Here is a 139,536-nt window from a genome sequence, read left to right as displayed (position 1 = left end):
ACGCCTAGGCTGGGACATGGACACCTCCCCCCAAAGATCTGGTGTGCCTGGCCTGGGACATGGGGATGAGAGATGTGACAGGGCTTTACGGGAAATCATTATTTGCCTGATTCATGTGCCAGTCCAAGTCCTTGCTGACCCAACAGACTGTTTATCCTGCATGCTGATGCCAGATTGGAGGGTCTGGGAGCAGTCTCCTACCAGGAAGTGGAATGTAAATGTAAATCTGTAACCTTTGCCAGATGAGGACTGTCTGATAGCGAAACTCGCTATCCCATCCACCAGCTGCAGTTCTTGGCCTTGAAATGGGCCATCACTGAGAAATTTCCAGACTACTTGTCAGGTGCTCAGTTTCAGGTATGGACAGAGAACAATCCACTGACTTCTGTGTTAACAAGGACTAAGCTGGATGCTACAGGGCAGAGATGGGTGGCTATTTTTGCTAGCCATAACTTCAGCATTCAATACCAATGAGCTGGTATAATAGGGAGTGTGATTTATCAGGACCACCAATTCTTGGCTGTGGGGAGGATGTAAGCAGGGTCAGAATGAACTCTACCCTGGTATCTGTTGGGGATGTGTTGGAAAGGCCTTTGGTTGCTGATGTGCATGGTCACACCCACCCCGCATTGCATGATGGGGGGTGCTTGTCCAAATGGTGATTTTGGCTGCTGTGGGATCCCCAAACACTTTCTTATTAGGGCAGGAAAAATAAAGTGTAGTAATCCTGGCTATATGAATCAAGGATGGTAGAACGGTACTTAGCAGTTCATGATTTCAGGACTCACCAGAACCTACATAAACATCGTTAGACAAGGGACATGGGTTCCAAAAAAAAGCAATTTAAGAGAGATTGAAAATAGCTATTTGTGTTTAGTACCATGGGATTCTTTTGAACTCTCTAAATGCACATTTTATGGTTTTTCTCTCTCTTGAGTTTAAAAATAGAATAAAATTATTATCCTATTACAAATAATGTGTTATAACATACACCTAAAATCTTTGACAGAGAGGTAAAAATTTTAGTTATACTGAAGCAGGTGGTCTCTGATGGTACTTAAAAGCTGAAATTGGTAGGAATATAGTGCTGAATGAGAACCTGGAAGAAATGTTTTTATGGAAGAGTTAGCCAAGCAACAGCAAGGAACTGGACTGCTATGGAGCGAAAGTTCTGTGGGAAGGAACCGAATAGAGCACGGGGCTGTGGTACAGCGCTCGCATACACTTTTTTTGGCCTGTTTTGCTGGAAGAGTTAGCAGAGAAAGATTGTTAGTCACAGGTCAGTGGGTAGGTTTCTGCAAATACTGGACTCTTGGACCAGAGCAGGGGGGGACACACGACTTCTGTGGCACACGCAGCACTTCTGCAACTAACCTCTGCTACCTCACTCCCTAACAACACACCTTTTACCTCTCAGGACCAAAATACACCGTGAAAGAGATCTAACGGCATAAGCTTAGGGCGAGCAACTGCAGCACTAACAACAATTTTAAGAGATTCAAAACAGCCTCTGTCTTTCTACACCAGGGACAGCAGAAAGGACACCAGCAAGAGACCAACAAACATCTATTTCTACCTCCTACCACATGCTGCCGTTAGGAACCCATACCCCTTAATGGTGAGTGCTTTTCAGGCGAGGGTGATGCTCTCAGGCCTCAAATGCCAGGTACAATTACTCTGTCCTTGATCCAAAATCAACAGGAAAATACACTGGTTTACTCCTGCCCCAATAACAAAGAGACTGGGGATCCCGCAGCAGCTGAAATGACCGTTTGGACAAGCACTCCCATCATGCAATCCGGGGTGGGTGTAACCATGCAAATGACATCAGCCCCAAAAGGCCTTGACGACAGATCACCAACAGATGGCAGGGTAGACTTCATTACTGACCCTGCTTCAACTAGATTGTGGCAAAGATTCCAAAACACCGAACGTTAAAACTCACCAAACGTGGGTCAATCCATCCTCATCGTCGTATCCGCTCGTTATACTCCACACCCGAACGTAGCCCTCATATGGACAACATACCCTCCTAACTCAGTGTCTGTACGTTAACCTTTTACCCCCAGTCAGGGCTATTGCAGATTATGTATTCCTTACGCCACCCGATCTTAAACCAAACTTCGCACCCCTTGGGTAAGCTGTACGTTGTTCCCTGAGCACCAGAAACTTCTATGCCGAAACTCTGTACCGTACACTTTTTTTTTCTTTGAACGTCATCTTAATAAAATGTTGATTTTTGTTCGAGATCCCGGCTCCTGTTCCTTTGCAAGGCGTGTGCGTTCGCTCCGCGTTTTAGTCTGCTAATACGGCGGGGGGGGGGGGGGGCGATTGAGCCAGAGGTGCTTGCCTGCTGCAGACACGGATCCAAGGCTGAACCTCGTCCCTCACAAGCTTGAAAGCTTAACTGAAAACAGTTTAAGAAGTGCTCCCGTCTCCGGCACTCAGCTACCCAGCTCCCAATGGGGTCCAAACCCCAAATAGATCCCTTTTACTCTGTAGAAGCTAGCTGTAAAATCCTGTGACCAGGGCAGCTGCCTAGCAGCCTGCGCATCTGCCTGCCAGCGTGAGAGTGTGTAAGGCACTAATCCGGATAGTGGCGGCTGGGTGGCAGGGGGGCAGGTGTGAAGAACTAGCAGAGTGGCACAGCGGGAGCGTGCTGGGCCCATAACCCAGAGGTCAATGGATCGAAACCATTCTCTGCTACGCGTGCGCTTGTTTCTTTTCCCTCTGGGCCTTCCAGCGAGCCAGTGACCAGCAGAGAGCCTAGGCCATGAGGCAAGAGGTGGCTGAGGCAAAGCGGCCGCCTGCCAGGGAGCTCCCCGGCACCTCTGGCTGCCTGGGCTGAAGGCAAGAGGCAGGCCTGGGAGTGGCGAGGGCCTCCTGTCCCGGCCTGAGGCTGCAGTGCTTCCTGGTCCCCTTTTCCCACCCACACCGGCAGGCGGCTGCTGCGGGAGAACACGAGGGAGGCTCTCGGGGCGCTAGGCAGCGCTGTGTGTGTGGCTGTCAGGGGAAAGAGCCGAGGCTCCCGACTCGACCTGCCATTGACTCGCGTGGCTCTGCGCGGCCGTCAGCCGGGGCGGGGCGGGCCAGGCTGCGGACGTGACTCAGGCTTGGGCCGCATGGCCGTGCTTTCCTGACGAGGCATGAGGCAGGCCAAGAGCTTTGTACAGCGTACAGGGAAGTGGGAGGGAGGCATCTTTGAGCCGGCGTGTCTCCTCCGCTTCTCCCTTGCCGCTTGGGCGGAGGCGGGAAGGGAGCGAAACGTTCCCGGCTGAAGGTTTTGCGCTCGGCCTTCAGGATTAAACCTGAGGCTCTGGCATGGCTGCTTGGAGATGCGCTTTTGCAGTGCGGCCCCCCACACTCTTGTAGGCAGCAGGTGAACCCACTGTGTCCAAGGCCTGGTCTACACTAGGACTTTAATTCGAATTTAACTGCGTTAATTCGAATTAACCGTGCACCCATCCACACCAGGAAGCCCTTTAATTCGACATAGAGGGCTCTTTAGTTCGAATTCTGTACTCCTCCCCGACGAGGGGAGTAGCGCTAAATTCAACATGGCTATGTCGAATTAGGCTAGCTGTGGATGCAAATCGAACTTAGTAGTTCCGGGAGCTATCCCACACTGCACCACTCTGTTGACACTCTGGACAGCAGTCCGAGCTTGGATGCTCTGACCAGCCACACAGGAAACGACCTGGGAAAATTTGAATTCCTTTTCCTGTCTGGGCACTTTGACTCTCATGTCGTGGTTGGACATCGGGGCGAGCTCAGCAGCACCGGCAACGAAGCAGAGCTCTCCAGCAGAGGAGTCCAGGCAATCCCAGAATAGAAAGAGGTCCCCAGCATGGACTGACTGGGAAGTCTTGGATCTGATCGGTGTGTGGGGCGATGAGTTCAGGCTGAGCTGCGCTCCAACAAACGGAATGCGAAGACCTACGAGAAGGTCTCCAAAGCCATGACAGACAGAGGATACAGCCGGGATGCAATGCAGTGCCGTGTGAAAGTCAAGGAGCTGAGACAAGGCTACCATAAAATCAAAGCGGCAAACGGACGCTCCGGAGCCCAGCCCCAGACATGCCGCTTCTACGAGGCACTGCATGCCATTCTCGGTGGGTCTGCCACCACTGCCCCACCAGTGTGCGTGGACTCTGACGAAGGAATAGTGTCGACGGCCAGTTCCTCGTCGACGTTCGCAGATGGGGAAGATGAGGAAGGAGATGAGGAGGGGCAGTCGACAGCGCTTACAACGCTGATTTCCCCGACAGCCAGGATCTCTTCATCACCCTCACTGAGATCTCCTACCAACCCTCCGCAGCCGTTACCACGGACCCTGAATCAGGAGAAGGATCAGTCTGTAAGTGCTTTAAACATGTTAACATTTATTTCTTAAAAGAACAGGAAAATAGACTAGGCGAACAGAAGGTCTATATGCAGGGGAATGGAACAGGCATCTTCCGCGGAGATCTCCACGAAGCTCTCCTGGAGGTAGTCGAAAAGCTATGGAGGAGGTTCCTGGGAGAGCTGGCTTATTGGGTGCTCCGAGGTAGCACACTTTTCCGCGCCACGCTCTCAGCTGGTACTCCGGGACCAGTGCCTTGATGAGCATCGCAGCATAGGGCCCTGGCTTGTGCTGGCTTTCATTCAGCATGCACTCTCTCTCTCTCTCCGTGACACCCTCCTCAGGGTGATCTCGCGCAGACTCCTGCATGTAAGTAGAGTGATTTGTGTACTATTACTATTGGTAGTGCTTCACTGTTCCTTAGAACAACAAGAAGCGTCACTTTAGAGCCACGTGCTGGAGGCTACAGAGTGGCAGCATACAGGGATCTTTTCCAAGGGAAAACCACGAGGGGGTGGAACAGGGGCAGAGTTTATGCTTTCAGGATTGCCTGCAGCAAGAGGACAGAGCTGGACATTGACTTTTAAGCAGCCAAAAGCCTTTGGCTTACCATGCCTGGCTGCTCCACGGATTCAGCTTTCCTGCCCCGCTTGTCTGTTCTGTAGTGCAATACCCCAGGCAATGAAAGCGAATGCAGAGAAATCGAACTTTCCCTGAGTGAGTGCTCAGGAGATAGGTGCCGTCCATGGTCTGGTTCACAGGCAATGAGTAGACTATGTTTCATTTTTAAGAAAATGCATCTTTGTAAGCAATTCACTCCCTTTTCCCCCTCACACAGCTGCAACAGTATCCCGACCTGCTCCACCATGCCCCTCACAGAGGCTGGCACAGATTAGGCGTCGTAAGAAAAGGACACGGGACGAGATGTTTGTTGAACTTATGGGCTGCTCCAGAGCAGAAGCGGACCAGCAGAGCCAGTGGAGGGAGAACCTCACACAGCAGCAGCGCTCACACAGCGGACGGGAGGACAGATGGCATCAGGAGGACCAGGAGGCGACTCAAACGCTGCTTGGACTACTGAGGGAGCAAACGGACACGCTCAGGCGCCTTGTCGATGTTCTGCAGGACCGCAGGCAGGAGGACAGAGCCCCCCTGCACTGTGTCTGCAACCGCCCTCCCCCGCCACACACTCCAATACCCACCTCACCCAGAATAACAAGAAGGAGGGGCACCAAGGGCCGTGAAAACTGTCACTGCACCACAGCGGACTGCTAAATTACCCAAAAGTTCTCAGTCCCTAGATTTTGAAAAGTTCTCACCTTTACTGTGTTGTCGAGTATTAAAAGTAGTTTGCTGTTAATTACTGTTTCTGTCATGTTTGTTTGCTGAAGACTTTCTGTGAAGGGGGGAGAGGGGTTTGGTAATTGCATAGGACAGTCACCATGAACAGGGTACAGACATGGGGGCAGGATCAACAGCAGGTTACTCACTGAGTGCAGTCACTAGGCACCCTGGTCAGTCTGTGAGGTGTTTTTAATGTTCTGTTCATAGGCGGCAGGTGCCCTGCTCCAGGTATACTTGGAGGTGGGTCTCTCCCCCGGCCCAGCCTGGATCGGGCCCTGGCCCACGCGGGTCTCCCCCCGCCCCATCAATTCCCTGCCTGGAGCAGGTCCCAGCGCCCACCTGCCACCCCTCCCCCGGCGTGTCGTCTCCCCCCAGCCCCTGCGCTGCGTCCCTACCTGACAGTAGAGCGGCTACCGGCACAAATGCTGTCTTCTGCCCCAGGGTCCTAGCGCCTGCCATCCACAAATGGCAAGGCAGGTTGCCATCACCCTGCCCTTCTACCGTTGCCCTGAGCCTCCACAATGCCCCAAACCCTCAGCCCCAGCCCGCAACCCCCTACGCCTCCTCCCCCTTCCCACACACCCCTCACCCCTTCCTACGCCCCCACCCCCAGCCCTGAGGCTGCACCCAAACTCCGTCCCAAAGCCTACACCCCTCACCCCTTCCTGCACACCCACCTGTAACTGTCCTCCTCCCAGATACCGCTGTAGGAGGAGTAGGCTATCATTCCTAGAGTCTAGAAGCGGTCTCTACATCACTGCACACCCTACCCACCACAGTCCGTGTCCCTGTTTCAACCCTTTGACGCGAAATCATTATTAAAGAAAAGGTTTTTAAATAACAATGCTCCATTACCTTTATTTTTACACGTGTGTTGGAAGGGGGCAAACGGGGTGAACGGGGTATGAGACTGCGGAGGAGAGTCAACAGTAAATGGGTAAAGAAACAGGGGCAGGTTCAGCTTCTCTGTAAAGCAACTGGACAGTCATAGGTTACCCTGCTGTCTGAGGAACCTAGCTTTCAAAGCCTCCCGGATGCACAGCGCTTCCCGCTGGGATCTTCTAATGGCACAGGTGTCTGGCTGAGCGTAATCTGCAGCCAGGCGATTTGCCTCAACCTCCCATCCCGCCATAAAGGTCTCCCCCTTGCTCTCACAGAGATTGTGGAGCACACAGCAAGCTGCAATAACAATGGGGATATTGTTTTCGCTGAGATCCGAGCGAGTCAGTAAGCTCCGCCATCTCCCCTTGAGACGTCCGAAAGCACACTCCACCACCATTCTGCACTTGCTCAGCCGGTAGTTGAAGAGTTCCTTCTCACTGTCCAAGGCACCTGTATAGGGCTTCATGAGCTAGGGCATTAGCGGGTAGGCTGGGTCCCTGAGGATCACTGTAGGCATCTGCACATCCCCAAGAGTTATTTTGTGGTCCGGGAAGAAACTACCTGCCTGAAGGCATTTAAACAGACCAGAGTTCCTGAACACACGCACGTCATGAACCTTGCCCGGCCACCCGACTTTGATGTTGGTAAAGCGTCCCCTATGGTCCACCAGTGCTTGCAGCACCATTGAAAAGTAGCCCTTTCGGTTAATGTACTGGCTGGCCTGGTGGTCTGGTCCCAGGATAGGGATGTGAGTCCCATCTATAGCCCCACCGCAGTTTGGGAATCCCATCGCGGCGAAGCCATCTCTGACGACCTGGACGTTTCCCAGGGTCACTACCTTCGAGAGCAGGAGTTCAAGGATTGCGTTGGCTACTTGCATCACAGCAACCCCCACAGTAGATTTGCCCACGCCAAAGTGGTTCGCTACTGACCGGTAGCTGTCTGGCGTGGCAAGTTTCCAGAGGGCTATGGCCACTCGCTTCTGCACTGTCAGGGCTGCTCGCATCCTGGTGTCCTTGCGTTTCAGGGCAGGGGACAGCAAGTCACACAGTTCAAGGAAAGTGCCCTTATGCATCCTGAAGTTTAGCAGCCACTGTGATTCATCCCAGACCTGCAGCACTATGCAGTCCCACCAGTCCATGCTTGTTTCCCGGGCCCAGAATCGCCGTCCCATAGCATGAACATGACCCAGTGCCACCATGATCTCCACGGCGTGGCGTCCCGTGCTTTCTGACAGGTCTGTGCCAGTCTGAGACTTCATGTCCTCACCGCGCTGCCGTTGCCTCCTCGCCCGATTTCTCAGCATCTGACTGTTGAGGAGGTGTACGATAAGGTGCAAGGAGTTGACAACGGCCATAAGTGCAGCGATGATCGCAGCGGGCTCCATGATCGCAGTGGAGTGCTGTGGTGTCCGCGCTGTCACTTATAACAGGAAAAGTGCGCGAACTGATTTCCTGCCGGCGGGAGTGACGGCTGAATGCTGACAGTTACCAAGGACCACCCTCGACACAGTTTTCCCCCCCAGCATGCATTGGGGGGAAATCCCAGAATTCCAATGGGCAGCGGGGAGTGCGGGAACTGTGGGATAGCTTCCCACAGTGCACCGCTTCCAAAGTCGACGTTTGCCCCGTTACTGTGGACTCACACAGTCGAATTAGTGTATTTAGTGTGGATACACAAATTCGACTTCATAAGGTCGATTCCACAAATTCGACTTAAGTTGATTCGAAATAGTCTTGTAGTGTAGACATACCCTAAGTAAGTGCAGAGTTATTTAAATGGCTCCTACACTGACATCTGCTGCCCCTTCTGGCTTGTTAATCGCACTATTTGGAACCTGCTCCTAAAATTACACCCCTCAACTGCTAGAACGGGGCCTCATCCTCCCTGATTGATCTAACCTCGTTATCTCTAGCTTGCTTCTTGTTTGCTTATATATACCTGCCCCTGGAAATTTCCACTCTTGCATCCGACGAAGTGGGTATTCACCCACGAAAGCTCATGCTGCAAAACGTCTGTTAGTCTATAAGGTGCCACAGGATTCTTTGCTGCTTTTACAGAACCAGACTAACACGGCTACCCCTCTGATACCCTTCCTGGGAGTGTCAAAACTGCCCAAGGAAACTTCACTGAGTTTCAAGTGCAGCACAAGCAGGGAGGTGAGGGGCCAGCACAAGGGTCTCAGAGCTTCTCCTTTGTCACAGGGAGCAGGGTCGGGGGCTAGTAGTCATGACTGTGGGGTTCTAGTCCTGGCTGTGGGAGGAAAGGGGTGTCTAGTGGATTAGAGTTGGGGGCCTAGACATCAAAGAGGAAACATCTCCCTTTTCAGCTTCAATGCTCATTGAACAAGAACATGGCTTCTCATCTCTTCGGTTTCAGAGGAGCAGCCATGTTAGTCTGTATCCTCAAAAAGAACAGGAGTATGTGTGGCACCTTAGAGACTAACACGTTTCTTAGGTTCTGTTGCCATCATGTGGCCATTTCATTTCACTTCTTATTGTTAAAAGGTTTGGGTACTTTGCACAGAAACATCATTTCCTTGGGAGAGACGGAGAAGTGGAAGCTGCATTGATTTAATCCTCTGAAAATTAGATAAGGATTAAAATATTCCCCAGACAGCTCAGTCCCAACCGTCCTCCCTCGCTGCTGCCAGTGAAGCTCAGTTCTGTCCCACGGCCCCAAGAACTGCTGGGTGCAAGTCCTGGGTCTGATGTGAAGTAAGAAATAAAAGATAATGGAGGTACCCTATCCCCTAGAACGGACCATTGAGTCCAGCCCCCTGCCTTCACTAGCAGGACTGAGGACTGATTTTGCCCCAGATTCCTAAGTGCCCCCCTCAATAATTAAACTCACAACCCTGTATTTAGTAAGTTAATGAGCAAATCACTGAGCTATCCCTCCCCTAAATAGTGTAAGGGTGACTGCCTGCCTAGACTTTTCAGGAGATAAATTGAGACACACCATGCTTGGGGCAGGAGATATAGATGTGTCTTTTGATTGTTTTTCTCATGTTAAATGTACTTGATCATTTCCATGGCAAAAATATTTGTACGAGACCATGAAAAAAGGAAGAAACTGTGAAAATACCCATGGGAGAAAGGGGGTTTCTGAGAGCCAGGGCAGATATGGAGATTTTTATGAAAGGGGAGAGGCCAAAGTAGGGTCTTTAGCTGGAGAGAAGCGGGAGGGTTTTTTGTGCAGTTTCATTTTATCCAGCCTCATATCCTGTAGTCCCTACTTCCCCACCCCACCAACAAAGCCACCTGTGACTCCTGAGACAGCCCCACTGCAAAAACTGCAGAGCCCCCAGCACTCCCTCTCCTAGCTGGATCCCCTGGCAGCCAGAGCTCTCCGCAGAACTGCCGTGGTTGCTCTCCTGGGTGTCTGGTCAAGGACGGCTACTGGCTACTCCTGAGAATGCAGCTGAGAAATGACTCACCCTTCTCTAGATTCTCACCTGTGGGCTCTGAGAAGCAGGATGAGCCCTGTATGATAAAGTCCATGTAACATTCCCCTCTCATCCCAGCCCTGGTATGTCACCAGTAGCTGCTGTCCCTGGGTAGCAGCCAAGGATGTTTCCCACCATTCAGGAAACCCCAACCTGGGACTAAAGTCAGCTTCAGGCTTCTCCTCTCTCCCTTCTTGGAATCGAGTTCATGTTTTTGCCAAGAGTTAAAGCAGCCCGAACCCCCAGAGTCTGGATCAATGTCACAAGTTCCCAGTGTCTCCATGGAAGAGAATTTGTTAAATCCCAGATGAGTGGGGTTAAATCAGTTCTCAGCCTGAGTCCTTAGGTCTCAATCCTGAGGATATTGTCCCATCATGGGGCCATTTCCCACCCCTCTTTCCTAGGGAAGCACAATTTTTTTTGCACAGACACAGGAACAGCAAGATCTTTCTCTGTCCCTTGTGCAAAGCAGGGGGCCAAATTCCAGGGAAACAATGGACAAGCAGGGGGCCCTGGGCACATCCAGCCCTGGCTGTGAGATGTTCCCTCCCCTCTTTCTTTATGCCCCTGTTGTTATTTCATGGATGGTCTGGGATGGGGGAAAAGCTGAGTTCAATCCAGGTGGAGGGGGAAGAACCGTGAAAGTCTCAGGCCCCAACCCCTGCTACCAGGATCACTGAGGTGCTGGGAATCTGCATGGGAAAGGGACTGTGTGAATTGTCAAGGTGGGGAATGAAGAACAATCTACAACTAGATCCACCTCATTAATCACTGACACAGGCTAATCCTGCTGCAGATAGAAGGGAAACTGGGAGCGATTCTTTGCTGTTCAGCCATGGAAACAGTGACCCAATTGCACCACAGTGAATGTGCTGGGGAAAGCTGGACTTCACAGGCAGGTGGAAAGAGCAGATCCTAGAAACACCTGGAGCTTCCCACATCACTGCTGCCACCAGGGTCAGGTGTTGAGCGACTCACAGTGCCGCCCCCCCCGAAACATGACCTTCCAGTGGGGGTGGCAGCACCCCCCACCCAATGCAGGGGAGAGGGCTGAGTGTATCTCTGCACCCGGAGTCCAGGGCACCCACTCGCTCTGCCCCACACATAGAATCTGGCCCTGCTGCTGCAAAGTGACCCCTAAGAACCAGCAACCTCCAGGACAGCAGATTTGGCCTCAGAGCAGGGAATGTGTCCCCCATGCTGCTTTTAGGCCACTAGGTGCTCTGGAAACAGGAGGGCTCTGAGTGTAACCTATAGCACACATAGCCCATCTGGGGATGTAGCTCAGTGGTAGAGCACATGCTTTGCATGTATGAGGTCCTGGGTTCAATCTCCAGGTTCTTTTCACCCTTCTGCTTTGCTCATGCCCAGAGGGGATGTGGCCCACCAGACTCCCTGCAGGAATTTCAATCCTGCTCAGTGAGGGGCAAGTGCCAATTGCATGGAAGGTCTGGGGGGGTTTCTGCTCCTAAGTCTCCTCTGTACATTTAAGATTCCCACCCACTGTGGGATGGGAATGAGAAGGGCGAATCCTCCAGCACTGGGGGGGAAAGGTCCCATCTGCACAGAGTGAGAGGCAAAGACTAGACTTATTTCTTGTCTGGGCCCAATCTTTTCACCTGGCATAGCCCTTGTTCCAGCTCAGGTGGTAGCTGGGGGATGTCTCATGACTGCAGCCATGTTTGTTCAGTTCCACCCCCTTATACAGCTTTGGTACAAGGCAGGAATCTTTTGTCTCTCTCCTGAGGAAGAGCCCCAGGTTTAAGATGTGTCAAAGGGGTAGCCGTGTTAGTCTGGTTCTGTAGAAGCAGCAAAGAATCCTGTGGCACCTTATAGACTAACAGACGTTTTGCAGCATGAGCTTTCGTGGGTGAATACCCACTTCTTCGGATGCAAGGTTTAAGATGGATTCCTGTACCAGGTGACATGGTCACATGTCCCGTGAGACCCCCAAGCCTTCATTCTTCCTGGCCTGACTCACAGATGGTGCAGGACAGAGCCATCTACAGTCAATTGTCCTGGTTAATGGGAGCCATCAAGAGTCCAAACCACTATTAATGGCCCACACTTTGCATCATTACAACAGGACCTCAGAGTTATAGTTCATATTTCTAGTTTCAGATCCAAGAATGATCGGTTCATACAAATAGGATGAACACTCACAGTAGATTATAAGCTTTGTAATGATACCTTACAAGAGACCTTTTGCATGAAGCATAGTCCAGTCACTTTATATTCACACTCATTAGCATATTTTCATAAAATCCTATGGAGCGCAACTTCACAGCAGGGAAAGGGTTTTACTGCAGCACCTGGGAGCAGTTGAGTTTCATGTTCAGGCTGTGGTATGAGTTCCTCCAGGTTTCTCGTAAGCACACAGGGACCTTCGCGGGTGCTCTCGATACAGGAATGGCCCCAACACGATAAAGTGATGGGGATTGCATTATTTCTTTTTAATTCTTGTATTTCCAATGACAGTTCTGTATAACTGTGTTTTCTCCTGGATTTGATATTTAACTAAAGAAAGAGTAAGGCCTCAGGATGGAGGAGCAGGCTGGGGCTAGGACTGCTAAGAGAGCAAGAGTAGCAGGTTTTCTGTATTGTTTCCTGCCCTCATTTTCATGACTAATTTCTCTTCTGCATTAAATTTACCTTTTTTTACATGTGAACCTGACTAGTTCAGTTGGTAAAGCATCAGGCTTTTAATCTGAGGGTGTAGGGTTCAAGTCACTAGTCAGCCGAGAAGACAGTTCTCTGTGTAATATGCCCCCAAGATCTTTAGAAGGTGTCTTTGGAGGACTCTTCTTGACTTCAGCTTCTTCTTTTCAGGACATGGCCTTTCCCAGGAAGGGCCCTTTACTGCCTGAGACTGAAGGTGCTACTGCCTCACCTGTCCACTGGCCTCACAGTCTGGAGGAAGAAAGGCCTCTGGGCCTGCAGCAAAGTGCTGTGTGCTGACTTTTTGAGCAAATGCAGGGCTGGCCAGAGAGGCATGTTCCCACTGAGTCCTCCCTGCCAGAAAAAATTGTCCCCACAGACAGGGGCGGCTCCAGGCCCCAGCACACCAAGCGCGTGCTTGGGACAGCAAGCCACTGGGGGCGCTCTGCCAGTCGCCGCGAGGGTGGCAGGCAGGCTGCCTTCGGCGGCATGCCTGTGAAGGGTCCGCTGGTCCTGCGACTTCGGTGACCTCCCGCAGGCAAGCCACCAAAGGCAACCTGCCTGCCGTGCTTGGGGTGGCAAAATGCCTAGAGCCGCCCCTGCCCACAGAGTCCTCCCTGCTGGAAGTCTACAGTAATCAACAGGTGCTCTGCTGGTCCTATGGTGTAAGGGCCAGCACTCAGGATTTTGAATCCTGCAACCTGAGTTGAAATCTCGGTGGAATCTGAGAACAATTCCTGTGCCATAAACCCTGCTGGGTCTTCCAAGGCTCTGTCTTGCTTTCTCAAAGGCCATGAAAGCCACTAAAAAAGGGCTTTTTTTCCTGCTGATAATAGCTCACCTTAACTGATCACTCTCATTATAGTGTGTATGGCAACATCCAATTTTTCATGTTCTGTTTGTATACATATATATATATCTTCCTGCTGTATTTTCCACTGCATGCATCCAATGAAGTTGGTTTTAGCCCAGGAAAGCTTATGCTCAAATAAATTTGTTAGTTTCTAAGGTGCCAAAAGTACTTTGTTCTTTTGCAGATAAATTAATGGAGGTTAAGTCCATGAATGGCTATTAGCCAGGATGGGTAAGGAATGGTGCCCTAGCCTGTTTATCAGAGGGTGGAGATGGATGGCAGGAGAGAGATCACTTGCTCATTACCTGTTAGGTTCAGTTCCTCTGGGGCACCGGGCATTGGCCACTGTTGGCAGATAGGATGTGGGGTTGGATGGACCTTTGGTCTGACCCAATATGGTCATTCTTATGTTCTTAGGAAGGGAGGAGCAGAGCCTTGTGATAGAGTTTCTGTAGTGTAGTGGTTCTCACATTTACCTAACTCGTAAAAGGTCCCTGGTTCAAAGCCAGACAGAAACATGCTGCCTTAATTTTCCCAGCTCCTACTGGCCTGTCCCTGCTGTTGTAGGAGCAGCAGTGATTTCTATGCTCAAAAGGTCTGTTATACTTCCCCTGCTCCCACTTTTGTCTCCTCTCCCTCTCTGAATGCCTGTGAAGTGGTTTTCCCCCTCCCGCTCCCTCCTGGAATGCTCGTGGGATGAATGGGCTGGTTGAAGAGCAGAAGAGCTTCCAGGTAGACAAGGTGTCTGGGACACTAATTAGGCAGTGCTCACACAGCCAGAGCATGGACACTGCCCAAGGTGGAGTGTGACCCACCAGATGCAGCCAAGTCATCTCTAGTCGCAGGCCATGAGGTGCAGGCCCTTAAAAGGGGAAGGGGCCATGTGCTCAGGAGAGCACTCACAAGCTTGTACCTCCAGTGAATGCCCTTCGCCGGGACCGCCTGGCCAGTGGTTCTCTGCGTTGTATTTCATTGTGCCTCAGGGACACTTACCTTCATCGCACCGTCCATAGCTGCGCTGTGGGACACTTACCTTGCAGAATCCTGACATCTCCAGTGCTGTGCCTGTCCTGCGAGTGTGAGTGTGACACCCCCCCACATCTTCTTTTGAGCTTAGCTTTCAGTATAATAAATGTGCTGCTTTCTGCCAAACTCTGGTGGGTCATTAGTCCTCCCTTTGCTTACTAGCTGGCCCAATTTTGGGTAACACCTGCAATAACCCCAACCCCTGCAGGGCAGAGGATGGTGAAATGAGCTGAGAAAAAGCCTTAGCATCAGCAGGGATAAGCTAGAGGATCTTGGCCAGTCACCTTTTGAAGCCTTGTGGCTTGGTCTCCTCTGCCCTGGGAGGTTGGCCTATGGCGGCCGGCTTTTCCTGCTGGCCTCCTTTGTGTGACCTGCCAAAGGAGGGAGTGAGGCAGGAATGGGGCAAAAGAGGGAAGTCGAGCTGAGGAAGGCAGGGCAGAAGCTAAGCGCCTCAGTGCGACTAAGTGGGGTTAGTAGAGCGTCACCAGTCGCTCTGCAAAGCCTGGGGAGGTGCAGTTAGCTGCTGGGAGGTAGAATCTTGTGCCTGCCTCTTGGCTTCCCAGGGATGGCTACTTGCAGTGCAGGAGAAGAAGGATGGTTCTGGGTGAAAGGAAGACAAGCAAAGCTCTGGGAGGAAATGTGGGTGCGGGGTGCTGGCTCTGCGCTGGGGGAGGGGGTTGGGATGCAGGAGGGGTGGCGCTTAACCCGGGCGGTGCAGCTCCCAAAGTGACCGGTACACACAACCCTGCGGCAGCAGCTCCTAGGTGGGCAGGGCCAGGGGGTCTCCGTGTGCCGCTGCCTGCAGGCGCTGCCCCCAGAGCTCCCATTGGCTGAAGTTCCTGGCCAATGGGTGCTGCGGAGTTGGTACTCGGGGCAGGGGCAGTGCATGGAGACACCCCCCCCGCCCCAGGGGATTCTGGGATATGCCAACCACTTCTGGGAGTGGCACGGAGGGATGGAGGCAGAGTGGGCAGGGAGCCACCTCAGTGCAGCTGGCACATCTCTGCACACCCACGGAGGGAGGGGAGCAGAGGGCCTCCATGCACTGCCTGGGGTTGGGGCAGTGCACAGAGCTGCCTCCCCTCCCGGGTCTATTACAGGAGTGGGTGGGTGGAGTCTTTTGGCCTGCAAGGTGCAGCAGGTCGGACTAGATGATCACACTGGTCCCTTCTGACCTTAAAGGCTCTGAGTCTAAAAGGGAGAGGGAAGTAAAGAATTTTTAAAAAAAAAATAAACCAAACATTAACAATAAAAATACCAGGATAACTACAACAGCTCATTGTATAGTCCCGCCCCTTTCGTCCTTCCTTGTGTGTTGAATAACCTGCAGGACATTGATTCTCTCATTCCATTGATAAACTGATACAATGTGACTGAAATTAAACCAATTCCCAGGGGAGAAAACATCATAGCCCTGCATTGGCTGGGAATTGAACCCAGGTCAACTGCTTGGAAAGCAGCTATGCTCACCACTATACCACCAATGCATCTGGCAAAAGTGTTACTTATGCTTGCCCAATGAGGCTAGACCAGCATTGAGGAGATTTTCTTCGTGTTAAAATGTACTGATTCTCATCACTAAAAACCCACCTCCATCTTCACTTGGGTTTGAACCATCAGCCTTTCAATTAGCCACCAAAGTTGTTAATCACAGGGTGTCTCTACACTATGGGATTATTCCAATTTTACATAAACTGTTTTTTGGAAAGATTGTATAAAGTCGAGTGCATGCAGCCACACTAAGCACATTCATTTGGCAGTGTGCGTCTATGTACCGAGGCTAGCGTCGATTTCCGGAGCGCTGCACTGTGGGTAGCTATCCCATAGCTATACCATAGTTCCCACAGTCTCCCCCGCCCATTGGAATTCTGGGTTGAGATCCCAATGCCTGATGGGGCAAAAACAGTGTCGTGGGTGATTCTGGGTAAATGTTGCCACTCAATCCTCCCTCCATGAAAGAAACGGCAGACATTTCGTGCCCTTTTCCCTGGATTGCCCGGGCCGACACCATAGCATGGCAACCATGGAGCCCGTTCAGCCTTTTTTCACTGTCACCGTATCTCTACTGGATGGTGCTGACAGATGCGGTTCTGCAGCGCTACACAGCAGCATCCCCTTGCCTTTTGCAAGTTAGTAAAGATGGTTACCAGCCATACCATCCCGTCTGCTGCTTTGCAAGTTGACAATGACAGTTGCCGGTTATACTGTATCATTTGTTGCTGTCATGGGTGCTCCTGGCTGGCCTTGGTGAGGTTGGCTGGGGGCATATGGACAAAAATGGGAATGACTCCCCAGGTCATTCCCTTCTTTAAGATTTGTCTAAAGGGAGAGTCAGTCCTGTCTAAACTATCAGGCAAGCCTACAAAAGAACCAGAGAAGCAAAAGACTGCCCCAGGTCAGAGCCCCAGACATCCCAAAGAAATGATGAGCTGCATGCCATTCTAGGGTGGTGTTTATGTGACCATCGCTTACTAGCACTGAAGTGTCCATGAAGTGGATCTCTTGTGTGGACTGGTCCAGGCTGAAGTTGATGGTGGGATGGAAATTGTTGAAATCATGGTGGAATTCCTCAAGGGCTTCTTTTCCATGGGTCCAGATGATGAAGATGTAATCAGTGTAGTGCATGTAAAGTAGGGGCATTAGGGAATGAGAGCTGAGGAAGCATTGTTCTAAGTCAGCCATAAAAATGTTGGCATACTGTGGGGCCATGCGGGTACCCATAGCACTGCCACTGACTTGAAGGTTTGTCCCCAAATCTGAAATAGTTATGAGTGAGGACAAAGTCACAAAGTTCAGCCACCAGGTTTGCCATGACATTATCAGAGATACTGTTCCTGATGGCTTGTAATCCATCTTTGTGTGGAATGTTGGTGTAGAGGGCTTCTACCTCCATAGTGGCCAAGATGGTGTTTTCTGGAAGATCACCAATGTATTGTAGTTTCAGGAAGTCAGTGGTGTCTCAAAGATAGCTAGGAGTGCTGGTAGAGTAGTGCCTGAGGAGGGAGTCTACATAGCCAAACAATCCTGCTGTCAGGGTGCCAATGCCTGAGATGATGGGGCATCCAGGATTTCCAGGTTTATGGATCTTGGGTAGACGATAGAATACCCCTGGTTGAAGTTCTAGGGGTGTGTCTGTGCAGATTTGTTCTTGTGCTTTTTCAGGGAGTTTCTTGAGCAGATGGTGTCATTTCTTTTGGTAACTCTCAGTGGGATCAGAGGGTAATGGCTTGTAGAATGTAGTGTCAGAGAGCCGCCTAGCAGCCTCTCGTTCATATTCCGACCTATTCATGATGACGACAGCACCTCCTTTGTCAGCCTTTTTTATTATGATGTGAGTTGTTTCTCAAATAAATTTGTTAGTCTGTAAGGTGCCACAAGTACTCCTCGTTCTTTTTGCTGATACAGACTAACATGGCTTCCATTCTGAAACTTATTAATTTATCTAGTTCTCTTTTAAACCCTGTTATAGTCCTAGCCTTCACAACCCCCTCAGGCAAGGAGTTCCACATGTTGACTGTGTCTCTGTGAAGAAGAATTTCCTTGTATTTGTTTTAAACTTGCTGCCTATTCATTTCATTTGGTGGCCCCTAGGTCTTATATTATGGGATCAAGTAAGTAACTTTTCCATATTCACTTTCTGCACACCACTCATGATTTTATAGACCTCTACCATATCCCCCCTTAGTCTTCTCTTTGCCAAGCTGAAAAGTTCTAGTCTCATTAATCTCTCCTCATATGGGACCCATTCCAAACCCCTAATAATTTTAGTTGCCCTTCTCTGAACCTTTTCTAATGCCAGTATATCTTTTTTGAAATGAGGAGAGCACATCTGTACCCAGTATTCAAGATGTGGGTGTACCATGGATTTATATAAAGGCAGTAAGATATACTCTGTCTTATTCTCCTTTTTTTAATTATTCCTAACATCCTGTTTGCTTTTTTGACTGGCACTGCACACTGCGTGGTCGTCTTCAGAGAACTATCCATGATGATTCCAAGATCTCTTTCCTGATTAGTTGTAGCTAAATTAGCTCCCATCATATTGTATGTATAGCTGGGGTTATTTTTTCCAATGTGCATTACTTTACATTTAGCCACATTAAATTTAATTTGCCATTTTGTTGCCCAATCACTTAGTTTTGTGAGATCTCTTTGAAGTTCTTCACAGTCTGCTTTGGTCTTAACTATCTTGAGCAATTTAGTATCATCTGCAAACTTTGCCACCTCACTGTTTACCCCTTTCTCCAGATCATTCATGAATAAGTTGAATAGGACTGGTCCTAGGACGGACCCTTGGGGAACACCACTAGTTACCCCTCTCCATTCTGAACACACCGATGGGCAAACCTGGAAAGAGAGGTGGCAGCCCTTCGATAGGTCAGCTGGTAGAGCAAAGGACTGGAGCCGGCACTCAGGAAGGCATCCTTACATCACACTTCTGACTCCAGCTTGAGGCAGAACTTCTTTTTTTCCCCCTTGCTGAGAAAGAGCAAGAGAAGAAAGAAAGGTCCGGTGGGCCAACTTGGTGCATAAGTCCATGCTGTCTTTTCTTGCTTGGGAGCCCAAAATGAGGGACTCGTGGTGGGTAAAGGCACTGCTGTGCTTCCAGAAAACATCGCACCACAGCACACAAAGGGACCAAAAGAGCATGCCAAAGCCTGGGATTGAACGAGGGAACCTCCCGATCTCCAGCACTGAGCTACTTCAGCACGTAAATGGCACTTTTTTGGCCTGCTGTTTCTCTGTCCAGGATATTTTTGTCAGCCCTGGCACACAAAAAGGGTATCATTGCGAGTGCCCATGAAGTCAAGATGAATTTTTGCCTGCTTTGCTCAGCTTGACTTGCTTCCTCACCCCATTCCTGCCTTAGATCCTGGGTCACCTGGTGGCTGAACATGGTCCATTGGCTCAAGCGGTGCCAGAGCCTGACACAGTGCCCCAGGCCGCCTTTGCTCTGCACATGCCGGCCGTGCACATTTGCAAATACGTTAAAGCTCCTGTCAGTAAGTTCTGGGGACAGTTGCTCACCATCAGAGGAAGCTCCCTAAAATTGGCCTGTCTCACCCAATTGTACATTGACCTCTGTTCAGACTGAGCCGAAGGAGTGGGGGGGGGGGTGGGCTCGCTGCTGTGGCCGCCACTGCTGTGAGAGTGGCCAGTGTTGCGGATGAAGCCATCCTGCAAGCACCTTCCACCTAGCCACCCACTGAAAATCCTGTAGGCTGTAAGATGGGACTAGAAGAACACCGGGGGAGGGGCTTCCTAATCTCCTCCCCCTTCTGCCATCATTGGCCATTCCATACCCGGTGCTGCACCCAGTGGGGTAAAAAGAAAATATGGCCATATCCGAAGAGTCAGTTGTGTTCTTTGCAGTTGCCCCTCCAGTCCCCTCGGGCCTGACCTGCCCTCCAGCTCAGCCACACACTGAAAATTGAAACACAAAACAGTAGAGCCGTAAAAGGCTTCAAGGCCCACCAGGCCCAACCCCCCTTCTCATACGGCAGAAAAGCCACACTTCTCCTGACTAGGTAGGGACGTCCTATTGCCCCACAAGAAGTGGAAGGTCATCGTGTTCGGTTTCAGCAGCACTCATGGAGCAGGGGGAAACACATGGCTGAGAAAATTCCCCACAGATGGGTCTTGAGCATCACAACCTTGTAGGTAATGACAAGCTCCACTTACGCCCCCGGCCAAACCATTCCTCACAGGCCAGCAACCACTTCTCCCAGTTCGCGTTCCCCACCTCGTCCCTAACCGAACGCTAGAAGGCCCAACCATCAACCTACCCACTCTTGCAGCCCTCCTCTTCCACCCTGACTGATAGGGGGGAGTATTGAGCCTCCCTCCCTTAGGCCCTTCAGCATCCCTGGGGAACACCAACGCCGCCCAAGTGACTTTGGGCCAGTAGGTCAACCAATAGGACTGCCTCCTAGGCCAGGCTGCAGCCCAGCTTCAGGACTCAGAGGAAATGGAGCTCGCATCCCTACCTACAGGACTCCAGGCATGGCCAGGCTTCTGGATCAAACGTCCCCTCTTGTGCTCAAGTCACAACAGCTAGTGGGCAAAAGACAGGCTTTCTTGGCCTTGGAGAAAGCAAGATAGAGCCTTGGAAGACCCAGCAGGGTTTGTGGCACAGGAATTGACCTCAGATCCCACCGAGGCTTCAGCTCAGATTGCAGGATTCAAAGTCCCGCGTGCTGCCCTTACACCATGGGACCAGCAGGTGTGGATGACCCTGTGCGGGCAGCCCTGCATTTGCTCACTGTTGGCCTGCAGCAGTTTGCTGCAGCTCCCAGAGGCCTGTCTTAATCCAGACTGAGAGGCCAGTGGGCATGTGAGGAAGTTGCCCCTTCAGTCCCAGGCAGTACATGGCCCTTCCTAATGAAAAGCCAAGTACTGGGGGGGAAAGGTGATGTCAAATAACATCCTGGAGAGATGCCTTCTTCCTTTTTGTGGGAATGGTTCCTCTTCACCTGACCAGGACTTGAACCCTGGATCCTCAGATTAAAAGTTTGACGCGCTACCAACTGAGCACATGTGAAAGAAACAAATTAAGTGCACAAGAGAAACTAGTCATGAAAATGAGGGCAGGAAACAATACAGAAAACCTGCTACTCTCACTCTCTTAGCAGTCCTAGCCCCAGCCTGCTCCTCCATCCGCCGCCCTGAGGCCTTATTCTTTTTTTAGTTAAATATCAAATCCAGGAGAAAACACAGTTATACAAAGCAAAACGAAATCACAAACAGAAATGTCATTGGAAATACAGAAATAAAAAAGGAAAATGCAATTCCCATCGCTTTATCGTGTCTGGACCATTCCTGTATCGAGAGCACCCGCGAAGGTCCCTGTGTGCTTACAAGAAACCTGGAGGAACTCATACCACAGCCTGAACATGAAACTCAACTGCTCCCAGGTGCCGCAGTAAAACCCTTTCCCTGCTGTGACGTTGCACTCCATAGGATTTTATGAAAATATGCTAATGAGTGTGAATATGATGTAACTGGAACATGCTTCATGCAAAAGGTCTCTTGTGCAGTATCATTACAAAGCTTATAATCTACTGTGTGTGTTCATCCTATTTGTATGACTCAATCATTCCTGTATCTGAAACTAGAAATATGAACTATAACTCTGAGGTCCTGTTGTAATGATGCAAAGTGTGGGCCATTAATAGTGGTTTGGACTCTTGATGGCTCCCGTTAACCAGGACAATTGACTGGAGATGGCTCTGTCCTGCACCATCTGTGAGTCAGGCCAGGAAGAATGAAGGCTTGGGGGGTCTCACAGGATATGTGACCATGTCACCTGGTACAGGAATCCATCTTAAACCTGGAGCTCTTCCCCAGGAGAGAGACAAAAGATTCCTGCCTTGTACCAAAGCTGTATAAGGTGGTGGAACAGAACAAAGGTGGCTGCAGTCATGAGACATCCCCAGCTACCACCTGAGCTGGAACAAGGACTGTACCAGACGAAAAAATTGGACCCAGACAAGAAATAAGTCTAGTCTGCAAAAGAAGCTTATTGGAAGATCTCTGAGGGTGAGATTTGATCTGTATTGAGTTTTGTACTGTATTAGGCTTAGACTTGCATGTTTTTGGTTTATTTTGCTCTATGAAGAATACAAACTGCACAGAGAAGGAAAAGTTAATGCCTTGGAAAAGTCTCTGTGTGTTAGATGGGTGGGAGGGTGTCTAAAAACCACTTTCCTCTACTTTCTTTTCTCTGAATTCCTTTAGAAAATCCAAAGCAGGAAACAGAACCATTGTCTTCTGAGGCTTGAGCTCCGAGACCTTTAAATTATGAAACTGACATGCTGCCAACTGTGCTAAGGTGGCCCAGTGAAATGTTTAGGCTCAGTACATATAGGATCCTCCTACAGCAGTGACTGGGGCAGGGAAGGAGCCAGGGGTGTGCTGGAAAAAGCAGGGAGATCTGGTGCCCACCGACCTGTCCTGGCAGCTTTCACAGGAGCAAATAAATCAATTCTCCCTGCCAGTGAATAATGTACTGGCTAATGGCAGCAGAGTGGGGATGTTTCCAAGCTGTGCACCCACTGCCACATGTTAGAACTCAATCTCCTTTCCCTAGCAGGGCACTTTCCCCTGTGCATTGGGCAAAGCAAGTCGGGGAAGCTAGTTGGGTAACAAAAACCAGTGCTTCAGACACGGCTTAAACTCTTAACCCCAGCACTGTCCCCCTTTATACCAACCAGTTGCACCACTGCAGGTGCTTTTTAGAGCAAGCTGGGAAGCAGGCAGTGATCAGTCTCTGGGGTTCACACCTTTGCCTGGTAATTGAAAGGCTGATGCATCAAACCTAACTCAAGATGCGGCTTTTCAGTGATGAGACTCCAGGACATTTTAACAGAAAGAAAATCTCCTCGATTCTGGTTTAGTCCCATTTGACTCCTTCTGCCCATCTTCTCCCCCTGCCTCCCCGCCCTGCCCCACCCCATCTCTTTCCTTCCCCATTGGGGCCGTGCAGAGAGGAGCCCCAGTCAGTCTCTTTCACAGAGAGTCTGTATCCCATAAAAGGAGGGAGGGGTTGCTCTAAAACACTGATAATGGGGTGGGGAGGGGTGGGCATGGTTAGGGGGAGAAAGGATGGAGAATTAACAGTGGGACCCAGAGAGATTCCCCCAGATTGGGGAGATCCCCTGCTGCCCCCCATCAGCCAGCTGTGGGAAGAACAACTTGGGATTGCTTGGGGAAGCCACCTTTAAAAACACAAGTGTAACATGCTAGTTACATTTTAATAAGACCAAAGCCTCCTCAAACCCAGGGTCACAATCACTGGAATGATTTTGCCTTGATATTTTACCAGCCGCAGACACAAAGCGAGTCAAATTACAGTTTCCGCTCGAGTCAGTGCACACACAAGAATCCGGAGGCTTTTAATTCCTTAGGTTCTGCTGCCATTTCATTTCTGTCCTGTTCCAAGATTTATTGTTGTGCAAAGCAACGTTAGGCCCTTGGGAGTGTCCCCCCTGGTCCTGCCTGCTGCCCCGGTCAAGTTAAAAGGGCCCAAGGACCCCTGCCACCACCACCACCAGCACAAGGGGGCTAAGGCGGTTTCCTGCCCACCCTCGCTCCATGTGGCACGCCACTCCCGGAAGTGGCTGGCACGTCCCTGCAGCCCCTGGGGTGGGGGGTGGGGTCTCCACGTGCTGCCCCCGCCCCGAGAGCCAACTCTGAGAACTGTGGCAATGGGAGCTTCAGGGGTGGAGTCTGCAGGCAGCCGTGCTCAAAGACGCCCCCTGCCCTCCCACTTAGGGGCTGCTGCCAGAGGAGGGTGCGGGTTGCTTTTGGGAGATGCCCGAGGTAAATGCTGCACCCCTCACCCTCTCCTGCACCCCCAACCCAGACCCCACACCTGCACCCAAACTCTCTCCAAGACCCTGCCCCCCACACACCCTCCTGCAGCACAACCCCCTGACTGAGCTCAGACCCTGCACCCAAACTCTCTCCTAGAGCCCTCTCCCTCCCACACCCAAACTCCCCCCCAGAGCCTTACACAGCTGTGGGGTGGGGCAGGACTTGGTTCCATTCTGGGAACGACCAAAAATTATACAAACCTGCCGCCTTGTCCAGACCAACCTTCTACTGATGCACCTCAGCCCACGCCCGTGCAGGGTTTGAAGCTTCCATTGCTTAAATTCCAGGACACTGAGGGATTTCAGCTCCCCTTTGCCCAGAGGGAACTTCACCCCACTCCCAGCCAGGTTCTTGTCCATGGGATCACTGTAGGGGGGCTGGGTCCCTCTGTGTCTTTTCTCTCTCTGTGACAGGCCAGGGTGCAATAACTGGGGCATCTGAGCACCCAGGACCTTCTGTGGGGCTGCCATTCCCCTTCCCCTTCTGTGGTCTCGTCTGTCATTGACTCCAGCCTTTTTTCTATCCATCATCAGCACCATCCCAAGCAAGCTGCACTCGCCTCAGAAAGACAAAGAATCCTGTGGCACCTTACAGAGAAACAGACATATTGGAGCATAAGCTTTCGTGGGTGAATCCCCACTTTGTCAGATGAATGTCATGGAAATTTCCAGGGGCAGGTATAAATATGCAGGCAAGAATCAGTCTAGAGATAAGGAGGTTAGTTCAATCAGGGAGCATGAGGCCCTCTTCTAGCAGCTGAGGTGTGAACACCAAGGGAGGAGAAATTGCTTTTGTAGTTGGCTAGCCAGGCACAGAATTCCCACTCCATTCATCTGAGGAAGTGGGGATTCACCCACGAAAGCTTATGCTCCTGTACGTCTGTTAGTCTATAAGGTGCCACAGGACTCTGTCGCTTTTTACAGATCCAGACTAACACAGCTACCCCTGTGATACTCAAAAAGACAGTGTCCCTGGTGGGTGTAAATCACTGACCTCTCTCAGCACTGACTACCCCTCTGTTTCCTTGCCTCTCAGTCTGAGCAGATGGGACCTTTCCCTCCAGTGCTGGAGGATTCACCCTTCTCATCCACCCTTGTCCCAAGCAGCACAGCGGGTGGGAATCTTACATGTACTGAGGTGACTTAGGAGCAGAAACCCCCCCAGACCTTCCATGCAATTGGCACTTGCCCCTCACTGAGCAGGATTAAAACTCCTGCAGGGAGACTGCTGGGCTACATCCCCTCTGGGCATGAGCAAAGCAGCAGGGTGAAAAAAAAGAACCTGGAGATGCTGGGGATTGAACCCAGGGCCTCATACATGTAAAACATGTGTTTTACCACTGAGCTATATCCACAGATGAGCTGTAGGTTACACTCAGAGCTTTCCTGTTTCCAGAGCATCCAGTGGCCTAAGAGCAGCCTGGGGGACACATTCCCTGCTCTGAGGGCCAAACCTGCTGTCCTGGAGGTTGCTGGTTCTTAGGGTCACTTTGCAGCAGGGCCAGATTCAATGTGTGGGGCAGAGAGAGTGGGTGCCCTGGGCTCAGGGTGCAGAGATACACTCAGCCCTCTCCCCGGCATTGGGTGGGGGGTGCTGCCACCCCCTGCTGGAAGATAATGGGAGGGGAGGGGCGCTGTGAGTCACTCAACACCTGACCCTGGTGGCAGCAGTGGTGGGGGGAGCTCCAGATATTTCTAGGATCTGCTAGTGCCACCTGCCTGTGAAGTCCAGCTTTCCCCAGCACATTCACTGCAGTGCAATTGGGTCACTGTTTCCATGGCTGAGCAGCAAAGAATCACTCCCAGTTTCCCTTCTAGCTGCAGCAGGATTAGCCTGTGTCAGTGGTTAATGAGGTGGATCTAGTTGTAGATTGTTATTCATTCCCCACCTTGACAATTCACACAGTCCCTTTCCTACTCAAATCCCCAGCACCTCGGTGATCCTGGTAGCAGGGGTTGGGGCCTGAGATTTTCACGGTCCTTTTTCCCCTCCACCTGGAGTGAACTCAGCTTTTCCCCCATCCCAGCCAATCCATGAAATAACAACAGGGGCATAAAGAAAGAGGGGAGGGAACATTTCACAGCCAGGGCTGGATGTGCCCAGGGCCCCCTGCTTGTCCATTGTTTCCATGGAATTTGGCCCCTGCTTTGCACAAGGGACAGAGAAAGATCTTGCTCTTCCTGTGTCTGTGCAAGGAAAATTGTGTTTCTGTATGAAAGAGAGGAGGGAAATGGTCCCATGATGGGACAATATCCTCAGGATTAAGACCTAAGGGCTCAGGCTGAGAACTGATAGAACTGCACTCATCTGGGATTTAACAAATTGTCTTCCATGGAGCAGGGCCAGATCCAGCGTTTTTGCCGCCCCAAGTGGAAAAAAAAATTAAAAAGCTGCAGTCAACTGGAGCTCTACCTGAGTTCTGTCCATAGGCAGGTCCCTGCGTACCTTGCTGAGTAACAAGGTGTATCTGCTTTCTCTCAATGGGTCGATTGTATAGCTGATGGTCCTTAATGGGCCATCAAGCAGGCTAGGCAGAACTGACACCAAATTGTCTGGCTGGGGTGTTCCTGAAGCAGAGCACAAGTTTGAAGTACGGGCAGCATAGAGTCAATATTCATAACATCAATTACAAAAATGATACACATCTAGAGATAGCATCATTATAATCAGCCAATCAGAACCTCTCCATAGACCCCTTACACGACAACCTTTCTACAATATTGTCTGCAAATATAGAACAGTGGTCGCAATGATGATCTGTACAGTTACAGATTATGTCAATAAAGTCACAAGAGGTGACATGGCATCAGTGAGACTGATACTGGAATACTGCTTCCAGTTTTGGTGTCCTCATTTGAAAAAGATGTTGTGAAATTGGAGCTGGGGCAGCAAAGAGCCACCAAATGTTCTGAGGGCTGGAGAAAATGCCTTCTAGTGAGCTATTGAAAGAGCTCAACCTGTTTAGCTTATCAAAAGAAGATTGAAAGGTGACTTCATTGAAGTGTTGAAGGACCTTAATGGAGAGAAAAGATTGGGTATTAAAGGGCTCTTTAATCTCGCAGAGAAAGGCATAAGAAGACCTAATGGCTGGAAGGTGAAAAGACACAAAATCATATTACAACTAAGGCACAAATATTCAGCAGCAAGGATGATTCACCGCAGGAACAAGCTACCAAGGAAAGTGGTGGATTCTCCATCTCCTGATGTCATTTAATGAAGACTAGATGCCTTTCTGGAATGTGTTTGCCCCAAAAGTAGCTCTTGCGTCATACAGGAGGCCTGTGATATGCAGGGGGTCAGATTAGATGCTCTAATGGTCTCTTCTGGCCATAAAGTCGACTAATTTCTGAAAACCTGAGTGTAGCATTGGGAGCAGCATCTGATGTTTTACTGTCTAGCCAGCTTGCTGCCTAGAACGAACGCTCCTTGAGTGGGGTGATCAAGCCTCCAAAGTGCCTGACCAGAGGCAGGACATTAGCACAGCAAGGGAGGGGTGTGGCAGTGACATCACAAGGGCTTTTTGCAGGACCTCAGACTATTGGTCAAAGGTGGTGGGGAGGTGGTGACCTCACAGAAAGATGCTGACATCAGTCAGGCAGGACAAAGGCGAGGGGCCAGGGAAACCTCAGAGACCCCTGTGGCTTTGCTTCAGCAAATCTCCTTCTCGAGGTCTCTCTCTGAGGACTGAGAGAGTATTTGGGTTCATGTATGTGAGTGCCAGGAGGAACCTCCTTCGAGTTTTCTCCTTCCCTTTTAGTGATTTTACTAGAGACCAGCCGTCCCTGTTTAGAAGGTAAGAGCCTCCACGAAGGAAGGGGTGTTCCAGGGGTGTTACAGTTCGGATGGCGGTGGCGCCCACGCCCACTGTAAGGAAGTTCCCGCCACCCTGCTCTATGTTCGCAGGGCGGGAGAGAGCAGCATCCACGGCAGTGATTTGCTCCTGGCTGCTGGAGCAGAGCAGCAGGCTCAGCTGTCAGAACTTCCCAGAGCGATGAAAGGGGAGGGGCCCATGGCTCTGTAGCAGGAATGCAGGGCAGGCGAGTTCACGGCGGGCATTGTGGGATACTGGCAGAGGTCAGTTATGGTGATATAATGAACAGCAGCATCTACACTGACACTCTGCCACTGTAAGTTTGCTGCACAAAGCTCTAGGCTTCTCATCGAGGTGGTTTTATTTTGCCACCAAAACAGGGCAGTTTTTTCGCCAGACCTTGCATTGCAGTGTGTACACCAGTCACAAGCTGCTGACCGAGGGAGCATAGTGTGTTTTTCACACACCTGAGCAATATAATTCTGCTGAAATAACTTTGTAGTGCAGATCTGGCCAAAGATTCACACACAGAGACAGCTTGCAAGGAAAATGTCACCTGCTCCTCTGCTTTGCAGAATCCAGACACAAGCAAAGCTTGTCAGGCCTAGGTGGAGATGCAGATGCAGGGAGTCAGGTGCGAACAGACACTGTACTTTAGTTACAGGCAGGCACCATGGTTTAGCTGGTTAAAGTACCTGTTTTGTAAACAGGAGATCCTGGGTTCAACTCCCAGGGGTGCCTTGTTGAGATGCTTTTAGAGCACCTGGTATTGGCTACTGTCAGAAAACAAGATTCAGAGCTAGATGGACCTTTGATCTAGCCCAGTGTGGTTTTTCTTATGGTTTAAATTACACTCACTGGCACTGATAATAGAGTTACTGAAAGTTTGGGAGTGAAGAGCTGATAGGTCTGTGGTCCAAGCCCCTCACGGATGACCCCCTTCCTCTGGGACAGGGGCAGGTCTGAGCTCTCGCACCAAATGCTCATTGTGGCTGCCAGAATCTGTAGGCAGCTCATTTAGTTTACACCCAGGGTTGAGTCCTTGATTCACACATCAAGGATAACAACCTTTTGTTTCTCCTGCCCCAATAACAAGGAGACTGGGAATCCAACACCAGCCAAAAGTGATCATTTTGGCAAGCAACCCAACCTATTTCCAACATACCGTAAAATCCACATGCAGACTCATACACAAGAAAATCTTCCTGAGGGGGTCTGAAGCACCTGCTGCTGGAGGGAAGGAGGGAGCTGTGGGTTGGGATTGAGGAGCAGCGTGAGGAGAAGGGGCCTGTGGGTTGGGATTGAGGGGCACTGGGAATAGGAGGGGGCTGTGAGTTGGGACAGAGGAGAAGGGTGAAGAGGAGCAGGCTCTGGTTGGGAGTGAGGAGCAGTGAGCATAGGAGGGACTGAGGGTTGGGATTAAAGGGCACTGGGAGTAGAGGGGACATGGGTTTGGGCTGAAGAGCATCCTCATTTGGGGATCCAGCAGGAAAGGGGAAGGAAGCAGGTGATTCTAATTCCTTAGGGATATTCTGTGTGTTTGTGTGTGCAGGGGAGGAACATGCTCTATGCCCAGAGGCCTTGATTCCTCCAGCCTGCAAGGACAGAGAGGATGTCAAGGAGTTGCTCCTTCAATCCCCCCACCACCAAGGCCCTTCTTAGGAAAGGCAAAATCCTGAAGACAAAGAGTAACACCAAAGAAGACCCCAAAAAGTCAGATTTTTACAACCACAGAGAGAAATTCATCATCTGACCAGGGATTTGAACCCTGGACCCTCAGAGTAGAAGTCTGATGCTTTGCCAACTGAGCTAGCCAGACTTATATAGCAAAAGTGCAAGTTGGTGCAGAGGTGAAGCTAGTCAAGAAAAAGCGAGTGGGAAACAATAGGAGAAACCTGCTGCTCTCTCTCTCTTCCCAGCTCTGGCCTGGCCTGGTATTAGCGCTGGTTAAAAAGACGGGAAAATATCAGCATCTACCAGCCTCTCGTAGCTGTACAAGACTCAGGCACAATACAGAGGTGCCCATCTGCAAGTGCCGAATGGTTGGATTGGCTAATGCAACCTGTAGACGTCCAGGGCACACTGGGATACAGAGCCCAGGGTCCATCACCATCATCATTTCAAAGGGATAGTGATAATGATGGGAAGGTTCACAATTGACTCAGCAGTTGCATACAAAGGTGCATGTTTGGCAGTTACATTGGGAAATTCTGGCTCCTTCTCAGGCTCAGGTTGGCCACCCTGGTCTAGATGTAGAAGTTACAACATTTAAACTTGAAAGAGGGGCCAATTTCCCCATCATTTCACACCTTTACATCCAAACACGATGACTTTCTGAATGAACCCTCCTCGTTCAGCCAGAAGATCTTGGGGTGGATGTAGGAGTCACTGGGTAAAATTCTCTGGACTCTGTTCTGAATCAGGTCAGAGCAGAGGTACCTAGTGATCTAATCTGGCTGTAAAATCTATATATCAACACCAAATATGGTGTGAAATTAATCCTCAGAAACGGCTGTTCCTCACCCAGACCCCAGCAAGGGGCTCCAAGGAAGGGGGCTGTTGAGGAAGGAAAGATGAAAGATGTCCTCTCCCTGGAGGGACTGGGCTCTGCGCTTTGGACAGAAAGGAAGGGAAGGAAATGGCTACATGATGGCAGCAGAACCTAAGAAATGAAACACAACAGGCTTCTGAGCATGTTGCTTCTGAACAGTGAACGAACCTGACTCCCGTATCATGAAAAGCCAAAAAGCTGTTTCTTTCTATGCCCGGGAGAAAAGAGTTCCAATCATTCCTGCCCATTTACTTTTGAATTATTTTACATTATAAAGAAAATTGTAACAAAATTAGTCTGAACTTGAGCTGCCTGTTATTAAAAGCTGGTTCCCCAATTCAGTTCCAACTGCCCTGCTAGAAACACCCCAGGTCCCTGCTCACCCCAGGAAGAGGAAAAAGAGAAACCCCCACTGGGCACTGCCCTTGGCTCCAGGCTGCTGTCCCGGGGTGCGGGTGGGGACTGATTGTTTCCTGCTGAGGAGGGAGCCAGTAGAGGCCTCTGGTGCTCTGCTCCTAGCACCTGCCCAGCCCAGGCTGTCCTCTGCCTCAGCTGCTGCTCCCGGCCTGCTCTAGAGTCAAACACGCAGGGCCCCCAGGGGAACAGAGGCTGGGACAAGGCAGCTTTGAGCTGGGAAGATATTGGGAGTTCTCATTCCCTGAGAACTGGCCTGGCTCCCATCTCAACAGCAAACAAATCAATTCCACGTCCCCTCCCCAGAAAAACCAGCCTGGAGCCAAGGGCAGCAGGGGACAATTCCCTCCAGTTCCCACCGAGGCAGGAGAGAACCCAGGGTGTTTCTAGCAGAGCTTATGGAACTGACGTGGGGAAACCAGCCTTTAATAACAGGCAGTTCCAGTTGAAGCTAAGTGTTTTTAACAATTTTTACAACATTAAATAACCCTTCAATCGTAGTGTCATCATCCATAAAATTGCTTCAGCCTTACAGGTTCCCAAGTGCAAAACTAAACATCTCTTCAAATCCAAGGGAGTGGAGATCAGTCAGTGTTCAGAGCCATCCCACATAAAAGAACCATCTTGTGGTACACACTGGCCCCATCATGTGGCCATCGCCTTTCCCTCCTCTCTGTTAAAACTTTTAGTATTTTGCACAGAAACCTTCTTCCTCAGGAGAGACTTGGGAACCAGGGCTGCTAGCCAGACAAAAACTTTTAAGAGGAGGCGTAACCTGTCAAAAATGATCTCCTCTTCAGTTCAGTGACAGCCTGAAATGTTACTTGTCCCGGCAGAGCTGGAGGATTGAAAGCAGATACATCAAAGCCCTGTGTAGCTAGCAGGAATGAACATAAACACTCCCTGGTATCTGAAGAGATATTTAGTTTTACCCTTGGTAAACTACAAGACTAAAGGGAAAGGCAGTGGTGCCAAATATATAGAGTGAAACACAAAACAATCGTCATAGTTATGCCCATAGTGACTGCAAAATCTTTCTATATACTTATTATTATTTTCTCTGGTGTCTAGACATTGACTAGACCTTGACCAAGAAATTTGGCTCTTGATAAAATAATCAACTACCCCCAGTTAATGCAATGGACTAGAAATTGACTGGGGTCTCTCCACACAGGTTCAAATCCTGCCAGCTAGAGATGCATTAGTATATTGTCATTACTGTTGTCTTAGTGCCTGAGCATCCACAGAGCCAAATCTGGTCTTGCTCTGAGACTGTCTACATTTAAAATGCTGCTATAGCACTGTGGAGAAGACAGTTGCTACAGTGAGGGGAGGGGTTTTCAATCCCTGTAATAGCTACATTCACAGAACAATCTTTCCTTTCATTTAGCACTATCTAACCATGGCTTAGGTCAGCTTAATTATATTGGTTCTGGGGTTTTTCACACCCTGAAAGACGTACTTGTTAGAGGGTTTATCCCATCACCCTCCCATTCCCTGGTCCTTCTCGCGTGACCAGAGAGCAGCAATGCACGGAGCTCAAAGGTGCAAACAATTCAGTGTTTATTGGGGTAAACTTCCAGCGAGTAATATTCCAATTTCCTTCCTCAGTATCCCCCTTCCAAGCTCTGACACCACAGAGCCTTGCCTGTGTCCCTGTTCCCCTTCCCTGTTCCTATTCCCCCCCTTAGCAAAACATAATTCTAATTCCTCTACCCCCATTCCCCCCCTTACTTCCTGACTGACTGCAGACTATATAGTAAAACTGGAGTTCTGCTTAGCTATGCCTTAACCAATCATTTTACTGAAATGTAACTTACCAACCCTAACATATTATAAAATGATTATCTAACCAATTATACCCCACCACCTTAATTGGTTTACACTCAACAAATTAATTATACAGCAGACAGAAAGAATCACAGCACCAGACAGAGATTATACAGACAAGCAATAGGAAAGTGGGGACTACAGTGATAGAACAACAAAGAAATGAGGATTTCACACCCCAGCTATTGATCAGTGAGTTGTTCCTAGACAGGATGCTATCATGGTAGAGGTTGTGGGTGCTGGTTGCTTAACTGTCTGGCCCACAGGGCAGGATTTTGAGGTTCACCATTACTGTCTCAGAATGCCAGCACCCATCTTTTGTTCACTTAAAATGCGAGCAGGGAGATTCCAACACCACAGAACTCATGGAGCTCCAGGAAACGTGTAACTTTAGGTCCGGGTGACTGTGTCTAAAAATCAGCTGTGCTGTAGAAGGTCTCTAGGAGTTGAAAGAGATGTGCCGTCTCGACCGCCCTAAAGAGTTCATCAACTATTAATGAAAACTAGGGTTGATAAGTCATGTTTTTTGTAGCAGGAGGATGGTGGACTGGTCTAAAGAGCCAGTTTTAAGACTCTTTTTTCCCTATCTCTTGGGTGTTCTGGTCTCTGCATAGAGACGTAGTTTCAAATCCCACTCCTGACATGACCATCTGGAGAAAATGGCCTCACTTGAATCTCCTGTGCAACAATAGAACCCCATTTGCTTAGCTTTTCTATTCCAGTAGTTGTGAGAGAAGCTCCAAACCAGAGGGAAACAGGGCCTGTTCTCTCGACCCATCAATTTTTGTCTTCCTTCATTCCAAGCCATTTTCTCAGATACATCCGTATTTCCCACACTATTTTGTTTAATGTTCTTTGCTTTTATGAAACTTTAGGGTCATCATTTAATTGCCACACAACTGTACTTATGAAGTGAAGTGATATTTTTTTGGATATTCTTGCAGAAGCGTTTTGCTTTCTGACCTGGAATTGAACAGGGGCTACCCGAGGGGGACAATGCTACTCCCTTTTCTTGGCTTATCCAAAAAACATAAGTTCTTGGTGCCCTTTGTTTCCCTGTTCTTCAAAGGCAAATCAGCTGGTGTAGCAGCTACTGAGAAAGCCTTAGAAAAGGGCCCCAAAATTGACAGCAGCTGGTTTCTATAGTGTAGTGGTTATATTTGCCTAACTTGCAAAAGATCCCTGGTTAAAACCAGGCAGAAACATTGATACTTTTATTCCTTTGGTCTTTTATCACCCCAAGTCCTTTCTTAACTACATCCATAGCTTCTATGCTTTCTTCCTCATTTTTTTTTCCTTTTATGGAGCTTTAAATTGAAAAGGAGAGGGTTAGCCGGCATTTTGAGGGAAGGAACAGACCATCGTTTGGGAGACTGCCAGCTCCATAACAAATCTGAGCGGAGAAGAATCCCAACCCATTGTCCTGCATATTTAGCTCCCAGCCAGCAGTTTTTCCCTTGCCTTTTTTTTTTTTCTTTTGAGCTAACCTTGAGTCCAGGGCACACACATTCTCTGCCCCACACATCAAATCTGGCCCTGCTGCAAAGTGACCCCTAAGAACCAGCAACCTGCACGAGAGCATGACTGGGGGGAAAGGGTTTCCCATGAAGCTTATAACCCACTGGATGCCTTGGAAAGAGGCAGGCTCTGAGTGTAGCAGTCAGCAAAGAAGGCCTGTTTGGGGATGTGGCTCAGAGGTACAGAACCTGCTTTGCCTGTATAAGGCCCTGGGTCTGCTCCCATGTTTGCCTTTCACCCCTGCTGCTTTGCTCATGCCCAGCTGGCACGTGGCCCAGCCAGTCTCCCTGCACAGGTTACAGTCCTGAGCAGTGAGGGCAAAGTGCCAATTGCGTGGAAGCTCTGGGGGGGGGGTTTCTGCTCCTAAAGCCCCAGGGTGACGCTAAGATTCCCATCCACTGAGCTGCTTGATGAGGAAGGACTGGAGAGAAGGGTCCCATCAGCACAGAGGGAGGGGCAAGGCCATGGAGGGGCAGTCAGTGCTGAGAGAGGTCAGTGATTTACACAAGACGGGACACTGGTTCTGGAGGGGACAGGAGGTGAGGGCAGCTTGTTTACAATGATGCTGAATAGAAGAAAAGGCTGGAGTCAACGAAACATGAGAGATAGAAGGAAAAGGGCAGCTCCACAGAGGGCCCTGGTGCTCATACACCCCCGTTCATAAGTACACAACATAAGAATGGCCACACTGGGTCAGATCAACGGTCCATCTAGCCTAGTATCCTGTCTTCTTACAGTGGCCGATCCTAGGTGCCCCAGGGTTCCACAGGTTGACTGCGTGTTATGTGAAGAAATATTTCCTTTTGTTTGGTTTAAACCTGCTGCCTCTTCATTTCATTTGGTGACCCCTAGTTCTTGTGTCTAGAGGAGTAAATAACACTTCCTAATTTACTTTCTCCAACCCAATCATTGCTTTATAGACCTCTATCATCTCTTTTCCAAGCTGAAAAGTCTCAGTCTTATTAATCACTCGTCATATGAAAGCTCCTCCATACCCCTAATCATTTTTGTTGCCCTTTTCTGAACCTTTTCCAATTACAATATATCTTTTATCAGGTGGGGTGACCACATCTGCAGGCAGTATTCAAGATGTGGGTGTGCCATGGATTCCTGTAGAGGCGCCCTGGCTTGTCCTAGATAGAGAGACTAGACAAACAGGGACCCAGCCCCCCCTACAGTGATCCATGGACAAGAACCTGGTTGTTAGTGGGGTGAAGGTTTCCTCTGGACAGAGGGAAGCTGAAATCCCTCAGGGTCCTGGAACTTAAGCAATGAAAGCTTCAAACCCTTCATAGCCATGCGTTGAGGTGCATCAGCAGCAGGTTGGGCTGGAGCAGGGGTCGGCAACCTATGGCACGCGAGCCAACTTTTAATGGCACGCTGGGCCTGCCGACTCCAGTGTGACATTAAAAATCCTGCCAGCACAGCAACTTGCCAGCCCCTCCCTGCCTTCCCCGGAGCCCTGCCGCCGCACGCACAGCGCCTGGGGGCCGGGCCCGCACCCGCTGGGCAGCGTTTGGCTCTGCAGGAAGTGAGACGCTCCCGCCATCCAGCGCCCGGCTGCCGTGCACGCAGCACTTGGAGGGGCGGGGCTGCGCGCAGCAGCCGGGCTCCGAAGGAGCGGGAAGCCACATGGTAAGGGGTCCAGGGCTGGGGGTTGAAAGCGGGGGCAATCAGGAGACAGGGAGCAGGGTGGGTTGATGGAGGTGGGATCCCGGGTGGGGGGGTTGGGGCAGGGGTCTCTGGAGGGGGAAGTCAGGGACCGGGGGGGTGGATGGGGCATGGGAGTCCCGGGATCTGTTAGGGGGTGGGGGGTGTATAGGAGACAGGGCAGTCAGGGAACAGGGTACTGGGGGCACAGTTAGGGTGGGGGGGTGTTGGGGGGGCAGAGAACAAGGAGCTGGGTGGGTTGTATGGGTCCAGAGTTCAGGGGGTCCTGTCAGGGGACGGGGAGCGGTTAGATAGGCATGGGAGTCCGGGGGGTTCTGTCTGGGTGCGGGGGTGTGGATAAGGGTTGGGGCAGTCAGGGGACAGGTAGGGTCCTAGGTGGGCAGTCAGGGGACACGGGGCAGGGAGGCTTAGATAGGGAGTAGGGTCCCAGGAGGGGGTAGTCGGGACAAGGAGTGGGGAGGATGAGGGTTCTGGGGGAGGCACTCAGCCCTCTGCCCGGAGCCCTGACCCCCCTCACACCCCCCACAGGCCCCTGCCCTGAGCCCTGTACCACCCCGCCCTCTGTTGACTCCTTCACCCCTCCACCCCCCCATGCCCCCATCCCTGACTCTGGCACCACCACACATCCCCTGAGCCCCTTCCCTGACACCTGCACCCCTCACATGCCCCCAGCCCTGACTCTTGCATCCCCACATCCCCACCCCCCCCCAGGAGCACCACACGGGAGCTCCGGCACCCCTCGGCACATTCCAACCTGCACCCCTCACGCCATATGGGCGCTGCCCTGGTCAGTGCCCTCACACCACAACCTCCAGCCCCCACCCTGAGCCCCCTCATTCTAGCTCCTGGCCAGACCCTTCATCCCCAGCCCTGTGCTCGGTCCACTCCCACCCTCAGCTCAGTGCAGAGAGAGGAAGAGAACGGGCCAGAACCAGGGAGAAGGTAGGTACCCACTGTATGTGGGCAGGGCCGGGACCCCACACCGGCAGCGGGCTGAGCGGGTCCGGCAGCTGGGATCCCGGCTGGCAGGAGCCGGAGGATGGAACCCCTGAGCGGCAGTGGGCTGAGCCGCTGCCGGTCTGGGGTTCTGGCTGCCAGACCCTTCCCAGCTGGGGTCCTGGCCGCAGGCCCCGCTCAGCCCACTGCCGGCCTAGGTGAACAGAACCCCAGACCAGCAGCAGGCTGAGCGGGCCAGCGGTGTAAGAGCAACATTTTAATTTAATTTTAAATGAAACTCCTTAAACATTTTGAAAACCTTGTTTATTTTACAATACACTAATTTAGTTATATAATATATAGACTTGTAGAGAGAGAGACCTTCTAAAAAACATTAAAATGTATTACCGGCACCCGAAACCTTAAATTAGAGTGAATAAATGAAGACTTGGCACACCACTTCTGAAAGGCTGCCAACCCCTGGGCTGGAGGAACCTGGAGAGTACATTTCTATTCTAATCTAATCTACATTTCTATTTGTTTGGTTTTTGTAGGTTAAATTAATACAGCCTCTGGTCCACTCTCTCCCAAGGGTGTAATGTTGCTGTGCACAATGAGAAATCTTGGGGAAAGATTGAAATGAAATGGAAGCAGCATATGGTGGCAGAACCTAAGGAATTAAAAGCCCATTGATTCTTATGTGTGTGCACTGCCTCTGAACCAGAAGTGTAATTTTTCTCGCTTTGTGGCTGAAGCCAGTAAAATATTTAAATATCTATCAGGGATGGTCTAGACAGTATTTGGTCCTGCCATGAGGGCAGGGGACTGGACTCTATGACCTCTCGAGGTCCCTTCCCGTCCTAGAGTCTATGAATCTATGAAACTCTGGTTTTTCCTGAATGCTGTAGACTGAGTTCCTGGGAAAGGGCAGGGGGAGAGGGAGCAAGAGGAGAAAGGCAGAGACACTGGAGAAGAATAATGGGGGGAGAAGAAAGAGACAGAGAACACAGAGAGACAATCAATGATTGAAGATGTCCCAACTCCATCTTGCTACTCACAGGTGTTCAGAAAGCTGGGTAGATGTAGGTTTCAAATATCAAGGGGATCTCCACATACCTGATCTCTCTCCCCCGGCTCCCATTTTAGTATTAATTTTTATTTTGAAATGTTTCACTTACCCTGATCTTCTCTTTCCTAACTGTATTGCAAGTTGGGTGGGTTTTTTGTTGTTTTTTGCTTCCTTTGTTCATATCAATATAATTGTAACAGCAAAGGAATCTGTAGGAGCAAAAACTGACTCAAAATTTTATTTCCCCATCATGCAGGAACATGGTACAAACAGCTCATGCAGCTGGAATCATCACATGGAAGCCAGGGGATGGGAGATGCAGGTTTCCAAGTGTTCTGTCTTCTCAGATGACACATTCCAGCCCCTTGTAGTCCTCCCTCCTGTGTGACCTGCTGGGCTTTGACACATTTATTGTCTCATTCTATTGATAATGTGATTGTAACACAACGTGACTGAAATTAAACCACTTCCAGACAAGGAACCAACAAAAGAGAAAAGCCATTATTGCCTTGGCTGGGAATTGAAGCCAGGTCAACTGTTTGGAAGGCAGCTATGCTCCCCACTATACCACCAACACAGCTGGCAAGAGCAGCTTTCCTGCAGGCTACGTGTGCTGGCAAAGGGGGTTACACGTGACCATGGAGCTAGTAAGCAGGGTGGATGGGCTGGAAGCCGCCTGACAGCTGGGAGCAGAGTTAGGGGGCAAAGGTGAAAACCGATCTCATTGGGAGCTGGCCCCACACCCAACCTGCCCCTAGGAGAGGGGAACTGAAGCTCAACTTCAATCATAGAAAATCGTCCCTAAGAAGGAAGGGGACGGCTTGTTTTAAAGACAAGGTTTGTGGGTTTTGCCCACTACATACAGAGGGGCTGGATAGTGCTGAGTCCAGACAAGACTCTGGTAGGATAAGGAAGAAATTCAGGCTGCCAGTGAGCTGAAGGAGGGAGATGATATTTTGACAGCGATGGACACCTCATCTTAAAGGCCTTTGTCTGCCTCCTTCTAGTGACTGTTTGGCACAGGAATGCAGCCCCACTCCTGGGTGTCTCCTGTGGAAATAATGTTTCTGTGCAAAACACAAAAGCTTTTAACAGAAAGGAGGGAAAGGAAATGGGACAGGAATGTAAGAAATGAAACAGCAGATACTTCTCCCAGGTGCATTGACTTTGAACCTTGTTGTTTGCCGTGTTGTTATATCCCTGTTGTTCCCTGGACATGAGAGGTGGGGCAGGGAGGTGGGGGCTCATATCGTCTTTCAAAGGACCAAGGAAGGGAGTGTTATTTACTCCTTCTCATAACACAAGAACTAGGAGGAGTCACCAAATGAAATGACTAGGCTCCAGATTTGAAACGAAGTATTTCTTCGCACAACGCACAGTTAACTCAAGTGGAACTCTTTAGCAGAAGATGTTGTGAAAGCCAAGACTAGAACAGAGTTCAAAAAAGAACTAGAGAAGTGCACAGAGGATAGGTTCCTCGATGGCTATCAGCCAGGATGGGCAGGGATGGTGTCCCCAGCCATTGCTTTCCAGAAGCTGGGAATGAGCAACAGGAGAACCACAGAGCAATGACAAAGCCAGGCTGTCATGGGCGAGCAGCTAGGGGGATGCACTAAAAATCCAGTGGAGTCATCCCCCTCCTCTCCACCCCCAAGCGGCTTTGAATCTTGATGACTCTGATGCTGAAATTCCACTGCCTCAGCATCCTCAACCCCCAGTGGAGGCCAGTGTAGAGTCTTTAGATCCCTGTTCATATTTCATACTCCAGCTGATGCACCATTCCTGCCCACCCACTCACCGTCTGCCCCAGGAGAATCAGCTGGTGGGCTGCACGCACAGGCAGACAACTCATACCGCCTCCTCAGAGCAGCAGCCGCAGCTGTTGGCAGCTAATCCCCACCTAAGGCTTTGGGGAAGGAGATGGGGATCACGTGTTATTTCTTCCATACATCGAGTCTCACTGTGTTTGAACATATTTTTCTAATGCTGATTTAAATTTAGAGCCCCTCCCCCAATGTCTGCTTTGTAAGAGCCTCATTTCTGTGCATAAAACATAAGAACAACCGTACTGAGTCAGACCAATGGTCCATCCTGTCAAGTGTCCTAGCTCCCAAGAGTGGTCAAAGCCAGATGCTTTAGAGGGAATTAACAGAACACGTAATCATGAAGTGATCCATCCCGTCGCCCATTCCTAGCGTCTTTACAGATGTGAACACAAAGAGACACTTGCAGCTACTTAGAATTATAGAATATCAGGTTGAAAGAAACCTGAGGAGGTATCTAGTCCAACCCCCTGCTCAAAGCAGAACCAACCCCAACTTAAATCATCCCAGCCAGGGCTTTGTCAAGCCGGGCCTTAAAAACCTCTAAGGATGGAGATTCCACCACTTCCCTAGGGAACCCATTCCAGTACTTCACTACTCTCCTAGTGAAATTTTCTTTTCCTAATATCCAACCTAAACCTCCCCCACTGCAACTTGAGACCATTACTCCTCGTTCTGTCATCTGTCACCACAGAGAACAGTCTAGATCCATCCTCTCTGGAACCCCCTTTCAGGTAGTTGAAAGCAGCTATCAAATCCCCCCTCATTCTTCTCTTCTGCAGACGAAATAACTCCAGTTCCTCAGCCTCTCTTCATAAATCATATGCACAGGTCTCCTAATAATTTTTGTTGTCCTCCGCTGAACACTCTCCAATTTGTCCACATCCTTTCTGTAGTGGGGATGCGGGGAACTGATGCAGTACTCCAGATGTGGCCACATCAGTGCCAAATAGAAGGGACTAATCACTTCCTTTGATATGCTAGCACCATTCCCACTAATGCTGCCCAATATGCTGTTAACCTTCCTGGCAACAAGGGCACATTATTGACTCATATCCAGCTGCTTGTCCACTGTAATCCCCAGCTCCTTTCTGCAGAACTGCCACTTAGCCAGTCTGTCCCCAGCCTGTAGCGGTGCATAGGACTCTTCCATCCTAGGCTTTGGCTACACTTACACATCAAAGCGCTGCCACGGCAGCGCTTTGAAGCGCTAAGTGTAGTCAAAGCGCCAGCACTGGGAGAAAGCTCTCCCAGCGCTGTCCGTACTCCACCTCCCTGTGGGCAATAACGGACTTTGCAGCGCCGCAATTTGCAGCGCTGGAGAGGGTGTGTTTTCACACCCTGCTGCAGCGCTGCAAATTTGTAAGTGTAGCCAAGCCCTTAGAGAGTAGGAATCTGCACTTGTCTTTGTTGAACCTCATCAGATTTCTTTTGGCCCAAACCTCCAATGTGTCTAGGTCACTCTGGACCCAAACCCTGTCCTCCAGCGCTTGGATTCTTTATGTGCTTTCACAGAGCGAAGAGCACATGTTCCATGATTTCATAGGGCAGAGTTTTATGCTATAGGAGCTTTCCCTGTGTGGATTAACATAGATGCACATTGTGACCCTTCTCAGGGTGCTGAGGGCCATGAGTGTCCTTGTGGCCACCTGCCACGAGGAAGAGGGACTTTTGCATTTGGCAGCTGGATGTTAGTGACCAAAGTCACCAGCCCAACCCTAACCAGTCAAGCACCCTCCTCTGAGCTACAGCAACCTTGACAGTTGACAATAAAGGCACCTTAACCCCTGAGTTCCTTCAATGTGTCCCCCTCTGGGGTCCAGCTCCAATCATCAGATACTCAGGGTATGTCTATACTATCTGCTGAATTGGCGGGCAGCGATCGATACAGCGGGAGGATCGATCTATCGGGTCCAGTGTAGATGCAATAAATCAATCCTCGAGTACTCTTCTGTCGACCACTGTACTCCAGCTTGGTGAGAGGCGCAGGCAGAGTCTACTGGGGAGCTGCAGCAGTCGACTAACCGCGATGAAGACACCATGGTAAGCCGACCTAAGTTGTCATAGGTCTCACCCCCACTTAGAGCTGTTGGGTTCCAAAATGGGGACCTGCACTGTTTTCCCTCTAAACTAAAAATCCTAGTTTAGATCTGGTAAAAGCTGCCACCACCCAATCAGGTACGTGGATTGGGACACAGTCCTTCCCCCAAATCCTTGGGGATCCCAAGAGCCCCAAATCCATGGAGTTCTTACACCCGGGAGAAATAAACCATTCCCCCCTGCTTCCTCCCCCTTCCCTTTTCCTAGGAGAGATACTGATCTAACTACAGAGGGATGCCTCCCTCCCTTTCTCTGAGAATCCACCCAAAGAAAGATTAACCAATTCCTTTACAGAAAAGATTTATTAAAAAATAAAAGAAAGTCACTGTCTCTGTAACCAAGATGTAACAATATACAGGGTTTAAAATTATCAATCTCTGGAGAGAATTCCCATGTCCTTTCTTTCCTCAGTAAAAGCAATCAGTACAGAATTAAAGAAATTATATAGCAAAACACAGAATTGCAAATACAGAAATAAAAGTATAAGAATAGTAGTTCCTTGCTAATACTCACTAGCTTGAATAGAAGAATTTATTGCAGAAACCTGGGAGGACTTGATTAAGATGTCTGACTCTCTTAATTCCCAAGAGAGACTCTCTAAAACAAAGAACAGGAAAAAAAACTTCCTCCACAGGGATTTGAAATTATCTTGTCCCTCATTGGTCCTCTGGTCAGGTGTCCACAGGTACTGCTTGTTAACCCTTTACAGGTAGACAAAAACCTTAACCCTTAACTAACTGTTTATGACATAAGTACATCGACTTCAGCTACGATATTCATGTAGCTGAAGTTGCGTAACTTAGATTGATTCCCTCCCCTAGAGTAGACCAGGGCTCAGAAAAATCCCAGATCCTCTCTGCCCGAAGCAATGGTACATCCCAGGTTACCAGTTTTACTGTAGCCCACTGCTACTGGATCACACACAGCACTTAAGCACAGTTATTGAACAAAGGGAAATTTCTTTAACAAGGGACAGAGATTTAAACAAACAAATGTGAATGATGGAAACCAACTGTTACCAACAAAACAAAATCACAAAATGCAACCTACACTTTTTAATAGTTACCTTTCCTACCTAAGTAGACTGAAGTCTGAGGTGACAGTCTATTGCAGTGACTGCTAGTCCCTAGGAGCCAGGGCCCTGCCTTTCTTGAAGCACCATTGGTCATTAGTGATCTCCTTGGTGAATGGAACCAGAGTGTTTCTCTCCACCGTGTTATAAAATGAATCAGTTTTTTGTGTATATTCACAGAAAGGACCATTTCCTCATTGTCATATTGTCGTTTACACTTCCACAGGGTTTCGATGTCTATAATTTGTCTTTGATAGTTTTCCATTGGCTTTTCTGGGCTGGTGCAAAGGTTGACAATGCAACAACACACCACATAACTGGCTAGCAAGGGACGGGTGACAATTCCCTCCCACTTGAATGGGCCATTCCCAACAAGACCTTTGATTGGGGTGACTCACTTTCATGACAATACCATATGGGCATAATTTTCCATATACTAACATGACTCCTTCAATAGGACTCATACACACCTCTTGCAGTGATCAGGAGTAACAATAATTTACAAGCTTTCAGTAGAGAGCTCACTGCTATGCTTCCTGGATAAATATCATAAAAATCAGTGCATTAGGTGTGATGAGTCTGTCAGGTCTGAGGCAGGAGTTTCTTGTGAATTACTTTGACCTCTCTGCCAATTGGCACCAAAGAGCATTTATCACACATGCACTGAGCTACACAGTCACACTCTGATAGAACAGAAAGGCCAACACAAAAAATAGAGAAAGGAACAATCAGATACTAAAATGACAATGGTTGGAACTCAACATTTCTCTCAGTCTTTGGACTGATGGGTACTAAGAGCTTTTCCCTCAGCTGAACCAGGTGATCGGACAGCTGGCTCAGCACTCCATACTAGCAGATTTCTCACATAGAGAGAGATGGGTCAAAATTGGAATTGATGTCATGACTCGCTTCCCAGAGGGGATCAATCTGTCTAAGGCTGTGTCTACCCTTCAAACACTGGAAATATTCTTCTGACAACATAACACTGTCTACACTGGGGCTTTGCTCACATTAACTACTTCTCTCAGTGGAGTGGATCTTTCACACCCCTGAGAGATGTGGCCATGTCAACATAGCTTTTCAGTGTAGACCAGCCTCTGGATGGCTTTTAGATATGAAAGGCAGTGGACTTCAGCCTTTTCCTTGGTATTGATGGTTGACAACTGCAGCTTTCCTACTTGCTGGACACATCCTATGACAGATGTCAGGCCTTTCTTTTGCAAATTAGAGAAGTGGGGAAGTCAGTGACGCTTACAGTGTAAGTGGGTAAAAACTTACACAGCTTGTCTCCTTGAGTAGTTTTCCTTTTAATAGAAATTGACTTTGAAGCTAAGCAAAGTATGCTCTATCTGAAATACAAAAAAATAAAACCTATACAGACCCAATATTCTCTTATACACTCTTTCTAACACCTATTCTCCCATCCCAACCTTTGGAGTGAGGTTTTCTACCAGAACTCCTTACACTACAGGGGGTAAATTAAATCAAATTAACTTTTGAAGATTAACCATCATTTCCTGAACTAAAAAAAGAAAAAAAAAACAAGACAATTTTCAGTTTTCCAAAATTATTCAGATTATGAAACAATTAATCTCTTACTCTAACCAATAACATCACCTATGATTTCATTTTCACTAGTAACACTGATATAGTCAAAGATCACAAATTCTGGTCACAGATGTTAGTTTTCTTTTAATCCCCATTGCCAACAACTGAGCCTTGGCTCAAGCTGTGGTTTGTCCCAACACTTCTGTGAGTTCAGATCTCTCTGGTTCCTCTGCCAGGCGTGTTGGTGGAAGGGGTCTCCTATGCGGGAATCTTTGCATCATGAGGAAAAATACCTCTCGTGTCACACTTTAAATCTTTCAAAGTAGTAGGAAGTAGGGGAGAAGTGATACAAATGCAGAAAACACAGGAGAAAACTGTCTGGGCTACACTAAAGACATTTATCGGTATAATTATTGCTCAGGGGTGTGAAAAACCGACACAGCTGAGCAACGTAGTTACACATCTCTAATCCCCTGCGTAGACAGCGCTACATCAGCAGAAGGCCTTCTTCTGCCAACATAGCCATCTGAGACAATATTGATTTAAACAATTGAACTACACTGTGATCATATGCACTTCCTTCAGTTAGTCGGGGGTCTGCTGCTGTTCACCATTTCCAAGTGGAGATTTTAAATCACTGCGGTGTCTTTGTTAGCATGGCCAGTAAATTGGAGAGTTCTCTTCTATTGACAGAACTGAACTTGAACTTTCTCCATATCATCATGGAAGGATGGGGAAAAAGCAAAGCTGAAGTGAGAAATGATGACTTTAGCAAATGGTCATTAGTCTTAAACTCTCCAATAAATCTGAGCTGAACTAATATCTAATTGTGTGACCACACAGCCATCAAGAAAAATAGAAACCCAGATCACAGAGAGATAAAATACATGACAATGAACGTGTAAACTGAAATTCCAGAGCAGGTTACATCTAATTATTTAGAATCAGGACAAGAGATTCTCCCATCACATTCTCCTCTGATCCAGTCAAACATATTTCATTGAGCACTGTCTCAATAGTCAGTTATGTTATTTACAACGTTTAGTATCCTAGCATCCCCATAATGGGGGAAAAAACAGCCACCTTGCCAGAATTGGCTTTACCAATAGATGGAACCTGGGATTTAAACTGGAAATGATCACACTGCGATTAGGATCCATTTGAATTCCCCTTCCCAGTCTTTGATACTTTCATCTCCAGTCATAGCAACTCTGGCATAGGATTAAATAAGTCAAAGCATCATCTCCAAGCACAGACAACTGAGAACTCTTCATCACATGACACTTTGAGAAGTGGAGGGGTAGAATGTGATGACGATAAACTCTGCCTGGCTCAGACAAAAGGTAACAGTTCTGCCATGATGGGGAAGGAGGGAATCTCTGAGTCACCCCATCTCCTTCCAAGTATCAGAGGGGTAGCCGTGTTAGTCTGGATCTGTAAAAGGTGACAAAGAGTCCTGTGGCACCTTGTAGACTAACAGACATATGGGTGCATGAGCTTTTGTGGGTGAATCCCCACATCGTCAGATGCATGTAGTGCAAATTTCCAGGGGCGGGTATAAATATGCAGGCAACAATCAGGCTAGAGATAACAAGGTTAGTTAAATCAGGGAGGATGGGCCCCTCTTCTAGCAGTTGAGGTATGAACACCAAGGGAGGAGAAACTGGTTCTGTAGCTGGCTAGCCAGGGACAGTCTTTGTTTAGTCCTGAGCTGATGGTGTCAAATTTGCAGATGAACTGAAGCTCAGCAGTTTCTCTTTGGAGTCTGGCCCTGAAGTATTTTTGCTGCAGGATGGCACTTTTAAGTCTGCTATTGTGTGTCCAGGGAGGTTGAAGTGTTCTCCTACAGGTTTTTGTATATTGCTTATGCTCCAGTACGTATTTTAGTCTATAAGGTGCCACAGGACTCTGTCGCTTTTTACATCTCCTTCCAGTATCACAGAGGCTGAAATGACAATTTTTTCCTGCCCCTGCTCTTCATTTAAATGTCATATGAAAAGTTCCCATGATAACTGCTCTTCAGCACAACATGAGAACAACTGGCAATGATACAATCTGTAACACTGGTGACTCTAACAATAACTTTGCAATAGGAGGAATGGTATAAATGTGACGCTCCCTGGTTCCTGATAGGAAGGGCACACTGAATTACTTATGGGAGAATGGAGTTGATAGAAAGGATAAATGAGTCCACCTCAAAGAGGTCAAACTGCAAAATGCAAAAATAGGCCACTCACTCATCTGGACAAGCTGAGGGATATCGGTGCTTCAAACAGCTTTTAAAAGTGGGAATCAGGAAAGTATTAAAGTATTGATAGCCCTAGAGGTTTTTATGGTGTTGATCCCCCTTGCAGATTCTCTGATGGCTCACATGGTCTCAGTGGCAAGACAAGGTTTTCCCACACTCACTGCTTCCATTGGGTTGCATACCTGTGTGGATTCTGAGATGGGTAAGAAGGTGTGAGCTGTGATTGAAGGTTTTCCCACACTCACTGCATTTATAAGGTCTCTCACCGGTGTGGATTTTGTGATGTTTAGAAAGGCCTGAGCTGCTAGAGAAGCTTTTCCCACACTCATGACATTCATAGGGCCTCTTCCCTGTGTGGATTATCTGATGTTTAGAAAGGTCTGAGCTGGTAATAAAGCTTTTCCCACACTCATGACATTCATAGGGCCTCTCCCCTGTGTGGATTCTCTGATGAACAGAAAAGGCTGAGCTGCTAGTGAAGCTTTTCCCACACTCACGGCATTCATAGGGCCTCTCCCCTGTGTGGATTCTCTGATGAACAGAAAAGGCTGAGCTGCAAGTGAAGGTTTTTCCACACTCACTGCAATAAAAGGGCCTCTCCCCTGTGTGGATTCTCTGATGTTTAGAAAGTCCTGAACTGCTAATGAAGCTTTTCCCACACTCACGGCATTCATAGGGCCTCTCCCCTGTGTGGATTCTCTGATGTTGAGAAAGGACTGATCTGTAAGTGAAGGTTTTCCCACACTCACTGCAATCAAAGAGCCTCTCCCCTGTGTGGATTCTCTGATGAACAGAAATGGCTGAGCTGCAAGTGAAGGTTTTCCCACACTCACTGCAATCAAAGAGCCTCTCCCCTGTGTGGATTCTCTGATGTTTAGAAAGGCCTGAACTCCGACTGAAGGTTTTCCCACACTCACGGCATTCATAGGGCCTCTCCCCTGTGTGGATTCTCTGATGCTGACAAAGGGCTGAGCTCCTAGTGAAGCTTTTCCCACACTCATGGCATTCATAGGGCCTCTCCCCTGTGTGGATTCTCTGATGAATAGAAAGGGCTGAGCTGCAAGTGAAGGTTTTCCACACTCACTGCAATAAAAGGGCCTCTCCCCTGTGTGGATTCTCTGATGTTTAGAAAGGCCTGAGCTGCTATTGAAGCTTTTCCCACACTCACGGCATTCATAGGGCCTCTCCCCTGTGTGGATTCTCTGATGTTGAGAAAGGGCTGAGCTGCTAGAGAAGCTTTTCCCACACTCATGACATTCATAGGGCCTCTTCCCTGTGTGGATTCTCTGATGTTTAGAAAGGTCTGAGCTGGTAATAAAGCTTTTCCCACACTCACTGCAATCAAAGGGCCTCTCCCCTGTGTGGATTCTCTGATGAACAGAAAAGGATGAGCTGCAAGGGAAGGTTTTTCCACACTCACTGCAATAAAAGGGCCTCTCCTGTGTGGATTCTCCGATGTTGAGAAAGGGCTGATCTGTAATTGAAGGTTTTCCCACACTCACAGCATTCATAGGGCCTCTCCCCGGTGTGGATTCTCTGATGTTGAGAAAGGTCTGAGCTGCTATTGAAGCTTTTCCCACACTCACTGCATTCATAGGGCCTCTCCCCTGTGTGGATTCTCTGATGAACAGAAAGGGCTGAGCTGCAAGTGAAGGTTTTTCCACACTCAGTGCATGTATTTTCCTCTTTCCCATGAGGACTTCCTGCTGTGTTGTGGTTTCCTTGACGCTTTTCTGAGTTCCCGACAGGAAATAAATTTACCCATTTTCTCCTCTGGCTGGTTTCCTTGCTCTCTTTCTGGTCTGTGCTGAATCTCACAGGATTTTCCCTGCTCATGACTCCAGGACACATTCCTTTTCGATCTTTGCGATAATTCTCTGTGTTTAGCCACTTTCTCAACATTTTCCTGCTGAGAATTCTCCTCCTCTTTCTCACATACCATTGCGTCACCTGCTGTGATAGAGACAGAAACCTCAGACAGGGATGGAAAGGGAAGGCCAAACCAAAACAAGTGCTGGAGACGTCAAATAAAAATCAGGAACTGAACTCCCCCAAACTCTTCCCCAAACAGGAGAAAGGAGGGGATCAATTCCGCCCTCACATCCCATCCAAACTCACAGGGGAAAGGGAGGAAGCTACTGCCTGGTGTCTGCTAGGGTCTACAGGAAGCCATGAGCTATATTTACCCTGAGGATACGACCCCTGCTAGGGACAATAATGAACTGAGAAACCTTCCAAGGGCTTTGTAGGGCATCCCAGATGTTTCCTTCAGGCACTTCCAGATTCTGAGTTGGTTTAATCTTTCCTCACCTGTGCAGGAAACTCTCAGGATCTCTCTTTCCTCTGAACCCTGGAGGTCTGGGACCCATGGCTCTTCCCCTTGTTCCAGCTGGGAGATTATATGAGGTTTGGAAACTGGAAACGCTGCTCAGATAAAAGAAAACAAAGGAGTTCAGCTGATTTCATATGACTCTGTCATAAAAAACACTATTAATTTAACTTCAGTGCTTACTGTGACCCAGTGTGCCTGGGGCAGTCCACACTGAAAATGCCAAGATCAGGGCAGACTGAAAAAGGGAGAGCAGATGCTCCCAAAAGTGGTGGTTAACATGGAAGTTAAATTCACCGATCAGTCACCAACTGTGCTTCTGATCCCCCACACTGGTTATTGAGAAACTGAAAAAAGACATCACACGCGGCCCCCTTTACTGCATTCCAGTTCTCTGACTCCCAATCAGCACCTAGGTCCGGCACAGTGAGAAGTTATTTAAAAACTCTGATCACATAAACGAAGTGTTCTTCTGACCCCAGAGTCAGCCACATTACCAGGTCTGTATAGGTTTGGATCTTACCCAGAATACTATGATGCCAGCCAATCCTTAGCATCTAAACTAAAGGTTTATAAGCAAGAAAGCATCTCAACTAAAGGTTTATTATAAAAGAAGGAAAGAAAAAGGAAGTTGTTAAAATGGGAAAACAGTCAGATACATTCAGAAATCTATATATCTGGTTCTTAGCAGTATTGGTGAGTTTCTGGCTTGAAAGGCTCTCTGGTAATGATTTTTTGCCCCAGATCCCTAAGTGGCCCTCAAGGATTGAACTCACAATACTGGGTTTAGCAGGTCAATGCTCAAACCACTGAGCTATCCCTCCCCCCACATCATTCAGTCCTTTGTTCCAAGGTTCAGTTTGTAGAGAAGTTGCTCCAGAGGTAGGAAGAGGGACTGAAGACAAAATGGAGATGATGCAGCTGCCCTTTATATTCCTTTTGCCAAGTGGCTTCTACTTCCTGTGTCCCAAACACAAGCTTCACAGCACATGGCATGGAAAAGCCTTGGAGGTCTCAGTACACAGGCATATCCCTGCATGTCTTGCTGACTCAAGAGGTGTCTCCCCTTGATCCTTTCAATGGGTTCATTGTACAGCTGATGACCCCGGATGGGCCATCAAACAGGCTGGGCAGCGCTGATGCCAATATGTCTGGGGGTGTCACTCAGAAACACTACACAAGTCTGGAATACAGATATACCCTACATATCTATAACTCACAATATAAAGATAGAAACAAGATTATCAAACTTGGAAAATCATAACATTTTCATTGATACCTTACAAGGCATATCTAGCACGATTCATTGCAATTTCATCATACTGGTATTTATAATAAAATAATAATAATATAAAGTGTCTCTCAATTCCATAGAGTGTCACTTAATAAAGCAGTGAATTCCCAGGACCGGTTCCCCAGGTGTTTGAAGATGCCGAACACCTTGCTTGTGAGGGACTGAAATACCCACATATATGTTGGGAACACACAGACAGACACTGTGCAAGTCTGTGCCCCTATGTTCACTCTTCTAGAAAATTATGATCAATTTTGTTCATAGTATGTGTCAGGGCTGAATCTCCACTCTGTCACTCCGAGTGCAGAAAGTGGGGGCCCGCCAGGATTCTAAAAATTAATTTGTGCAACTCTAGGCTTGTATTAAACCCCCAAAGTTACAGCTTTTCTCTGACCTTGGCTTGGTAAATGCTGCCACCACCCAAATGCAAAAAAAAACCCCAAACCCTTGGACCCAGGAAGGAGCACTTGAGAATTCTTCCCTGTGGGGCACCCTCAAGCCCTTTCACCTCCCCTCCGGGAAAGAGCTGAGAAAGAAAACAAAGGACACCAAAAATCTAACCCTGTTCTTAAGAGAGAGAAATTTTATTAAAATTGAAAAGAAAAACAATAAATCTGGAACTTAGGCTTTTGCTAGATCTTAAAAGAAACAATTGTTGTAAGCACCTAAAATAGCTTTCTTGGGGGTTCAACTTAAAGCTTAGAAGCAAACAAAAGCATCTGGGATAGCACAGAGGAGCTCCAAAAGCCAAAATAAAAAATATAAACCTGATTGTGTCTGTCTAAACATTCCCTGTCCAAATCATTTCTTCTAGGGATGGAAGATGAATTTTCAAACCTGCTTCAAGCCACACACAGCATTGCTACTCCGTGTCACCTTCTCCAGAGAACAACAGACAAAGGGAAAGTTACTGTCCCATTTTAAAAAGTTCTAGTCTTTCCATTGGCTCTTTTGGTCAGGTGCCCACTCCTTTTCTTTTACCTATGGCCTTGTTAACCCTTTACAGGTAAAGCAAGCAGAGAAGTCACACCAACAAGGATTTTACAGCAATCTGGCTGGCTGGGTGTTTATAAAAGGGAGATCCCTCCCCTCCCCCTTGATTTATCACTGTATGGCTTGTTCGGTACCATTTGAAAAGACAATCTACTGAAAATCCTCCTTAAAATGTGTAGCAACACTGTATGTAAAGTTATGAGATTTTACGGCATGATGTTACTGAAAAAGTTGCAACCCAAACCCTAAGTTCCTCAGAGACAGCAAGGCAAACAGCTGGTCAAATAGCCATTCTCCAGGAGGGGGAAGGTGTGAAGAAGACATTTACATTCCATCACAGGGACCACTTGAAACTCATATCTACGACAGCCTGTCACCATGACTCAGCTGAGAACTGGATTTGTTTCTAGTACAAAGGACTGAATTATAAAGAGAGGTGAGGAAAATGCATGAGACTCTCTCTCTCTCCCCCCCCTTTCCCTCTGCTCATGACAACTCCTGAAGAACTGAATGTGGGCAGCAGGGGTAGGTTAGAGGGATTCCCGGCTGAAAGGAAAACCAGCCTGTCTCAGCAGATGGTGAGAGAATCATTAGTTTTAAATCTGTTTTAGCTTGTTAAGTTAAACATTAGTTTGTGCTTTATCTTGCATTTCTTTTGTAAACAATTCTGACTTTTATGCCTCATTACCAGGGGCGGCTCTAGCCATTTCGCCGCCCCAAGCACGGTGGCACACCGCGGGGGGCGCTCTGCCGGTCGCCTGTCCCACGGCTCTGGTGGACCTCCCGCAGACGTGCCTGCGGATGCTCCACCCCAGCCGCAGGACCAGCGGACCCTCCGCAGGCAGGTCTGCGGGAGGTCCACCGGAGCCGTCTGCTGCCCTCCCGGGACCAGCAGAGCGCCCCCCGCGGCATGCCACCCCAAGCACGTGATTGGTGTGCTGGGGTCTGGTGCTGTCCCTGCTAATTACTTGTAGTCACTGAAAATCTTTTTTTTTTTTTTCCCCCAGTAGTTAATCTTGGTTTATTGTTTTCTCTAACCAGTGTGGTTGGATTAAAGTGTGTTGGAAACTCCATTTGGAATAACAAGGCTGGTGCATGTCATTTTCCATTGATGAAATAACAGATTTCATATGAGCTCCCACTGTTCAGTAGTGTGCTGGACAGGACAAGATGCACATTTCTGGGAGATGTCTGGGAGCAGAGAATTTTCTGGGGTTCCCCTGTATGGTATGTAATTCGGGAGTTGCTGACTAGCAGCACTCAAAACTGTGTAGCTGGGAGCGAGTTACATGCTGGAGACTGCGTGTTACCTGCCCAGGAGTGGCTGCTCTCACAGTAGAGCAGTGTAAAAGGCACCCCAGCCTGGGGAACTGAGGGAACAGCTGTTCAACACTCCAGATTGTACTGTGCTTAATGTCACAGACACTCAATTTCAAAGTCTCTTAAAACACATAGAAAGTAAATCCATGTCCCAGAAATCGAAGTCTCCAGAGAGAGGGCAAGTCTCCCTGGCTCTGCTTCTTGCTGACAGACAGGTCCAGAGACAAAGAGAGAGTCCCGGGGAAGCTGGAAACATAAGCGTGGGGCTCAGTGGAGAAACGGGACAGGAAGGGCAGGGATATTACTGAATGCAGCATCTCAGCACTACTAGATGTCAGGATAACATATAGTGCAGCCCACTGGAAAACATAATCCCAAATATACATATAAAATGATGGGGTCTAAATTAGTTATTTCCATTGATTTATATAAGGGCAATAAGATATTCTCTGTATTATTGTCTATCCCTTTTTAAATAATTTCTAACCTCCTGTTTGCTTTTTTGACTTCTGCTGCACACTGCTGGATGTCTTCAGAGAACTATCCACAATGACAAAAAGATCTTTTTCCTGACTCGTTGTAGCTAAATTTGCCCCCATCATATTGTATGTATAGTTGGGGTCGTTTTTCCAATGTGCATTACTTTACATTTATCCACATTAAATTTCATTTGCCATTTTGTTGCCCAATCACTTAGTTTTGTGAGATCTTTTTGAAGTTCTTCACAGTCTGCTTTGGTCTTAATTATCTTGAGCAGTTTAGTAACATCTGCAAACTTGGCCAACCCACTGTTTACCCCTTTCTCCAGATCATTTATGAATAAGTTGAATAGGATTGGTCCTTGGACTGACCCTTGGGGAACACCACTAGTTACTCCTCTTCATTCTGAAAATTTACCATTTATTCCTACCCTTTGTTCCCTGTCTTTTAACTAGTTCTCAATCCATGAAAAGATCTTCCCTCTTATCCCATGATAACTTCATTTATGTAAGAGCCTTTGGTGAGAGACCTTGTCAAAGGCTTTCTGGAAATCTAAGTACACTATGTCCACTGGATCCCCCTTGTCCACATGTTTGTTGACACCTTCAAAGAACTCTAATAGACTAGAAAGACATGATTTCCCTTTACAGAAACTATGTTGACTTTTGCCCAACAATTTTTGTTCTTCTATGTGCCTGACAATTTTATTCTTTACTATTGTTTCAACTAATTTGCCTGGCACAGACATTAGACTTACCGGTCTGTAATTGCCAGGATCGCCTCTAGAGCCCTTTTTAAATATTGGCGTTACATTAGCAATCTTCCAGTCATTGGGTACAGAAGCTGATTTAAAGGACAGGTTACAAACCATAGCTCATAGTTCCCCAATTTCACATTTGAGTTCCTTCAGAACTCTTGGGTAAATACCATCTGGTTCCGGTGACTTGTTACATTTAAGGTTATCAATTAGTTCCAAAACCTCCTCTAGTGACACTTCAATCTGTGGCAATTCCTCAGATTTGTCACCCACAAAAGGTTTGGGAATCTCCCTAACATCCTCAGCCATGAAGACTGAAGCAAAGAATGCATTTAGTTTCTCCGCAATGACTTTACCGTCTTTAAGGGCTCCTTTTGTATCTCAATCGTCCAGGGGCCCCACTGGTTGTTTGACAGCTTCCTGCTTTTGATGTACTTAGAAAACATTTTGTTATTACCTTCTGAGTTTTTGGCTAGCTGTTCCTCAAACTCCTTTTTGGCTTTTCTTATTACATTTTACACTTAATTTGGCAGTACTTATGCTCCCTTCTATATACACCTCACTAGGATCTGACTTCCACTTTTTAAAAGATGCCTTTTTATCTCTCACTGCTTCTTTTACACGGTTAAGCCAAGCCACAGTGGCTCTTTTTAATTCTTTTGCTGTGTTTTTTTAATTTGGGGTATACATTTAAGTTGGGCTTCTAATATTGTGTCTTTGAAAAGTGTCCATGCAGCTTGCAGGGATTTCACTCTAGTCACTGTACCTTTTAATTTCTGTTTAACTAGCCCCTCATTTTTGCATAGTTCCCCTTTCTGAAATTAAATACCACAGTGTTGAGTTGTTCTTCCCACCACAGGAATGTTAAATTTTGTTATATTATGATCACTATTTCCAAGCGGTCCTGTTATAATTACCTCTTGGACAAGATCCTGCTCTCCACTCAGGACTAAATGGAGAGTTGCTTCTCCCCTAGTGGGTTCTTGTACCAGCTGCTCCAAGAAACAGTCATTTGAAGTATCGAGAAATTTTGTCTCTGCATTTTGTCCTGAGGTTACGTACCCAGTCAATATGGGGATAATTGAAATCTCCCACTATTATGGAGTTCTTTATTTTGATAGCCTCTCTAATCTCCCTTCGCATTTCATCCTCACTATCACTGTCTTTGACAGGGGGTCGATAATAGATCCCTATTGTTATATTCTTATTAGAGCATGGAATTACTATCCATAGAGATTCTATGGAACATGCAGTTTCATTTAAGATTTTTACTTCATTTGAGTCTACATTTTCTTTAACATACAGTGCCACTCCCCTCCCCACCCCCCCGAGTATGACCTCCTCTGTCCTTCCGATATATTTTGTACCCTGGAATGATTGTGTCCCATTGATTGTCCTCATTCCACCAGGTTTCTGTGATGCCTATTATGTCAATATCCTCTTTTAACACGAGGCACTCTAATTCACCCATCTTATTATTTACACTTCTAGCATTTGTGTACACGCACTTTAAAAACTTGTCACTGTTTATTTGTCTGCCCTTTTCTGATGTGTTAGATTCTTTTGTGCGTGAATGCTTCTCGGCTGATCTGGCCCCTACTTTATCCTCTTCCAGCCTCTCTTCCTGACTAAAACTAGAAAAATCTCTATCACTACACTCTCCTCTAAGAGAAGTCTCTGTCCAATCCACGTGCTCCTCTGCAGCCATTGGCTTTCCCCGCATCTCCTAGTTTAAAAACTGCTCTGCAACCTTTTTAATGTTAAGTGCCAGCAGTCTGTATCCACTTTGGTTTAGGTGGAGCCCATCCTTCCTGTATAGGCTCCCCCATCCCCAAAGTTTCCCCAGTTCCTAATAAATCTAAACCCCATCTCTCTACACCATCATCTCATCCACGCATTGAGACTCCGAAGCTCTGCCTGCCTACTTGGCCCTGCGTGTGGAACTGGGAGCATTTCTGAGAATGCCACCATAGAGGTCCTGGATTTCAGTCTCTTTCCTAGCAGATTAAATTTGGCCTCCAGGACGTTTCACCTACCCTTCCCTATGTCATTGGTATCTACATGTACCATGACCACTGGCTCCTCCCCAGCACTACATATAAATCTATTTAGATGCCTTGAGAAATCCGCAACCTACGCACCAGGCAGGCAACTCACCATACGGTTCTCCTGGTCATCACAAACCCAGATATCCTTGTTTCTAATGATCACATCTCCCATTACTAACAGCTGCCTTTTCTTAATGAGTGGAGTTCCCTCCCCCGGTGAGGTAACCTCAGTGCAAGAGGTTCTTCCAGATACTGTTGGGGTGAGGGTCCCAACTATGAGAAGCTTTCCCTCTGCTCCCGTTGACTGCTCTCATTCCCTGGGCCTTTCATCCTCCTCAACAATGTGGGGGGCCGTCTGACCAGAGTTGGGACAATTCTATAGCGTCCCGGAAAGCCTCATCAACATACTTCTCTGCCCCCCTTAGCTCCTCCAGTTCCAACACCCTGGCCTCCAAAGCCTTCACACGGTCTCTGAGGGCCAGGAGCTCCTTGCACCAAATGCCCACATACATACATAACATAAGAACGGCCGTACCGGGTCAGATCCAAAGGTCCATCTAGCCCAGTATTCTGTCTACCGACAGTGGCCAATGCCAGGTGCCCCAGAGGGAGTGAACCTAACAGGCAATGATCAAGTGATCTCTCTCCTGCCATCCATCTCCATCGTCTGACAAACAGAGGCTAGGGACACCATTCCTTACCCATCCTGGCTAATAGCCATTGATGGACTTAACCACCATGAATTTATCCAGTTCTCTTTTAAACGCTGTTATAGTCCTAGCCTTCACAACCTCCTCAGGTAAGGAGTTCCACACGTTGACTGTGCGCTGCGTGAAGAACTACTTCCTTTCATTTTCTTTAAACCTGCTGCCTATTAATTTCATCTGGTGACCCCTAGGAAGCTTCTGTTGATTATGCTGCACTTAACCCTCAGTTTTACTTGAGCAAACAGGAGATATTTGACATTGTGCGATACGGCTCCTGTGCTCTGTTCCCAAAGTGTTCTGCAGCAGGGGAGGGTCTCTGGTAGTGTGTGTGTCACTGGCATATTGGGCTGATGCTGAAACAGGGCAGAGTAGAGGCGGCATTGTGGGGCTGGCGTAAACCTTCTCTCTCCATTTCCCCTTCCAAGAACCGAGGGGACAGTAACCCTTACCCAGTGAGGTCACATTCTCATAGTTCTCCTGCATGACATCCCAGTAGAGGGCTCTCTGAGCGGGGTCCAGCAGAGCCCACTCTTCACTGGTGAAATACACAGCCACCTCCTCGAAGGTTACCGGCCCCTGAAAGAGCAAGAGTCCAACACTCAATACCTGCTGCCCCATTCACAGCCCCACTATTTGTGAGGAGAGGAGCCCATCAAAGGGAAGCCCTGGTGGATTGCAGTCAACAAAGTCCCACCCCCACCCTGCTCAGAGCATCCCGGAAACATCAGAGTGAGGGGACAAAGAGAGCCCCTTATCTCTCCCAGCAGATCCATCACACACCTACTAGCCACAGACTGATAGAGGAGAGGGAGCCCCTAGCAGGGACCAGGGAGAGATCCCTGGTAGGAAGCCCAACACCCTCCTCATTGTGAGGAGCTGGATATGAAGGGAGGGGAATCTCCCCTAACCCTCACTGGTGGGTGCCCCCTTCATATCTCACAGCAGCCACTGGTTAGTCGGGTCAGGCTCCAGCACTATGAGTCTGGTCAGTTTTCCCAGCCCCATTCAAGTGGGTTATTTTCTGCTCCACAGACTAGAGCATTTACACCTCTGAACCTCATGGGTCTGTTCCTAGAATCTAGGCCACTTATTAAACAACTCCCAGCAGGTTTGTCACACCCTGCCCTCCTCCCTTTCTCCACCCTGTGCATTTCCTGCCCCGCTCCAAACCAGACTGTGCAAACCTTCCCATCTCCGCTGTATTTGCTGTCCATCTCCCTCCTATAGGAACCCACCAACCCCCCCTCAAAAAAATAATCCCTACCTGAGCTGGCTCCACTGCAGCCATTTCTCTTCCCTGTCCCATGGGAGGATGAGATGAGATGGAGCAAAACATGGACGTCATTCTGCAGCCTGGCAGGACGAGAAGGGCAGTTGTGGAGGTTTCAGAACAGGCTTTAGTTAATTTCACATCACGATTCCCCCAGGCCCTTTCCCTCCAGACAGGCATCCTAGACTCTGCCATGCTGGGAACATGCTTGATCTCTTTATTACAGTGTAGACCTGGCCCTTCCTGCCAGGCTAAGCCCACAGAGATATTTTTAACCTCCCTTCTGCCTCCCCTCACCCCGTAACAAAGTCTCTGAACACAAGGCTAGAAAAGAGCAGAACCCAAGGAGTCACTGTGGGGGATTCCCTCAGACACTGACCCCAGGGCAGTCACACCCCAACAGGGGGAATATGGAGTCAGGAACTGGCTTTTCCTCTGTCTGAGCCTTTTCTTGATCACTGGAAAGTGGTTCTGCCCAGGGATGCTGCAATACATGTGTCTGGGTGGACTAGAGAGCTGGAAATCTCTGCCCCCCACTCATTTCTCCCACTGCCCCTTTCAGTCTCTCCTTCCCCTGTCCTCTCTCCCTGCCCCTCTGGCTGGGACAGTCCCATTCCTGGGGGCTTTGCTCTCCCATGGCTGGATTTGCTCCTGGCAATTGCTAATGGGAGGAGAGGCTGTTTGTGCAGAGTCACTTTCTTGCCAGTCCCCAGCACTTTCCGAGAGGTCTTTCAGTTACCTGGAGTCTGTGGTAGAATTTGTATTAACAGGGCCCAGGGCTGCCCCAAGGGGCTAGTACCAGCTGGAGAAAGTCATCACCTGGACGAGGCAGAGAAGAAGTTTTAATTAAGGTCACTTCCCAGCACACAACCCCGCTGGGGGAGCAGCAGCTGCTAAGCCTGGTCTCCCAGATCACAATGGAGGCTGCAGCGTCTGACCCAGGAAGCTGAACCCCAATGTCCTGAGCAGAGAGGGACAGAGCCTTTGAGCAGCTTCCCTCCTTTAGCTCTCTGGGGAGAGCAGCTAATGAGAGCCCCTCCTCACAGGGAGAATTGCTGATCTCAGTCGCCCCACTGTCCATCCAGAGTCACTCCTTGTCTTTCCATACAGTGACTCTGGATTAACAATGGTCTTAATGAAACCAGATTTCAGAAAGAAGGAGTCCAGAATGCTGTGGAAGAGACCATTGTGTGGCATTTCTAGCCCCCTTCCCACCTGCCTCACCCCCCAGATCTAGGACAATTCCTACGGGATTGGAAGTTCTTGCCGTTTTCAAGAGCAGAAAAAAACAAAATCTGTGATTTCATCTGACAGTGTTTGGTAAGTGGATAGAAAGTTATCAGGGTGACTGGGCCTGGCTGGGGCTGCCTGGCCGAGTTTGGAGCCAGGATTGTGGCAAAAACTGATCTGGGAGCAGGATCAGGGTTAGTAGCAGCCCCCAGACACCCCCCAGTACCCAGAGTCCAGACCCCACAACCGGGTCCCCAGACACCCCCACAGCCCCAGTCAGGGTCCTGCCAGATCTTCCCTGGCCCCCAGTCCCCAGAGCCCCTGGCCAGGGGCCCCAGACACCCCCAGAGCCCCCACCAGCCACAGTGAGAGCTGGACACTGGCGAAGGGGAGAGAAAATGGGGCCCAATCGGGGGAGGGGCACAGGGCCCATCGCCGGGGGTTGGGGGCGGGGGGGGTCGCCCTGGGTGTTGCGCGGGGCTCTCTCGGGAGAACGGGGGCCGCCCGGGAGCGGCGGGGGGGGTCGCCACGGGCGGGTCGCCACGGGGGGGCAGCGGTAAATCCAAGGGGATCTCTGCCCCATTCTCTCCCCGTTCCTCGGGGGTCACCGGCTCTTCTCCTCCCCCGGCCATGTCCGGGCTGCACCGACACTTTCCATCCACCCCTTTCCCAGGTCTCCCCCCGGGACCGCCCCCAGCCCCCGCCCAGCCCCCCACAGAGCCCCCTCAGCCAACCCCCCTCCCCCAGCCACCGCCTCTCAGACCCCCCCCACTCATCCCCTCCTCCCGCAGAGACCCCCCAGCCAGCCCCTTCCCCAGCCACCACCTCTCAGACCCCCACCGCTCATCCCCTCTCCCGAGACCCCAGCCAGCGCCCCTCCCCCAGCCAGTGCCTCTCAAACCCCCGCTCATTCCCCCTCCCTCTGGAAGGGACTTACAAGGGGGGCTGGGGTGTCTCTGTCCCTGGAAGTTTTTACGAACAGGTAGGACAAACCTCTGGCAGAGACAATCTACACAGACTTGGTCCTGCCTCGGCAGAGAGAGCTGGACTTGATGACGTCTTGAGGTCCTGCCCAGCTCTACATTTCTATGATGCTATGAAATAGATACGTATAAAACACAACGTACAGAGTAAAACCCACCACAACATAGTGTCAGGCAATTCAGAAAAACAACAACAAAAAATGACACTCCACAGCCTAAAATGACACAATACAAAGGAGAAGAAAGCAACACAATGCAAACTAACACACCCTAGGAGAAAAGTACACAAGGGAAAAGAGCTCAACTCAAACCAACACAACAGACACCAAACAAGCTGAGGCAAAACAATGCACCATAAAACTCTGCAGCACAGCACAGGGCGATTCCAGTTCCAAACGGCACCATGCAAAACAGCTCAGCGTAGAACACAACAGCAGGAAAGAGAATGATTTCAGTGTAGGCCTGGAAGGGATCTTGAGAGGGCGTCTACTCCAGCCCCCTGTGCTGAGGCAGAACCAAGTATCCCTAGACATTCCCAGACTGGTGTATCTCTAACCTGGTCTTAAAAACCTCCAGTGAAGGAAATGCCACAGCCTCCCTTGGAAGCCAATGCAAGGCAGACACAGCCCAAAACAAGCTGTACACACACACGCTGGGGCTTGGGGTTAAGGGGAGAGGCAAGAATTCAAACAATCTGGGGTCAGTTCCCAGTTTTGCCCCAAATTCTCCATGGAAACTTGAGCAAATTACTTCAGCTCTTTGAGCTTCAGTTTCCCCATCTGTAAAATGGAGAGTCGCCTCCCACCATTGGCCCATTTAGCCTTTGAGCTTTTTGTGGCAAGGCCTCTCTGTCCCTGTGGGCACGTCCACACTGCAGTCAGACACCGGCGGCTGGCCCGTGCCCGCTGACTTGGGCTCACACGGCTCAGGCCGCGGGGCTGTTTAACTGTGGTGTCCATGTTCCGGCTGGGAAGAGATACCCTTGGTGTCTGTTCAGAACCTGTCACAATGGGGACCCTGACCTTGGTCAGTGTCTGTGCAGAGCCCTGACCAAGGCTCTGGTGGGAGGTGGCACCCTCCCACCTCGCAGGGTCCTACAGCCTGGCTCCAGCCCGAGTCCAGACATCTACACTGCAATTAACCAGCCCCTTCGCCTGAGCCCTGTGAGCCTGAGGCAGCTGCCATGGGCCAGCTGGGGGGTTTTAATCATGGGCGGCATGTTATATACCACATTGTGCCCAGGCACCAGCAATCTTCAGAGCCCAGGGGCCAGCTCCACCAATGTTTGGGGCCAGGTCTCACCCAGCCCCACCTACTGCCCCCGCACCTCCTGAGTGTCTTCCGCCCCCTCAATCCCCTTGCTGAACCAGGAGCAGGGCGTCCCTGCTTCTTCTGTGCAGCTCCATGCTGCCCTGCTGCAGGGTCCTAGTGCCCTCCAAATCGACTGCCAGGGCACACTCTGAGCCTGCCCTTCTACCTCAGACCCTTCCCTTTTCCGGTGGGACCTCTATCAGCACAGGCTCCCTCCGCCCACAGTCACCACTCCTGCCCCATGCTGGGCAAGGAGGCAGCCCCATCCCCCACCGCCAGTGAGGCTACAGTCAGGGAAAACAGCAGGGAGGGGGCACAGAGCACCCCTGGCACCCACCATGGGGGAGGCGAGGGAGATTCCTGGACCTGAGAGGGGCTCTAGGAGCACTTGCAGTGACAGTGCTGGGGGTGAGTGTACTGCTGGGGGGGTGGGAAAGGGGGGCTCCTTCCCCTGAACTCACTGCTGCCGGCAGGGAAAGGGCTGGGGGGAGTCCTCCTCTCTGGCCCCTGTCCTGGAGCAGCCTGCCTGCACCCCAAACTCATCCCCAGCCCTGCCCCACCCCAGAGCCCACACCCCCAGCCAGAGCTTTCATCCCCCCACCACATCCTCAACCCTAGCCCTGAGCCCCTCCAGCACCCCAAACCCCTCATCCCCAGCCCGAGCCCTCATCCCCCCACACCCCAACCCTCTACCTTAGCCCTGAGCCTCTCCAGCACCCCAAACCCCTCATCCCCAGCCCCAGCCAGAGCCCTCATCCCCACACCCGAACCTTCTGCCCCAGCCCTGAGCCCCCTCCTGCATCATGAACCCATCCCCAGCCCCACCCCACAGCCCTCACCCTAGACCCCTCCTCTCTGCCATAGTCCTGAGCCCCCTCCCACAACCCAAACCCAGCCCCACCCCTGCATCCCCTCCCTTCTCCAAACTCCCTCCAAGAGCCTGCACCCCTTTCCTCCACACCCCCTCCCATCCCCAAACTCCCTCCCAGCGCCTGCACCCTGCACCCCTCCTGCACCCCAGACCTCCTCCCCCACTCAAAATCCCTCCCAGAGCCTTGGGTAGGTGGGGGGGGCAGAGTTTTGGGGGAGGGGGACGGACAGAGTTTGGGCCGGGGTGGGTTCTGGGCACCACCAAAATTTCTACAAACCTGCCGCCCATGGTTTTAATGGCAGGGTAGAGATACCCTGAGTGTCTGTTCAGCACCTGTCACAATGGGGACCCTGATCTTGGTCAGTGTCTGCGCAGAGTCCTGCACAACAGGGGGCCTGATCTCAGTCGGGGGCTCTGCAACTCCCGGCATTACAGGATCCCAGATTTTGTTTAGAGCCCCTGCAGCGCCTGGCAAAATGTGGGGCCAGGAGCTCTGTCAGGGTCTGTGCAGTGCCCGCTACAGTGGTGGGACGTGATCTGGGTTGGGGTCAGTGCAGGGCCAGACCCAACGGGAACATAAATCTCAGTCGAGGTCTCTGAAGTGCCCAGCACAATGGAGGCAGCAGTTTGGGTTGCAGTCGTGTGCTGCCCGGCACAAGGGGGGCCGTGATCTCGGTCCAGGTCTCAGTTTTACCTGGCACAACAGTGGGGTCTGATCTCACCTGGGGTCTCTGCAGCGCCTGGCAGAACAAGACCCAGATCTCAGTTGGGGTCTCTGCAGCGCCTGGCAGAACAGGGCCCAGATCTCAGTTGGGGTCTCTGCAGCGCCTGGCAGAACAGGGCCCAGATCTCAGTTGGGGTCTCTGTAGCGCCTGGCAGAACAGGGCCCAGATCTCAGCTGGGGTCTCTGCAGCGCCTGGCAGAACAGGGCCCAGATCTCAGTTGGGGTCTCTGCAGCGCCTGGCAGAACAGGGCCCAGATCTCAGTTGGGGTCTCTGCAGCGCCTGGCAGAACAGGGTCATGCTCAGGAGGATAAGAGCCCTGATCTCAGTCACACACCTGGAGAGAAAAGCAGGAAGATTTTGAGAATTCGATATCAGTATTTCAGAACGGAGGAGAAAATGGGGCACACACTACATAATTGCCAAGATAAGGGACAAGCATCAACCGGCGGGGAGAATCAACCATTTAAGAGAACTGAGGGGAAATTGGAGCGGATTATACAGTGAGATTGAATCAACAACAGAATGGGATGGATTCTTGCTTCATATTCCCATGGCCGGCAGGAGCCCTGGGTGATGTGGCTTTCACAGGGGAAAGGAGGACTGGAGCCAGGTCACTGGCTGTGGGAGGAGCTGGCACTGGGGTCTGGGAATGTGACTAGCAGGTGATGGCGGGGAGGAGGGGCTGCTGGGTTGGGCAGGGTGGGGAGGGCAGTAGCTGGATTGGGAAACCTGGGGCTGGGCCGTCTCCATGGGGACCTTGTTCCCCCTTCCTGGCCCTTCCCAGGCCCCGTTGCCAGCAGAGAGCCCCAGCCCAGCCCAGAGGTGTCCCTGTCTCAGGGCCCCCCCAGCCTCTGCCCAGCTCAGGAATCACTCGGGGGAACCATTTCCCACCCGCACAAGGACAAATCCCTGCAGGGGAAATGGGGGAAACCCCCAAACCCGAGCTCTGAACTGGCCACTGGCGAAGGGAGAGAAAATGGGGCACAATCGGGGGCAGGGAACTTCAGGGGTTGGGAGGGGTCACCCTGGGGCTGCTCGTGGCTCTAGGGAGAAAGGGGCGGGGTCCCCACGGGGCAGCGGTAAATCCGAGGGGTCTCAGCCCCCTTTCTCTCCCGCTCCTCGGGGGTCACCTCGCGCCGGGACCTGGAGGCTGCAGCTCCGCAGCGGGGGCAGGGGCCGGGCCGGGCACGGGGGGGTTAATGAAGGTCTCTCCCGCCACGATCTGCGCATGCCCAGAGCCCCAGCGGCACAAACCCTTCTCCGGCCCGGGAGAGGCTCCAACGGCCCCGCGCGAGCCAGGCAGAACCGCAGCCCTCCGCGCGATTCGCGCTCCGGCTCCGCCTCCCTCGCCGACGTCACTTCCGCTCCAGGGAGAGTCCGGAACTACATCTCCCAGCCTGCCCCGGGGGCGCGTCCGCCCTCCCCAGCCCGGGTAAGGGAGGGGTCAGCAGCTGGAACTGCGCATGCTCCGTGCGAGCCCCGCTGGGGGCGGGAGAACAAAGCTGCTGCTGCCGCTTCTGTGTGAGCCGGTGAGTGAGAGACCCCGGGGTTGAGCCGCTGCTGCTTCCGGGTCTGTGCAGGGGCCCCGGCATTAACCCTCTGCTCGCCCCAGCCCCAGCCGGGGGGGGCATTAAATCGCTCCCCATAGCACTGCGCTGCTCCCGGGCACTGCGCATGCTCAGTAACAGCCGCTGAAGCCGCTGCCCTTCCCCCCGCCCGTATCAGCCGGAACGTTCCGCGGGGCGCTGGTTCCCGGGGCGGGGGCTGCGCCGGGAATGGCGGGGGGGCCCGGCCGCTGGTGGGGGGGGGGGGGGGGCTAAAGGGCACATTCCGGGCTGGGGGGGGGTTGAGCTGTGGGGCGGGGGGGGAGTCATTGGGGCGGGAACGTTGAACTGTTTTGTGCAGCCAGGAAATTCCCTGGGGAGCTAAATGCACTGAATCCTTCCCTGTTTGTGCCACGTTCTCCCACGTACAAAGTCTGTCAAGTTTTCCCCTTTTCTCTCGTTATCACACGGGGCTATAAAATCCAGGGAGATCCCCGATGATCAGCTCTCTGATCTCCCCCCATATTGCCCTGGTCTCCCCACACTTCTCAAGTGTCCATTTAAAATCTCTCCGAGGTGGCAGTTTTTCCCACCCATTTTACCTGCAGCGATTTGTCCTTGTTCCGGTGGGAAATTGTTGCCCTGGGTCAGTCCCCAGCACGTGGCTGCCCCTGGCGGGGGGGGGGTGTGTGTGAGATGCCGGTTCTCTGCCGGGACGGGAGGGGCACGTGTCCCCCGTGGAGACTGCCCAGACCCCGGTTTCCCAATCCTACTTCCTGGCCCCAAACTACCAACACCGTTTCCTCCAGCCCTCAGTTGCCAGTCACCTGCTCATCCCCCACTGCTGCCCCCTTCCTTTATCCAGAGAGCCTTCCAGCTTCCCCCCCCCCCCTTAAATCAGCTCCTCAAAGGGCTCCCTGCTGCCCATGTGAATGGTGGCAGTGGGGGAACCATCACTTTGTGTTTATGTATTGGATAGTCTTATAAAATCCAGTCAAACAATCCCCCTTTCCCTTTTAGTTATTTAATAGCAACATAAAATCCCCCTCAGATCTTGGTATTTTGCTCTCATGCTATCAATTGCTTAGCTTGTGACTCGTTTTCTCTGCAAATCTCAAAGACTGATATAAAATACCCTAAACGTTTGCCCCACTTCTCTTTAGTTGTCTAATTCTAAGTGACTATGCCCTGAGATTTTTTTCCTTGTCTCTCTAATGATAAAATACAAAGAAAATAGGAGATTTACAGCTTTCCTCAGATTCATGGATATAACATGTTTGCAAATGGTGCCCATTTCCGCTCTATTCATTTATCAGATACTGATGTGAAACACACTCAGATTTTACCTCATCCCAACAATTGATATAAAATCCCTCCGATTTTCCACTTTCCTTTCTATAATTGGCAAAAATGGATCCAAAATCGCTCAGATTTCCACCCTTTCGCTTTCATTTCTGAACATTGATCTCAAAGCTCAGGATTTCCCTCTTTCTACGTCATTATCAAATATCCATTAAAAATCCTGTCGGGTTCGGGGCTGTTCCCCATGTCTCTAAATCCCAGCAACTTCTCCTTCCTTGGAGGGAACCTGTTGCCCTGAGTCGTTCTCCATCCTGGTTGTTGCAGGGGGTTAAATTGCCCAGTGATCATCTGTCCCCTCTCCTTTGAGAATCATTTGTTCCTCCTTTATCTCTGTTAAAATGTTTACCAATGAAAGAGACCAGACACACGTTTAATACCCATCAAAGCCAGAGGCCTCCCCCTGTTTGGGGGATCGGTGGTTCCCAGCTGGTAACGGGAGAGTTGGCTGGACCCTTTTCTTTTCTCCAGCTGGCACGGGATGAGGAGGTCACTCTGAGTGCAGCGTGGGTCCAGCAGTATCCCAAATCCCATGACAAATGGTCTCTGGGAGGGGCTGCTTCCCACATTGCTAAGATGTAGCCACCTTGGGGTGGATCCATGGTGACTCCAGATGGACAGTCTTACCTTTCTGCTGAAGGGCAGGCGGGGGTCCTAGGCAGGCAGTGAGTTCCCAGTTGGGGTCCCTGGCTGGTGCTGGGAACCCTTTGGGATTCCTAGCCTGGCAGTGAAGATCTGGGGTTCTCTGGCTGGTGGGGCTCTGAGGGTATCTGGGGTCTCTGGCCAGGGATTCTGGGGGTTGGGTCCCAGGGAATATATGGTGGGACCCTGGCTGGGGGGTCTGGACTCTGGGTACTGGGGGTGTTTGGAGGCCCCTGGATGGAGGCTCTGGGGGCTGCTCCTTCTATCTCATCAGCTTGTGCCAGAATCCTGACTCCAAGCACTTCCTGGCATTCCCCAGCCAGGCCCAGTCACCATGATAACTTTCTATCCACTTATCAAACACTGTGAGGTGAAATGACAGATTTTGCTTTTCTCCCCTCTTGAAAACTGTGGCAACTTCTGGTTTCATAGGGAAAATTCCTGCCCTGATTCTTTGTCCTAGATCTGGGGGCTGAGGGAGGTGGGAAGGGGTTGAGCATTGCCACACTATGGCACTAGCTTCCACAGCATTCTGGACTCCTTCTTTCTGAAATCTGGTTTCATTGAGACCAATGTTAATCCAGAGTCACTGCATGGAAAGACAAGGAGTGACTCCGGATGCACAGTGGGGCAAATGAGATTCTCCCTGTGAGGAGGGGCTCTCATTAGCTGCTCTCCCCAGAGAGCTAAAGGAGGGGAGCTGCTCAAACGCTCTGTCCCTCTCTGTGCTGGATATTGGGGTTCAGCTTCCTGGGTCAGACGCTGCAGCCTCCATTGTGATCTGGGAGACCAGGCTTAGCAGCTGCTGCTCCCCCAGCGGGGCTCTGTGCTGGGATGTGCCCTTAATTAAAGCTTCTTTTCTGCACTGCCAAAGTGATTACCTTCTCCAGCTGGTACTAGCAGACCTGGGCTTTGTTAATACAAATTCTGAGCCACAGACTCCAGGTAACAGACAGACCTCAGAGAAAGTGCTGGAGTCTGGCAAGAAAGTGACTCTGCACAAACAGCTCCTCGTCATTTCTCCTCCCATTAGCAATTGCCAGGAGCAAATCCAGCCGTGGGAGAGCAAAGCCCCCAGGAATGGGACTGTCCCTGCCAGAGGGGCAGGGAGAGAGAACAGGGGAAGGAGAGACTGAAAGGGGCAGTGGGAGAAATGAGTGGGCGGGGGGAGAGATTTCCAGCTCTCTAGTCCACCCAGACACATGTATTGCAGCATCCCTGGGCAGAACCACTTTCCAGTGAACAAGAAAAGGATCTGACAGAGGAAAAGCCAGTTCCTGACTCAATATTCCCCCTGCTGGGGTGTGGCTGCCCTGGGGTCAGTGTCCGAGGGAATCCCCCACAGTGACTCCTTGGGTTCTGCTCTTTTCTAGCCTTGTGTTCAGAGACAAAGGGCAGGTCTACACTACCACCAGATCGGCAGGTAGCACTCTCCCATCAACTCCCGTACTCCACTGCCTCAAGGGGCGAATGCGGAGTCGATGGGTTAGCAGCAGCAGTCTGATGCTGCAGTAAGTCGATCTAAGTAAGCCGAATTCAGCTACGCTATTCTCATAGCTGAAGTTGCGTATCTTAGATCAACCTCCACATCCAGTGTAGACCAGGGTTTTGTTATGGGATGGGGGGAGGGAGAAGGGAGGTTAAAAATCTCTCTCTGGGCTTAGCCTGGCAGGAGGGGCCAGGTCTACACTATAATAAAGAGATTGAGCATTTTCTCAGCATGGCAGAATCTAGGATGTCTGTCTGCAGGGAAAGGGCCTGGGGAAATCCTGATGTGAAACTAACTAAAACCTGTTCTGAAACCTCCACAACTGCCCTTCTCGCCCTGCCAGGCTGCAGAATGACGTCCATGTTTTGCTCTAGCTCATACCAACCTCCCATGGGACAGGGGAGAGAAATGGCTGCAGTGGAGCCAGCTAAGGTAGGGATTATTGCATGGTTGCTGATAGGTTCCTGCAGGAGGGAGAGGAACAGCAAATACAGCGGAGATGGGCAGGTTTGCACAGTCTGGTTTGGAGGTTGGAGCGGGGCAGGAAATGCACAGGGTGGGAAAGGGAGGAGGACAGATTGTGGCAAACCTGCTGGGAGTTGTTTAATAAATGGCCTAGACTCTAGGAGCAGACCCATGAGATGAGGAGGTTGAAATGCCCTCAATTCTGGAACAAAAATAACCCGCCTACATGGGGCTAGGAAAACTGACCAGACTCCCAGTGCTGGAGCCTGACCTGACTAACCAGTGGCTGCTGTGAGATATGAAGGGGGCACCCACCAGTGAGGGTTAGGGGAGATTCCCCTCCCTTCATATCCAGCTCCTCACAATGAGGAGGGTTGTTGGGCTTCCTACCACGGAACTCTACCTGGACCCTGCTAGGGGCTCCATCTCCTGTATCAGTCTGTGGCAGTAGGTGTGTGATGGATCTGCTGGGAGAGACAAGGGGCTCTTTCTTCATCCCCTCACCCTGGTGTTTCCAGGATTCTCTGAGCGGGCTGGGGTGGGACTCTGTTGACTATCATCCACAGAGCTTCCATTTGATTGAAAGGGTGAGTGGTGCAGCAGGTACTGAGTGTTGGACTCTTGCTCTTTCAGGGGCCAGTGACCTTTGAGGAGGTGGCTGTGTATGTCACCAGGGAAGAGGGGGCTCTGCTGGACCCCACTCAGAGAGCCCTCTACAGAGACGTCATGCAGGAGAACTATGAGAATGTGACCTCGCTGGGTAAGGATTCCTGTCCCCTCGGTTCTTGGAAGGGGAAATGAAGAGAGATGGTTCATGCCACCCCCCAATGCCATCCCTGCTCTGTCCTGTCTCTCCATCACCCCAATATGCCAGTGACACACACACTGCCACAGACCCTCCCCTGCTGCAGAACACTTTGGGAACAGCGCACAGGAGCCGTATCGCACAGTGTCAAATATCTCCTGTTTGCTCAAGTAAAACTGGGGCTTAGGTCCAGCATAACGTAAGAACATAAGAATGTCCGTACTGGGTCAGAGCAAAGGTCCATCTAGCCCAGTATCCTGTCCCCTGACACTGGCCAACTCGAGGTGCCTTGGAGTGAGTGAACCCAACAGGCAATTACCAAGTGATCTCTCTCCTGCCATCCATCACCCTCCTCTGACAGACGGAGGCTAGGGACACCATTCCTTACCCGTCCTGGCTAATAGCTATTAATGGAGTTAACCTCCATGAATTTATCCAGTTCTCTTTTAAGCCCTGTTATAGTCCTAGCCTTCACAACCTCCTCAGGCAAGGAGTTCTACAGGTTGACTGTGTGTTGTGTGAAGAAATGCTTCCTTTTGTTTGTTCTAAACCTGCTGCCTATTAATTTCATTTGGTGATTCCTAGTTCTTGTGTTATGAGGCGTAAATAACACTTATTCACTTTCTCCACGACAGTCATGACATATAGACCTCTCTCATATCACCCCTTTGTCTCTTTTCCAAGCTGAAAAGTCCCAGTCTTTTAATCTCACCTCATACAGAAGTTGTTCCATATTTTTGTCCTTTTCTGAACATTTTCTAATTCCAATATATCTTCTTTGAGATGGGAGACCACAGCTGCATGCAGTATTCAAGATGTGGGCGTACCATGGGTTCATAGAGAAGTGATATGATATTTTCTGTCTTCTTATCTATCCCTGTCTTAATGATTCCCAACTTTTGTTTGCTTTTGACAGCCACTGCACGTTGAGTGGATGTGTTCAGAGAACTATCCACAGTGACTCCGAAATCTCTCTTGAGTGGAAACAGATAATTTAGACCACATCATTTGATATGTCTAGTTGGGATTATGTTTTCCAATGGGCTGCACTATGTGCTATCCTGACATCCAGTAGTGCTGAGATCCTGCATTCAGTACTATCCCTGCCCTTCCTGTTCCCTTTCTCCACTGAACCCCACCAGCCCATGGTTACTGTCCCCAGCTTCCCCAGGACTCTCTCATTGTCTCTGGACCTCTCTGTCAGCAAGAAGCAGAGCCAGGGAGACTTGCCCTCTCTCTGGAGTCTTGGATTTCTGGGACATGGATTTACTTTCTCTGTGTTTTGGGAGCCTCTTTGAAATTGAGTGTCTGTGACATTAACCACAGTGCAATCTGGAGTGTTGAACAGCTGTTTCCCCTCAGTTCCCCAGGCTGGGGTGACTTTTACACTGTTTTACTGTGAGAGCAGCCGCTCCTGGGCAGGTAACACACAGTCTCCAGCATGTAACTCGCTCCCAGCTTCACAGTATTGAGTGCTGCTAGTCAGTGACTCACGAATTACAGTACCCACAGGGGAACCCCAGAAAATTCTCCGGTCCCAGACATCCCCCAGAAATGTGCATCTTTCCCTGTCCAGCACACTGCTGAACAATGCAAGCTCATCTGAAATCTGTCATTTCATCAGTGGAAAATGACATGCACCAGCCTTGTTATCCCAAATGGAGTTTCCAACACACTTGAATCCAACCACACTAGTTAGGTAAAACAATAAAACAAAATTGTTAACTGCCGGAAAAAAATCTTTTCAGTGACTATGGGTAATGAGGCATAAAAGTCAGAATTTTTTACAAAAGAAATGCAAGATAAAACACAAACTAATGTCTAAGTTAACCAGCTATAATGGATTCAAAGCAAATGTTTCTCTCACCACGTGCTGAGACAGGCTGGTTTTCCTTTCAGCCAGGACTCCCCCTAACCTGCCCCTGCTGCCCAAGTTCAGTTCTTCAGGAGTTGTCATGGGCAGAGGGAAAGGGGAGAGAGAGACTTTCCTCACTTCTTTTTATAATTCAGTCCTTTCTATTAGAAACAACTTCAGTTCTCAGCTGAGTGATGGTGCCAGGCTGTCTGTTGTAGAGATGAGTTTCATGTGATGGAATGTAACTGTCTTTTTCACACCTTCCCCTGCCGCAGAATGGCTGTTTGACCAGCTGTTTGCCTTGCTGTCTCTGAGGAACTGGTCTGTGGGTGTTCCCCAGAATTGTAACTTTTGTAATATCATACAGTAAAATCTCACAACTTTACATACAGTGTTGTTACACATTTTAACAGGAGGATACTATTCAGTAGATTATGCAATTTCCAGTGATACATCACAAACCATTCTGTGTACAGAATTGATCATAATTTTCCAGAAGAGTGAACATAGGATTACAGACTGACCCAGGCCCTGTGTCAATGTGTGTTCCCAGCAGATATGTGGGTATTTCAATCCCTCCTAAGCAGAGTGTTCTGCATCTTCAAGGACCTGGGCAGCTGGTTCTGGGAATTCACTGCTTTACCAAGTGTGACACTGTCTGGAATTGTGAGACACTTTATATAGTTATTACTTTATTATTAATACCAATATGATAAAATTGCAATGAATTGTGCTAGATATGCCGTGTTAGGGGTCAGGGGAAATGTTATAATTTTCCAAGTATGATCATTTTGTTTGTATCACCTTTGTAGTGTGAGATATAGATACGTAGGGTATATCTGTATTCCAGACTGTGGACTGTGTTTCTGGGTGATACCCTGTTTGATGGCCCATCCAGGGTCATCAGCTGTACAATGAATCCATGGAAAGGATCAAGGGGAGACACCTATTGAGTCAGCAAGACATGCAGGGGTATGCCTGTGTACTGAGACCTCCAAGGCTTTTCCATGCCCTGTGCTGTGAAGCTTGTGTTCGGGACACAGGAAGTAGAAGCCACATGGCAAAAGGAATATAAAGGGCAGCTGCATCATCTGCATTTTGTCTTCAATCCCCCTTCCTACCTCTGGAGCAACTTCTCTACAAACCGCCATAGGCCCCGACTCTGGGGGGGGCTCTGCACCCACCGGGGAGCTCAGCTGTTGGCAACTGCCAATCCGCTATTTAGCATGCTCAGCAGCCCTCAGCAGCTCTTTGGCTGGCTGTGGCCAATCAGCTGTTTTCCCTGCAGCTGCCGTAGCTCCCAGCTCCACTGCAGGTGTGTGTGAGCCCTTTTAATTTTCAGGGCTTGGCAGCTTCTGGGCTAGGGGTGGGGGGGATGGGGTGGGCAGCTTCTCGGCAGGGGGCTGGTGGGAGACAGCTGGGCAGCTTCTTGGCTTGCCCCAGGGGGCAGTATGGGCTGGGGGGGAGTTTCTCAAGGACTGAGCCAGCCATTCTCAGCCCACCCTGGTGTCTCCCCCAGGACCTGTACTCCCCCTCCAGCCAGGAGAAACCAGCGGTGGGCCCCCTTAGTGCTGGGCAGGGGGACAAACCGAAAGACATTGCTCCTTTAAGAAAAGTTTGCCCTGGTGTCTGATGAGTGAACTTGGCCTGAGGCCAGCTGCTCGCCCCCTCCCCATGCTCCAGCCAGCTGGGTGCACCCAGCCATGGCCAAAGGGGAGAGGGGCTTCACTGCAGCCCTAGCCCCAGGTGCAGATGAGCAGCCCCCCTTCCCCGCCCGGACCCTGCCTGTGCCCAGACTCCTCCCATGGGGGCTCTGGGAGCTCCCAACCCTACGGCTCTGACCCAGGTCCCGGGGCTCTGCATCCATTCCCCCATGTGTGGGGGGACAAGAGGGGCCAACACACCACCAGTGCCTCTAGCCGCATCCTCCCCGTGGGCTCTTCTCCATGGCCGGCTCTCATGCCTGGGAAAGTAACGCTTGCCCCCCTCAAAGCTGTCTCCCCCTCCCCTGCCCAGAGCAAGCTTGGCTGAGGGGCTTTTCCTCCCCGAGAGGAAGTTTATCCCTTCCCGCGCCAACCAGCATCTGCGTCAGGAAAGATTGATTTCCTCCCCCTGGATCCATCCACCCCCCATCTCCTCTTCCCTGGGAGCTGCATTCCTTTTGCTGCGTTCACCCCCGTGTATGAGCTTCAAGTCAGGAGACACTGCCCTGCTTCACCTTGGGATGCCTGAGCTCGTCTTCCTTCGGGGTGCTGGGCTGCTGCAGCCCGGGGGAGGATCAACCTCTCCCCCCTGCCTTTGGCCATGATCCCAGCAGGGCTCCCCGCCCACAACGTTGCAGAGTGGGTGAGGGAGTCAGCGAGTGAGCTTCAAAGTGGGGGTGGGCTGCAGCCTGGGGGACTGGGAGGAGCTGGAGTAACACAGGAGCCATACAGCAGGATGAATAAATGGGCCATTTCTGTGCTGGGCTGTTGAATTAAATTTCTCTCTCTGGCTCAGGGTGGGCAGTTTCTGGGCTGGCCACAGTGGGTGGGGTTCAGGGGAGACAGAGCTGCTTTGAGTACATGGGTGGGAGCAGGCACTAAACAGAGGCACCAGGAGATGGGGAGCAGAAAGAGAGAGATGGGAAAAGGGACCCGGGTAGAGAGCAAGAACTGAGAAACATCAGGAAGGGGAGATATCAGTTATAGACACACTTTCAATGAGGACACTGGAAGTGTATAAATATGCTGAAAATAGCCTCCCCTCAAAACTGGCAGAGCCCCCCTCCAGCACAAGAACCCTTGCCCCTATGGCAGGAAGGGGTGCAAAGGAGTGAGCAGTAGGTAGGAGGCATTTAGGGCAAGGGGTCAGTAAGGAGGCGGCATTCAGGAGAGTCTAGGGAGATGGGGCAAGAAGAAGTACAGTGGGGGCGGGGCTTTGGAGAAGGCGGTGGAGCCAGGATGGGGCACCCACCAGCAAAACCAAAAGTCAGCATCTACGCAAACTGAAGCCTTGAACAAAAGACTGGATGACCCATCCAAGCTGTGGCTGTGTTCCAGACAGACTTTCAAGCCAGCAACTTACCAATACTGCTAAGAAGCTGATATATAGATTTCTGAATGTATCTGACTCCTTTCCCATTTAACAACTTTCTGTTTCTGGTTTCCTTTCTCTTTCTTATCTAAACTTTTAGTTTAGATGCTAAAGTATTGCCTGGCATCATGGTATTTTCAGTAAGATCCAAACCCATACTGACCTGGTAATGTGGCTGACCCTTTGGGGTCAAAAGAACATTTTGTTTATGTGCCCAGAGTTTTTAAATAACCTCTCACTGTACTGGACCTAGGTGCTGACTGGGAGTCAGAGAAGTGCAATGCAATGAAGGGGGCTGTGTGATTTCTTTTTTTCAGATTCTCAATAACCTCTGTGGGTGATCAGAAGCACAGTTTGTGACTGGTCAGTGAGTTTAACTTCAGTGTTAACCACCAGTTTTGGGAGCATCTGTCCTCCCTTTTTCAGCCTGCCCTGACCCTGGCATTTTCAGTGAGGACTGCCCCAGGTACACCAAGTCACACTCAGCACTGAAGATAAATTAATAGAATGTTTTTTATGACCAAGTCTTAAGAAATCCACTGAACTCCTTTGTTTTCTTTCATCTGAGCAGGGTTTCCAGTTTCCAAACCTCATATAATCTCCCAGCTGGAACAAGGGGAAGAGCCATGGGTCCCAGACCTCCAGGGTTCAGAGGAAAGACAGATCCTGAGAGCTCCCTGCACAGGTGAGGAAACATTAAACCACCTCAGAATCTGTAAGTGCCTGAAGGAAACATCTGGGATGCCCTACAATGCCCTTGGGAGGTCTCTCAGTTCATTATTGTCCCTAGCAGGGGTCGTATCCTTAGGGTAAATATAGCTCGTGGCTTCCTGTAGACACTAGCAGACACCAGGCAGTAGCTTCCTCCTTTCCCCCTGTGAATTTGGATGGGATGTGGAGGCTCAATTGATCCCCTCCTCTCTCCTGTTTGGAGGAGTTCAGTTTGTGATTTTTATTTGACCTCTCTCCAGTACTTGTATTGGTTTGGCCTTCCCCTTTCCATCCCTGTTTGAGGTTTCTGTCTCTATCACAGCAGGTGACGCAATGGTATGTGAGAAAGAGGAGCAGAATTCTCAGCAGGAAAATGTTGAGCAAGTGGATAAACACAGGGAATTATTGCAAAGATCAAAAAGAAATGTGTCAAAGAGTCATGAGCAGGGAAAATCATGCGAGACTCAGCACACACCAGAAAGAGAGCAAGGAAACCAGCCAGAGGAGAAAATGGGTAAATTTATTTCCTGTCGGGGAACTCAGAAGAGCGTCAAGGAAACCACAACACAGCAGGAAATCCTCATGGGAAAGAGGGAAAATACATGCAGTGAGTGTGGGAAAAACTTCACTCGAAGATCAACCCTTTCTGTTCATCAGAGAATCCACACAGGGGAGCGGCCCTATAAATGCCATGAGTGTGGAAAATGCTTCACTGTAAGATCAGCACTTTCTGATCATCAGAGAATCCACACAGGAGAGAGGCCCTATGAATGCAGTGAGTGTGGGAAGAACTTCACTCGCAGCTCAAACCTTATTGCCCATCAAAGAATCCACACAGGGGAGCGGCCCTATAAATGCTGTGAGTGTGGGAAAACCTTCTATTGTCACTCAAAGCTTATTGCCCATCAAAGAATCCACACAGAGGAGTGGCCCTATAAATGCAGTGAGTGTGGGAAATACTTCACTGAGAGCTCAGCCCTTTCTGCACATCAGAGAATCCACATGGGGAAGATGCCTTTTGAATGCCCTGAGTGTGGGAAAATCTTCAGTCGCAGCTCGCACCTTATTAGACATCAGACAGTCCACACAGGGCAGAGGCCCTATGAATGCAGTGAGTGTGGGAAAACCTTCAGTCGCAGTTCACACCTTATTAGACATCAGACAGTCCACACAGGGGAGAGGCCCTATGAATGCAGTGAGTGTGGGAAAACTTTCCGTTTCAGCTCACATCTTATTAGGCATCAGATAGTCCACACAGCGGAGAGCCCCTATGAATGCAGTGAGTGTGGGAAAACCTTCAATCGCAGCTTGCACCTTATTAGGCATCAGAGATTCCACACAGGGGAGAGCCCCTTTGAATGCAGTGAGTGTGGGAAAACCTTCAGTTGCAGCTGGAACCTTATTAGGCATCAGAAAATCCACACAAGTGAGAGAACCTATGAAAGCAGTGAGTGTGGGAAAACCTTAGGGCCCAAAGAAATTTTGTCCAACTCTACTTCCTAGTTCAGTGTGTCTCATTACCATTCCAGAGGATACCAGTGTTAGATTGAGAACAATCATCCTTCACCGTTTGGATGCAAAGAGAGAGTGCTTCATAGGACAGTCCTTCCCTGTGGATCCCAAACTGGCTGCCTGAGTGGGTAACAAGGACTTTCAGGCTGTAGAAATGATGGTAACCAATGAGGCAACAAATGTGTCAAGCTCCAATTTCAGACTTCTGGATACTCACATGCTGAGTCCTGATTCTAAGGTTTTGTGTCTGACGCTCTGGCTACACAATAAAGCTGATGTTGGTGCAGCTGTAGCACTGCTATTACAGATGCTCTCCACTGTCGAAGAAAAACTCAGTTCTCACTTTTTGTTTGGATGCAGCAAAATCAAATACTTTATTATTTCTCCAGTAATTACCATGGAGGGAGAGAGTGCCATAGGACACAGGGTCCTGGACAGGTCTCTCAACTGGTAAACAATCACAGCAAGCCTTTATACCTTTTACAGACAATTTCTAGCAATAATATAGACAGTAAAAGCAACAACTACATTTTGTTTATACATAGCAAAAGGCTTATCTTATTTGTCTCAATCCTAAGAAAAGCAAGCCTGCATTTTGGTTAGTGATTGCAAGGTCATAATAACTTTGTACACAGTTCCTGTCCTGTCGCCTCGCACTATCTTTGCTCCTACAAGTCTTACATCATTAAGGTTACAGTATGGCCTGACTCTTGCTAACTAACATTCATTAAGATCTCTTCAAATCCTTGTTAATTATTTACTGGCTTCCACACTCCCCCCTTTTGTACTTCTAGTACAACAAACAATTTCAAATCTCAATTCGCATGAAACCATGGACTTCAGATTCCACAGCAAACATGTCAACCATCATGGGACGTAATGACAATGCATAATTAGCATGAACATGAAAGGTATTGCCATTCTTACAATATTTACAACAACAACAACAATAATATAATCCTAAATTAACTAACAACATTACAAACAATAACAATCCCATAGGAATAATATAATGGGGCTGTTGTACAATTGCGAACACAAAGCACAAAACATCATACCTAGTACATAAAGTAAACACTCTATAAGCTGTATGATAGGCATTCCTTCCATCTTGATATATATTCTAAAGCATGGGAATTTGCCCTTGCAATTCAGAGATTCTTTGAACCTTTGGTAACAATGAAAGCAAATTTTGAAACTAATCAGGCACGATTCTAGTCCAATCAAAATATACCTAAAATCTAAGAGCTACTTGCAATATTCTATCTGCATTCTATCTGCAGGCCAGTAAATGATATAATTGCCTGCAGCAGTGGTAAGATCAATATGTATATCTTGTATTTCCCCAGATGTCTCGGTAAACAATTACAGTCCCACAGGCATCCTCCCCATGGACCCAGCAGGATTCGGTATGTGGGAGCCCACACCCCCTAACTGGTCCATATGCTTGGAAGGAGCACTGTGAATATCCACACTTCCATCCAGAAAGTGTCCAAGTATGTCTTCATGACCACAGATCAGATGGTACTCCTGACGTGTCTGGAAGGGCAGTGGGCCAAGTCTGGTCCAGATCCCACTGCAATACCTTCCCAGCCTCAGTGATATTCAATACCATCCCTGTCAGTAACTTCTGGGTCATAGAACTAAGGGTGGAAATTACATGTAACTCAGCAACTCCAGCCTGTACTGAAGATAGCTGAGCTTCAAAAATAAGACTAGTGGCCTTTTCTAGTTGCCCCAATTTCTTATCACGTTCTTGGCCTGGAAGAGTAGTCCAAATGGCTACTACACTATTGGCCAAATGAAATAACCCAGCCCACAGGGATCTGGTCAATTCCCTTTTTGTCCAGAGGAAATAACCCAGGCCTTTTTGTTGTGCTAATCTAATGGTAGCCCCTTGTGAGCAATCTGGGGATGTAGAAAACTGGATAAGGGCAATGTCAGGTAAAATCCAATTAGGGAGGGCAATACATACTGAAGGATTTATCCAGAACACAGGGCGCAGCCTGTAGAATATCCAATTAATACCACAGTCCCAAGCATGGGTCCCACAAATTTCTTCCTGCCAGTATGTAATTCTTTGTTTCTTCACCAGGGTCAGTTCTCAGTGTCCTTTTCAGTCAGGAATTCCTGGACATTGGCAATGTCAGTGGAATGAGTGTTTCTTCTTCTTTCCCAAAACAATCGAGGTATAGCATCCCACAGGGGAGAGGTTTCCAGCACATATCACCCTGTAATAGCTGTGCTTTTTTCTAGAAAAGTCTAAAGGCACAGTTGGTCTGTCAGTGGTCAAGGGAGCTTTTTCCCTGCTGTCCAGAAGCACAGTAGAACTAGAAGAAAGAATAGGCTAATCATCAATAGGAAAATTCTCCTGATGTGGAGGGGTCTTTTTTCAGTGAGAATCCTGGGTCCAAGCAGTCAGTTTGTGGCACTTCACAGCGATGTCGGTAGTCAGCAGGACTTGGAAAGGGCCTTTCCAGCATGGAGCCAAGGCAGTCTTTCGCTGATGGATCTTTATGTAGACCCAGGCTCCTGGTTCCAACGAGTGGCAAGGTTGCACAGGATCCTTTGGTAGTGCTTCCATCACCTGTGTATAAAAAGACTTAACACATTTCATTAGTGCCTGACAATATTTAAGCATTATGTTATCCAGCAAATGAATGTCCATCTGAGCTGGGGTTAGCGGGGGTGCAGTTGGTAGTCAGCATTGGGTGTCCTGTCAAATTTCATGAGGGCTGAGTCCAGTCGTTCGATTGGGAATGGCTCTCATACACCTCAGTGCCAAAAGAAGGGCATCCGGCCACCTTAAGTTCGTTTCAGCACAAATCTGGGCCAGTTTATTCTTTAAAATCCCGGTCTGGCGTTCCACTGTCCCAACTGTGGGTGGTGAGGGCAGTGAGTTGCACATAACTCCTGTACAATCTGTCCAGTAAAAATGAATTCCACGATCACTGTTGATAGTCACAGGGATGCCAAAACGTGGTACAAAATCTGTAAGCAAAGACATCTACTGTCCTGCAGGGAAAAGCCTCAACCCAAGTGGTAAATACATCAACTAAAACTAATACATATTCATAACCACAACATGTAGACATTTAAATAAAATCAATCTGAATATTTACAAAAGGTCCCCAAGGAGGAGAGTGGGCTGGCCGCTGCACACCAATCTCGTGTAACTGCAACAACCATTCCCCCCCCCTTCCCTTAGTAAGCAGCCAAGCGGTGTCCTTGACTGGGGCCAGCGCATGTTAGCCATTCTCTACTTGGCTTTTTTTTTTTTTTTTTTCCTTCATTTAACCTACAAAGGAAACTTTTACTCTTCAATTATACACCTTTTTCATACCATGAACACATAAACAGTACTGTTATACAGTACAGATGTATTATCATTCAATGTATGCCACATATACCCTTTCACTAAAATAACCTTATTACAGAACTTTGGAAGAACAAGCCAGGACAAGCACACCCACTTTGAGAAGTTCACTTAATATAACTTCTAGTCCAATAGCTATCCACCATCCCCAGCCCTCTGGCTAAAAGTCTGAGGTAGCCAGAAGGATCCCTTGTACAATATGGGGAGTGGGTTAACTTTTCATGTCCTTGCTTCCAAAGACTGTCAGTATGCAAATTTTAACAACAATTCTCAAGTAAAAGATTTGGCCAATGTAGTTTCTTTCCCTTACTTAAGAAAATGTATTAGACTTTAGTATATCACATTTTTCTGATATAACTAAACACTTTGTATTCTAAATTGAACAAAACAAGTATCTGCATTGCAATGCAACATTTTCGCTTGATGTCAAATCAGACCATCTCATGAAAATATTAAACACAACAATTCCTTGGCCACGAGACAAAACACCACAAAACAGAACAGAGAACACAAAACACAAATTGTACTATGCCAGTAAATCATAGTACGTTGAATGCTGTGCAGCTGACATTAATGTTCTTTGATTATCTGAAAGACAAAAACAGAGGTCCACCCCTTCGGGGCAGTTAAATACTTAAAATATACAAATACTCTTGTTGATTCTAGGCAAAACAGAGGAATTACCCCATATTTTCTCGTATGTGCTTCTTAGACAGCCCTGGTTCAGCGGCCTCTACCTTATCAGTTAGTTAATTTGCATTAACACAGATGCTCTCCGGCTTGCTTTTATTTTTATTTTTTTTAACTCCTGCTTTTAAACACTGAAAGAAAACATCACCACTTATAGTGCCTGTAGGGCCTAATACAATGTCATTACATAGCACTGTATACATTCTTCAACTGATTTAACAAAATTGTTCATAGCCAAATGAGTGCAATCTAATAATTTCTTTGCCTGAATTCATTCACAAACATGTCAAAGACACCAAAAACTGTTCTCTTCAGCTTTTTCACAAAGTTCAAGTGCTGTTCCCCCCAGCAAACACAGAGTCAATTTTTCATTTTCCCTTAAAAATCAATTGCTTTCTCCATCCAACAGCCACTTTACCAATGCAAATCACCATTCCAAATATCCTTCTGAGTATTTGAAATCCTCATGCTTATATTCACTGACTCCTTCTTTCCACTACACCCTCAAAACTTTCCAAATCTCTCTGTCTGTTGCCCTCCCGCTTGGGCCCGATCCTTTTTTCCTCGCTGAATCGTCCCGTCCATGGACACTAGCTTGTTCCACAACCAGGTCTTAGCTAGGAGGGTGAGCTCCTCAACTAGCCCCACCCTTCTGGTCTTTTCCCCAAAACATTTCTACTCACAAGACTACCTGAGTCCTTCCTAGTAAGGCTTGCCACCTGGGCAAAAATACATGGCCATTCACTTAACACATAATCTGAACCCCTTTGGGGGTCTACCCAGAGACCCACCCATTTGTCTGCTGACACTTAAACAGAAAAGAAAATTTCACAGAGAGCCAAGAAAATTACAGTCTAAGCTAGATTTCTCCTACTTCTATTACATTGTCCGCTACGGGGGGGCGGGACTGTAAAATTTCAGGACAACCTCAGAGCTTCATCGCACACATGGCTTCCACCCTGAGGAATTACGAACGAGAAGTTCAGTTCCGCTCACACACCTAACGCCCAAATGAACAGAGCAGAAAACATCAGTAACCGGTTAAACAAAACAGAGCCAAAGCTAAATAGTGCACCAAAACCAAATAGTGTTTCCTTATTCTATTAGAGCTCACCTATAATCATGCTATTCTTAACACAAAACACCAACAGTACCAAACAAAGCAAACATAAACTAACAAGGGTAAAACAGATAGATGGTGTAAATTCTGCAATTGCTCACCAAACTGTGACAAATTCCTATTACTAATTTATCCCTCATGTCAGGTGATCAAACTGACAGAGCATATAATCAAATTTTAAAGCTTCATTAAAAATAATAAAACAACAACGGAGAGTGTTGGGAATGCTCCCACATCACTCGGGAAAAATATGAATGCCCCAAGCCTTAAGCCACTTTAATACTTACACATATCCAGACTGGCATGTCTGTGTATAATGTTCAGAGAAGGGAAATAGGTGGACGGGAGATTATCCTGTATACAGCTTGTCCAGCATTTCCAACATGCTGCCACTCTTGGGATGGCTGTTCTTTTACACCCTGGAATCTCCTGCGGCGTCTCTTTCAGAGATTCCAGTTCAGGTCAGCTGCCTGTCCGGCTTCAGGGTTGCAAAAACTGTTGGATCTCACTGAACCGTTAAGCTTTGCAAATGCAATCTCAGTTTTGTAACTTATACTGCTTTTTGTTTGCCTCTCTTTATTTTCCACAACCAGCTGGGGCTGAAACAGTTTTACTTAACACTTAGCATAGTCCACACTAATTCATGACCTTGAAGACAAAACAACTTCTCCCTTATCTCAGGGCTAAGCCGAATTTCAAATTAACCCGTTCCTAGACAAATTGCTCACACTGTAACAGAGGTTTTTCTTTGTGATTAAAGCTCCACTGAGATATATGATCTTATCTAGATTGAAGGTACCTTCTAATGGGCATTGTTTAAATGAATTTTCACGCGTATACAGATTCCAATCATTTAAATACCTGCAGGTTTTAGGACCATAATGTACGTACATGTAATATGCTGGGGCACCCTTAGGGGGTAAGGTGGAATATTTAGACTGTCCCTTACCCATTTTCCACTCACACAGGAGAGACTCACAAGGAAAGGGGAGGGAAGATGGGTTCATACACTCCTAGACCCAGGCAGCTTCCTCGCCGGACTATGCCAGGCTGAGTCAGCCCACCGTGGGTCGGATCTCCTACAGATCCACTAGATACTGGGCTAGCCCGGTAACAGCCACTCACACTGGTGTACACACACACACACCAAGGCCTCGTTTTCTTCCTGTTTCTTTTTCTTTCTTTGTTTTAACCCTTTTCAACCTTTTTATCTTTTTTTTTTTTTTTTTTTAAACCATGATGCATCTTTACCTGGTCCGACCAATACCATGAGGCGGTATGACAACCCTCTTGAGGCGGTAAAACCCTCAGCACCGGTGCATTCTAATGCATTTACCTATGCATTACCTTATGCATTACCTTATGCATTTCCTGGCCAACTCAGCAGTTCCCAGTACTGCTATAAACTAACCTTATTGGGGCCTCTCCCCAATACCACTTTGCATCTGATCCTGCTGCACAGTCAATAAGTTCAGATGGCGTGAGCCCAACAGAGAGACAGACGTCCTCACGGAAAGTCCTCCTCCGATACCCCAATAGAGATTTCAAAAGGTCTCATACCTCTCATGTGGCGCCATGGGGTTCGAAAGGGAATGATCCGTAGTAGTTGTCTGTGGGTCCGTGGGCGTTGCCATCCCGGACGAGCCCCCAAATTGTCGAAGAAAAACTCAGTTCTCGCTTTTTGTTTGGATGCAGCAAAATCAAATACTTTATTATTTCTCCAGTAATTACCATGGAGGGAGAGAGTGCCATAGGACACAGGGTCCTGGACAGGTCTCTCAACTGGTAAACAATCACAGCAAGCCTTTATACCTTTTACAGACAATTTCTAACAATAATACAGACAGTAAAAAGCAACAACTACATTTTGTTTATACATAGCAAAAAGGCTTATCTTATTTGTCTCAATCCTAAGAAAAGCAAGCCTGCATTTTGGTTAGTGATTGCAAGGTCATAATAACTTTGTACACAGTTCCTGTCCTGTCGCCTCGCACTATCTTTGCTCCTACAAGTCTTACGTCATTAAGGTTACAGTATGTCCTGACTCTTGCTAACTAACATTCATTAAGATCTCTTCAAATCCTTGTTAATTATTTACTGGCTTCCACAGAGGTCAGGGTGGAGGCGAGAGGAGGAGGGCGGGCAGGGCGAAGGGACAGGCCGGGCAGAGTGGACAGGGTGGGGGAGGAGACGCTGGGGGCTGAGGGATCCCCACAGATGGGTAGGGGTGGGGCTGGCAGGAGGGTCACAGGGGACGGGGGGCACTGCAGGGGCAGGTGGGGGCTTGAAGGGGCTGTTGGGGCCCTACAGAGGAGAGGAGGGGTGGGGCTGCTCCCAGCTGGGGTGACGCCCTTTCACTCCGCGCTGCCTCTGCCCTGTGCCCCCCCCCCCACGGGCCCGGGGCAGGGGCTGGGCCTGGCGCCTGGAACTGAGGGTCTGAGCCCCCCGTGCGGAGCCGCCAATCACCGCCCCGCCCCAGCGCCCCTCGGACCCGCCCGCCGGCTGCCCCCGAGCCACGTCCCCCGCCCCCTCCGGGACCGCCCCTGGCAGCGCGCACCGGGGCAGCGCAGCCTCGGGCGAGGAACCGGGCCTCCCCACGCGCCGAGTCTCTGTCCCGCGCCTCTCCGCCAATCAGGGAGCGGGAGGCGCAGCGAGTGACGAGCCACGGCCCTCCTCCAATAGAGGCCGCATGTGTTTGACAGAGAGAGAGAGAGAACTACGCTTCCCAGAGTGCACCGGGAGGGGGGCGTTGCCTGAGTAACCGTCCGTCACTTCCGCTCTGAGACGAGCCAGGAACTACAACTCCCAGCCTGCCCCGGGGCGCCTCCGTCCTCTCCAGCCCAGGTGAGGGCGGGTCCCTGGGTCCACCTGACACCTCCCCCCCAACGCAACTCCTCGTCCCCGCCCCGCCCCAGAGAGCCCCGGCCCGCCCCCTCCGGCTCCTGAGGCGACTCGCGTGTCCCGGGTCTTGGCCCAGCCCCGCGCAGGAACGTGCTGCGCGCCGCCGCCTTTCACCCCGGCACAAAGCAGCGGGGCGGGAGCGCGCGGGGCGGCGAAGCTCCCCGCCAAACGCCCCCGCCCAACCCCGGGACTGAATCCCGTGCCCGCCCCGCGGATGTTCCCGCGCCCTTGTAACCCCCGCCCCTGGGTGTGAGCGGGTCCGGGTGGGTCCGCCAGGCCCAGGCACCGGCCGCGTGTCACCCCGACTCCCGCTGCCCCCGGCCCTGCCTCCCGGCCGAGCCCGGCTCTAAACACCCGCTGCAGGGACAGCGACACCCCCAGACAGACCCGCCCCCGGCCGGAATGAGTCCTGCTCCTTCCCCAGCCCCCAGCCCCGCTGTGCCCCCAAAGCCCTGCCCCTTCCCCAAAGCCCCGCCCTCGCTGTGTCCGCCCCCAAAGCCCCGGCCCCTTCCCCAAAGCCCCGCCCCTCGCTGTGTCCGCCCCCAAAGCCCTGCCCTTCCCCAAAGCCCTGCCCCTCGCGGTGTCCGCCCCCAAAGCCCCGCCCTTCCCCAAAGCCCCGGCCCTCCCTGTGCCCTCCCCAAAGCCCTGCCCCTGCCCCCACTGTGCCCGCCCCCAAAGCCCTGCCCCTGCCCCCGCTGTGCCCGCCCCAAAGCCCTGCCCCTGCCCCTCGCTGTGCCTGCCCCCAAAGCCCTGCCCCTTCCCCAAAGCCCCGGCCCCTCCTGTGCCCTCCCCAAAGCCCCGCCCCTTCCCCAAAGCCCCGCCCCTCGCTGTCCCTGCCCCCAAAGCCCTGCCCCTGCCCCCACTGTGCCCGCCCCAAAGCCCTGCCCCTGCCCCGCTGTGCCCGCCCCTAAAGCCCTGCCCCTGCCCCTCGCTGTGCCTGCCCCCAAAGCCCTGCCCCCGCTGTGCCCACCCCCAAAGCCCTGCCCTGCCCCCGCTGTGCCTGCCACTGCACCTCCCCTGTGCCCTTCCCCAAAGGCCTGCCCCTGCCCTGCCCCTGCCCCCTTCCCCTAAAGCCCTGCCCCCGCTGTCCCCATCCCCAAAGCCCTGCCCCTCGCTGTGCCTGCCCCAAAGCCCCGCCTCCCTTCCCCAAAGTTCTGCCCCTCACATTGCCGCTAGACCCCACCCCTGCACCACCTGGTCCCTCTACTCCCTGCCCCTGCATCGCCCCGTCCCCCCAGAGCCCACCCACATGTTTACCCGGTGCCCCCAGATCCCCCCCTCACAGCGCCTCTTCCCCCAAGTCCCCAGTGTCACACTGCCCATTTCCCCCTGAGTTCCCGCCCCCACACTGCCCCTTCCCCCACCCCTGCACCACCCATTCACCCGAGACCCCGCCCTCCCACTGCTCCTTCTCCTGAGACCCCGCCCCTGTACCACCCAGTAGCAGGCCAGACCCCGCGGGGCGGGAGGGGGAGAAACATGCTGTGCTCTGCCACAGACTTCCAGAGTGTCCTTGGGCACATCACTCAGCCTCTCTGGGCCTCAGTTCTCCTATCCAGGAAATGGGGCTGGTGGCGCTTCCCGCCCTCGCACGAGCTGGGAAGAGAACTACCCTGTGAATTAGGAAGATGCTCCCAGTCCCCCTGCTCTCACCTCTAGACCCCCCTCTGCTCCCAGAGCCAGGGATAGAATCCAGAGGTCCTGGTACCCAGCCGCCTCCCTGCTCTGACCACTAGACCCCACTCCCCTTTTAGGCTCACTGCCTTTTCTATCCTCCCAGCCCACCTGTCCATCCCTTTGCTGCAGGTTTCTGGGGTGTCACCCCTGCTCTGCATTCCCCCAGTGCAGCCCCAGGCCTTTCTTCCCCCAACCACACATCCTCTCCCCCTCGTGCTGAATCATCTGCTTGGCCCCCTGCTCCCTCTCGGGGCGCGCTGTGCAGCGTGGCTGGGGATTGTGCAATGGCCGAGCACCAGGCAATGCAGAACGTAAACCACAGGCCCTGCCCCACCCCACCAGAGCTGCCTTCCAGGTGCATCGGAGCTCAGCACCCTGCACCTGTGCTTTCCTACCCCACAAGGGGTGAGCTGCAGTCCCCACCATGCTCTGCAGCAGAGAGAAGGGTCAAGCCAACCTGCCCATTTAGGATGGGGGAATCACCACCCTTTTTTCTGCACAGCCACTGACCATCAGCATGATTCCTCCTCCCTCCTGTGCCTCAGTGCAACTAAATCTCCACACCTAGACAGCCGGTCTGTCCGCTGCACCTCAATCCCCCATGCCTGAGCCCAGGGCCGCCCAGAGGATTCCAGAGGCCCGGGGTCTTCGGCGGCGGGTCCAGGAACGGAAGACGGAGTGGGACCCGCCGCTGAAGTGCAGCCCGGTCTTCGGCGGTAATTCGGCGGAGGGGGGCCCCGCCGCGGGTCTTCGGGGCACTTCGGCGGCGGGTCCCGGAACGGAAGGGCCCCCCGCCGCCGAATTACCGCCAAAGACCGGGCTGCACTTCAGCGGCGGGTCCCACTCCGTCTTCGGCGGTAATTCGCCAGCGGGGGGTCCTTTCGACCCGGAGCGGAAGGACCCCCCGCCGGCGAGGACCGGGAGCGGCAGAAGCTCCTGCGCCTGGCCCCGCAAGAGTTTGCCGGGCACCCGGAGTGAATGAGGGACCCCGCTCCAGGGGCCCCGAAAAACTCTGGTGGGGGCCCCCGTGGGGCTCGGGGCCTGGGGCAAATTGCCCCTCTTGCCACCCCCTCTGGGCGGCCCTGCCTGAGCCTCCCTGCCAAAGCCCTGCACCTGGCTCCAGAGAATTGTCTCACATCTCGCTGGGAACTCAACTTCTTGTGCCCAGAGAGCAGGGGCGGCTCTACCTTTTTGGCCGCCCCAAGCAGTCATGCGCGGGAGGCGCCCCGGAGCCGCGGGAGCAGCGGACCTCCCGCGGGCATGACTGCAGAGGGACCGCTGGTCCCGCGTGGCTCGGCTGGACCTCCCGCGGCTGCGGACGGTTCGCGGGTCCGGCGGCTCCGCTTGAGCTGCCGCAGTCATGCCTGCGGGAGATCCAGCCGAGCCGCGGGACGAGCGCCCCCTCCGCAGTCATGCCTGCGGCAGGTCCAGTCGTCCCGGGGCTCCGGTGGACCTCCCGCAGGCATGACTGCGGCAGGTCCGCCGGCCCAGCCTGCCGCCCCCACCCGGCCGCAGGGGACGGGCTCGCAGCGGCAGGATGAGCTGGGGCCCCAGCCTTTTGCCGCCCCCTAGATTTTGCCACCCTAGGCACCAGCTTGTTTTGCTGGTGCCTAGAGCCGCCCCTGCCAGAGAGTCTCAGGCCCCCTCAGTAGATGACCTGAGTCTGAGAAACACAGTGTCCGTCTTCTCTAAAGAAGTACTTGGAGAGGTTTTTCTAGTGTGACCATGTGGCCTAATAGATAAGACTTCTGATCAGGTGATTGAGGGTTCAAGTCCCTTGGTGGTTGTACTTGTGGTGGTTTTACCTTTGTGCTGAAAGTCCTGCTCCCTTCAGGGCTGGAACCTCTTCTTGGCTGCTCAGGCCAATGCTCTGGCTTCAGCTAGAGCCCCGGGAAGGAGTTGGGGGTTGGGTGTCACAAAGGCTGGGGCATGAGCCCCAGGTGCTTCCAGTCTCGCCTTTGCCCTTCCTGACTTGCCAAAGACAATGGGCGGCTGCCCGGGCTAGAGTGTGGAGCAGTTTCCCTCTTCCAAGTGTGCGCCTGTCCCTGTGCTGGAGGGTACTTGCTACATAGCGTCTTGGGAGCCTGGGTGTTTCTCTGCTTCTCGCCAGCTGGGGAAAAGCCTCTTGGGGTAAAATCTCCTGCCCCACTGCCAAAGTGAGCACCTGGAGTGGGAACGGTCAGAGGCCCCACCAGGGGGGCTGGCCCTGCTTTCCTACCGTCTTCTGGTGTTGGCCACAGAGCATCAGCAGCCGCCCCACATGCTGGTCTGTGGGTGGCCTTCAGTGGGTGTTTGGCATGGCAGGGAGCAGGCTGCCTTGGGGTCTTTGTCGCTGTCTGCTGGCCACACATAGGCATGGGCCTCCCCTCCTCTGAACAGCCAGAGTTAGTCTGTGCTTAGAAAGCAGAGACACAGGAGACTCAAGGCAAGAGGGTGAGAAAGATTGAGAAAGGACCTATGCAGACAGCCCACACTACAGGGACACTGCCTGGTTAAGGGATGTGGAGGCACCAAATTGCCCCAAGTTTCCTGGTGCCCTACGCAGCTGTGTACTGCTCCAGCGGGGAACTCGATCCCCCGGCTGGCTGAGCCGGCCAGGAAAGCTGCCCCTGCCCCTGCTCCACCTCTTCCCCACAGCCTCCACCCCTGGTCTGCCCCCACCGCCCTCTTCCCACCCCTGCTCCACCCGAGCTACATCCCGGTGGACGGCAGGAGGGATCAGGCGCACCCGGCACTCAACGGGCGCTGGGAAGTGGAACGACCTGGCCCCAGCCTGCTCTGCTCCACCAGCTCCCAGCCACGCCACTGGTGAGTGCTGGGGGGTGTTTCCCCCCAACCCCCAAGTTCCAAGGCTGGGAGCAAAGTGCAGCGGGCTGGGGCCAGATCACTCCACTTCCCACTGCCCCATGAGTGTGGGGTCAGGCCTGCCCTGCAATTACTCGGCGGCGGGAAGTGGAGTGACCTGGCCCCAGCCTGCTCCGCTCTGCCAGCTCGGGCTGGGGGACGGGGGTGCCGTGTAGGGCACCAAAATGTCTAGGGACAACCCTGAATAGATCATTTTCCCACAGGGGCCGATGGCTGTTAGAATAGAGAGATTCAGGCTGCCTGCACAGGCCTAAACTTTAAGAACTGCAGTGTCAGACCTGGGAAGGGGGACACTGGGGAACAGACTCTGTCGGTCTATAGAGATCAGCCCGACTGGTGTGAAGGGCTTCGAAATCTGCTTGCTGGGAAACTAACCCCAGTAAACATCCCTTTGTCTGCGCTTCCGACTTCTGGTCTTTTGCTGTTTATCGATTGTGTGACAAGAGCCAGGGAAGTGGGCGGGGGAAGGGAAAGCCCTCTAACAATGGCTCCTTGCTCCTCTCCCTCCAGGCTCAGGGGTCAAGGATGGGCAGGACTCCAGGCTCTGCTTGAGGGATCCTGGCATAGGGGTTGGTGGGGGAGAAAGGATTGTAGATTCTGACCTGTGCTCTGGAGAGGAGGTAATAATTGAAGGGGGCATTTCTGCCTCCTCCCCTCCTCAGGGTCCCCTGGGCTGGAATTCTACATTCCACAGGGGCAAATGAGGGGGTGACACCATGTGGTCAAAGAAAATCAGTGCTCCAGGTGAGGCTTGAATTCACAACCTCAGCATAGCTCCTCTCAGCACTGCCCTAGAAGTACTGTGCGCTAACCAATTATGCCACTGGAGCACTTTTGAGGATTGTTTGGGAAATGAGCCTTTGCTGACAAGGTTTGTCTCTGTTCATATTTCACCTTCAGGTGTTATGTTGAGGGATCTTTAGTATATTTTTGGGAGGTTAATAACTATCTCCTCAACTTTATTTACTCAACTTAAAAATTGGTGTCACTTGATTTTTGCATCTCCCTGTGACAATACAACTGACACGTGTGGCTTTCTACTGGGGGTCATGATGTTAAAGTTGGGGAATTCAGTCTCTGTACTTCTGGGAGGGGGTGTTGCTTTTTTATAGCTGCCTCATGGCCAGGCACACCGGGCTGTTAGCTGCACCCACTGTCCTTGCCAGGGGCCCCTGCTGAACCCTGGGCGGCTGCACTGCAGTGCTGGGGTGACTCTGCAGGGGGAGAAGCTGCTGTGAAGCAATGTAGAGCAGGTGCAGGAAGGAGCCAGGGTCACTATTCACATTCTGAACTACACAATTTTCCAAATTTGGGAATAGATTCATAGATTCATAGACTTAAGGTCAGAAGCGACCATTATGATCATCTAGTCTGACCTCCTGCACAACACAGGCCACAGAATCTCACCCACCCACTCCTGTAACAAACCCCTAACCTATGTCTGAATTATTGAAGTCCTCAAATCATGGCTTAAAGACCTCAAGGTGCAGGGAATCCTCCAGCAAGTGACCCGTGCCCCACGCTGCAGAGGAAAGCGAATGTCCGATAACAATTCTAAGGGGAAGGTGAATGCAGAGCAATGACACTGGAGATGCCCAGACCTGCAATGGGGCAGCGTGGAAATTAATAATGGGAAGATCATTTGCGAAATTAGTCATCACTGACAAGCTTTGTCTCTGTTCCTATTTCACGCTATGGTGTTAGTTAGAGGAATCAGGACAGATTTTTTACTATATTAATTAAACACTTAATTTTATTTAACCAAGTCAAAAACTTAGTATCACTTATTTTTTCTCTGTCCTAGCAAGAATGAATTGAATGTTGTGACTTTCTGGAAAGTGCAGCGAGATTAAATGTGGGAAATTCAGTCTCTGTGTTTGTGAGCTGATGTTTTCCTCTCACAGGTCAGTGCCTGCATTGAAATACCCAGAGGGATCTAAGGGCTGGTGTATGCTGGGCACTGAACTGGCAAAGCGATGTCTCCCAGTGTGTGACCCCCCCACAAACCCATATAGTTAAAGTGACCTAATCCCGGGTTAGATAGTGCTAAAGAAAAGGAAGAATTGTTCTGTCCATGTAGCTATTACAGGGATGGGAAAATCCCTCCAGTCACTGTCTACTCCAAAGTGCTATAGCAGTCCCACAGCAGCGTTTTAAGTGTAGACAGAGTGAAACTAGATTTATCTCCAGTTGGCACCGTGGATGCTCAGGCACTAAGACTACAATAATAACAACAGCAGCGCAGCGCTTACGTAGTTGGCAGGATTTGAACCTGCGCAGGGAGACCCCAATGGATTTCTAGTCCATCGCCTTAACCACTCAGCCACAACTACCTGATGCGCATCCATTTCACTGCATGATGATTTTGTTCTCACTGAATTGTCACTTCAAATTGTTTGCTCAGACCAGCTTCCCCAGCACACTCACGGCTGCCCATCAGTGTAAGTGTGTCCGTGGGTGAACAGCGAGAATTCCTGCCCATTTCCCTTCCGGCTGGAGCAGGATGGGAGTGTGTTTGTGTGAACGACATTGCTGTAGATTGTTGTTCATTCCCCACTCTGACAATTCAGACAGTCCCTTTCCTAGTCAAATCTCCAGCACATCGTTCCAATAGCAGGGGGCAGGATTTCTCTGGGGCACTGAAATTTTTCAGGGGGCTGGTGCATGAACTCAGCCTTGCATTCCACCCTTGATGTTTCATGGACTAACAACAGCAGCAGAAAGAAAGAGCGGAGCCAATATCTCCCTGGCAGGGATGCAGGTGCCATGACCCCTCTGTCTGACCGTCACCATTGCAGGAGGAAAAGGTTCACTGTCATCGAATGCCCTGGCTCAGACCAGAGACACAGGGAGGTTTTGCTGTTTATGGATCTGTGCAAAGGAAATTGTTTCTCTGTGTGAAACTGAGGTCAGAAATGAAATGCCCACATGGTGGCCCAATGCTCTAGGGAATGTGGGTGAAGGACTCGGGCTGAGAAATGATTTAACAGGGTTTGTTTCAATTTATTGCCCTGATTAAAATCTATGGCTAAAAGGCAGCCACTGTTGTTAGTACTTGTACCTGTGTAGGGACACCCCAGTGGGTGTCAAGTCCATTGTCTTCACCAGGGGCAGTCGATTATTTTAGCAAAGTACAAATTTCTTGGTCAAGGCCTAGGCTCCAGAGAAAACAATACACTGCTGATAAGAAGAAGTACATCAAAAGATTTTGCAGCCGCCATGGGCATAACTATGATGTGTCGTGTTTCACTCTTTATACCTGGCTCCACCTCCTTTCCCTTTGGCCTTGTAGTTGACCAAGGGCAAAGCTGAACATCTCCTCAGATACCAGGGAGTGTTTCTGTCCATTCCTGCAAGCTACACAGGGGTTTGATGTTGCTGCTTTCAATCCTCTGGCTCTGCCGGGATAAGGAACAATTCAGGCTGTCACTGAACTGAAGGAGGAAGATCAGATTTTGACAGGCAGAGGGACGCCTCCTCTTAAAGGTGTTTGTCTGGCTGGCAGTCCTGGTTCCCAGGTCTCGCCCGTGGGGCTCCAGCAGTTTTGGGACCGGGTCACTCCCTTGGCCCCACCTGCCACCCCCAGGCGCTCCCCCCCAGGGTCCCGTCAGTGCAGCGGAGCTGAGCAGCATCTGCCTGCTCGCTCCAGTGGCTGCCGGCCCCCACCCCGAGCCCCTGCAGCCAATGGGACACTGTGGGGGTGATGCCTGGGGGCAGCAGCACCCGGAGGCCCCCCAGCCTGCCCTGCCTTGGAGCCGCAGGTAAGTGCTGCATCCTTGACCCCCTCCCTGAGCCTGCACTGCCAGCCCCTCCCCACCTACCTCGTCCCTCTCCCAAACGCCCTCCCAGAGCCTGCACCCCCTCCCCCTTCCCACATGTCCCCTCCCGCCTGCCCCCACGCTCCCGCCCAGAGTCTGCAACCCCACCCCTCCTCCTGTTCCTGCTACCCCCTGCCCCAGCCCAGAGCCTGCACCCTGCACCCAAACTCCATCCCAGAGCCTGCACCCCAGAACCCCTCCCCCACCCAAACTCCCTCCCAGAGACCAGCCTCTCACCCCTTCTGCACCCAACCTCCCCCCAGAGCCTGCACCCCAATCCCCAGCCCCAACCCAGGGCCTGCACCCTAGATCTCCTCCCCCCACCCAAACTTCCTCCCAGAGCCTTAGGCAGGTGAGGGGCAGAGTTTTGGGGATGGGTTCTGGGCAGTATGAGTGACATTATTGGCCCATGGGAGGATTAGAGGACTGGCACTGGCCCTGTTCTGGGCTATACAGGACACTCTTTGTTGAGAGTATAGATCAGCGGTTGAATGTTTCCCTGCATGATAATGGGTTCCTAATGCCCTCCCTGGTCAGAGCTCCAGCACCTTCTGTACTCGTGAAGAACAAGACTCCAGCCCCATCCTTCTTCCCTGGCCGAGGACCAGAGAGATGGGCCCATCCACCAATCACCCTCTGCCCATCATCCTATCCCAGTCATGACCTCCAGCCTCACAGCTCTGCTGGTGCCCCTCACTCCTGACCTGCAGCCCCCTGGGCTTCCCCCAGCTCTCATGGTGCCCCTCATTCCCGACCCGCAGCCCCTGCTATCCCAGTCCTGACCTCCGGACTCATAGCTCTGCTGGTGCCCCTCACTCCTGACCCACAGCCCCTGCTATCCCAGTCCTGACCTCCAGACTCACAGCTCTGCTGGTGCCCCTCACTCCCGACCCGCAGCCCCTGCTATCCCAGTCCTGACCTCCAGACTCACAGCTCTGCTGGTGCCCCTCACTCCCGACCCACAGCGCCCTGGGCTTCCCCCAGCTGTACCGGTGCCCCTCACTCCCGAACTGCAGCCCCCTGGGCTCCCACTGAGCTCTGCAGTCACTGCGCTACTGGTGCCCCTCACTCCCGACCCGCAGCCCCTGCTATCCCAGTCCTGACCTCCAGATTGACAGCTCTGCTGATGCCTCTCACTCCCGACCTGCAGCCCCTGTAAAACTGATGAATGAAATTGTTTTTAATTGTTCAGTTTATCCATGTAACTTCTGTTCACCATTCACTACACTTGGCTATATTGTAACTTCTGTTCACTGTTTGCCATATTGTAATTCAAACCCCGTTTTAAAACACTCACTTCATTTTGTAATAGCTTCCTCCAACCTTCATTTTTGCAAACCCTGCTGTACTCTTATTAGTTTAGGTTAGATGTGTGAATGAGGCATGTGTGGATGATGGAATCAACCTCCAGCCCCAGCCCGTCCTGATGAAACAGAGTTCAAACCCCGCTGGCTGAAGCTGCAGACAAGAGCCCTAACAAAGTAAGCAGAGGCCACCCTAAAAAGAAAAGGTGCAATAGAAGGAAGATCAATGCCAGGTCCCCGGCTGCAAGTCGCCTGCAATTGACGGGTGATCAATCACCAAACCCAGAGGCAGTGACACAGCAAGACCTACAGACTCTGGATTCAAACTGAAGCCTACAAAAAGGATGGGTGAGATGGGAGACTTTGGAGGGTAACATTCTGCTGCCAACATGGAAGGACATCGGTGCAGGCCCAACAGAGACCCAGCTCATCCTTGTGCCCGGCTTTCCTGGCCAGTTAGCTGCCGCAAGCTACGAACCCAAGCTGCAAACTCAAGTCACAAACTCAAGCTGTGTTCAGAACTGGTAACTATGCAGCAGCTGCAGAACATCTGATGGATGGATGGGTGTGTGTGTGTATAGGTATTAGGTATAGTGTGTGTGTGTGTGTAGGTATTAGGTATAATGTGTGTGTGTAAGGATTAAAATATTAGTTACTGGCCATAAATCACACTGTTCTCATAATAAATGTGGCGTCTTTGTCTTGCCCTCTGAAAAGCTCCTGTGTAGTTTTGTCTGTACAACACTTGTGGCTTGTCCGGGCAGGCTCCAAGCAGGTGACTATCACAGTGACAATAGAAGTGACCAGCCTTGCGGGGGAGGCTGAGGGAGATCCGCACTCACCAGGTCTCTTCTCTCCCCCACGGTGAGCCAGACACTGCTCTCTCCTGGCTCTCACTCTAGCAGCTGGACGCCAAGGAGCCATTTCCCCACAGGAAGTGCATTGAGTGCCCCTGTGGTGCTGGGGGGCTGGCGCTGCTGCTGCCTGTGGGGCTGGCAGGGGGGCTGATGTCTGCACAGACTCTCAGCTGTGTCGGGTTCCTCTGGTGGGGTGTGGAGCAGCCGTTCGTTTTCCTGTTCGCACTCCTCTGCGGTGTGAAAATCGGGGAGGGGAGGCAGAAGCCCCACTTCCCTCCCGAAATGATGCCCAGTGGGGGAAGTCAGGACAACAGGGGGGGCGGCAGGTGGTGGCCAGACTCTCACCGCCAGGGTCTCGTCTAGCTCAGGGTCCAGCTCAACTTCCTCCCCGCGCCACTGGCCCCCAGTCCACTTCCACCACCAGGTCAACCCGGGCACTAGGGCAGGAACAGGGTGAGGCAGCAAGTCAAGCTGAGCAAGGCAGGCAAAAGTGGGTCTTGTCTTCATGGGCCGCTCACAATGACGTCCTTTTTGTGTGCAGCTGCTGCAAAAACCTCCTGGATAGAGAAGTAACAGTGTTACCAGATTTGCCCCTTACTTTGGGGTACGCTCATTTATTCGGGTTACTTTTCTGGGGAAGGGGTTCTGTAATTCTGTCAATGTGCTGCTTGTGTCACTTTGTGTGTTCATATGGAGCTCTACTCCTCCCTTCTACAAGTCCCCCCCCAGTGGAGCTCTCCTGCAGGACCTAGGTTCCCTAGGGCTGGGTTTCTCCAGCCCAAGTAACCGGCTGAACACACACCCACCCACACATAAATTAACAGAGCAAGTTTGAGCGGACCGGGTCAGTCAGCACTGTCAAGCTGACCCCTTATATGTCCCTGGACTCACTGGGCTGGATGAAGCAGCACTTTCAAGCTGACTCTCCTTACATGCCCCTGGGCTCCATGGACTGGGTCAAGCAGCACTTTCAAGCTGTTACCCTTATGTGTCCCAGATTCAGCACGGCCCTGTCCCCACTCTCACATCACCATTGTACTGGCAGTAACTTACTTGATGAGCAAACCCCACAGTATTCTGGGCGCTGCAGGGATCTTTAGCTTAGGTAAAAGCAGCATTGCTGCAGAGTGAATGGGGGAAGCTAAAAACACAAAAGAGTGAGGTGCAGCAAGAGAGAGAGAAGCAACCAGCTTAACCATACAAATTATTTATTGAATACTGGTGATAACTACACAAGGAGGCTAAACCAGCATAACATACATTATTAAAGGTTAATACCTAAGGTAGACAGGAAAATTGAAAAGAGAGAGAGAGAGAAGGGGATCTCACCACTCCATGAGGCTTGAACTGGTCGGGGTTCCCAGGTGATGGTGGTAGCTGAGGGGCCTGAGGGAGGAGACAGGCAGAGTCCCCAGCACGATCATCCAGGAGAAGATGGAGTTCCAGTGGAACTGATGCCTAGTTTGGATCTAAGCATCAGAACCCTGAGGCTTTGGCTACACTTGCACTTCAAAGCACTGCCGCGGCAGCGCTTTGAAGCGCTAAGTGTAGTCAAAGCGCCAGCGCTGGGAGAAAACTCTCCCAGCGCTGTCCGCACTCCACCTCCCTGTGGGGAATAACGTACAGCGCTGGGAGCCGCGCTCCCAGCGCTGGGGCTTTGACCACACTGGCGCTTTGCAGCGCCGCAATTTGCAGCACTGGAGAGGGTGTGTTTTCACACCCTGCTGCAGCGCTGCAAATTTGCAAGTGTAGCCAAGGCCTGACTGGAAGGTGAGTAGGGATTTTTGTAGAGAAAATACAGTGGCTCAAGGGAGAAGACTAGATTTGTTTATAGGTAAGCTGATGACTCAAGGGTTTTCTTTAGAATAGACAAAAGGAGCTGATCACTCTTGGCTATGGGTGGTGTTTTCTTCCAGGGAGCTCACAATGCCACTAGGCGGCTTCACTATTTGGATATCAGTTAGGGATTCATTACTAGAATTGGTCTGGTAATTGCTGAGCTGGGTGTGTGCAGACATAGGTTCATTAGCATCTGGAGCAGAGATTCCCATGATGCAGTGCTTCCCTGCTTTTTCTGGTCCCAGAATTCAGTGTGGTTCTTGGTTCTCCATTCTGTATGCAAATTGAGATGTCTTCCTGTCCCATCTTTCATGCAGATGAGGCTAGGGGAGTTGTCTCTGCTCTCCATTCTGTATGCTAATGGGGATGTCTTAATCTTGTCACCCTTGTCAGGAGGGGTCTAGGTGTGTCTCCCAATGCCCTTCACTGCTCTCTGCAAGTTTTTTTTTCTCTGATGGGTTTTGGTTTAAGCAGAGGCTGGGGGTTGGGGGGAGTCTTTCATGAGTCAGGCTGGATATTGCACCCTGGTTCCCCAAAAACACAGAGGTGTCTGGTATCAGAGGGGGGTCATCTGTGACAGGCTGGACCACTGACCTATCAGCTCTTAACTCTGAAACTTTCAGTAACTCTGTTATCAGTGCCTGTGAGTATAATTTAAAAAGCCATACTGGGCTGGACCAAAGGCCCACCTAGCTCTGTGTTTTATCCTCTGACAGTCGCAAATATCAGGTGCCCCAAAAGTTAATCAAGAAGGCACCACTGGGAGTTGAACCCAGACTCTCCTGTTTACGAGACAGGTGTTTTAGCCAGTTAAGCCATGGTGCCTGCCTGTGGCTAAAACACAGTGTCTGCCCACACCTGACTCCCTGCCATCCCCACGGGGGCCTGACAAGCTTTGCATGTGTTTGGATTCTGCAAAGCAGAGGAGCAGGTGACGTTTTCCTTGCAAGCTGTGTGTGTGTGTGTATGAATCTTTGGCCAGGTCTGCACTATACAAAGTTATTTCAGCATCATTATATTGCTCAGGTGTGTGAAAAACACACAACACTCCCTCGGTTGGCAGCTTTTGGCTGGTGCACACACTGCAATGCCACGTCTGGGGACAAAACTGCCCTGTTTTGGTGACAAAATAAAATGATTTCAATGAGAAGGCTAGAGCTTTTTGCAGCAAACTTAAAGTGACAAATTGTCAGTGTAAATGCTGCTGGTCATTATATCACCAAAACTGGTCTCCACCACTATCCCACCATGCCTGCCGTGAACTTGCCTGCCCTGCATTCCTGCTACAAAGGCTGGGTCCCTCCTGTTTCATAGCTCCAGAAAGTTCTGACAGCTGAGCTGTTATCTACACCGGGATTAGGTTAATAAAACTGCATTGTCAGCCTAAGTAATGTAATTACACCAACCTAATTTCATAGTGTAGACCTGTCCAAAGAATCACACACACACCTTGGGAGCAAAACTTCACCTGCTCCTCTGCTTTACAGAAACCAAACAGGAGCAACACTTGTCAGGGTCCAGTGGGATTGGCAGAGAGTCAGGTGTGGACAAACAGGCTGCTTTAAATAACAGCAGGTACCATGGCTTAGCTGGTTAAAGCACCTGCTTTGTAAACAAGAGATTGTGGGTTCAACTCCCAGTGGTACCTTGAGGAGTGGCTTTTGGGGCACCTGGTATTGGCTACTGTCAGAAAAGAAGATTCAGAGCTAGATGGACCTATGGTTTAAATTACACTTGCAGGCACTGATAATAGAGTTACTGAAAGTTTGGGTGTTTAGAGCTGATAGGTCAGTGGTCCAGTCCCTGCAAGGTGGTTTTACCAGTTCAACTTGCTAAACTCCCTCCCAACCTCTATAAAATTACAGTGCAGACATATGGGCTTGAGCCCAACCTCTGAGGCCCCATGAGGGGTGAGGGTTTCTTCCCAGGCTTCAGCGTGAACACAAATATCTGCACCACAGTTTTTAGCCCCTCAGCTTTACGTCCAGGAGCCCAAGTCAGATGACCCAGGCCAGCTGTGCTGCCATCTTTATCCCAGGAGAGATGGACTCTAAGGGTACCTCTCCATTGCAATGGAAGCCCAGGTGTGGCATGCTGTGCTCAAAGCAGCACCTGGAAGCCCCATATTCATCACTCTCATATCATGATGACATGGTTTGTACAAAGTCTGCCTCGTGAGGTATCATTTAAAAAGTCTTGATCTGTTGAACATTAATATCAGGTTGGATTGTGTGTGCTCGCATTGGTTGGGAAGTTATGAAGTTTTGCTCTGTGTGTGTGTTACTGAGATACATTATGAGGTTGGGAAATGCCCCCCACCAGCCTTTCAGGTGTGACAATGGAGGAGCCAGACTCGCTGCTGGCCCATTGAAGGGATCCACACTCCCAAGGACTAGCCCAGGAACCGTGTACAATGCAGGCTTCTCCGAGATAGCACAGAGACAATGGACACTGCTTGACTCACATGGTAGCAAAGGAGCTTCCTAGCAAGTTGGAAGAATCTATGAAAGAGGGGAAGAGACATCATGACTTGGTCTCTCTCCCCCACAACTCAGCAGCTGGAAACACACCTGGAGGACAAAGACTGAACTGAACTGACTCAGAAACAGAAGAGAATAATAACAATAATACTTGCAAACCAAAGTCCCCAAACAGACTAGTATTGGTTTTTCAGCAGAAAATTTTCAGTTTGGGGAATTTTGTTTTCTCAGTCAGAACTTGCCAAGGGAAGCAGAGAGAAAATGTTGGAGTTGCCTCCTTCAGAACAGCTTGTCCTAGACACTAGCTCTGGTTCACTTGCTCGGGTTGAGGGTATTTTAATAATTTGGGCAGGTCCCAGGGTGTTTGGGGGAGATGATGAGGATGTTCCCTTTTGAGATAAAAACTAAGAAATACAGCACTAGAGAATTTTTTTAAAAGAAATCTGGGATTTAGACATTTTATTTAAAGCAAGGGGGGGGGGTCTGAGTTTCTGAGGTTTTTGTTTTCATGAAGCAACACTGTTGGCTCTGTTATTGTACCAAAGGGGGAGATGGTTGTCTATAAAGGAGGGGTGAAAACTAAATGCATCTGATGAGGAGATTTGAACCCATGCATGCAGAGCACAATAGATTAACAGTCCTCCACCTTAATCACTTGGCCACCTCACTTGAACTGTCAAGGAAGGGACAGGTGGAGAAATCTAAGGCCAGCAGAGATAGGGACAATAAGGAGTTTTTAAATACTAAGCAGAAGCAGGGGCTGAATGAGCTCCCCCCTCACATCTAGTGAGGAGCTGGGGGAAAGACTTCAGGAACAGACCGTGTATGCACAGACACACCTACTCTGCCTAGGTATGCAGCATGATGGGGCCGCTTTCCCAAAATGACCAGTTTTGGCTGGTGGTGGGTTACAAATCACTTTAGGATTGAGTTGAATGAAATGTTATTATCCTTCCTGCATGAGTGAAGGGCAGCAGAACATACCTAGTCTGTCCTGATGGTGGGGTGGGTGGGTGAGGAATAGCTTTTATTGGACTTCATAGAAGTGATTGAGAACGTCATCCTAAACTAGTGGTCCCCAAATATTTCACACTGTGCCTCATCCATGGCTGTGGCTCATCAGAAGCCACGGTCAAGAACCGGGCTGGGAGTGGGTCTGTTGCTGGCTGGGGCGTGGGGTGCAGCCAGGGGTAAGGGGGTCGCGGCCGAGCGGGGAGCCAGCGGCCCAGGCTGAGGGTGGGTTTGGGGAAGAGCTGGGACAGAGTGGGGCTGAGTGCTGCTCCCTCCATGGGGCTGGCTCAGGCCCTGAGGTGTCCCCATGAATGTTCCTCTGTGTCCCCCTAGGAGTCATGCCCCACATTTTGGGGACCACTGAACCCTACTCGCTAAGCAGGGGTTAGTGATGCCAAAGCCCAGGGAAAGGGAGAACAAGTGTGGGGCCCCAGCACTGGAGCCATGTGAAGGGGCTGCAGGAGAGGGGCAATGGCTGGTGGCCCAGGGAGTTAAGGGCAAAGGGGGCACAGGAGGGGGCAGGAGTTAGGGGTGAAGGAGGTGCAAGGGTAGGGAGTGCAGGAGCTAGTGGTAAAAGAAGAGTGGGGTTAAGTGGTGGTGGCTGAGTACTTAGGGAGCTGGGTTAGAAAGCAACGGGCGTCTTTCTGTGGAGGTTTGATTCTTGCCTGTTATGCAAGGCTGGTGTGTGGTGTCTCCATGGCTGCACGTTCAGTGTCTGATCACCCACCATGCCTCAGGGAGCCAAGTCTAGACATATTCAGAGGCTCTATGCCAGGGTTTCTCAAACTTCCTTTCACTGCAACCCCCTTCTGCCAAAAAAAAACTTACTACATGATCCTGGAAAGAGGGACCAGGCCCCTCCATACTGGACAGAGGCAGGGAAGATAAAGCCTGAGCCCTGCCCCAGGTAGGGGAGGGCAAAACCAGAGCTTGAGGGATTCAGCCCTGGGTGGTGGGGCTCAGACTTTTGGCTTCAGCCCCAGGCCCCAACAGTAACTCTAGCTCAGAAACCAATCCATGCAACAAACCTCGATGCTAACTCTGCCCACATATCTACACCAGCAACACCATCACAGGACCTAACCAGATCAGCCACACCATCACCGGTTCATTCACCTGCACATCCACCAATGTAATATACGCCATCATATGCCAGCAATGCCCTTCTGCTATGTACATCGGCCAGACTGGACAGTCTCTAAGGAAAAGGATAAATGGACACAAATCAGATATTAGGAATGGCAATATACAAAAACCTGTAGGAGAACGCTTCAACCTCCCTGGCCACACAATAGCAGATCTTAAGGTGGCCATCCTCCAGCAAAAAAACTTTAGGACCAGACTTCTAAGAGAAACTGCTGAGCTTCAGTTCATTTGCAAATTTGACACCATCAGTTTAGGATTAAACAAAGACTGTGAATGGCTTGCCAACTACAGAACCAGTTTCTCCTCCCTTGGTTTTCACACCTCAACTGCTAGAACAGGGCCTCATCCTCCCTGATTGATCTAACCTCGTTATCTCTAGCTTGCTTCTTGCTTGCTTATATTTACCGGCCCCTGGAAATTTCCACTCTTGCATCCGACGAAGTGGGCATTCACCCACGAAAGCTCATGCTGCAAAACGTCTGTTAGTCTATAAGGTGCCACAGGATTCTTTGCTGCTTTTAATGAAGACTAGATGCTTTTCTGGAATGTGTTTGCTCCAGAAGTAGCTATTGTGTCATACAGGAGGCCTGTGATATGCAGGGGGTCAGATTAGATGCTCTAATCGTCTCTTCTGGCCATAAAGTTGACTAATTTCTGAAAAACTGAGCGTAGCATTGGGAGCAGCATCTGATGTTTTCCTGTCTAGCCGGCTTGCTTCCTAGAATGAACACTCCTTGAGTGGGGTGATCCACAGGGAGTAGCTCAAACCTCCAAAGGGCCTGGCCAGGGGCAGGACATTAGCCCAGCAAGGGAGGGGTGTGGCAGTGACATCACAAAGGCTTTTGCAGGACCTCAGACCATTGGTCAAAGGTGGTGGGGAGGTGGTGACCTCACAGAGAGATGCTGACATCAGGAAGACAGGACAGGGGCGAGGGACCAGGGAAACCTCAGAGACCCCTGTGGCTTTGCTTCAGCAAGTCTCCTTCTCGAGGTCTCTCTTTGAGGACTGAGAGAGTATTCAGGTTCATGGATGTGAGCGCCAGGAGGAACCTCTTTCAAGTTTTCTCCTTCCCTTTTAGTGATTTTACTAGAAAATAGTAAATAGTAAATAGTACCTTCTCCCTGTTTAGAAGGTAAGAGCCTCCTCAAGGTTTGAAACCTGTTCAGTCTGATCCATCTGGTTACAGTTGAATTCTAGGCATGGAAAACACGAGCTTAAGGAGGCAGAATTTTATTTCACACTTGGGATTTTGTCCCATAGAATCAGTGGGGACATTAGAGTTTGTCCTTTCTGTTTCACCTTTTCCTCCATCCATCCCTCTCTCCAGAAGTCCCCACACCTGTCGGGGAAAAAAAAACAGCCACCAGAAAGTGGTCCATTGTGTTTCACGCGGTGCCAAAGCCTGACACAGCGCCTGTGGGCAACCTTTGCTCTGCATACGTTGGCCATGCACACGCCGGCCGGTTCCCATGAAAGATGTGCCACTGCACATCTCGGTATTTAAAAAGTACCTGTGCCACTGGCAGATATTTTAAGGCTCCTGGCAGTGAGTTCTGGGGACTGTTGCTCACTTTCACTGACTGTAACTGTATGTAACTGTATGTGCAGCTCTGTGCAGTCACATTTGATAGAAGTTTGGTAATTAAATTATACAAGAGAGTCAGGTAGAGTGTCTACTACCACCACTATGTTTTGAGGAACTACAAAATTGTCTTATGATAAAGGGTTTCACTATCAACTAAAAAGCACTTGCTAGACAAGGGACATGGGTTCCAAAACCCATTAAAAAGAGAGAGGCTGGGGATAGATATCTGTACTTGGTGGTATAAGCTCCTTGTGTGAGCCAGAAGCACTAGTTCCACCTATGTCTCTCTCCACTGTGGAATGTCAGAGTTAATTTTTGATTCCCTTAAGAATCTAGATAAAGGTTACTGAGCTGAATTCACTGGCACTGGGGCTCCCCTGCTATGAGCTGAAATCACTGAAGAGCTGAAATCACTGAAGAGCTGAAATCACTGAAGAGCTGGACTTGTTGAGCTGAGAGCACTGAGTACTGTGCTAATGAGTGGGGGAGCCTGAAGCAATACCATGGAGCAGAGCAGTGGGCAGAGCAGAGTGGAGCAGTTTGTGCAGCCACTGGGTGAGTGGAGCCGAGCAGCTAGTAGAGTGTCTACTATCATCACATGAGCTTAAGGAGGCAGAATTTTATTCCACACCTGAGATTTTGTCCCTTAGAATCACTGGAGACATTAGGGTTTGTCCTTTTTGTTTCACCTCTTCCTCCATCCCTCCCTCCCTCCTTTCTCTTCATCTCTGGCTTCTTTTGTCCTTTCTCCTGTTCCCCTCCCAACACCAGGAGGTGTGTGTGTGTGTGCGTGTCATGGAGGAGTGCTCTGCAGCTCCCACTGTGGGAGGTCCACCCAAAAATGTGGGGCTGAAATAGTGCTCGGGCAGTCAGGGCCGGGTTAGCCTTTTGTGGGCCCCGGCACCAAACGTATTTGTGGGCCCCTATGTAGTCACTGTGGGCTCCAAGTGTGGGCCTGGTGGGGCAGTGCCATTGGTGCCATAGTATATCTGGTACTGAACCTCAGAGACATTTTTCATTTTGATCACACCCCTACATGGCTATATGCATTGCCATACACAGCTCCCTCAGCCCCCGGGTTTTCTCATTGAGCTGTACAGCCATGTGGGTTTACCAGTGTCCACAGTGAGTAGAACTTTCACAGTGACCAAGGAAACTCCCCAGATTTATCTCCTTCCTCATTCAGACCCTCTCTAGCCATGTCTCCAGCACCCCCCATGTCACCAGTCACGGCATGTGGTCCTAGTCTCAGCTCAGAGTTCCACAGCCAGCAGATACCTGCTCAGTTCTGACAGATCCCTCCCTCAGCCCCCATCCTGCCATGTGAGCCAGCCACCTGCAAACACCATCTCCCCAAAGTCAGGACAGCCCTTGGGAATCCGAAGACACCAGCCTTTCTCCCTCTGTTCCCGTCTACATGCTAGTCTGCTACCTGGTCACCACCACCTCTCCCCAGGCTTGTTTCCTTTCTATTTTGGACATGCTCCCACCCAGCTAGAAGCTCCCTCTGCAAGCCTGACCTGCTCCCTCTTTCCCTGCTCCCCTTGACATTCCTGTCCTGCTGGTGACCTCTGTTCCTTGAGGTTAACTCCAGTGTCTTTAGCTGCTCTACCTTAATGGCCCCAGTAGTCACAGAGCCACTTGTAGCTTCTCTGGCTACAGCCATGGGGCCAATTGCCAGAGGCCAGCCTTAGCCAGCTGCAGCTACTAGCCACAGGAGGGGTGGCAATGCCAGGGCTGAGCATGCTTGAACCTTGCAACGGCAGCACTAGGGACTCTAAATCCTCAGCCCTGGCCCTAGGCAGCTGCAGACTCTGGAGTTAGGCACTTCCCTCCTCTAGGCCATGGCTTTAAGTACCTGAGATGCCCATCACCTGCAGCAGAGGCCACCACCCCACGCCCCCTCAGCCAGCACCTAGTCGTGCAGAAAGTGCAGCCTGAGTGATTTTGGAGGCTGGGGTGCCAGGAGGTTCCCGTCCCTGAGCAGCAGCTCTGCAACAAGCTCACAAGCCCCCCTCCGCCGTGGGACCAGGACCCTGTGCAGGCAGTGGAGTTACCCCGTGTATAACCAGGTCTGTCCAAAGCCTGTTGAAGTGAGTGGGAGTCTTTTCATTGTCTTTAATGGGCTGTGTATAGAAGCAAAGGGCCCATTCTAGACTCCAGGAGCAAAGTGCATTCTATGCAGCACTGGTTTACTAGTGTAACAGGAAGGTCTCACATCACCTAGTGAATAAGCAACACCTTCTACAGCACCTAACACTTTCTGAGACGCTTCCCACCCATTTACTAAATGTGAATCTGCTTCGCTCACAAGGGCTGAACATATCAGGTGGGATGGTCACAAAAGCAGGGCACTTCTGCATTCAGCAGGGATTTTGGATGTGCACAGACACAGACAGGACTGGTTCCCGCATGGTTACAGAACTGCAGTAAAGTGGAACAATTTTCAGCTTGTGTGATTGGAAGATAGCTGGATCCATCTTATAAGACTGTTCTACCTAAATGAGGAAAAGTTGAGGTGCCTTTATTATTCTTTTGTTCCATTCTTTGTTTCTATGGGGAATTTGCTAGTGCAATATCACTGTCTTCCTTTTAAACAAACAAAATTTTTTAAAAAATGGCAATGGCTGTTGAAAATAGCAATTCCAGCCATAGTTAGCACTGGAAACACCCCAGCATTTGTTGCTCAATTGTATTCTACTTTTTCTACAGCAAATGACAGTGGATCAGCATATTTGATTTGGGAGAAATAAAGGTAATAATTGGAGATATACCAATCTCCTAGAACTGGAAGGGACCTTGAAAGATCATTGAGTCCAGCCCCCCGCCTTCACTAGCAGGACCAATTTTTCACCCCAGATCCCTAAGTTGCTGCCTCAAGGATTGAACTCACAACCCTGGATTTAACAGGCCAATGCTCAAACCACTGAGCTATCCCTCCCCCAAGGGAAGTAACAGCTGCCCAAATTGAGCTTGAGCACTCCTGAATTGTGAGGGTGTTCAAATCTGGAAGGCAGGTGCTAGATTCTCTTTCTGAATATTAGATAAATCTGGAAAGGAAAAGTCAATTTCTATTTTCATGGCTCAGAAGTGGAAATCCTCCTGTACTGTATCTGAAGCTGCTCAGGCCCTCTAGTAGAGCCTCCCCTCCCTTACTTACCATTTTAACTTCTGGTGGGATTCACATACCTCCCTTGCTAGGCTTCAGATAGAGAGGGGCACTGTCCATTTAGTCCACCCAGTTCCTTCTTTGGGGGCTGCCAAGAGAGGTCACACCGGCATCCCTAAACCAGTCTGGGGAAGTCTTCTGAGGGTGCTATCTGAGCCAAAGCTTTCTACTCCTTGGGCACACTTGTTCCCCATTCACGCTGCCACCCCCTTCTAGCAGCCAGCTCTCCATTCACAGCAAGCTGCAGTGCATAGAGTCTCTCAGCTTCCCTTTCCTGTTGATACTGCTCTTGTGTGGATTGGTCCAGGCTGAGGTTGATGGTGGGATGGAAATTGTTGAAATCCTGGTGGAATTCCTCAAGGGCTTCTCTTCCATGGGTCCAGATGATGAAGATGTCATCAGTGCAGAGCAAGTAGAGATGGGGCATTACGGGACAAGAGCTGAGGAAGCGTTGTTCTAAGTCACCCATAAAAATGTTGGCATACTGTGGGGCCAAGCGAGTACCCATAGCAGTGCCGCTGACATGAAGGTATACATTGTCCCCAAATGTGAAATAGTTATGGGTGAGGACAAAGTCACCAAGTTCAGCCACCAGGTTTGCCAGGACTAATTGGTGAGGGTATACTCTCAAGCCTACCCAGGAAAAGGGGTGTAGGGACTTGCGGGGGGGATTAGTCTCAAGGCTGTCCAGGAAAGGACAGGTTAGGGACTTGGGAGATATTTGGGGAAAGGCAGAGTTCCAAGTGGCTCTCCCCTAAGATTTGGAATACACTTGGTGGTGGCACCTTACTGTTAACCTAAGCTGGTAAATAAACTTAGGGGGTCTTTCATTCAGGTCCCCACATCTGTACCCTAAAGTTCAGAGTGGGGAGGGAACCTTGATGGGGGAAAATGGATTCCCCACTTGTCGCTTGTGCACTGTCCTCCTCCTTCTCCTCTTCATCCTCCAAAAAGTCATTCTCCTGCAACTCCTGTAGAGAAATCTCTGTATTAACGATCTCTATAAATCTTTATGACGTTGCATTGTGTTATTTTGTATTAAGTATCTTTATGACATTGCATCTTGCATGATGTTATTTTGTATTTCATATGACTTGGCATTGTGCCTCTCTGTTTTCATACAACTTTGTATTAGATCCCTATATAGAAAATTGGTAGAAAACTTTGTATCAAATGTTATAGCCCCTAAGCATAGTATAGTTAAAGTAAAAGAAACATGTGTCTTTTTGCTAGAAGTAGAATAAGATCTTCCCCCCACTCTGTAATCAATTGCCCTATTGACTGAATGAGGTGTGAATGAGTGAGGCTTGGAAGACACCCACCTCCAGACAGCTACAACAGTTGCAGAGGGAATGGGAGCCACAGCAAAGGACAATACAGCTTGTCAAGTGGGCCCAACAAAGAAGCACAGACATATTGACGGCCGCAGGGATTAGAAGCCAGCACCTTCTTTAGAAAACACCCTCTTTTGAGCAGCACTGGGACAACACCCAGAGAAAAGCAGCACAAAGACCAATGGACACAGATCCAGATTTTGAATCTGGTCTAGATTTGCATAAGAGGGAAGCTGCTATAAATGTGAGGTGTCTTGCAGAAGGACCCCGGGTCTCGTCTTGTCACCATCGGAGCATCGATCCGGATCGGCAGAAGCCCGGCTCCATCCCTCCCCCATCTAACTCACCTTGCCAGTGCAGTTAAGGGGAGCAACTAGTTGGTAACAACAGCAAGACGGAGTGTGTTTGTGTCTGTGTGTGTGTGTGAATGCATGACTGTGAGATATCTCATATGCATATCAGAGTATTAATTGATACCTGTATTACTAATAAATGTGGCGTTTTGCCTTAATCCCCCTGAAAAGATCCTGTATAGTACTTTGAGTACAACACTCCCAACTTGCACGCGTCCATGGACAGTGGTGGGGTAGTGGTGGCATCACCCCCCATAACTGCATGCAGTTCATGGTAGAAGCAGCATGTATGGGGCTGTGACCCAGAGAGCCCATTCGCCTCCCTGGCTTTTTGATACGCTTGCTTGAGCTCCTTGATTTTTACATGACACTGCTCTGTGTCCCTGGAGTAGCCTCTTTCCCTCATGACCCTGGAGAATTTAGCGAACATATACCTCTACCCAATATAATGCAACCCAATATAACATGAATTCGGATATAACGGGGGTGGGGTGGGGTGGGGGGGCTGCGCACTCCGGTGGATCAAAGCAAGTTCAATATAATGCGCTTTCACCAATAACACAGTAAGATTTTTTGGCTCCCGAGGTCAGCGTTATATCAGGGTAGAGGTGTATTTGTGTTTCTTTTTTTGGAACGTAGTTCTCCCATAAGAGATTAGTCTCCCCAACATGCGATGAGATCCAGTACCTCCCGTTCAGACCATGCTGGAGCTCATCTGTGAATCCAGGACTGCGTGGGCTCTCATGATGATGGACTCTGCATGGTCGCCTGTGATGGTGGATTGTCCAGATGGTCACCTGTGCTGATGAGCTCACCACAGTGGCCAAACAAGAAATGAAATTCAAAAGTTCCCGGGGCTTTTACTGCCTACCTGGCAAGTACATCGGAGTTGAGAGTGTTGTCCAGAGTGGTCACAAGGAAGCATTCTGGGATAGCTCCCGGATGCCAATAATGTCAAATTGTGTCCACAGTACCTCTAATTCGGAACTGCAATCTCGATTTTAGCACTACTCCACTTGCTGAGGTGGAGTACAGAAACCGGATTAAAGAGCCCTTTAAATTAAAAAAAAAAAAAGATTTGGGCATATAGACGGAATCAGTTTTATTTTGAATTAACTCAGCTAATTCCAAAATAACCACATACTGTAGACCAGCCCTAAGGCTATGTCTACACTTCAAACACTGGAAGTATTCTTCTGACAACCCAACCCAAGCCTGTCTACAGTGGGGCTCACATTAACTACTTCTCTGTGGAGTAGATTTTTCACACCCCTGAGAGATGTGGCTATGTCAACATAGCTTTTCATTGTAGATCAGCCTCTAGCCAGCTTTTAGACATGAAAGGCAGTGGAGTCCAGCCTTTTCCTTGATATTGATGGTTGACGATTGCAGCTTTCCTACCTGTTAGACACATCCTATGACAGATGTCAGGCCTTTCCTTTGCAAATTAGAGACGTGGGGAACTCAGTGACCCTTACAGGCTAAGTGGGTAAAAAGTTATACAACTTGTCTCCTCGAGTAGTTTTCCTTTTAATAGAAATTAACTTTGAAGCTAAGCAAAATACGTTCTATCTGAAATACAAAAAAATTAAATCTATACTGGGCCAATATTCTCATACACTCTTTCTCACACACATTCTCCCATCCCAGCCTTTGGAGGGAGGTTTTCTACCAGAACTCCTTACACTACATGTATCAGAGGGGTAGCCGTGTTAGTCTGGTTCTGTAGAAGCAGCAAAGAATCCTGTGGCACCTTATAGACTAACAGACGTTTTAGCATGAGTTGCAGTGAATACCCACTTCTTCGGCATCCGAAGAAGTGGGTATTCACCCACGAAAGCTCATGCTGCAAAATGTCTGTTAGTCTATAAGGTGCCACAGGATTCTTTACACTACATGTGAGTTCATATATCTCTGGCTCTTTTGCCATGTGTGTTGGTGGAAGGGGTTTCCTATATGGGAATGTTTGCATCATGGGGGAAAATAACTCTCTTGTCACATTTTTTAATCTTTCAAAGAGAAGTGATGTAAATACATAAAACAAGAGAAAACTAAGGTCTAGTCTACACTAAAGACATTTATTGGTGTAACTATATTTCTCAGGGGTGTGAAAAATACACACTGGTGAGAAATGTAGTTACAAAACCCTCCTCCCCTGTGAATCATAGAATCATAGAATCATAGATCAGAAGGGACCAATATGATCATCTAGTCTGACCTCCTGCAAGATGCAGGCCACATTAGCCGATCTCCCCACTCCATTAGCAAGCGACCCCTGCCCCATGCTTCGGAGGAAGGCGAAAAACCTCCAGGGCCACAGCCAATCTACCCTGGAGGAAAATTCCTTCCCGACCCCAAATATGGCGGTCAGCTGAACCCCGAGCATGCGGGCAAGACTCTCCAGCCATACCCTCTGGAAAAAGGTTAAGAATAACATATCATTGACCCATTATACTATTTACCAGTGTGGCACTTAATTAACCTATTGACTAAGCCCGGTATCCTATCATACCATCTCCTCCATAAACTTATCTAGCTTAGTCTTAAAGTCATGGAGGTCCTTCGCCCCCACTGTAGGCTGTTCCAGTATTGCACTCCCCTGATAGTTAGAAACCTTCGTCTAATTTCTAGCCTAAATTTCCTAACTGACAATTTATATCCGTTTGTCCTCGTGTCCACATTAGCACTGAGCTGAAATAATTCCTCTCCTTCCCTGGTATTTATCCCTCTGATATATTTAAAGAGTGTAATCATATCTCCTCTTATCCTTCTTTTGGTTAAGGAAAACAAACCGAGCTCCTCAAGTCTCCTTTCATATGACAGGCCTTCCATTCCTCGGACCATTCTAGTGGCCCTTCTTTGTACCTGTTCCAGTTTGAATTCATCCTTCTTAAACATGGGAGACCAGAACTGCACACAATACTCCAAATGAGGTCTCACCAATGCCTTATATAACGGGACTAGCACTTCCTTATCCCTACTAGAAATACCTCGCCTAATGCATCCCAATACCGCATTTGCTTTCTTAACGGCCACATCACATTGCCTGCTCATGGTCATCCTACGATCAACCAGGACTCCTAGGTCCTTCTCCTCCTCCGTTACTTGCAACTGGTGCGTCCCTAGCTTATAACTAAAATTCTTGTTAGTCATCCCTAAATGCATAACCTTACACTTCTCACTATTGAATTTCATCCTGTTACTAATACTCCAGCTTACAAGGTCATCCAAATCTCCCTGGAGGATATCCCGATCCTTTTCCGAATTGGCAATACCTCCCAACTTGGTGTCGTCCGCAAACTTTATCAGCCCACTCCTACTCTTGGTTCCCAGGTCAGCAATAAATAGATTGAATAAAATTGGACCCAAAACCGAACCTTGAGGAACTCCACTAGTGACCCCCCTCCAACCTGACAGTTCCCCCTTCAATACTACCCTCTGCAGTCTCCTTTAACCAGCTCCTTATCCACCTCTGGATTTTCATTTCAATCCCCATCCTTTCCAATTTAACCAGTAATTCCTCATGCGGTACCGTATCAAACGCCTTACTGAAATCTAGATATATTAGATCCACTGCATTTCCCTTGTCTATAAAATCTGTTACTTTCTCAAAGAAGGAGATCAGGTTGGTTTGGCATGATCTACCTTTCGTAAATCCATGCTGTAAACTATCCCAGTTGCCATCGTCCTAATGATCCGTCACCAATAGCTCTTTTAAAATATTTTCCATGACTTTGAATACTACAGATGTTAAACTAACAGGCCTGTAGTTACCCGGGTCACTTTTTTTCCCCTTCTTGAATATAGGAACTACATTAGCTAATCTCCAGTCCAACGGTACAATCCCCGAATTTAGAGATTTATTAAAAATCATTGCTAACGGGCTAGCAATATCACTCGCTAGTTCCTTAATATTCTAGGATGAAGATTATCCGGGCCCCGATTTACTTCCGTTAAGCTGTTCAAGTTTGGCTTTCACCTCCGATTCCATAATGTCTACCCCCATATCCTCATTCCCATCGGTCCCTGTATCACTATTCCTTAGCCCTTCATTAGCCTCATTGAAGACCGAGGCAAAATATTCGTTCAGATATTGTGCCATTCCAAGATTATCCCTAATCTCCACTCCGTTCAAAGTTTTAAGCGGTCCCACTTCTTCTTTCTTGGTTTTCTTCCTATTTATATGGCTAAAAAACCTTTTGCTATTGGTTTTAATCCCTTCGCTAAGTCCATCTCCACCCGTCGTTTTGCCTTTCTCACTGCTTCCTACACCCTCTGACCTCAATAAGGTAGGTTTCTTTGCTGATCCCTCCCATTTTCCAGTCCTTGTACGCTTTCTGTTTTTTCTTAATGACCCCTCTGAGACGCTTGCTCATCCAGCTCGGTCTAAAACTGCTACCTACGAGCCGTTTTCCCTTTCTTGGGATACATGCCTCTGACATCTCCTGCAACTTCAACCTGAAGTAACCCCAGGCGTCATCTGCCCTTATATCCCTAAATATGTTAGGCCAGTCTACTTCCCTAACTAGTCGCCTTAGTTTAGTAAAGTTAGCCCTTTTGAAATCATAAACCCTAGTCTCAGATGCACTATTGATTATCCTCTCATTTATTTTGAAACGAATTAGCTCATGATCACTCGAGCCAAGGTTGTCCCCTACAACTATTTCCTCAACAAGGTCCTCGTTGCTCACCAAAACCAGATCTAAAATGGCATCCCCCCTCGTCGGTTCAGCAATCACTTGATGACGGAATTCATCAGCTATCACGTCTAGGAAAAGCTGAGCCCTATTATTGTTACTAGCATTTGTTTCCCAATCTATATCCGGGAAGTTAAAATCCCCCATGATCAAGCAGTTCCTATTAGTGTTTACCTCCTTAAAAACATTAAAGAGCTCTCTATCCGTCTCTAGGTAGATCCCGGCGGTCTATAGCACACCCCAATCACTATCCCGGGTGAGGCTCTAGTAGTTTTCTTCCCAATGTGACCATTGCCCAGACAGACTCAGTATTATCCATTGCATTGCTAGTTATTTCATTACATTTCACCTCATTATTGATATACAATGCTACTCCCCCCCCTTTACCTTTGCATCGGTCTTTCCTAAACAGCACATACCCTTCCATACCTGTACTCCAGTCATGGCTACCGTTCCACCATGTTTCGGTTATTCCTACGATATCCGGCTTCAATTCTCGGACCAAGAGCTCCAGTTCCTCCATTTTATTACCTAAGCTTCTTGCATTGGTGAACAAACATCCTAATTTTTGCTGTTGGGCTCCTCTCACTCTTTTCACCCAACTCGGTAGGGACACAGTACTACCAGCATGACCTGTAGATCTAGTATCCGTCCCCCCCCTCTTCCTTACACCTGCCTGCCCCCCTCTGGCTGTAGTGAAATAACACTACATCAGCAGGAGAGCTTTGCCTGCCAACATAGCCACCGCCACTTGTGGGGGCTGGACTAATAAAGTCCTAGGGAAGAGATTTCTCCCATTGGTGGAGAGCCTCTGTAATAGCAGTGCTACAGCTGCACCAACATCAGCTTTATTGTGTAGCCAGAGCGTCAGACACAAAACCTTAGAATCAGGACTCAACATGCGAGTATCCAGAAGTCTGAAATTGGAGCTTGACACATTTGTTGCCTCATTGGTTACCATCATTTCTACAGCCTGAAAGTCCTTGTTACCCACTCAGGCAGCCAGTTTGGGATCCACAGGGAAGGACTGTCCTATGAAGCACTCTCTCTTTGCATCCAAACGGTGAAGGATGATTGTTCTCAATCTAACCCTGGTATCCTCTGGAACGGTAATGAGACACACTGAACTAGGAAGTGGAGTTGGACAAAATTTCTTTGGGCCCTAAGGTTTTCCCACACTCACTGCTTTCATAGGTTCTCTCACTTGTGTGGATTTTCTGATGCCTAATAAGGTTCCAGCTGCAACTGAAGGTTTTCCCACACTCACTGCATTCAAAGGGGCTCTCCCCTGTGTGGAATCTCTGATGCCTAATAAGGTGCAAGCTGCGATTGAAGGTTTTCCCACACTCACTGCATTCATAGGGGCTCTCCGCTGTGTGGACTGTCTGATGCCTAATAAGATGTGAGCTGAAACTGAAAGTTTTCCCACACTCACTGCATTCATAGGGCCTCTCCCCTGTGTGGACTGTCTGATGTCTAATAAGGTGCGAGCTGCGACTGAAGATTTTCCCACACTCATGGCATTCAAAGGGCGTCTTCCCCATGTGGATTCTCTGATGTGCAGAAAGGGCTGAGCTCTCAGTGAAGTATTTCCCACACTCACTGCATTTATAGGGCCACTCCTCTGTGTGGATTCTTTGATGGGCAATAAGCTTTGAGTGGCAATAGAAGGTTTTCCCACACTCACAGCATTTATAGGGCCGCTCCCCTGTGTGGATTCTTTGATGGGCAATAAGGTTTGAGCTGCGAGTGAAGTTCTTCCCACACTCACTGCATTCATAGGGCCTCTCTCCTGTGTGAATTCTCTGATGATCAGAAAGTGCTGATCTTACAGTGAAGCATTTTCCACAGTCATGGCATTTATAGGGCCGCTCCCCTGTGTGGATTCTCTGATGAACAGAAAGGGTTGATCTTCGAGTGAAGTTTTTCCCACACTCACTGCATGTATTTTCCCTCTTTCCCATGAGGATTTCCTGCTGTGTTGTGGTTTCCTTGATGCTCTTCTGAGTTCCCCGACAGGAAATAAATTTACCCATTTTCTCTCCTGGCTGGTTTCCCTGCTCTCTTTCTGGTGTGTGCTGAGTCTCGCATGATTTTCCCTGCTCATGACTCTTCGACACATTTCTTTTTGATCTTTGCGATAATTCTCTGTGTTTATCCACTTGCTCAACAGTTTCCTGCTGAGAATTCTGCTCTTTTTTCTCACATACCATTGCGTCACCTGCTGTGATAGAGACAGAAACCTCAGACAGGGATGGAAAGGGGAAGGCCAAACCAAAACAAGTGCGGAAAGGAAGTCAAATAAAAATCAGGAACTGAACTTCCCCAAACTCTTCCCCCAAATAGGAGAGAGGAGGGGATCAATTCAGCCTCCACATCCCATCCAAATTCATGGGGGAAGGGAGGAAGCTACTGCCTGGTGTCTGCTAGGATCTACAGGAAGCCATGAGCTATATTTACCCTGAGGATACGACCCCTGCTAGGGACAATAATGAACTGAGAGACCTTCCAAGGGCATTTTAGGGCATCCCTGATGTTTCCTTCAGGCACTTACAGATTCTGAGTTGCTTTAATGTTTCCTCACCTGTGCAGGGAGCTCTCAGGATCTCTATTTCCTCTGAACCCTGGAGGTCTGGGATCCATGGCTCTTCCCCTTGTTCCAGCTGGGAGATCACATCAGGTTGGGAAACTGGAAACCCTGCTCAGATAAAAGAAAACAAAAGGAGTTCAGTGGATTTCTGAAGACTTGGTCATAAAAAACATTCTATTAATTTATCTTCAGTGCTTAGTGTGACCTGGTGTGCCTGGGTCAGGGCAGGTTGAAAAAGGGGAGCAGATGCTCCCCAAACTGGTGGTTAACACTGAAGTTAAACTCACTGACCAGTCACAAACTGTGCTTCTGATCACCCACACGGGTTATTGAGAAGCTGAAAACAGAAATCACACAGCCCCCTTTATTGCATTGCACTTCTCTGACTCCCAGTCAGCACCTAGGTCCGGTACAGTAAGAGGTTATTTAAAAACTCTGTGCACATAAACAAAATGTTCTTTTGACCCCAAAGGGTCAGCCACGTTACCAAGTCAGTATGGGTTTGGATCTTACCGAAAATACCATGATGCCAGCCAATACTTTAGCATCTAAACTAAAAGTTCAGATAAGAAAGAGAAAGGAACCAGAAACAGAAAGAAAGTTGTTAAATGGGAAAGGAGTCAGATACATTCAGAAATCTATATATCAGCTTCTTAGCAGTATTGGTAAGTTGCCGGCTTGAAAGTCTGTTTGGAACACAGCCACAGCTTGGATGGGTCATCCAGTCCTTTGTTCAAGGCTTCAGTTTGCATAGATGCTGACTTTTGGTTTTGCCGGTGGGTGCCCCATCCTGGCCCCGCCCCCACTGTACTTCTTCTTGCCCCATCTCCCTAGACTCTCCTGAATGCCGCCTCCTTACCGACCCCCTGCCCTAAATACCTCCTACCTACCGCTCACTCCTTTCCACCCCTTCCTGCCGTAGGGGCGAGGGTTCTTGTGCTGGAGGGGGGCTCTGCCAGTTTTGAGGGGAGGCTATTTTCAGCATATTTATACACTTCCAGTGTCCTCATTGAAAGTGTGTCTGTAACTGGTATCACCCCTTCCTGATGTTTCTCAGTTCTTGTTCTCTACCTGGGTCCCTTTTCCCATCTCTCTCTTTCTGCTCCCCACCTCCTGGTGCCTCTGTTTAGTGCCCGCTCCCACCCATGTACTCAAAGCAGTTCTGTCTTCCCCAAGTCCCACCCACTGTGGCCAGCCCAGGAACTGCCCACCCTGAGCCAGAGAGAGAAATTTAATTCAACAGCCCAGCATAGAAATGGCCCATTTATTCATCCTGCTGTATGGCTGCTGTGTCACTCCAGCTCCTCCCAGTGCCCCAGGCTGCAGCCCACCCCCACGTTGAAGCTCACTCGCTGACTCCCTCACCCACTCTTCAACATTGTGGGTGGGGAGCCCTGGTGGGATCATGGCCAAAGGCAGGGGGAGGGGTTGCTTCCTCCCCTGGGCTGCAGCAGCCCAGCACCCCGAAGGAAGACGAGCTCAGGCATCCCAAGGTGAAGCAGGGCCGTGTCTCCGGCCTTGAAGCTGATACAGGGGGGTGAATGCAGCTCCCAGGGAAGAGGAGATGGGGGGTGGATGGATCCAGAGGGAGGAAATCAATCTTTCCTGACGCAGATGCTGGTCGGCGTGGGAAGGGATAAACTTCCTCTCGGGGAGGAAAAGACCCTCAGCCAAGCTTGATCTGGGCAGGGGAGGGGGAGACGGCTTTGAGGGGGACAAGCGTTACTTTCCCAGGCCTGAGAACCGGCCATGGAGAAGACCCCACGGGGAGGATGCGGCTAGAAGCACTGGTGGTGTGTTGGCCCCTCTTGTCCCCCCCACACATGGGGGAATGGATGCAGAGCCCTGGGACCTGGGTCAGAGCCGTAGGGGCTGGGAGCTCCCAGAGGCCACATGGGAGGAGTCTGGGCACAGGCAGGGTCCGGGCTGGGAAGGGGGGCTGCTCATCTGCACTGGGGCTAGGGCTGCAGTGACCATGGCTGGGTGCACCCAGCTGGCTGGAGCATGGGGAGGGGGCGAGCAGCTGGCCTCAGGCCAAGTTCACTCATCAGACACCAGGGCAAGCTTTTCTTAAAGGAGCAATGTCTTTTGGTTTGTCCCCCGGCCCAGCACTAAGGGGGCCCACCGCTGGTTTCTCCTGGCTGGAGGGGGAGCACAGGTCCTGGGGGAGACACCAGGGTGGGCTGAGAATGGCTGGCTCAGTCCTTGAGAAACTCCCCCCCAGCCCGTACTGCCCCCATCAACCCCCTGGGGCAAGCCGAGAAGCTGCCCAGCCATCTCCCCCCAGCCCTCTGCCGCGAGGCTCCCCACCCACCCCTAGCCCAGAAGCTGCCAAGCCCTGAAAATTAAAAGGACTCACACACGCCTGCAGTGGAGCTGGGAGCTACGGCAGCTGCAGGGAAAACAGCTGATAGGCGGGCGTTGGCGCCAAACAGCTGATTGGCCACAGCCAGCCAAAGAGGTGCTGAGGGCTGCTGAGCATGCTAAATAGGGGATTGGCAGTTGCCAACAGCTGAGCTCCCCGGTGGGTGCAGAGCCCCCCCAGAGTCGGGGCCTATGGCGGTTTGTAGAGAAGTTGCTCCAGAGGCAGGAAGAGGGATTGAAGACAAAATGCAGATGATGCAGCTGCCCTTTATATTCCTTTTGCCATGTGGCTTGTACTTCCTGTGTCCCAAACACAAGCTTCACAGCACAGGGCATGGAAAAGCCTTGGAGGTCTCAGTACACAGGCATACCCCTGCATGTCTTGCTGACTCAATAGGTGTATCCCCTTGATCCTTTCCATGGATTCATTGTACAGCTGATGACCCTGGATGGGCCATCAAACAGGGTATCACCCAGAAACACAGTCCACAGTCTGGAATACAGATATACCCTACGTATCTATATCTCACACTACAAAGGTGATACAAACAAAATGATCATACTTGGAAAATTATAACATTTCCCCTGACACCTAACACGGCATATCTAGCACAATTCATTGCAATTTTATCATATTGGTATTAATAATAAAGTAATAACAATATAAAGTGTCTCACAATTCCAGACAGTGTCACACTTGGTAAAGCCGTGAATTCCCAGAACCAGCTGCCCAGCTCCTTGAAGACGCAGAACACTCTGCTTAGGAGGGACTGAAATACCCACATATCTGCTGGGAACACACACAGACAGGCCCTGTGTCAGTCTGTAATCCTATGTTCACTCTTCTGGAAAATTATGATCAATTCTGTACACAGAATGGTTTGTGATGTATCACTGGAAATTGCATAATCTACTGAATAGTATCATCCTGTTAAAATGTGTAACAACACTGTATGTAAAGTTGTGAGATTTTACTGTATGATATTACAAAAGTTACAATTCTGGGGAACACCCACAGACCAGTTCCTCAGAGACAGCAAGGCAAACAGCTGGTCAAACAGCCATTCTGCGGCAGGGGAAGGTGTGAAGAAGACATTTACATTCCATCACAGGGACACTTGAAACTCATATCTACAACAGACTGCCTGGCACCATCACTCAGCTGAGAACTGAAGTTGTTTCTAATAGAAAGGACTGAATTATAAAAAGAGGTGAGGAAAGTCTCTCTCTCCCCTTTCCCTCTGCCCATGACAACTCCTGAAGAACTGAACTTGGGCAGCAGGGGCAGGTTAGGGGGAGTCCTGGCTGAAAGGAAAACCAGCCTGTCTCAGCACGTGGTGAGAGAACATTTGCTCTGAATCCATTTTAGCTGGTTAACTTAGACGTTGGTTTGTGTTTTATCTTGCATTTCTTTTGTAAAAAATTCTGACTTTTATGCCTCATTACCCGTAGTCACTGAAAAGATTTTTTTCCGGCAGTTAACAATTTTGTTTTATTGTTTTACCTAACTAGTGTGGTTGGATTCAAGTGTGTTGGAAACTCCATTTGGGATAACAAGGCTGGTGCATGTCATTTTCCACTGATGAAATGACAGATTTCAGATGAGCTTGCGTTGTTCAGCAGTGTGCTGGACAGGGAAAGATGCACATTTCTGGGGGATGTCTGGGACCGGAGAATTTTCTGGGGTTCCCCTGTGGGGTACTGTAATTCGTGAGTCACTGACTAGCAGCACTCAATACTGTGTAGCTGGGAGCGAGTTACATACTGGAGATTGTGTGTTACCTGCCCAGGAGTGGCTGCTCTCACAGTAAAACAGTGTAAAAGTCACCCCAGCCTGGGGAACTGAGGGGAAACAGCTGTTCAACACTCCAGATTGCACTGTGGTTAATGTCACAGACACTCAATTTCAAAGAGGCTCCCAAAACACAGAGAAAGTAAATCCATGTCCCAGAAATCCAAGACTCCAGAGAGAGGGCAAGTCTCCCCAGCACTGCTTCTTGCTGACGGAGAGGTCCAGAGACAATGAGAGAGTCCTGGGGAAGCTGGGGACAGTAACCATGGGCTGGTGGGGTTCAGTGGAGAAAGGGAACAGGAAGGGCAGGGATAGTACTGAATGCAGGATCTCAGCAGTACTGGATGTCAGGATAGCACATAGTGCAGCCCATTGGAAAACATAATCCCAACCAGACATATCAAATGATGAGGTCTAAATTATCTGTTTCCACTCAAGAGAGATTTCGGAGTCACTGTGGATAGTTCTCTGAACACATCCACTCAACGTGCAGTGGCTGTCAAAAAGCAAACAAAAAGTTGGGAATCATTAAGACAGGGATAGATAAGAAGACAGAAAATATCATATCACTTCTCTATGAACCCATGGTACGCCCACATCTTGAATACTGCATGCAGCTGTGGTCTCCCCATCTCAAAGAAGATATATTGGAATTAGAAAATGTTCAGAAAAGGACAAAAATATGGAACAACTTCTGTATGAGGTGAGATTAAAAGACTGGGACTTTTCAGCTTGGAAAAGAGACAAAGGGGGGATATGAGAGAGGTCTATATGTCATGACTGTCGTGGAGAAAGTGAATAAGTGTTATTTACGCCTCATAACACAAGAACTAGGAATCACCAAATGAAATTAATAGGCAGCAGGTTTAGAACAAACAAAAGGAAGTATTTCTTCACACAACACACAGTCAACCTGTAGAACTCCTTGCCTGAGGAGGTTGTGAAGGCTAGGACTATAACAGGGTTTAAAAGAGAACTGGATAAATTCATGGAGATTAACTCCATTAATAGCTATTAGCCAGGACGGGTAAGGAATGGTGTCCCTAGCCTCTGTTTGTCAGAGGGGCGTGATGGATGGCAGGGGAGAGATCACTTGGTGATTGCCTGTTGGGTTCACTCACTCCAAGGCACCTGGAGTTGGCCACTGTCAGTGGACAGGATACTGGGCCAGGTGGACCTTTGCTCTGACCCAATACGGACATTCTTATGTTCTTACGTTATGCTGGACCTAAGCCCCAGTTTTACTTGAGCAAACAGGAGATATTTGACACTGTGCGATACGGCTCCTGTGCGCTGTTCCCAAAGTGTTCTGCAGCAGGGGAGGGTCTGTGGCAGTGTGTGTGTCACTGGCATATTGGGGTGATGGAGAGACAGGGCAGAGTAGGGATGGCATTGGGGGATGGCATGAACCATCTCTCTTCATTTCCCCTTCCAAGAACCGAGGGGACAGGACTCCTTACCCAGCGAGGTCACATTCTCATAGTTCTCCTGCATGACATCCCAGTAGAGGGCTCTCTGAGTGGGGTCCAGCAGAGCCCCCTCTTCCCTGGTGAAATACACAGCCACCTCCTCGAAGGTCACCGGCCCCTGAAAGAGCAAGAGTCCAGCACTCAGTACCTGCTGCCCCACTCACACTTTCAATCAAATGGAAGCTCTAGTGGATGATAGTCAACAGAGTCCCACCCCCACCCCGCTCAGAGAATCCTGGAAACACCAGGGTGAGGGGATGAAGCAAGAGCCCCTTGTCTCTCCCAGCAGATCCATCACACACCTACTGCCACAGACTGATACAGATGGAGCCTCTAGCAAGGTCCAGGTAGAGTTCCGTGGTAGGAAGCCCAACACTCTCCTCATTGTGAGGAGCTGGATATGAAGGGAGGGGAATCTCCCCTATGTCTGACTAGTGGGTGCCCCCTTCATATCTCACAGCAGCCACTGGTTAGTCAGGTCAGGCTCCAGCACCGGGAGTCTGGTCAGTTTTCCTAACCCCATGTAGGAGGGTTATTTTCTGTTCCAGAAATGAGGGCATTTCAACCTCCTAATCTCATGGGTCTGCTCCTAGAGTCTAGGCCATTTATTAAACAACTCCAAGCAGGTTTGCCACAATCTGTCATTCTCCCTTTCCCAACCTGTGCATTTCCTGCCCCGCTCCAACCTCCAAACCAGACCAGGCAAACCTTCCCATCTCTGGTGTTCTTGCTGTCCCTCTCCCTCCTGCAGGAACCCACCAGCAACCCCCCGATAATCCCTACCTTAGCTGGCTCCACTGCAGCCATTTCTCTCCCCTGTCCCGTGGGAGGATGGGATGAGCTGGAGTGAAACATGGACGTCATTCTGCAGCCTGGCAGGGCGAGAAGGGCAGTTGTGGGGGTTACAGAACAGGTTTTAGTTAGTTTCACATCACGATTCCCCCAGGCCCTTTCCCTGCAGACAGACATCCTAGATTCTGCCATGCTGAGCAATGCTCAATCTCTTTATTACAGTGTAGACCTGGCCCCTTCTGTCAGGCTAAGCCCAGAGATTTTTAACCTCCCTTCTCCGTCCCTCCATCCCATAACAAAACCCAGGTCTACACTGGAGGTGGAGGTTGATCTAAGATACGCAACTTCAGCTATGAGAATAGCGTAGCTGAAGTCGGCTTACTTAGATCGACTTACTGCAGCATCCGACTGCTGCTGCTAACCCATCGACTCCGCATTCGCCCCTTGAGGCAGTGGAGTACTGGAGTTGATGGGAGAGCGCTACCTGCCGATCCGGTGGTAGTGTAGACCTGCCCTTTGTCTCTGAACACAAGGCTAGAAAAGAGCAGAACCAAAGGAGTCACTTTGGGGGATTCCCTCGGACACTGACCCCAGGGCAGTCACACCCCAGCAGGGGGAATATGGAGTCTGGAACCCTTTTTTCCTCTGTCTGATCCTTTTCTTGTTCACTGGAAAGTGGTTCTGCCCAGGGATGCTGCAATACATGTGTCTGGGTGGACTAGAGGGCTGGAAATCTCTCCCCCCACTCATTTCTCCCACTGCCCCTTTCAGTCTCTCCTTCCCCTGTCCTCTCTCCCTGCCCCTCTGGCTGGGAAAGCCCATTCCTGGTTCTTTGCTCTCCCATGGCTGGATTTTCTCCTGGCAACTACTAATGAGAGGAGATATTGGGGGGTGAGGGGGGGTGCTGTTTGTGCAGAGTCACTTTCTTGCCAGTCCCCAGCACTTTCTCTGAGGTCTGTCTGTTACCTGGAGTCTGTGGCTCAGAATTTGTATTAACAAAGCCCAGGTCTGGCTAGTACCAGCTGCAGAAAGTCATCACCTGGACTGGGCAGAGAAGCAGCTTTAATTAAGGTCACTTCTCAGCACAGAACCCTGCTGGAGGAGCAGCAGCTGCTAAGCCTGGTCTCCCCGATCACAATGGAGGCTGCAGCGTCTGACCCAGGAAGCTGAACCCCAATATCCCGGGCAGAGAGGGACAGAGCGTTTGAGCAGCTTCCTCCTTTAGCTCTCTGGGGAGAGCTGCTAATGAGAGCCCCTCTTCACAGGGAGAATCTCATTTGCCCCACTGTCCATCTGGAGTCACTCCCTGTCTTTCCATACAGTGACTCTGGATTAACAATGTTCTCAATGAATCCAGATTTCAGAAAGAATGAGTCCAGAATGCTGTGGAAGATAGTGATAAACCCCTTCCCACCTCCCTCACCCCCCAGATCTAGGACAAGGAATCAGGGCAGGAATTTTCCCTAGGAAACCAGAAGTTCCTGCAGTTTTCAAGAGGAGAGAAAAGCAAAATCTGTCACTTCACCTCACAGTGTTTGATAAGTGGCTAGAAAGTTATCATGGTGACTGGGCCTGGCTGGGGAATGCCAGGAAGTGCTTGGAGCCAGGATTCTGGCACAAGCTGATGAGATAGAAGGAGCATGGTTAGTAGCAGCCCCCAGAGCCTCCATCCAGGGGCCTCCAAACACCCCCCAGTACCCAGAATCCAGACCCCCCAGCCAGGGTCCCACCATATGTTCCCTGGGACCCAACCCCCAGAATCCCTGGCCAGAGACCCCAGATACCCCTCAGAGCCCCACCAGCCAGAGAACCCTCCCCCCAGATCTTCACTGCCAGGCTAGGAATCCCAAAGGTTTCCCCCCCACCAGCCAGGGACCCCAACTGGGAACTCACTGCCTGCCTAGGACCCCCGCCTGCCCTTCAGCAGAAAGGTAAGACATGCCCATGCCCTGTCACTAGCAAATAATGGCCACCATGGATCCACCCCAGAGGTGGCTACATCTTAGCAATGTGGGAAGCAGCCCCTTCCAGAGACCATTTATCATGGGCTTTGGGATACTTCTGGACCCACGCTGCACTCAGTGACCTCCTCATCCCATGCCAGATGGAGAAAAGAAAAGGGTCCAGCCAACTCTCCCGTTACCAGCTGGGAACCACCGATCCCCCAAACAGGGGGAGGCCTCTGGCTTTAATTAAACATGTGTCTGGTCTCTTTCATCAGCAAACATTTTAACAGAGATAAAGGAGGGAACAAATGATTCTCAAAGGAGAGGGGAAAGATGATCACTGGGCAATTTAACCCCCTGCGACCTCCAGGATGGAGAACGACTCAGAGCAACAGGTTCCCTCCAAGGAAGGAGAAGTTGCTGGGATTTAGAGACATGGGGAACAGCCCGAACCCGACAGGATTTTTAATTGATATTTGATAATGACGTAGAAAGAGGGAAATCCTGAGCTTTGAGATCAATGTTCAGAAATGAAAGAGAAAGGGTGGAAATCTGAGCGATTTTGGATCCATTTTTGCCAATTATAGAGAAGAAAGTGTAAAATCGGTGGTATTTTATATCAGTTGTTGGTATGAGGTAAAATCTGAGTGTATTTCACATCAATATTTGATAAATAAATAGAGCAGAAATGGGCAACATTTGCAAACATTTTTTATACATGTTTAAGAATCTGAGGAAAGGTATAAATCTCAGATTTCCTTTTTATTTTATCATTAGAGAGACAAGGAAAAAATCTCTGGGGATATTCACTTAGAAATAGACAACTAAAGGGAAGTGGAGCAAATGTTTAGGGTATAAACGTGTAACAAGGTAAGCAATTGACAACACGAGAGAAAAACACCAAGATCTGAGGGGGATTTTATGTTGCTATTAAATAACTAGAGGGAAAAGGGGCGCTGTTTGACTGGATTTTATGAGACTATCCAATACATAAACACAAAGTGATGGCACCTCCCTCTGCCACCATTCCTCCCATGGGCAGCAGGGAGCCCTTTGAGGAGCTGATTTAAGAGGCGGGGGGGGGGGAGCTGGAAGGCTCCGTGGATAAAGGAAGGGGGCAGCAGTGGGGATGGGCAGGTGGCTGTGTGGGTAGTTAGGGGCAGTAACTGGGATTGGGAAACCGGGGTCCGGGCAGCCCCCACGGGGGACACGTGCCCCTCCCGCCCCCCCCGGCAGAGAACCGGCATCTCACCCCCCCCACACACACGCCAGGGGCAGCCACGTGCTGGGGACTGACCCAGGGGGACAATTTCCCACCCGGACAAGGACAAATCGCTGCAGGTAAAACGGGGGGGGGGGGGACCATGGACACTTGAGAAGTGTGGGGAGACCAGGGCAATATGGGGGGAGATCAGAGAGCTGATCATGGGGGGGGGGAATCTCCCTGGATTTTAGAGCCACGTGTGATAACGAGAGAAAAGGGGAAAAACTTGACAGGACTTTGTACGTGGGAGGACGTGGCACAAACAGGGCAGGATTCAGTGAATTTACCCCCCCCCGGGGGAATTTCCTGGCTGCACAAAACAGTTCGAATCTCCCTCCCCAATGACACCCCCCCCCGTATCGCTCCGAGGCTTCTCCCAGGTTCCCCGGGGCAGAGTCACGTGCCCGCCCCCCGGGTCTCTCACTCACCGGCTCACACGGAGGCGGCGGCAGCAGCAGCTTTGCTCTCCCGCCCCCAGCGGGGCTCGCTCGGAGCATGCGCAGTTCCAGCTCCTGACCCCTCCCTTACCTGGGCTGGGAGGGCGGACGCGGCCCCGGGGCAGGCTGGGAGATGTAGTTCCGGGCTCTCCCTGGAGCGGAAGTGACGTCAGCCAGGGAGGTGGAGCCGGAGCGCGAACGCGCGCGGAGCGCTGCGGTTCTGCCTGGCTCGTGCGGGGCCGTTGGAGCCTCTCCCGGGCCGGAGAAGGTTTGTGCCGTTGTGCTCTGGGCATGCGCAGATCGCGGCGGGAGAGACCTTCATTAACCCCCCCGTGCCCGGCCCGGCCCCGCCCCCGCTGCGGAGCTGCAGCCTCCAGGTCCCGGCGCGAGCCCGGGGGCGGGGCCGGACGGGAGGATCCCGGGAGTGTCGGTGCAGCCCGGACATGGCCGGGAAGAGCCGGTGACCCCGAGGAGCGGGAGAGAAAGGGGGCTGAGACCCCTCGGATTTACCGCTGCCCCCGTGGGGACCCCGCCCTGCCCCCTTTCTCCCTAGAGCCACGAGCAGCCCCAGGGTGACCCCCTCCCCCAACCCCTGAGAAGTTCCCTGCCCCCCCCCGCTTGTGCCCCCTTTTATCTCCCCTTCGCCAGTGTCCAGCTCCCCCTGTGGCTGGTGGGGCTCTGGGGGTGTCTGGGGCCCTGGCCAGGGGCTCTGGGGACTGGGGGCCAGGGAAGATCTGGCAGGAGCCTGGCTGGGGCTGTGGGGGTGTCTGGGGCCCCGGCTGTGGGGTCTGGGCACTGGGTACTGGGGGGTGTCTGGGGGCTGCTACTAACCCTGATCCTGCTCCCGGATCAGTTTGTGCCACAATCCTGGCTCCAAGCGCGGCCAGGCAGCCCCCAGCCAGGCCCCCTCACCCTGGTAACTTTCTATCCACTTACCAAACACTGTCAGGTGAAATCACAGATTTTGCTTTTCTCCCCTCTTGAAAACTGCAGGAACTTCTGGTCCCGCAGGGAATATTAATGCCCCCCCCCCCAGTCCTTGTCCTAGATCTGGGGGGCGAGGCAGGTGGGAAGGGGGCTAGAAATGCCACACAATGGTCTCTTCCACAGCATTCTGGACTCCTTCTTCCTGAAATCTGGTTTCATTGAGACCATCGTTAATCCAGAGTCACTGCATGGAAAGACAAGGAGTGACTCTGGACGGACAGTGGGGCAAATTAGATCAGCAATTCTCCCTGTGAGGAGGGGCTCTCATTAGCTGCTCTCCCCAGAGAGCTAAAGGAGGGAAGCTGCTCAAACGCTCTGTCCCTCTCTGCTCAGGATATTGGGGTTCAGCTTCCTGGGTCAGACGCTGCAGCCTCCATTGTGATCTGGGAGACCAGGCTTAGCAGCTGCTGCTCCCCCAGCGGGGTTCTGTGCTGGGATGTGACCTTAATTAAAGCTGCTTCTCTGCCCGGCCCAGGTGATGACTTTCTGCAGCTGGTCCTAGCCCCTTGGGGCAGCCCTGGGCCCTGTTAATACAAATTCTACCACAGACTCCAGGTAACTGAAAGTCCTCTGGGAAAGTGCTGGGGACTGGCAAGAAAGTGACTCTGCACAAACAGCCTCTCCTCCCATTAGCAATTGCCAGGAGCAAATCCAGCCATGGGAGAGCAAAGCCCCCAGGAATGGGACTTTCCCAGCCAGAGGGACAGGGAGAGAGGACGGGGAAGGAGAGACGGAAAGGGGAAGTGGGAGAAGAGAGCTAGAAATCTCTCTTCCCACTCATTAGTCCACCCAGACACATGTATTGCAGCATCCCTGGGCAGAACCACTTTCCAGTGAACAAGAAAAGGATCAGACAGAGGAAAAGCTGGTTCTTGACTCCATATTCCCCCTACTGGGGTGTGCCTGCCCTGGGGTCAGTGTCCGAGGGAATCCCCCACAGTGACTCCTTTGGTTCTGCTCTTTTCTAGCCTTGTGTTCAGAGACTTTGTTATGTGATCGGGGGAGGCAGAAGGGAGGTTAAAAATGTGTCTGTGGGCCTAGCCTGGCAGGAAGGGCAAGCTCCACACTGTAATAAAGAGATTGAGCATTTTCCCAGGATGGCAGAATCTAGGATGTCTGTCTGCAGGGAAAGGGCCTGTGGGAATCGTGATGTGAAATTAACTAAAGCCTGTTCTGAAACCTCCACAACTGCCCTTCTCACCCTCCCAGGCTGCAGAACGACGTCCATGTTTCGCTCTAGCTCATCCCATCCTCCCATGGGACAGGGGAGAGAAATGGCTGCAGAGGAGCCTGTTCAGGTAGGGATTATCGGGGGGTTGCTGGTGGGTTCCTGCAGGAGGGAGAGGGACAGCAAATACACCGGAGATGGGAAGATTTGCACAGTCTGGTTTGGAGCGGGGCAGGAAATGCACAGGGTGGGGAAGGGAGGAGGACAGCTTGTGACATTCCTGCTGGGGGTAGTTTAATAAATGGCCCAGATTCTAGGAACAGACCTATGAGATTAGGAGGTGAAAATACCCTAATTTGTGAAACAGAAAATAACCCTCCTACCTGGGGCTAGGAAAACTGACCAGAATCCCAGTGCTGGAGCCTGACCTGACTAACCAGCGGCTGCTGTGAGATATGAAAGGGGCACCCACCAGTGAGGTTTAGGGGAGATTCCCCTCCCTTCATATCCAGCTCCTCACAATGGGGAGGGTGTTGGGCTTCCTACCAGGGAGCTCTCCCTGGTCCCTGCTAGGGGCTTCATCTCCTGTATCGGTCTGTGGCTAGTAGGCTTGTGATGGATCTGCTGAGAGAGACAAGGGGCTCTTGCTTTGTCCCCTTAACTTGGTGTTTCCAGGATGCTCTGAGTGGGGTGGAGGTGGGACTCTGACTGTGATCCACCCAGAGCTTGCATTTGATTGGCTTCTCTCCCCCACAAATAGTGGGGCTGTGAGTGAGGCAGCAGGTACTGAGTGTTGGACTCTTGCTCTTTCAGAGGCCAGTGACCTTTGAGGAGGTGGCTGTGTATTTCACCAGGGAAGAGTGGGCTCTGCTGGACCCTGCTCAGAGAGCCCTCTACAGAGACGTCATGCAGGAGAACTATGAGAATGTGACCTCGCTGGGTAAGGATTCCTGTCCCCTCAGTTCTTGGAAGGGGAAATGAAGAGAAAAGGTTCATGCCAGCCCCACAATGCCACCTCTGCTCTGTCCTGTCTCTGCATCACCCCAATATGCCAGTGACCCACACGCACTGCCACAGACCCTCCCCTGCTGCAGAACACAGGAACAGTATTGCACAGTGTCAAATATCTCCTGTTTGCATAAGTAAACTTCTTTGAGACGGGGCAACCACATCTGCATGCAGTATTATGCTCCTACAAAGCACATGGGATCTTTGTAGAGGAAGGTAAATACACAGCATTTATTGAGAATACAACAGTTAGCATATGCTTTTTAGTCACCCACCCGTGATGTTCATAGTTACCAGTCTCTTGTAGCTCGAGTCAATCTAATGGCCAGTTAGATTGAGCACGAGTGTGGGGCTGGGCTCTTGTCGGTCACGATCCAGTGCTCCTGGAGTGTGGCAAGACAAACCCAAAGTCCCATGGCCAAGCACCCTGGTTCTTATAGGCTTTTTTCCTTTGTTGAACTCTATGGATTTTGCTGTGTCAGTTTGTGATCGGTTACTTCTTAACTGGTGTAAACATTCCAATGCACCTCCGAGAGGGTCAACCTGTCCTTTGTTCTGATTTAATCAATTGTCCTCAGGGGTGCCAGCCTTGACCTCAGGGTCATCAATCTGCCCTTCGTTATGGATGCGCGTTGTTGATTCTTTGATGTCCTTTAAGTCTCTTGACTCCTTCTTCCTTGACTCTGGCTATAACAATGGCCTTTACACCTTCTCTTTTCCTGATGCATACATCCTCATTCACACAAACCCACTGAGAATACAAACAGTAATGTTTTATATCGAGAAAAAAGGCATTGCAAATGAAACCTTGCCTTCAATGTTTCTCTAATCTACTTAACATAGACACAATAGTGAATCCTGTCTCTTACTTACTAAACCTTAAAACAAAGACATGTAGATTTAACTAGAGTGCCTAATTTGTAATACATAGAGGAAACCATAGTAGACAGTGTAACTTATCCTAAAACAAAAGGTGACCATAATCAGTCAGAAGGATTGTTCTGGTCTGTCATTCCTTTCTGCTATTCAAACAGGGTGGCTGACAGGATGAAATCAAATCATACATTAATTCTCACAGTACATTATAAAATCCAGCTCCTACAGCCGTATTCGAGATGTGGGCGTACCATAGATTTATATACAGGCAATATGATATTTTCTGTCTTTTCTATCCCTTGCTTAATGATTCCCAACATTCCGTTTGCTTTTTGACTGCTGCTGCACATTGCGTGGATGTTTTCAGAGAACTATCCATGATTCCAAGATCTCTCTCTTGAGTGGAAACTGCTAATTTAGACCTCATCATTTTATATGTCTAGTTGGGATTATGTTTTCCAATGGGCTGCACTATGTGCTATCCTGACATCTAGTACTGCTGAGATCCTGCATTCAGTCATATCCCTGCCCTTCCTGTTCCCTTTCTCCACTGAACCCCACCAGCCCATGCTTCCTGTTCCCAGCTTCCCCAGGACTCTCTCATTGTCTCTGGACCTCTCCGTCAGCAAGAAGCAGTGCTGGGGAGACTTGCCCTCTCTCTGGAGTCTTGGATTTCTGGGACATGGATTTACTTTCTCTGAGTTTTGGGAGCCTCTTTGAAATTGAGTGTCTGTGACGTTAACCACAGTGCAATCTGGAGTGAACAGCTGTGTCCCCTCATTTTCCCAAGCTGGGGTGACTTTTACACTGTTTTACTGTGAGAGCAGCCACTCCTGGGCAGTTAACACACAGTCTCCAGCATGTAACTTGCTCCCAGCTACACAGTATTGAGTGCTGCTAGTCAGCGACTCATGAGTTACAGTGCAGCACAGGAAAACCCCAGAAAAGTCTCTGTTCCCAGACTTCCCCGAGAAATCTGCATCTTTCCCTGTCCAGCACACTACTGAACAAGGCAAGCTCATATGACGTCTGTCATTTTATCTGTGGAAAATGACATGCACCAGCCTTGTTATCCCATGTAGATGAGTGGACTCATCCCTGCAGCACCCCCTGCTGGTGACTTCTGGGAATTAGCTCATTCCAGCTCCGGCGCACCCTCTGCAGGCCAGTGATCCGCCTGTCCTCTGGCCCCCCGTGTCCTTCCCTGGACCTGGTGCCCCTTTTACCTGGGGTGCTGCCCTCTGGCAGTAACCCCTCAGTCTTAGGGTCTCCCCTCCCCAGGGAACTCCCACCCTCTATTCCCACCTTGGCTCAGTATAAGGCCAGTCATCGTCTAGCCCCACCCCCTGGGGCAGGCTGCAGTATCAGCCACTCATCACTGGCAAGGAGGGTTTGGACCTGCTGCCTTTGCCTACCGCTGGGCTGCCCTCTGCAACCCCCCAGTACCTATTGCCTTCTGCTAGGCCTCGGCCTGGGGCTTTCCAGGCTGGAGCTCCCCAGCTCCTCTGCCTTTCCCCAGCCCTGCTGCACTCAGGTACCCTGTGTCCAGCTCCCTGCAGCCAGGCCCATCTCCCTCTACAGACAGAGAGAGACTCTATCTGCCCCTGGCTTCTCTGCCTTTATAGGCCAGCTGAGTCTGTTTGGGGCCTGGCCCCAGCTGCAGCCACTTCCCCCAAGCAGCCCAGCCTAAAAGCTGCTTTCTCCAGCCACAGCCCCCTCCCAGGGCTGTTTTTAACCCTTCAGAGCAGGAGCGGACGTCCACCCCGCTACATCCCAAATGCAGTTTCCAACACACTTTAATGCAAACACGCTAGTTGGATAAAACAATAAAACAAGATTGTTAATTACCAAAAAAAAAAGATTTTAAGTGACTACAGGTAACGAGGCATAAAAGTCAGAATTGTTTACAAAAGAAATGCAGATAAACCACAAACTAACATGCAAGTCAGAGGTGGGCAAACTACGGCCCACAGGCCACATCCGACCCGCGGGCCCAGCCTGCCCGGCCCCTGAGCTCCTGGCCGGGGAGGATCCCCTCCTCCTCTCCCCTGCTGTCCCTCGCCCGCTGTCCCCTGCAGCCTCAACATGCCGCGCCTCAGCGCCTGGCCCACCGCTCCTGGGCAGTGCTGCAGCGGTGGGGCTGCAAGCTCCTACTGCTCTGAGTGGCATGGTAAGGGGGCTGGTCTGCGCGCTCCTGAGGGACCTCGTGTCTAGCTCCGGCGAGCCGCGTGGCTGTGGTAAGGGGGCCAGGGCCAGGGGGTTGGATAAGAGGCAGAGAGTCCTGGGGGGCAGTCAGGGGACAGGGAGCAGGGGGCGGGTGGTCAGGGGATGGGGAATGGGGGAGTTGGATAGGCGTGGGAGTCCCGGGTCTGTCAGGGGCGGGGGCTGGATATGGGTTGGGGCAGTCAGGGGACAGGGAGCAGGAGGGGTTGGGTGGGGTTCTGGGGAGGGAGGCTGGGGGGGTTTGGGAGAAGGCGGTTAGGGGACAATGATCGGGGGGCTTAGATAGGGGGTGGGATCCCAAGAGGGTTCTGGGCGGGGGTGTTAGTGGTGGTGAGGGTCTCTGGAGGGGGAGGTCAGGGGACAAGGAGCAGGGGTTTGGATGAGTCAGCAGTTCTGAGGGGGGCAGTCAGGGCGGGAAGTGGGTGGGGTCGGATAGGGGGTGGGGCCAGACTGTTTGGGGAGGCACAGCCTTCCCTACCCAGCCCTCCATACAATTTTGCAACCCCGATGTGGCCCTCTGGCCAAAAAGTTTGCCCACCCCGATCTAAGTTAACAAGCTGAAATGGATTGAAAGCAAATGTTCTCTCACCATCTGCTGAGACAGGCTGGTTTTCCTTTCAGCCAGGACTCCCCTAACCCACCCCTGCTGCCCAAGTTCAGGTCTTCAGAAGTTGTCATGAGCAGAGGGAAAGGGGAGAGAGAGAGTCTCATGCATTTTCCTCACATCTCTTTACAATTCAGTCCTTTCTACTAGAAACAAATCCAGTTCTCAGCTGAGTCATGGTGACAGGCTCTCGTAGATATGAGCTTCAAGTGGTCCCTGTGATGGAATGTAAATGTCTTCTTCACACCTTCCCCCTGCCGCAGAGTGGCTATTTGTCCAGCTGTTTGCCTTGCTGTCTCCGAGAAACTGATCTTCCCGAGCACTGTAACTTTTCCAGTAATATCATACAGTAAAATCTCATAACTTTAGATACAGTGTTACACATTTTAGAGGATAATATTCAGTAGATTATGTGTTTTCAAAATGCCATTCTGTGTACAAAATTGATCATAATTTTCTAGAAGAGTGAACATAGGGGTACAGACTGACACAGTGTCTGTCTGTGTGTGTTCCCAGCAGATATGTGGGTATTTCAATACATCATAAGCACAGTGTTCATCATCTTCAAGGACCGGGGGAGCTGGTCCTGGGAATTCACTGTGGAATTCACTGGGAATTGAATTTTACCAAGTGTGACACTGTATGGAATTGTGAGACATTTTATGTTATTTTTTTTATTATCAATACCAATTTGATACAATTGAAATGACTCGTGCTAGATATGCCATGACAGGTGTCAGTGAAAATGTTATGCTTTTCCAAGTATGATAATTTTGTTTCTATGTTTGTATCACCTTTGTATTGTGAGTTATAGATTTGTAGAGTATCTCTGTATTTCCAGACTTGGGCAGTGTTTCTGGGTGAGACATATTGGCATCAGCGCTGCCTAGGCTGTTTGACGGCCCATCAGCTGTACAGTGAGACCATGGAAAGGATCAAGGGCAGGGGTGGGCAAACTTTTTGGCCCGACAGCCACATTGAGGTCCCCAAACACCCTGGCCCCACCCCCTATCCGCCCCCTCCCACTTACCGCCCCGTCTGCCCCCCCTCAGAATCCCCGAGCAATCCAACCCCTGCTCCTTGTCCCGTAAGCGCCCCTCCAGAGACCCCCAACTGCCCTCCCAGGACCCCACCCCTACCCAACCCCGCTGCTATCTGTCCCCTGACTGCCCTGACCTCTATCCACCCCCCTGCCCACTGACAGACACCTGGGACTCCCACACCTATCCAGCCCCCGTCCTCCCAGAACCTCCGCCCCATCCAACTGTCCCCTGACTGCCCCCCGGGACTCCCTGCCCCTTATCCAACGCCCCCACCTCCTTACCATGCCTCTCAGAGCAGTGTGTCTGGCAGCCACGTGCACCACGCAGAGCCAGACACACTGCCCCGCAGGAGCGCACAGCCCCGCCCAGCAGGAGCACTGCCCGCGCGGTGGCGTGGCTATGGGGGAGGGGCTAGTCTCCCCAGCCAGGAGCTCAGGGACCGGGCAGGATGGTCCTGTCGGCTGGATGTGGCCCGTGGGCCGTACTTTGCCCATCCCTGATCAAGGGCATAAACCTATTGAGTCAGCAAGACATGCAGGGGTATGTCTGTGTGCTGAGACTTCCGAGGCTTTTCCATGCCCTGTGCTGTGAAGCTTGTGTTTGGGACACAGGAAGTACAAGCCACATGGCAAAGGGAATATAAAGGGCAGCTGCATCATCTCCATTTTGTCTTCAATCCCTCTTCCTACCTCTGGAGCAACTTCTCTACAAATTGAAGCCTGGAACAAAGGACTGAAAGACCCATCGAACTTGTGGATGTGTTCCAGACAGACTTTCAAGCCAGCAGCTCAACAATACTGCTAATAACCTGATATATAGATTTTGGAATGCATCTCACTGCTTTCCCATTTAACAACTTTTTTTGTGTCGTGTCCTGTCTTGTCTTTCCATGCTAAAGGATTGGCTGGCAGTGTGGTCTTTTGGGTAAGATCCAAACCTATGGTGATCTTGTAATGTGGCTGACCTTTTGGGGTCAGAAAAACATTTTGTATATGAGCAGAGTTTTTAAATAACCTCTCACTGTACTGGACCTAGGTGCTGATTGGGAGTCGGAGAACTGGAATGCAATAAAGGGGGCCGTGTGATTTCTTTTTTCAGCTTCTCGATAACCCGTGTGTGGGATCAGAAGCACAGTTTGTGACTGGTCGTTGAGTTTAACTTCAGTGTTAACCACCAGTTTTGGGAGCATCTGCTCTCCCTTTTTCATCCTGCCCTGACCCTGGCATTTTCAGTGTGGACTGCCCCAGGCACACCCGTCACACTAAGCACTGAAGTTAAATTAATAGAATGTTTTTTATGACAAAGTTATGAAATCAAGTGACTTCCTTTGTTTTCTTTCATCTGAGCAGGGTTTCCAATTTCCCAACCTGATGTGATCTCCCAGCTGGAACAAGGGGAAGAGCCATGGGTCCCAGACCTCCAGGGTTCAGAGGAAAGAGAGACCCTGAGAGCTCCCTGCACAGGTGAGGAAATATTAAACCAACTCAGAATCTGTAAGTGCCTGAAGGAAACATCTGGGATGCCCTACAATGCCCTTGGAAGGTCTCTCAGTTCAATATTGTCCCTAGCAGGGGTCGTATCCTTAGGGTAAATATAGCTCATGGCTTCCTGTAGACACTAGCAGACACCAGGCAGTAGCTTCCTTCCTTCCCCCTGTGAATTTGGATGGGATGTGAAGCCTGAATTGATCCCCTCCTCTCTCCTGTTTGGGGAAGAACTTGTGGGAGTTCAGTTCCTGATTTTTATTTGACTTCTCTCCAGTACTTGTATTGGCTTGGCCTTCCCCTTTCCATCCCTGTTTGAGGTTTCTGTCTCTATCACAGCAGGTGACTCAATGGTAGGTGAGAAAGAGGAGGAGAATTCTCAGCAGGAAAATGTTGAGCAAGTGGATAAACACAGAGAATTATCGCAAAGATCGAAAAGGAATGTGTCCTGGAGTCATAAGCAGGAAAAATCCCATGACATTCAGCACAGACCAGAAGGAGAGCAGGGAAACCAGCCAGGGGAGAAAGTGGGTAAATGTATTTCCTGTCAGGAAACTCAGAAGGACCTCAAGGAAACCACAACACAACAGGAAATCCTCAGCAGAAAGAGAAAAAATACATGCAGTGAGTTTGGGAAAAACGTATGTGATTGCTCCATCCTTATAAAGCATCACAGAATCCACACAGGGAAGAGGCCCTATGAATGCACTGAGTGTGGAAAATGCTTCACTGACAGCTCATCCCTTTCTCGACATCAGAGAATCCACACAGGGGAGAGGCCCTATGAATGCAGTGAGTGTGGGAAAACCTTCAGTCGCAGTTCACACCTTATTACGCATCAGAGAATTCACACAGGGGAGAGGCCCTATGAATGCAGTGAGTGTGGTAAATGCTTCACTAGCAGCTCAGGCCTTTATCGACATCAGAGAATCCACACAGGGGAGAGGCCCTATGAATGCAGTGAGTGTGGTAAATGCTTCACTATCAGCTCAGGCCTTTATCAACATCAGAGAATCCACACAGGGGAGAGGCCCTATGAATGCACTGAGTGTGGAAAATGCTTCCCTAGCAGCTCAGCCCTTTCTCAACATCAGAGAATCCACACAGGGAGAGGCCTTATGAATGCAGTGAGTGTGGGAAAAACTTCACTATCAGGTCAAACCTTCTTACCCATCAGAAAATCCACACAGGGGAGAGGCCCTATGAATGCAGTGAGTGTGGGAAAAACTTCACTAGCAGCTCAAACCTTCTTGCCCATCAGAGAATCCACACAGGGGAGAGGCCCTATGAATGCAGTGTGTGTGGAAAATGCTTCACTGACAGCTCAGGCCTTTATCAACATCACAGAATCCACACAGGGGAGAGGCCCTATGCATGCAGTGAGTGTGGTAAATGCTTCACTAGCAGCTCAGGCCTTTATCAACATCAGAGAATCCACACAGGGGAGAGGCCCTATGCATGCAGTGAGTGTGGAAAATGCTTCACTGACAGCTCAGCCCTTTCTCAACATCAGAGAATCCACACAGGGGAGAGGCCTTATGAATGCAGTGAGTGTGGGAAAAACTTCACTATCAGGTCAAACCTTCTTACCCATCAGAGAATCCACACAGGGGAGAGGCCCTATGAATGCAGTGAGTGTGGGAAAAACTTCACTATCAGGTCAAACCTTATTAGGCATCAGAGAACCCACACAGGGAAGAGGCCCTATGAATGCAGTGAGTGTGGGAAAACCTTCAATCGCAGTTCACACCTTATTAGGCATCAGAGAATCCACACAGGGAAGAGGCCCTATGAATGCAGTGAGTGTGGGAAAACCTTCAATCGCAGCTCAAACCTTCTTACCCATCAGAGAATCCACACGGGAGAGGCCCTATGAATGCAGTGAGTGTGGAAAATGCTTCACTGACAGCTCAGCCCTTTCTCAACATCAGAGAATCCACACAGGGGAGAGGCCCTATGAATGCAGTGAGTGTGGGAAAACCTTTATTACCAGCTCACACCTTATTAGGCATCAGAGATTCCACACAGGGAAGAGGCCCTATGAATGCAGTGAGTGCGGGAAAACCTTCTGTGGGCACTTAGCCCATGTTAGTCATCAGAGAATCTGCAAGGGAGATCAGCAACATAAACACCTCTAGGGCTATCAATACTTTTTTTTCTCTAATAATTTTCCTGATTCCCACATAGTAACTTTTAAAGCTGTTTGAACTGTTTGCAGCATGGTTATCCCTCAGTTTGACCAGATGAGGGGCCCATTTTTACCTTTTGCGGTTTGCCCTGTTTTGAGGTGGACCCATTTGTCCTTTCTATCAACTCCATTATCCCATGAGTAATTCGAGTGTGCCCTTCCTATCAGGAACCAGGGAGCATCACATTTATACTATTCTTCCTATTTCAAAGTTATTGTTAGTCACCAGTGATACAGATTGTATCATTGCCTGTTGTTCTCACATTGCTCTGGGTTGTGCTGAAGAGCAGATATAATGAGAATTTTTCAAATTATAGTTAAATGAAGAGGAGCAGGGGCAGGAAAAAAAAGTGTAATTTCAGCCTCTGTGACACTGAGAAAGTTACTCGTATGGATGGGGAGCCAGCTGTCCGCTCACCTGGTTCCTCAGCTGTAGCTACAGCTCTTAGTGCCCATGAATGCAAAGACTGAGAGAAATGGAGAGTTCCAGCCATTGTCATTTTAGTATCTTATTGTTCCTCTCTCTGTTTTTTTGTGCTGGCCTTTCTGTTCTATCAGGATGTGACTGTATAGCTCAGTGCATCTGTGACAAAAGCTCATTGGTGCCAATTGGCAAAGGGGGTCACAGGTCTTCACAAGCAACTCCTGTCTCAGACCTGACAAACTCCCCACAGCTAATACACTGCTTTTATGATATTTATCCAGGAAGCATAGCAGTGAGATCTCTACTGAAAGCTTGTAAATTATTGATACTCCTAATCACTGCGAGAGGTGTGTCCGAGTCATAGTTAAGGGGTAATGTAAGTACATGGATAATTATGCCCATATGGTATTGTTGTGAAAGTGAGTCACCCCAACCATAGCTCTTGGTGGGGACGGCCCATTCCAGTGGGAGGGAATTGGCACCTCTCCCTTGCTAGCCAGTTATGTGATGTATTGCTCCATTGTCAGCCTCTGCACCAACCCAGAAAAGCCAATGGAAAACCATCAAAGACAAATTATAGACATCGAAACCCTGTGGACATGACAAGGACAATATGAGACTGAGGAGATCATCCTTTCTGTGAATAAAGACAAAAGACTGATTCAGTTCATAACAGGGTGGAGAAAAACACTCTGGGTCCATTCACCAAGGAGATTCCTAATGACCAGTGGTGCTTCATGAAAGGCAGGGCTGTGGCTCCTAGCGACTAGGAATCAGTGAAATTGACTAAAGTGTGAGGTGAGAATCTACTTAGATAGGAAAGGTAACTATTAAAAAGTGTAGGTTACATTTTCTGATTTTGTTTAGTTGGTAACAGTTGGTTTCCATCACTCACATTTGTTTGTTTAAATCTCTATCGGTTGTTAAATAAATTTCTGCTTGTTTGATAACTATACTCAAGTGCTGTGTGAGATACAGTAGCAGTGGTCCACAGTAAAACTAGTAACCTGGGATCTACCATTGCTTTGGGCAGAAAGAATCTGGGATTTCTCTGAGTATCTGGTGAGCCGGGCTGGACCCCAGAGGGGGACACATTGAAGGAACTCAGGGGTTAGGGTGGCTGCTGTTTCTCAGAGGAGGGTCTTTGAGTGCCTGATGGTCTGGGTGAGTTTGGTCACTAACATCCAGCTGCCCAATGCAAAACTCCGTCTTCCTAGTGGAAGGTGTCAACAAGGAAACTCTCAGCCCTCAGCTCCCTGAGAAGGGTCACAATATGTCTCTATGTTGATTCACCTGTCAAATTCACACAGGTAAAGCTCCCTATAGCATAAAACTCTGCCATATGAAATCATGGAACATGTGCTCTTCACTCTGTGAAAGCATGTTAAGAATCCAAGCGCTGGAGGACAGGGTTTGGGTCCAGAGTGACCTAGACAAATTGGCGGATTGGGCCAAAAGAAATCTGAGGAGGTTCAACAAGGAGAAGTGCAGAGTCCTGCACTTAGGAAGGAAGAATCCCCTGCACTGTTACAGCCTGGGGACCAACTGGCTAAGCAGCAGTTCTTCAGAAAAGGACCTGGGGATTATAGTGGATGAGAAGCTGGATATGAGTCAACAGTACCCCTTTGCCAAGAAGGCTAACAGCAGAGTGGGCTGCATTAGTAGAAGCATTGCCAGCAGCTTGAGGGAAGTGTGTTCATTTCAAACCTGCAGCTTATTCATTTCATGTGGTGACGCCTCCTAGTTCTTGTGTTATGAGAAGGAGTAAATAATACTCCCTTCCTTGGTCCTTTAGAAGATATTATGTGACCTCCTCCCCCTTGTGTCTCATGTCCTGGGACCAACATGGATACAACAACACCGCAAACAACAAGGTTCAAAGTCAATGCACATGGGAGAAGCATCTTGTGTTTCATTCCTTATGTCCTAGTCCCATCGTGTGGCTATTTCCTTTTCTTCCTTTCTGTCAAAAGCTTTGGTGTTTTGCACAGAAACATTATTTCCCCAGGAGAGACTCAGGAGTGAGGGCTGCATTCCTGTACCAAACAGTCACTAGAAGGGGGCAGACAAAGGCCTTTAGGACGAGGCGTCCGTCACTGTCAAGAAATCATCTCCCTCCTGTGGTTCCGCGGGCAGCAGGAGCAGCCGCAGCTCGGTGGCCCCCGGCAGCACTCCTGGGGTGGCCGGAGCAGCAGCAGGCCCCCTGGGGCTCCCCCCCCCCAGGGCAGCAGCTGGAGTGGCAGCAGGTTGGCAGGGCTTCTCCCCTGGTAGCTGGTGCTCATTATCCATCAAATAAATCAAAACACTTCCACCTGCAAGTGGATTTAGCCCAGGACCCTCAGAGTCAGCAGCTCTTACAC

At 50.1% G+C, this 139,536-nt stretch overlaps 1 protein-coding gene and 4 non-coding genes across 5 annotated transcripts; all 5 read right to left on the bottom strand.

The window, feature by feature from the left end:
- Positions 1-15,968: 15,968 nt before the first annotated feature.
- TRNAG-UCC lies at positions 15,969-16,040 on the bottom strand. The gene has a single exon. It is a non-coding gene; the product is annotated as a tRNA-Gly (tRNA).
- A 13,445-nt stretch (positions 16,041-29,485) lies between these two features.
- On the bottom strand, positions 29,486-29,558 carry TRNAR-UCU. The gene has a single exon. It is a non-coding gene; the product is annotated as a tRNA-Arg (tRNA).
- A 17,213-nt stretch (positions 29,559-46,771) lies between these two features.
- Positions 46,772-115,632, bottom strand: LOC120375613 (zinc finger protein 850-like; the record flags this gene model as incomplete). The annotated part of the gene is made up of 5 exons (XM_039496348.1): positions 115,621-115,632; positions 113,722-114,406; positions 48,018-48,126; positions 47,655-47,854; positions 46,772-47,571 (listed from the first exon to the last, which is right to left on the bottom strand). Coding segments are annotated over exons 1-5 (1,806 nt in total), but the record flags the coding sequence as incomplete, so codon positions are not given.
- TRNAS-AGA lies at positions 91,175-91,256 on the bottom strand. The gene has a single exon. It is a non-coding gene; the product is annotated as a tRNA-Ser (tRNA).
- On the bottom strand, positions 97,493-97,566 carry TRNAT-CGU. The gene has a single exon. It is a non-coding gene; the product is annotated as a tRNA-Thr (tRNA).
- Positions 115,633-139,536: the final 23,904 nt, after the last annotated feature.

The sequence above is a fragment of the Mauremys reevesii genome, linkage group 12, assembly GCF_016161935.1.
Source record: "Mauremys reevesii isolate NIE-2019 linkage group 12, ASM1616193v1, whole genome shotgun sequence".
Lineage (NCBI taxonomy): Eukaryota > Metazoa > Chordata > Testudines > Geoemydidae > Mauremys > Mauremys reevesii.
The sequence above is the reverse complement of the archived record's forward strand: the minus strand, read 5'-3'. Positions and strand labels throughout refer to the sequence as shown.